The sequence below is a fragment of the Coregonus lavaretus genome (genome assembly GCF_964263955.1).
Source record: "Coregonus lavaretus genome assembly, chromosome: 16".
Classification (NCBI taxonomy): Eukaryota; Metazoa; Chordata; class Actinopteri; order Salmoniformes; family Salmonidae; genus Coregonus; species Coregonus lavaretus.
In genome coordinates, this window is record NC_140003.1 from 27,776,415 (window position 1) to 27,920,593 (window position 144,179).

Sequence of the window (144,179 nt, forward strand, 5' to 3'; positions counted from 1 at the left end):
CTAGACTTTTTCCACATTTTGTTACATTACAGCCTTATTCTAAAATTGATTAAATTCATTTTTTCCCTCAAATCAACACACAATACCCCAATGACAAAGCGAGAACAAGTTTTTAGAAATGTTTGCAAATGTATTAAAATAAATACCTTATTTACATAACTATTCAGACCCTTTGCTATGAGACTCGAAATTGAGCTCAGGTGCATCCTGTTTCCATTTATCATCCTTGAGCTGTATCCACAACTTGATTGGAGTCCACCTGTGGTAATTCCAATTGATTGGACATTATTTGGAAAGGCACACACCTGTTTATATAAGGTTCAACAGTTGACAGTGCATGTCAGAGCAAAAACCAAGCCATAAGGTCGAAGGAATTGTCCGTAGAGCTCCGAGACAGGATTGTGTCGAGGCACAGATCTGGGGAAGGATACCAACACATTTCTGCAGCATTGAAGGTCCCCGACAACACAGCGGCCTACATCATTCTTAAATGGAAGAAGTTTGGAACAACCAAGACTCTTCCTAGAACTGGCCTCCCAGCCAAACTGAGCAACCGGGGGAGAATGGTCTTGGTCAGGGAGGTGACCAAGAACCTGATGGTCATTCTGACAGTGCTCAGTAAAAGGCACATGACAGCCCGCTTGGAGTTTGCCAAAAGGCACCTAAAGGACTCTCAGACCATGAGAAACAAAATTCTCTGGTCTGATGAAACCAAGATGGAACACTTTGGTCTGAATGCCAAGTGTCACGTCTGGAGGAAACCTGGCACCATCCCTACGGTGAAGCATGGTGGTGGCAGCATCATGCTGTGGGGATGTTTTTCAGCGGCAAGGACTGGGAGACTAGTCAGGATCGAGGGAAAGATGAACGGAGCAAAGTACATTGCAGTAGCTTGTTGTCATTGCAGGCAAACTCAACGCTGTACGTTACAGGGAAGACATCCTCCTCCCTCATGTGGTACCCTTCCTGCAGGCTCATCCTGACATGACCCTCCAGCATGACAATGCCACCAGCCATACTGCTCGTTCTGTGCGTGATTTCCTGCAAGACAGGAATGTCAGTGTCCTGCCATGGCCAGCGAAGAGCCCGGATCTCAATCCCATTGAGCACGTCTGGGACCTGTTGGATCGGAGGGTGAGGGCTAGGGCCATTTCCCCCAGAAATGTCTGGGAACTTGCAGGTGCCTTGGTGGAAGAGTGGGGTAACATCTCACAGCAAGAACTGGCAAATCTGGTGCAGTCCATGAGGAGGAGATGCACTTAATGCACTTAATCCAGCTGGCGGCCACACCAGATACTGTTACTTTTGATTTTGACCCCCCTTTGTTCAGAGACACATTATTCAATTTCTGTTGGTCACGTCTGTGGAACTTGTTCAGTTTATGTCTCAGTTCTCGAATCTTGTTATGTTCATACAAATACACTGCTCAAAAAAATAAAGGGAACACTAAAATAACACATCCTAGATCTGAATGAATGAAATAATCTTATTAAATAATTTTTTCTTTACATAGTTGAATGTGCTGACAACAAAATCACACAAAAATTATCAATGGAAATCAAATTTATCAACCCATGGAGGTCTGGATTTGGAGTCACCCTCAAAATTAAAGTGGAAAACCACACTACAGGCTGATCCAACTTTGATGTAATGTCCTTAAAACAAGTCAAAATGAGGCTCAGTAGTGTGTGTGGCCTCCACGTGCCTGTATGACCTCCCTACAACGCCTGGGCATGCTCCTGATGAGGTGGAGGATGGTCTCATGGGGGATCTCCTCCCAGACCTGGACTAAAGCATCTGGAGCGAGACATGATGTCCCAGATGTGCTCAATTGGATTCAGGTCTGGGGAACGGGCGGGCCAGTCCATAGCATCAATCCCTTCCTCTTGCAGGAACTGCTGACACACTACAGCCACATGAGGTCTAGCATTGTCTTTCATTAGGAGGAACCCAGGACCAACCGCACCAGCATATGGTCTCACAAGGGGTCTGAGGATCTCATCTCGGTACCTAATGGCAGTCAGGCTACCTTTGGCGAGCACATGGAGGGCTGTGCGGCCCCCCAAAGAAATGCCATCCCACACCATGACTGACCCACCGCCAAACCAGTCATGCTGGAGGATGTTGCAGGCAGCAGAACGTTCTCCACGGCGTCTCCAGACTCTGTCATGTGCTCAGTGTGAACCTGCTTTCATCTGTGAAGAGCACAGGGCGCCAGTGGCGAATTTGCCAATCCTGGTGTTCTCTGGCAAATGCCAAACGTCCTGCATGGTGTTGGGCTGTAAGCACAACCCCCACCTGTGGACGTCGGGCCCTCATACCACCCTCATGGAGTCTGTTTCTGACCGTTTGAGCAGACACATGCACATTTGTGGCCTGCTGGAGGTCATTTTGCAGGGCTCTGGCAGTGCTCCTCCCGCTCCTCCTTGCACAAAGGCGGAGGTAGCGGTCCTGCTGCTGGGTTGTTGCCCTCCTACGGCCTCCTCCACGTCTCCTGGTAGCGCCTCCATGCTCTGGACACTACGCTGACAGACACAGCAAACCTTCTTGCCACAGCTCGCATTGATGTGCCATCCTGGATGAGCTGCACTACCTGAGCCACTTGTGTGGGTTGTAGACTCCGTCTCATGCTACCACTAGAGTGAAAGCACCGCCAGCATTCAAAAGTGACCAAAACATCAGCCAGGAAGCATAGGAACTGAGAAGTGGTCTGTGGTCACCACCTGCAAAACCAGTCCTTTATTGGGGGTGTCTTGCTAATTGCCTATAATTTCCACCTGTTGTCTATTCCATTTGCACAACAGCATGTGACATTTATTGTCAATCAGTGTTGCTTCCTAAGTGGACAGTTTGATTTCACAGAAGTGTGATTGACTTGGAGTTACATTGTGTTGTTTAAGTGTTCCCTTTATTTTTTTGAGCAGTGCATTTACACGTTAAGTTTGCTGAAAATGAACGCAGTTTCTTTTTTTTGCTGAGTTTACTTTAATTTGATTAGCGCTTGAGCACAACTATCATCCAAGTCACAATGCAAACAGGGGCCCCCCAAAACAATACTGCATTATGATGCAAAACAGATGGCAGCATTCACTGAGCATTCATTGCTTCGCTGATAAACTGATAAGGGAATGTAGTATGAGTAAACTTGTATCATTCAGCCTCCTTTCCTTACCCATAGAACCATATAGATATTACACATTCTCATATTTTACTCTCATTTGAATAAAACACCACAAACATGCAAAGCAACTACTCTGGTTGGCATTTGCTAAATCTGGGTTTCATATTTCACATATTCAGAATTGGTATGTAGTTGAATAATGATACCCCATAAAGTGAAGCACTCAGCTAAGCAACACCTGGTAGGAAAACTCAACCCTTCTGAATGTATTCACAAATACAGGTCTTTGAAGTTATTGTTGTTTAGTCTGATATCCTAACTGGTTTCTTTGGTGGACTGTTTAGTTTGTGGGAACTGTAGAAATGTTATTTTGTGTGGGTCATTGTTACGAACCCCGTGGCTTTAAACATCTAGGGTGGATGGACAAGAGACCCGTAACATAATTCATGTAAATTAGAATCGTGACATGGAACAGTGAGAACAAAAACTACACGACAACCATAAACTACCGTCAAACATAAAATGTTTATTTTTGAACACACGGTAAAGGTTTGGGAAAAAGGGCTGAGCAGGACCCAAGAAATGAAACAATAGTGTAAAAAAAACCTAAACTGATCTTGCCTGCCTCAAGAACCGCTAAGTTACTGCTAATCATACAAAAATACAGTGGGTGGTCCGCTCAGGTCTAACTAGTGTTTTTAGACAGTTTTCTTCCTACGGGTAATGTATGCCCAAGGGCAACTTGCTTAAATTCCCCTTTTCCCAGAAACACACAACAAAGTTACCAAACAGAGTAACCAGCAAATGAGTGAGTACACAAAACACCACCGTATCCATACTCACATACGGAAAATAGTCTCTCACAACAAACACAACTGACTGGCTTTTAAACAATGGGATGTGTGATTGAAAAACCAGAAACAGGTGGTGCAATGCAGAGGAATGTCCACTGATTGGTCCACCTCAGCAATCAGCAGACACCCCAACAACCCCCAATCAGGAACATACAGGACACCTGTGATTAGGGCAGAAGGAGAGGAAAAACACAAAAAGACACAGGATACCTGTATCCGTAACAGTCATTCAAGATGAATGTAATCACTTTTTGACTGCTCCCGTTTTGATTTAAATGAAACCTTCCATACATGTTTGCCTATGGTATAAAGTCGTCAGAAAGTGCTCAAAGTCGCATACCCCACCCTACCATGAGAAATGTCTTCATCACTGATGACCCCCTTTGTCTTACATGAGATGACACCCCTAACAGGGATTTTTCGGCCTGCGTTTCGGCCTGCTGTTGCACTGTGCACGAGCCACATTTGTAACTCCCATTTGTATTGGGTGTCTGGGGGCAATACCAGATCTCACTAGGCCGTCCCCAATATTGTGGTCACGCTTGTAGACTACCAGTGGGGGTTCCTGGAAAATGTGATTTTTTTTTAACCGTCAGCTGAGATGTTCTGTCTGCTGGAACCGAGCAACGGTTGCCTATGTGAAGTGCCAGGAAGAGTGTGTGTGCATGTGCGTGGAACATGTGTCTGTGGTACGTGTGTACGCACATGTGTGCTTCTGAGAGGGAGAGAAAGAGGAAGAATACATGCCTCACTTTCCATTGACATGCATTGGATTCACTTAGATATTAAAATCTACCCTAACCAGAAACCGTAGATAGATGGCAGCATTCGCGCAAAACTGAAAGCGCGAACCACCGCATTTAATCATGGCAAGGTGACTGGGAATATGGCAGAATACAAACAGTGTAGCTACTCTCTCCGCAAGGCAATTAAACTGGCAAAACATCAGTATAGAGACAAAGTGGAGTCGCAATTCAACGGCTCAGACACGAGACGTTTGTGGCAGAGTCTACAGACAATCACGGACTACAAAAGGAAAACCAGCCTCGTCGCCAACACCGACGTCTCGCTTCCAGACAAGCTAAACACTTTCTTCGCCCGCTTTGAGTTTAACAAAGTGCTACCGACGAGGCCCACTACCAAGGACTGTGGCCTCTCCTTCTCCGTGACCGACGTGAGTAAGACATTTAAGCATGTTAACCCCCGCAAGGCTGCCGGCCCAGACGGCATCCCTAGCCGCGTCCTCAGAGCATGCACAGACCAGCTGGCTGGTGTGTTTACGGACATATTCAATCTCTCCCTTTCCCAGTCTGCTGTTCCCACATGCTTCAAGATCGTCACCATTGTTCCTGTACCCAAGAAAGCAAAGGTAACTGAACTAAATGACTATCGCCCCGTAGCACTCACCTCTGTCATCACAAAGTGCTTTGAGAGACTAGTCAAGGATCATATCACCTCTAACTTACCTGCCACCCTAGACCCACTTCAATTTGCTTACCGCCCAATAGATCCACAGACGATGCAATCGCCATCACACTGCACACTGCCCTATCCCATCTGTACAAGAGGAATACCTATGTTTATTTATTTATTTTATTTCACCTTTATTTAACCAGGTAAGCCAGTTGAGAACAAGTTCTCATTTACAATGTAAGAATGCTGTTCTTTGACTATAGCTCAGCATTCAACACCATAGTACCCTCCAAGCTCATCATGAAGCTCGAGGCCCTGGGTCTGAACCCCACCCTGTGCAACTGGGTCCTGGACTTCCTGACGGGCCGCCCCCAGGTGGTGAAGGTAGGAAACAACATCTCCACTTTGCTGATCCTCAAAACTGGGGCCCCACAAGGGTGCGTGCTCAGCCCCCTCCTGTACTCCCTGTTCACCCATGACTGTGTGGCCAAGCACGCCTCCAACTCAATCATCAAGTTTGCAGACAACACAACAGTAGTAATCCAGGCTCTGTCGCAGCCGGCCGTGACCGGGAGACTCATGGGCAGCGCACAATTGGCCCAGCGTCGTCCAGGGTAGGGGAGGGAATGGCCGGCAGGGATGTAGCTCAGTTGATAGAGCATGGCGTTTGCAACGCCAGGGTTGTGGGTTCGATTCCCACGGGGGGCCAGTATAAAAAATGCACTATTCACTAACTGTAAGTCGCTCTGGATAAGAGCGTCTGCTAAATGACTAAAATGTAAATGTAAATGTAGTAGGCTTGATTACCAACAATGACGAGACCGCCTACAGTGAGGAGGTGAGGGCTCTGGGAGTGTGGTGCCAGGAAAATAACCTCTCACTCAACATCAACAAAACAAAGGAGATGATTGTGGACTTCAGGAAACAGCAGAGGGTGCACCCCCCTATCCACATCGACGGGACTGCAGTGGAGAAGGTGGAAAGCTTCAAGTTCCTTGGCGTACACACCACTGACAAACTGAAATGGTCCACCCACGCAGACAGTGTGGTGAAGAAGGCGCAACAGAGCCTCTTGAACCTCAGGAGGCTGAAGAAATTCGGCTTAGCACCTAAAACCCTAAAACCTTTACAGATGCACAATTGAGAGCATCCTGTCGGGCTGCATCACCGCCTGGTACGGCAACTGCACTGCCCGCAACTGCAGGGCTCTCCAGAGGGTGGTGCGATCTGCCGAACGCGTTACCGGGGGCAAACTACCCACCCTCCAAGACACCTACAGCACCCGATGTCACAGGAAGGCCAAAAAGATCATCAAGGACATCAACCACCCGAGCCACTGTCTGTTCACCCCGCTATCATCCAGAAGGCGAGGTCAGTACAGGTGCATCAAAGCTGGGACCGAGAGAATGCTGCCTATAGAACAGCTTCTATCTCAAGGCCATGAGACTATTAAATAGCCTAGCACTAGCACATTAGAGGCTGCTGCTGCCTATTGAAATCACTGGCCACTCAATGGAATACTAGTCACTTTAATAATGTTTACATATCTTGCACTACTCATCTCATATGTATATACTATATTCTATAGTATCTTAGTCCATGCCGCTCTGTCATTGCTTGTTCATATATGTACATATTCTTAAATTCCATTCCTTACTAGATTTGTGTGTATTGGGTATATGTTGTGAAATTGTTAGATATTACTTGTTAGATATTACTGCACTGTCGGAGCTAGAAGCACAAGCATTTCGCTACACCACAATTTGATTTGATTTACTGTATATACTGTGTGTGGGGGGGGGGGGGGGGGGGGGAGTGTGTTGATTTCTTTAGGTAATGTTTTTATATACAGTGCCTTCAGAAAGTATTCATACCCCTTGACTTATTCCACATTGTTGTTACAGCCTGAATTAAAAATTGATTAAATATCCATCTACATTCACACAATACCCCATAATGAAAGTGAAAAAAATGTTGGAGATTTTTTAGAAAATGTATTGAAAAATAAATACAGAAATACCTCATTTACATAAGTATTCGCACCCCTTTGCGATGACACCCTAAATTGAGCTCAGGTGCATCCAATTTCCTTTGATCATCCTTGAGATGTCGCTACAACTTGATTGGACATGATTTATAAATAAACACCTGTCTACACAGAACACAAATATAAATGCAACATGCAAGAATTTCAAAGATTTTACTGAGTTACAGTTCATAAGGAAATCAGTCAATTTAAATAAATTATTTAGGCCCTAATCTATGGATTTCACATGACTGGGAATACAGATATTAATCTGTTGGTCACCGATACCTTATAAAAAGGTAGGGGCGTGGTCAGAAAACCAGTCAGTATCTGGTGTGACCACAATTTGACTCATACAGCGCGACACATCTCCTTCACATAGAGTTGACCAGGCTGTTGATTGTGGCCTGTGGAATGTTGTCCCACTCCTCTTCAACGGCTGTACAAAGTTGCTGGATCTTGGCAGGAACTGGAACACGCTGTTGTACACGTCGATCCAGAGCATCCCAAACATGCTCAATGGGTGACATGTCTGGTGAGTATGCAGGCCATGAAAGAACTGGGACATTTTCAGCTGCCAGGAGTTGTGTACAGATCCTTGCGACATGGGCCGTGCATTATCATGCTGAAACATGAGGTGATGGTGGCGGATGAATGGCATGACAATGGGCTTTTGGATCTTGTCACAGTGTATCTGTGCATTCAAATTGCCATCGATAAAATGCAATTGTGTTCATTGTCCGTTGCTTATGCCTGCCCACACCATAACCATGGGGCACTATGTTCACAATGTTGACATCAGCAAACCACTCGGCCACACGTCGTCTGCCATCGGCCCAGTACACTTGAAACCGGGATTAACCCGTGACGAGCACACTTCTCCAGCGTGCCAGTGGCTATCTAAGGTGAGCATTTGCCCACTGAAGTCTGTTAACTGCATTTGCATTTGCAAACTGCAGTCAGGTCAAGACCCTGGTGAGGACGACGAGCACGCAGAAGAGCTTCCCTGTTTCTGACAGTTTGTGCAGATATTCTTCAGTTGTGCAAATCCACAGTTTCATCAGCTGTCCGGGTGGCTGGTCTCAGACGATCCCGCAGGTGAAGAAGCCGGATGTGGAAGCCCTGGGCTGGCGTGGTTACATGTGGTCTGCGGTTGAGGCCGGTTGGACGTACTGCCAAATTCTCGAAAGCTACGTTGGAGGCGGCTTATGATAGAGAAATTAACAATTTCTCTGGCAACAGCTCTGATGGACATTCCTGCAGTCAGCATGCCAATTGCACTTTACCTCAAAACTTGAGACATCTGTGGCATTTTGTTGTGTGATAAACTGCACATTTTAGATTGGCCTTTTATTGTCCCCAGCACAAGGTGCAGCTGTGTAATGATCATGCCGTTTAATCAGCTTCTTGATATGCCACACCTGTCAGGTGGATGGATTATCTTTGCAAATGAGAAATGCTCACCAAAAGGGATGTAAACAAACTTGGCAACAAAATTCGACAGAAATAAGCTTTTTGTGCCTATGGAAAATGGGACCAACACTTTACATGTTGCGTTTATATTTTTGTTCAGTGTATATAGTATATACACCTGGGTGCCAGGTAGCCTAGCGGTCAAGAGCATTGGGCCAGTAACCGAAAGGTCGCTGGTTCAAATCCCTGAGCCGGCAACGTGGAAAAAATCTGCCGTTCTGCCCTTGAGCAAGGCCTTTAACCCCCAACAACAACTGCTCCCCGGGCGCCGATGACGTCGATTAAGGCAGCCCCCCGCACCTCTCGGATTCAGAGAGTTGGGTTAAAAGCGCAAGACACATTTCGGTTGAATGCATTCAGTTGTGCAACTGACTAGGTATCCCCCTTTCCTTCCCTAAAACAATTTCTAGAGTGTTGAAAGTTTCCAAGAGCACATCATTGGGAAATATGGAACTACCCAGACTCTGCCTAGAACTGGCCGTCTGACCAAACTGAGTAATCGGGCAAGAAGGACCTTGGTCAGGGAGGTGAGATGGGAGAACCTTCCAGAAGGATAAAAGTCTTTACAGCACTTCACCAATCTGTGCTTCATGGGAGAGTAGCCAGACGGAAGCCACTCCTCAGAAAAAGGCACATGACAGCACGCATGGAGTTTGCAAAAAGGCACATGAAAGAGCAGAAGGCAACATTTTGTGGTCTGATGAGAATTTCTTTTCACAATTTGGCCTGAATGCAAAGCACTATGTCTGGAGAAAACCCAGCTCAGCTCATCACCCATCTAACACCATCCCTACCGTGAAGCATGGTGGTGGCAGCATCATGCGATGGGGATGCTTTTCAGCAGCAAGGACTGGGAGACTGGTAAGAATAGAGGGAACAATGAATGGAGTCAAATACAGGCAAATCCTTGATGAGAACCTGCTTCAGAGTGCAAACAACCTTAGACTGGGGCGAATATTTACGTTCCAACAAGACAATGCCCCCAAGCATACAGCCAAAGCAATGCTGGAATGGCTTCAGAACAAGAATGTGAAAGTCCTTGAGTGACCCAGCCAAAGCCCAGACTTATACCCAAGAAGACTCAAAGCTGTAATCGTAGCCAAAAGGTGCTTCTACAAAGGATTGATTCGGGTGTGAATAACATTTCTAAAAACGTGTTTTCACTTACATTATGGGGTATTGTGTGTAGATGGGTGCGTTTTTTTTGGGGATTTAATCCATTTTGATTTCAGGCTGTAACGCAAAATGTGGAATAAGTCAAGGGGTATGAATACTTTCTGAAGCAACTGTATGTCCAGTCAATCTCTATGCCAAAAATTATTAAGAGCTGATCAATTGAACACATATTTACACAACTTGATTCATGCAATGTGTAAAAAACAGTAACCCCATGTGTCCAAAGACTAAATACAGTAAAATATCAGAAACTCACATTGTAGACAAACGCCTTGGTCGATTTAAAAAATGTCTTCAGATTAGTTTTTTGTATTTTCTCAATGGCAGTATTAATCTGACCATTTTTGTACCCCCTCTCCTTAAATTTTCTTTGAATTTCAGAGTCTTTGATGGTTCCAAACTTCTTCCATTTAAGAATTATGGAGGCCACTGTGTTTTTGGGGACCTTCAATACTGCAGACATTTTTTGGTACCCTTCCCAAGATCTGTGCCTCGACACAATCCTGTCTCGGAGCTCTACGGACAATTCCTTCGACCTTATGGCTTGGTTTTTGCTCCGACATGCACTGTCAACTGTGGGACCTTATATAGACAGGTGTCTAATCATGTCCAATCAATTTAATTTACCACAGGTGGACTCTAATCAAGTTGTAGAAACATCAAGGATGATCAATGGAAACAGGACGCACCGGAGCTGAATTTCGAGTCTCATAGCAAAGGGTCTGAATACTTATGTAAATGTGATATTTCAGTTTTTTATTTGCAAAAATGTCTAAAACTTGTTTTATGGGGTATTGTCTGTAGATTGATGAGGAAAATGTTGTACTTTATCCATTTTAGAATAAGGCTGTAAGGTAACAAAATGTGGAAAAGGGAAAGGAGTCTGAATACTTTCCGAATGCACTGTGTACACCGAATGAACAAAACATTAAGAACACCTTCCTAATATTGAGTTGCACACCCTTTTGCCCTCAAAACAGCCTCAATTTATCAGGGCATGGGACTCTACAACAAGGTGTCGAAAGCGTTCCACAGGAATGCTGGCCCATGTTGACTCCAATTCTTCCCACAGTTGTGTCAAGTTGGCTGGATGTCCTTTGGATGGTGGACCATTCTTGATACACACGCTAAACTCAAGTGTGAAAAAACCCAGCAGAGTTTCAGTTCTTGTCACACTCAAACCGGTGCGCCTGGCACCTACTACCATACCCCGTTCAAAGGCACTTACATATTTTGTCTAATGGCACACATTCACTTTCCATGTCTCAAGGCTTAAAAGTCTCCTCCCCTTCATCTACACTGATTGAAGTGCATTTAACAAGTAACATCAATAAGGGATCATAGCTTTCACCTGGATTCACCTGGTCAGTCTATGTCATGGAAAGAGCAGGTGTTCCTAATGTTTTGTGCACTCAGTGTGTAAGTCCACCTCCGTAGCTAGCCTACTGGCATCAGTAATAGTATGTATATTGGGAGGGTGAATCATTTTCTCCCCAAAAGTTTACAGTGTAGATTTGGGAGGCTGGTCCGGCTGGGCCTGATCTTGCATGACTGGGGAATCAATGGGACGTTCATCAGTCTCATGGAATGTAGAATCCTCTTCGCCATATCTTCCCTCCAGAATACTCTGGACCACGTTGATCACCTTCCTATTTAATACTATTTCCATGTGGGGCATAGACCTGAATTCCTTGACATGGACAGGCTGTGCTTGCTTCCCTATCCAGCGTTTACATAGACCCATGCTAAGACTGTCCACTGTATCATCCCCATCAGCATACACATAGTCTATGGGGTCTGCATTTGGGAACTGGTCGTCATAAATATAAGTAACCGGTGTGGGCAGCCCCACACCATAGAAGCAGTATATCTCAACACCAGGAGGGGGCAGACCAGCTGTCAGGTTTCTGGTATCTTCCCACATGAACCAGCCATCCTCAAAGTCAATGTCTTTAAAGAAGCGCTGGTAGTCCTGGCGGGTATAGTTGAATGATGGCGTGGAGATGAAGACGTGGTCTGCAGGCCAGGCCTCTTCAAATGGAAGCATCCAGGGGTTTGTGGTGGTCATCCGCTGCTGCTCCCGGATCTTGATGTTGGACACCAGTGGGATGCCAAGATTTTCACCTGCGGAGACAATTGTTATCATTTCATATCAATTATTTTCTCTTGGCAATCTCCAGCCAATGTGTGACTCGCCAAAGTAATCCAGACAAACCTGACCTACCCCCCTTTCAAGAAAATGAAGATGTGGGCAAGGCGGTCCGGTATGGCGTCCCGGCAAAATAAATAGTGGGGGCACTTTTGGTGTTTTGTGTAACAGATGTCGCTTTCCATTCACCACTGTTTGGAGGCTGGAAATATGTTGCGAGGGGATGAACGTGCACAGATAGCCTAGTAGAGAAGCTCTTAAGTGATTGTTTGACAATCAGATAAAAACATGACTGGTTGTGTTTATGCCACAATAAAAGGTCCAGTAATACATTTTAAAAGCTAAATTACAAATCTTTACAACTAGGCCCACAGAGATCCTATTGAATTAACAGGGATTCCATATGTAATTCTATGATTAGGTGCATATATAGGAGGTCCCGTACTGGGAAATAAATTAATTCTACTTTCACCCGCAAGTCAAATTTTTTTTAGCAATATGAAGTGACTACTGTCAATGTGATCTACTTCAACCCGGTTATCAGGTTCTGTCAAGTATATCATGTTTCTACTATGGGGGAGGTTGTTCAATCTGTCCACCAAATTGTGACATACAGTACCTGATGCTAGCACTCGAAGGGTCTTGACTGCCCCACCCCAGGGTGCTCCAAGTGAAATGAAGCCTTTGATGTATTGGTCTTTCCAAGCCTGGGTCTGCTGATATAAGAAGTAGAGGACATAATTGCTTCCCATGCTGTGTCCCAGGAGGTAAAGTGGTTGTTGATACTGTTCGTACATATCCTCAACCAGCTTCTTCAGTCGTGCAAAGTATTCCTCCTGCTCGTCTAATAAGGTGAGACAAATAGGAACATTCACATTATGTGTAAGCATGTGTGCACAAACAATGAATGAGTTGCACTACAGGAAAGTGATTTTCAGTTGGATGGTGTGTGTGTGTGTCCATGATGTCACTTACTTGGAGCTACTCTGAAGTCATATGGTGCTGCTCGGACAGCCTCATTGCGGACATATCCCATGTTGACCAAATGTGTAACCATATTATTAAAATAACCTGGAAAAGGAAAGATTTCATTCAATGAAATCATAATCAAAAAGAAAACATAAGAAAAAATGGCCTCATTATGGTTGTTCTCACCTGACAGCTTGTTTTTGTCCAAGAACTCAACAGTATATGTCTGTCCAAAACCAGGCACTCTCACAGACACCCCTGCAGAATTGGATGACTTGCGAGTTGTCCTATTGTATACAATTCTGTAGCAGGAAATATGCAGTATGTACAGAATGTTATTGCATAAGGAAATGAACCCAACCACTAAAATGCTGAGCACTCAATATCAAACTTGTGAAAATAGAGTTGTGGTTGTATGCGTCGCTCTTCTATTACAGTGCATTATTTATTGATACAACAATGAACAATTAGCAAATGCTCCCTAAGAGTTACAATGATTGAATTAATCATAAGATCTAAACATAATTATTTTGACATGGATCATATTCATTCTCCCCCTCACCTTATATTATCGATCCAACAGTCAATCCCAATTGGCATGAACATATTCAGGTCAATCCAAAGTGTGAAAAAGTCATCTGTCTTTTTGTAGCACATCCAATGCACACGGCTTGGCTTGTCAATCTTTGCTTCAAGCTGGTTTCCTGCAGTCCCAGGCACTGGTAAAAAAAAGTAGTAAAATGTTAAAATTTAGAAGCCAGGGGCCTCATCTATAAACATAGCGTAAATTTCACACTAAATATCTGCATGCACCATTTCTGAAATGTCTGCGCATGTACAAATATATGAGATTTATAAATCAGACCGGTCATAAAACTGCGTGTGTGAACGAGCATTATAACTCAGTTTGAAAAACGCCCTCCTTTTATGGTGACACAAACCAGGTTTCCATCAAACCTTTCTATGCGAGTAAAGTACAGTGCCTTGCAAAAGTATTCATCCCCCTTAGCATTTTTCCTATTTTGTTGCATTACAACCTGTAATTTAAATGAATTTATATTTGGATTTCATGTAATGGACATACACAAAATAGTCCAAATTGGTGAAGTGAAAAAAATAAAAAAATTCAAAAAATGCTAAAAAATAAATAACAGAAAAGTGGTGCGTTCATACACTACCGTTCAGAAGTTTGGGGTCACTTAGAAATGTCCTTGTTTTCGAAAGAAAAGCAATTTTTTTGTCCATTAAAATAACATCAAATTGATCAGAAATACAATGTAGACATTGTTAATGTTGTAAATGGCTATTGTAGCTGGAAACGGCTGATTTTTTACGGAATATCTACATATGCGTACAGAGACCCATTATCAGCAACCATCAGTCCTGTGTTCCAATGGCACGTTGTGTTTTCTAATCCAAGTTTATCATTTTAAAAGGCTAATTGATTACTAGAAAACCCTTTTGCAATTACGTTAGCACAGCTGAAAACTGTTGCGCTGATTAAAGAAGCAAAGAAAGAGCCATATCTCAGACTGGCCAATAAAAAGAAAATATTAAGATGGGCAGTCTGAGATATGGCTTTTTCTTTGCAGCTCTGCCTAGAAGGTCAGCATCCCGGAGTCGCCTCTTCACTGTTGACGTTGAGACTGGTGTTTTGCGGGTACTATTTAATGAAGCTGCCAGTTGAGGACCTGTGAGGTGCCCGTTTCTCAAACTAGATACTAATGTATTTGTCCTCTTGCTCAGTTGTGCACCGGGGCCTCCCACTTCTCGTTCTATTCTGGTTAGAGCCAGTTTGCGCTGTTCTGTGAAGGGAGTAGTACACAGCGTTGTACGAGATCTTCAGTTTCTTGGCAATTTTTCGCATGGAATAGCCTTCATTTCTCAGAACAAGAATAGACTGACGACTTTCAGAAGAAAGTTATTTGTTTCTGGCCATTTTGAGCCAGTAATCGAACCCACAATTGCTGATGCTCCAGATACTCAACTACTCTCAAGAAGGCCAGTTTTATTGCTTCTTTAAATCAGTACAACAATTTTCAGCTGTGCTAACATAATTGCAAAAGGGTTTTCTAATGATCAATTAGCCTTTTAAAATGATAAACTTGGATTAGCAAACAACGTGCCATTGAAACACAGGACTGATGGTTGCTGATAATGGGCCTCTGTACGCCTATGTAGATATTCCATAAAAATCTGCAGTTTCCAGCTACAATAGCCATTTACAACATTAACAATGTCTACACTATTTCTGATCAATTTGATGTTATTTTAAATGGACGAAAACAAATACATTTCTAAGTGACCCCAAACTTTTGAACGGTAGTGCATGTTTTCACCCCCTTTGCTATGAAACCCCTAAATAAGATCTGGTGCAACCAATTACCTTCAGAAGTCACATAATTAGTTTAAAAGTCCACCTGTGTGCAATCTAAGTGTCACATGATCTCAGTATATACAGTGGGGAAAAAAAGTATTTAGTCAGCCACCAATTGTGCAAGTTCTCCCACTTAAAAAGATGAGAGAGGCCTGTAGTTTTCATCATAGGTACACGTCAACTATGACAGACAAAATGAGAAAAAAAAATCCAGAAAATCACATTGTAGGATTTTTAATGAATTTATTGGCAAATGATGGTGGAAAATAAGTATTTGGTCAATAACAAAAGTTTCTCAATACTTTGTTATATACCCTTTGTTGGCAATGACACAGGTCAAACGTTTTCTGTAAGTCTTCACAAGGTTTTCACACACTGTTGCTTGTATTTTGGCCCATTCCTCCATGCAGATCTCCTCTAGAGCAGTGATGTTTTGGGGCTGTCGCTGGGCAACACAGACTTTCAACTCCCTCCAAAGATTTTCTATGGGGTTGAGATCTGGAGACTGGCTAGGCCACTCCAGGACCTTGAAATGCTTCTTACGAAGCCACTCCTTCGTTGCCCGGGCGGTGTGTTTGGGATCATTGTCATGCTGAAAGACCCAGCCACGTTTCATCTTCAATGCCCTTGCTGATGGAAGGAGGTTTTCACTCAAAATCTCACGATACATGGCCCCATTCATTCTTTCCTTTACACGGATCAGTCGTCCTGGTCCCTTTGCAGAAAAACAGCCCAAAAGCATGATGTTTCCACCCCCATGCTTCACAGTAGGTATGGTGTTCTTTGGATGCAACTCAGCATTCTTTGTCCTCCAAACATGACGAGTTGAGTTTTTACCAAAAAGTTATATTTTGGTTTCATCTGACCATATGACATTCTCCCAATCCTCTTCTGGATCATCCAAATGCACTTCAGATGGGCCTGGACATGTACTGGCTTAAGCAGGGGGACACGTCTCGCACTGCAGGATTTGAGTCCCTGGCGGCGTAGTGTGTTACTGATGGTAGGCTTTGTTACTTTGGTCCCAGCTCTCTGCAGGTCATTCACTAGGTCCCCCCGTGTGGTTCTGGGATTTTTGCTCACCGTTCTTGTGATCATTTTGACCCCACGGGGTGAGATCTTGCGTGGAGCCCCAGATTGCGGGAGATTATCAGTGGTCTTGTATGTCTTCCATTTCCTAATAATTGCTCCCACAGTTGATTTCTTCAAACCAAGCTGCTTACCTATTGCAGATTCAGTCTTCCCAGCCTGGTGCAAGTCTACAATTTTGTTTCTGGTGTCCTTTGACAGCTCTTTGGTCTTGGCCATTGTGGAGTTTGGAGTGTGACTGTTTGAGGTTGTGGACAGGTGTCTTTTATACTGATAACAAGTTCAAACAGGTGCCATTAATACAGGTAACGAGTGGAGGACAGAGGAGCCTCTTAAAGAAGAAGTTACAGGTCTGTGAGAGCCAGAAATCTTGCTTGTTTGTAGGTGACCAAATACTTATTTCCCACCATAATTTGCAAATAAATTCATTAAAAATCCTACAATGGGATTTTCTGGATTTTTTTTTCTCAATTTGTCTGTCATAGTTGACGTGTACCTATGATGAAAATTACAGGCCTCTCTCATCTTTTTAAGTGGGAGAACATGCACAATTGGTGGCTGACTAAATACTTTTTTTCCCCACTGTATACACACACACACACCTGTTCTGAAAGGCCCCAGAGTCTGCAACACCACTAAGCAAGCGGCACCATGAAGACCAAGGAGCTCTCCAAACAGGTCAGGGACAAAGTTGTGGAGAAGTACAGATCAGGGTTGGGTTATAAAAAAATATCAGAAACTTTGAACATCCCACGGAGCACCATTAAATCCATTATTAAAAAATGGAAAGAATATGGCACCACAACAAACCTGCCAAGAGAGGGACGCCCACCAAAACTCACAGACCAGGTAAGGAGGGCATTAATCAGAGAGGCAACAAAGAGACCAAAGAAAACCCTGAAGGAGCTGCAAAGCTCCACAGCGGAGATTGGAGTATCTGTCCATAGGACCACTTTAAGCCGTACACTCCACAGAACTGGGCTTTACGGAAGAGTGGCCAGAAAAAAGCCATTGCTTAAAGAAAATAATAAGCAAACACGTTTGGTGTTCGCCAAAGGCATGTGGAAGACTCCCCAAACATATGGAAGAAGGTACTCTGGTCAGATGAGACTAAAATTTAGCTTTTTGGCCATCAAGGAAAACGCTATGTCTGGCGCAAACCCAACACGTCTCATCACCCCGAGAACACCATCCCCACAGTGAAGCATGGTGGTGGCAGCATCATGCTGTGGGGATTTATTTCTAATCGGCAGGGACTGGGAAACTGGTCAGAATTGAAGGAACGATGGATGGCACTAAATACAGGGAAACTCTTGAGGGAAACCTGTTTCAGTCTTCCAGAGATTTGAGACTGGGACGGAGGTTCACCTTCCAGCAGGACAATGACCCTAAGCATACTGCTAAAGCAACACTCAAGTGGTTTAAGGGGAAACATTTAAATGTATTGGAATGGCCTAGTCAAAGACCTCAATCCAATTGAGAATCTGTGGTATGACTTAAAGAGGGCTGTACACCAGCGGAACCCATCCAACTTGAAGGAGCTGGAGCAGTTTTGCCTTGAAGAATGGGCAATAATCTCAGTGGCTAGATGTGCCAAGCTTATAGAGACATACCCCAAGAGACTTGCAGCTGTAATTGCTGCAAAAGGTGGCTCTACAAAGTATTGACTTTGGGGGGGTGAATAGTAATGCACGCTCAAGTTCTGTTTTGTCGTCTTATATCTTGTTTGTTTCACAAGAAAAAATATTTTGCATCTTCAAAGTGGTAGGTATGTTGTGTAAATCAAAATGATACAAACCCCCAAAAAATCCATTTTAATTCCAGGTTGTAAGGTAACAAAATAGGAAAAATGCCAAGGGGGGGGTGAATATTTTCGCAAGCAACTGTACATGTCGGACAAAAAATGTAATGACGGCCTGATGGAAACAAATTTTTTCGTTTAACTTTCCAAATGTCGATAAAACAAAATACGCTAGACAAGGTGGGATCTTTTTGTGTCGGTAAAATAAATTGTGAGGAAATGTCGGTGGAAACGCTTATGCGCAAATATTGATTTAATAACTATCATATCGAAGTAAACTTGGAGTCGCGCGATGACATGTGTGGTCCTCCCACTACACTCGTCGGGAAAGCATGCAGTTTATTAGGCTACTGATGAAATAAATTGTGATGAACTTCAGGGTGGTGAAAGTGCAAGGTTATGAGCTTGATTATCCTTTACAATTATGTTATTCCGGTGACATGATTATCGACGCTTGACTGCTGTTTGACAAATAAAAATCCATAATAATCTCATCATGTTGACTAGCCTACGCGCACAGCATACAGTGGGGAAAAAAAGTATTTAGTCAGCCACCAATTGTGCAAGTTCTCCCACTTAAAAAGATGAGAGAGGCCTGTAATTTTCATCATAGGTACACGTCAACTATGACAGACAAAATGAGGAAAAAAAATCCAGAAAATCACATTGTAGGATTTTTAATGAATTTATTGGCAAATGATGGTGGAAAATAAGTATTTGGTCAATAACAAAAGTTTCTCAATACTTTGTTATATACCCTTTGTTGGCAATGACACAGGTCAAACGTTTTCTGTAAGTCTTCACAAGGTTTTCACACACTGTTGCTTGTATTTTGGCCCATTCCTCCATGCAGATCTCCTCTAGAGCAGTGATGTTTTGGGGCTGTCGCTGGGCAACACAGACTTTCAACTCCCTCCAAAGATTTTCTATGGGGTTGAGATCTGGAGACTGGCTAGGCCACTCCAGGACCTTGAAATGCTTCTTACGAAGCCACTCCTTCGTTGCCCGGGCGGTGTGTTTGGGATCATTGTCATGCTGAAAGACCCAGCCACGTTTCATCTTCAATGCCCTTGCTGATGGAAGGAGGTTTTCACTCAAAATCTCACGATACATGGCCCCATTCATTCTTTCCTTTACACGGATCAGTCGTCCTGGTCCCTTTGCAGAAAAACAGCCCAAAAGCATGATGTTTCCACCCCCATGCTTCACAGTAGGTATGGTGTTCTTTGGATGCAACTCAGCATTCTTTGTCCTCCAAACATGACGAGTTGAGTTTTTACCAAAAAGTTATATTTTGGTTTCATCTGACCATATGACATTCTCCCAATCCTCTTCTGGATCATCCAAATGCACTTCAGATGGGCCTGGACATGTACTGGCTTAAGCAGGGGGACACGTCTCGCACTGCAGGATTTGAGTCCCTGGCGGCGTAGTGTGTTACTGATGGTAGGCTTTGTTACTTTGGTCCCAGCTCTCTGCAGGTCATTCACTAGGTCCCCCCGTGTGGTTCTGGGATTTTTGCTCACCGTTCTTGTGATCATTTTGACCCCACGGGGTGAGATCTTGCGTGGAGCCCCAGATTGCGGGAGATTATCAGTGGTCTTGTATGTCTTCCATTTCCTAATAATTGCTCCCACAGTTGATTTCTTCAAACCAAGCTGCTTACCTATTGCAGATTCAGTCTTCCCAGCCTGGTGCAAGTCTACAATTTTGTTTCTGGTGTCCTTTGACAGCTCTTTGGTCTTGGCCATTGTGGAGTTTGGAGTGTGACTGTTTGAGGTTGTGGACAGGTGTCTTTTATACTGATAACAAGTTCAAACAGGTGCCATTAATACAGGTAACGAGTGGAGGACAGAGGAGCCTCTTAAAGAAGAAGTTACAGGTCTGTGAGAGCCAGAAATCTTGCTTGTTTGTAGGTGACCAAATACTTATTTCCCACCATAATTTGCAAATAAATTCATTAAAAATCCTACAATGGGATTTTCTGGATTTTTTTTTCTCAATTTGTCTGTCATAGTTGACGTGTACCTATGATGAAAATTACAGGCCTCTCTCATCTTTTTAAGTGGGAGAACATGCACAATTGGTGGCTGACTAAATACTTTTTTTCCCCACTGTATACACACACACACACCTGTTCTGAAAGGCCCCAGAGTCTGCAACACCACTAAGCAAGCGGCACCATGAAGACCAAGGAGCTCTCCAAACAGGTCAGGGACAAAGTTGTGGAGAAGTACAGATCAGGGTTGGGTTATAAAAAAATATCAGAAACTTTGAACATCCCACGGAGCACCATTAAATCCATTATTAAAAAATGGAAAGAATATGGCACCACAACAAACCTGCCAAGAGAGGGACGCCCACCAAAACTCACAGACCAGGTAAGGAGGGCATTAATCAGAGAGGCAACAAAGAGACCAAAGAAAACCCTGAAGGAGCTGCAAAGCTCCACAGCGGAGATTGGAGTATCTGTCCATAGGACCACTTTAAGCCGTACACTCCACAGAACTGGGCTTTACGGAAGAGTGGCCAGAAAAAAGCCATTGCTTAAAGAAAATAATAAGCAAACACGTTTGGTGTTCGCCAAAGGCATGTGGAAGACTCCCCAAACATATGGAAGAAGGTACTCTGGTCAGATGAGACTAAAATTTAGCTTTTTGGCCATCAAGGAAAACGCTATGTCTGGCGCAAACCCAACACGTCTCATCACCCCGAGAACACCATCCCCACAGTGAAGCATGGTGGTGGCAGCATCATGCTGTGGGGATTTATTTCTAATCGGCAGGGACTGGGAAACTGGTCAGAATTGAAGGAACGATGGATGGCACTAAATACAGGGAAACTCTTGAGGGAAACCTGTTTCAGTCTTCCAGAGATTTGAGACTGGGACGGAGGTTCACCTTCCAGCAGGACAATGACCCTAAGCATACTGCTAAAGCAACACTCAAGTGGTTTAAGGGGAAACATTTAAATGTATTGGAATGGCCTAGTCAAAGACCTCAATCCAATTGAGAATCTGTGGTATGACTTAAAGAGGGCTGTACACCAGCGGAACCCATCCAACTTGAAGGAGCTGGAGCAGTTTTGCCTTGAAGAATGGGCAATAATCTCAGTGGCTAGATGTGCCAAGCTTATAGAGACATACCCCAAGAGACTTGCAGCTGTAATTGCTGCAAAAGGTGGCTCTACAAAGTATTGACTTTGGGGGGGTGAATAGTAATGCACGCTCAAGTTCTGTTTTGTCGTCTTATATCTTGTTTGTTTCACAAGAAAAAATATTTTGCATCTTCAAAGTGGTAGGTATGTTGTGTAAATCAAAATGATACAAACCCCCAAAAAATCCATTTTAATTCCAGGTTGTAAGGTAACAAAATAGGAAAAATGCCAAGGGGGGGGTGAATATTTTCGCAAGCAACTGTACATGTCGGACAAAAAATGTAATGACGGCCTGATGGAAACAAATTTTTTCGTTTAACTTTCCAAATGTCGATAAAACAAAATACGCTAGACAAGGTGGGATCTTTTTGTGTCGGTAAAATAAATTGTGAGGAAATGTCGGTGGAAACGCTTATGCGCAAATATTGATTTAATAACTATCATATCGAAGTAAACTTGGAGTCGCGCGATGACATGTGTGGTCCTCCCACTACACTCGTCGGGAAAGCATGCAGTTTATTAGGCTACTGATGAAATAAATTGTGATGAACTTCAGGGTGGTGAAAGTGCAAGGTTATGAGCTTGATTATCCTTTACAATTATGTTATTCCGGTGACATGATTATCGACGCTTGACTGCTGTTTGACAAATAAAAATCCATAATAATCTCATCATGTTGACTAGCCTACGCGCACAGCATACAGTGGGGAAAAAAAGTATTTAGTCAGCCACCAATTGTGCAAGTTCTCCCACTTAAAAAGATGAGAGAGGCCTGTAATTTTCATCATAGGTACACGTCAACTATGACAGACAAAATGAGGAAAAAAAATCCAGAAAATCACATTGTAGGATTTTTAATGAATTTATTTGCAAATTATGGTGGAAAATAAGTATTTGGTCAATAACAAAAGTTTCTCAATACTTTGTTATATACCCTTTGTTGGCAATGACACAGGTCAAATGTTTTCTGTAAGTCTTCACAAGGTTTTCACACACTGTTGCTGGTATTTTGGCCCATTCCTCCATGCAGATCTCCTCTAGAGCAGTGATGTTTTGGGGCTGTCGCTGGGCAACATGGACTTTCAACTCCTCCAAAGATTTTCTATGGGGTTGAGATCTGGAGACTAGCTAGGCCACTCCAGGACCTTGAAATGCTTCTTACGAAGCCACTCCTTCATTGCCCGGGCGGTGTGTTTGGGATCATTGTCATGCTGAAAGACCCAGCCACGTTTTCATCTTCAATGAAACCGGTCGCTCCTACCAAGTGGCGTGGCGAGAAGCTGTCTCCGCACCACGTGCTCTCACCACTGCTGTCCCCCAGGGCTCAGTTCTAGGCCCTCTCCTTTTCTCCCTATACACCAAGTCACTTGGCTCTGTCATATCCTCACATGGCCTCTCCTATCATTGCTACGCTGACGATACACAACTAATCTTCTCCTTTCCCCCTTCTGATAACCAGGTGGCGAATCGCATCTCTGCATGTCTGGCCGACATATCAGTATGGATGACGGATCACCACCTCAAGCTGAACCCTGGCAAGACGGAGCTGCTCTTCCTCCCGGGGAAGGACTGCCCGTTCCATGATCTCGCCATCACGGTTGACAACTCCGTTGTGTCCTCCTCCCAGAGTGCGAAGAGCCTTGGCGTGACCCTGGACAACACCCTGTCGTTCTCCGCTAACATCAAGGCGGTGACCCGATCCTGCAGGTTCATGCTCTACAACATTCGGAGAGTACGACCCTGCCTTACACAGGAAGCGGCACAGGTCCTAATCCAGGCACTTGTCATCTCCCGTCTGGATTACTGCAACTCGCTGTTGGCTGGGCTCCCTGCCTGTGCCATTAAACCCCTACAACTCATCCAGAATGCCGCAGCCCGTCTGGTGTTCAACCTTCCCAAGTTCTCTCACGTCACCCCCCTCCTCCGCACACTCCACTGGCTTCCAGTTGAAGCTCGCATCCGTTACAAGACCATGGTGCTTGCCTATGGAGCAGTGAGGGGAACGGCACCTCCGTACCTTCAGGCTCTGATCAGTCCCTACACCCAAACGAGGGCATTGCGTTCATCCACCTCTGGCCTGCTGGCTCCCCTTCCTCTGCGGAAGCATAGTTCCCGCTCAGCCCAGTCAAAACTGTTCGCTGCTCTGGCACCCCAATGGTGGAACAAGCTCCCTCACGACGCCAGGACAGCGGAGTCACTCACCACCTTCCGGAGACATTTGAAACCCCACCTCTTTAAGGAACACCTGGGATAGGATAAAGTAATCCTTCTACCCCTCCCCCCCCAAAAAAATAAATAAATAAATAAATATATATATATATATATATATATATATATATATATATATATATATATATATATATATATATATATATATATATATATATATATATATATATATATATATATATATATATATATATATATATTGTAAAGTGGTTATCCCACTGGCTATAGGGTGAATGCACCAATTTGTAGTCGCTCTGGATAAGAGCGTCTGCTAAATGACTAAAATGTAAATGTAAATGCAATGCCCTTGCTGATGGAAGGAGGTTTTCACTTAAAATCTCATGATACATGGCCCCATTCATTCTTTCCTTTACACGGATCAGTCGTCCTGGTCCCTTTGCAGAAAAACAGCCCCAAAGCATGATGTTTCCACCCCCATGCTTCACAGTAGGTATGGTGTTTTTTGGATGCAACTCAGCATTCTTTGTCCTCCAAACACAACGAGTTGAGTTTACCAGAAAGTTCCATTTTGGTTTCATCTGACCATATGACATTCTCCCAATCCTCTTCTGGATCATCCAAATGCACTCTAGCAAACTTCAGACGGGCCTGGACATGTACTGGCTCAAGCATGGGGACACGTCTGGCACTGCAGGATTTGAGTCCCTGGCGGCGTAGTGTGTCACTGATGGTAGGCTTTGTTACTTTGGTCCCAGCTCTCTGCAGGTCATTCACTAGGTGTGGTTCTGGGATTTTTGCTCACCGTTCTTGTGATCATTTTGACCCCACGGGGTGAGATCTTGCGTGGAGCCCCAGATCGAGGGAGATTATCAGTGGTCTTGTATGTCTTCCATTTCCTAATAATTGCTCCCACAGTTGATTTCTTCAAACCAAGCTGCTTACCTATTGCAGATTCAGTCTTCCCAGCCTGGTGCAGGTCTACAATTTTGTTTCTGGTGTCCTTTGACAGCTCTTTGGTCTTGGCCATAGTGGAGTTTGGAGTGTGACTGTTTGAGGTTGTGGACAGGTGTCTTTTATACTGATAACAAGTTCAAACAGGTGCCATTAATACAGGTAACGAGTGGAGGACAGAGGAGCCTCTTAAAGAAGAAGTTACAGGTCTGTGAGAGCCAGAAATCTTGCTTGTTTGTAGGTGACCAAATACTAATTTTCCACCATAATTTGCAAATAAATTCATTAAAAATCCTACAATGTGATTTTCTGGATTTTTTTTTCTCAATTTGTCTGTCATAGTTGACGTGTACCTATGATGAAAATGACAGGCCTCTCTCATCTTTTTAAGTGGGAGAACTTGCACAATTGGTGGCTGACTAAATACTTTTTTCCCCCACTGTATGTTGTTGGCTAGAGCACACGTGCCAAAATCACAGTTTTTGTAACAAAACTATCTGTAGAGTGTAAAATCCGATAGAAACACATTTAACTTTAGATTTATCTTGCTTGGTGGGCAAAATTTAAAAACGCCACCTGCTGGAGGGTGATAGATTTTCAGCCGAGTTGGGCCTCTCTCTTCCTCTCTGATGAGACCAACAAATGTCTACAGGTTCTTCTACTTCAGGATTTGATTGGCGGATCGGATCCAACTTTTAGGTGCATACACGGCCACGTCTACAGGTTGCACACATACCATTTGAGACGCAAAAATATGACGCGCTCAAAACAACTTGGAATTCAGAAAAATACCAGGTAAAATCATGACGTCAGTGATCTTCAGGTCAGAAAGTCGGAGCTGTAGAAAGAGGCCAGAGTTCCCGAGTTGGAATTCCGAGTTGGATGACTGGGGTCCCAGTTTTTTTCAAAGCACTGAAGTCGGAAGTTGGATAATTCCGAGTTCCCAGCTGTTTTGAACGCGGCAATACCATCTGAGACTCACGCGCATGCGCTTTGAGGTTCGCAGACCACGCAGAGTCAACGCTCAATCTGCAGCTGGATGCTTCTCAGGAATGCATATGAGTTTGTAGAATAATAGCCAATTTATGCTTAATCTGAAAATATGGTCGGAGGCTTCGAATGGAGGGTGTGACGCAATTGTGGAGCCTCTGGAGGCATGCCAAATCGAGCTCCGTACTGCATCGCCGTGCAACTTTCAAATTTTGTAACAATGCGGAGGGCTCCGCATTGACATGATTGGTTGACGGTAGGTGGGGGCGGTATGTCCTGTATAAACACAAACTCACTTCCTTCACAACTTCTGTCACAATACCTCTGCTCTGCTAACCGCAAGAAGTATGAAAGCCCTAACGTCTGCAGAGGCTGTGTCACAGTACATGCTGTACGGCCACTTTAGAGGGCGGATTGACCATGCATAGCCTTTAAAAGCCAATTTATGCTTGCTACGGAAATGTGGTCGGAGGCATCGTATGGAGGGTGTAACTCAATTGTGCAGCATCCGTAGGCATGCAGAGGTCAAATCAAGCTCCGTACCGCATCGCTTTCAACTCTCAAATGTTGTAACAATGCGGAGGGCTCCGTATAGCTCCGCATTAACATGATTGATTGATGGTAGGTGGTGGTGGGAGGTCCTGTATAAACAAACTCACTTCCTTGACAACTTCCTTCACAACAGCTCTGCGAAGTGCAAAAAGTACAGTACCAGTCAAAAGTTTGGACACACCTACTCATTCCAGGGTTTTTCTTTATTTTTACTATTTTCTACATTGTAGAATAATAGTGACGACATCAAAACTATGAAATAACACATATGGAATCATGTAGTAACCTAAAAAGTGTTAAACAAATCAAAATATATTTTATATTTGAAATTCTTCAAAGTAACCACCCTTTGCCTTGATGACAACTTTGCACACTCTTGGCATTCTCTCAACCAGCTTCATGAGGTAGACACCTGGAATGCATTTTAATTAACAGGTGTTACTTGTTAAAAGTTCATTTGTGGAATTTCTTTCCTTCTTAAATGTGTTTGAGCCAATCAGTTGTGTTGTGACAAGGTAGGGGGGTATACAGAAGATAGCCCTATTTGGTAAAAGACCAAGTCCATATTATGGCAAGAACAGCACAAATAAGCAAAGAAAAACGACACTCCATCATTACTTTAAGACATGAAGGTCAGTCAATACGGAACATTTAAAGAACTTTGAACGTTTCTTCAAGTGCAGTCGCAAAAACCATCAAGCGCTATGATAAAACTGGCTCTCATGAGGACCGCCACAGGAATGGAAGACCCAGAGTTACCTCTGCTGCAGAGGATTAGTTCATTAGAGTTACCAGGCTCAGAAATTGCAGCCCAAATAAATGCTTCACAGAGTTCAAGTAACAGACATCTCAACATCAACTGTTCAGAGGGGACTGCGTGAATCAGGCCTTCATGGTCAAATTTCTGAAAAGAAACCACTACTAAAGGACACCAATAAGAAGAAGAGACTTGCTTGGGCCAAGAAACACGAGCAATGAACATTAGACCGGTGGAAATCTGTCCTTTCGTCTGATGAGTCCAAATTTGTGATTTTTGGTTCTAACCGCCGTGTCTTTGTGAGACGCAGAGTAGGTGAACGGATGATCTCTGCGTGTGTGGTTCCCACCGTGAAACATGGAGGAGGAGGTGTGATGGTGGTTTGCTGGTGACACGGTCTGTGATTTATTTAGAATTCAAGGCACACTTAACCAGTATGGCTACCACAGCATTCTGCAGCGATACGCCATCACATCTGGATTGCACTTAGTGGGACTATCATTTATTTTTCAACAGGACAATGACCTAACACACCTCCAGGCTGTGTAAGGGCTATTTGCCCAAGAAAGAGAGTGATGGAGTGCTGCATCAGATGACCTGGCCTCCACAATCCCCCAACCTCAACCCAACTGAGATGGTTTGGGATGAGTGCTCAGCATATATGGGAACTCCTTCAAGACTGTTGGAAAAGCATTCCAGGTGAAGCTGGTTGAGAGAATGCCAAGAGTGTGCAAAGCTGTCATCAAGGCAAAGGGTGGCTACTTTGAAGAATCTAAAATATTTTGATTTGTTTAGCATTTTTGGGGTTACTACATGATTCAATGTGTTTTATTTCATAGTTTTGATGTCTTCACTATTATTCTACAATGTAGAAAATAGTAAAAATTAAGAAAAACCCTGGAATGAGTAGGTGTGTCCAAACTTTTGACTGGTACTGTATACGTTTGCTCTGACTTCTGCGGAGGCCGCATCGCAGTAAATGCTGTACGGCGACTGCAGACATCGGATTGACCATGCAGCACCTTTCACAAGCTTGATGTAGTCATTGCATGCAAGGAATATGGGACCAAATACACTACATGACCAAAAGTATGTGGACACCTGCTCATCGAACATCTCATTCCAAAATCATGGCCATTAATATGGAGTTGGTCTCTCCTTTGCTGCTATAACAGCCTCCACTCTTCTGGTGGAGGCTGATGTTGGGTGATTAGGCCTGGCTTTGCAGTTGGCGTTCCAATTCATCCCAAAGGTGTTCGATAGGGTTGAGGTCAGGCCTCTGTGCAGGCCAGTGAAGTTCTTCCACACCGATCGACAAACCATTTCTGTACGGACCTCGCCTTGTGCACGGGGGCATTGTCATGCTGAAACAGGAAAGGCCATTCCCAAACTGTTGCCACAAAGTTGGAAGCACAGAATTATCTAGAATGTCATTGTATGCTGTGGCATTAAGATTTCCCTTCACTGGAACTAAGGGGCCTAGCCCGAACCATGAAAAACAGCCCCAGACCATTATTCCTCCTCCACCAAACTTTACAGTTGGCACTATGCAGTCGGGCAGGTAGCGTCCTCCTGGCATCCGCCAAACCCAGATTCGTCCGTCGGACTGCCAGATGGTGAAGTGTGATTAATCACTCCAGAGAACGCGGTTCCACTGCTCCAGAGGTCAATGGCGGAAAGCTTTACACCACTCCAGCCGCCTCTTGGCATTGTGCATGGTGATCTTAGGCTTGTGTGCGGCTGCTCGGCCATGGAAACCCTTTCATGAAGCTCCCGACGAACAGTTCTTGTGCTGACGTTGCTTCCAGAGGCAGTTTGGAACTCGGTAGTGAGTGTTGCAACCGCGGTCCCGTTCTGTGAGCTTGTGAGGCCTACACTTCCCAGCTGAGCCATTGTTGCTCCTAGACGTTTCCACTTCACAATAACAGCACTTACAGTTGACCAGGGCAGCTCTAGCAGGGCAGAAATTTGACAAACGGACTTTTTGGAAAAGTGGCATCCTATGACGGTGCCCTGTTGAAAGTCAGAGCTCTTCAGTAAGGCCATTCTACTGCCAATGTTTGTCTATGGAGATTGCATTGCTGTGTGCTCAATTTTATATACAGTGCTGCTTGAAAGTATGTGAACCCCTTGTGCAATTACAGATTTTTTCAGTTTTAACCATGAAATCTTCATTTAATCAGAACCAGTATTTTTGATCTGACATAACAGGTTTATATTTACCAATACCATATGTTGGTGTAGAGGAAATCATGCGTGTAGTAGAAAAATAAAATTAAAAAGGAATTAGTGCAGGTGCAAAAATAAGTGAACCCCAAGTTGCATTGGTTAATTCAAGTAGGTTAGTAGAATAAGGTGGGTAAATAATTAGCTACCAAATGAACCAATCAAAGGAGAGATCGTTAGGAAAGAGTTTGGGCGGGACTCTGATAAATAGAGATAAGAAACCAGGTCAGTTTGGCGTTACCCATCCAGGTGAATGCACAGCACACCATGCCGAGAGGAAAGGAGATCTCAGAGGACATCAGTACGAGGGTAGTGAGAGCACATCACTCTGGAGAAGGCTATAAAATCATCTCAAAAAGAGTTGAGCTCCATCAGTCCACTGAGGCAAATAATGGACAACTGGAGAGCATTTAACATGACAGGAACTAGGCCTCGAAGTGGACACCCTTCCAAAATATCCCCAAGAACAATAATAAATCAGGTAAAAGCCAACCCAAACATATCTAGAGATTTGCAGACCTCCCTTGCTGCATCTCAGGTAACTGTGCATGCTTCAACAATAAGAAAAACACTGAATTGAAATGCCATTCATGGGAGGGTTGCTAGGAAGAAGCCTTTGCTGTCAAAAAACGTAACTTTGCGAGCGACCACCTGGACAAACCTGAAGGTTTCAGGAAGTCCGTTCTCTGGACCGATGAGTCCAAAATTGACCTTTTTGGTCACAATCAACACCGCTATGTTTGGCGAAAACCCAACACTGCCTACCACCAAAATAACCTTATCCCAACAGTCAAGCATGGTGGTGGGAATGTCAAGATCTGGGGCTGCTTTTCCTCCTCTGGACCTGGAAGACTCCACATCATTAAGGGAACCATGAATTCTGAGGTACACCAGGAGATTATTTAACAGAATGTCAGGCCATCAGTCAAGGAGCTAAAGCTGGGTGAAAATGGGTCTTCCAACAAGACAACGACCCAAAGCATTCAAGCAAATCTACCAAAGAATGGCTCAGGGGAAAGATTTTGTTTTGGCCAAGTCAAAGTCCTGATCTAAATCCAATCGAGATGCTATGGCAGTTAAAATATATCATTTTTGTTTCTGTGTAACGTGTACACTGGGAAGCAAGTACAGGGAGTGAATTTAATAATAAATGAAACAAAACAAGAGTAGTGTACAGCCGTGAAATACAGGAACATAATCAGTAACGCCTCGGGAAAGAACCAAAGGGAGTAATAGATTTAGGGAAGGTAATCAGGGAGGTGATGGAGTCCAGGTGCGCGTAATAGTGAGTGAACTGTGTGGTCCTCTGTAGCTCAGCTGGTAGAGCACGGCGCTTGTAACGCCAAGGTAGTGGGTTCGATCCCCGGGACCACCCATACACAAAAATGTATGCACGCACGACTGTAAGTCGCTTTGGATAAAAGCGTCTGCTAAATGGCATATTATTTATTTATTTATTTAACTGGCGACAACGAGCGCCAGAGAGGAGGAGAGGGAGTAGACGTGACATTCTGTCATTTACTAGGAATGTCTTTATTACGAATTGGGGTTTAGATAAGGATTTTATGTATAATAATGACCAGCCCTGTAGGGTTCACATACTTTCAAGCAGCACTGTATATGTCAGCAACGGGGTGTGGCTGAAATGGCCGGATCCACTAATTTGAAGGCGTGTCTAAATACTTTTGTATATGTAGTGTACTAAACTTGACAACTTTAATAAAACTTTATTGCAATGATTAATCTAGAGGTTCACATACTTTTTCCGACAAATAAATGTAAATTTGGGATCAATTTACTCAAATAAATGAAAAAGAACAATTAGTGTTTAAACCAGGTTCACTTTATCTATTACTAGAACTTATCTGAAGATCTGATCACATTTTTGGTCAAATTTATGCAGAAATACCAAAAATGCTAAAGGTTACAAACTTTCTCTCACCACTGTATATCACTGGCCCAGCCAGGACCATACGATTTAATTAACATTCACACCAACATCTGTTACTGAGTTCAAGGACCTAAAATCGTCATATACCATAGAAAACTGCCTGGAACTTGCTTCTTGTTCCAGGTAGAGAATCGACCTGTCTTGTGAAATACATTTTGGACTTTCAGTATACAACAAACCAAACGGATAGCCAATTACAATAATATAAAACATATTGAATTCCATGAGATATGAGACGTTGTAATAGGACTATCACAGCAAACTAATCAAGAAATAGAAATCTGCTCACCTATAAGAACCGGCGGAGTGCTATTGTTTGGCACTTTGTTTTGAGTTTTGAAATTTGATGGAAAGACATCGAAGAGCCAAAATCCAGCAGATTGCTGTAGCGCAAGCAATACTATAAGGAGCACGGTACAGCAGTGCGGGTATCCCATTCTGTCGAAATCTTGTCCAAATCTTTATCGTGTCAATGCTAACAGAGTTGTCTCTCACTAGGTCCGGGGAACGATAACTGGGCTGTATTCATTCCGCCAAACAGTTGCAACTAAAACGAGGGTTTCTATTGGACAAATTCATTTAGGTCCCGCCCCGTTTGCTTCCGTTTTAAGAAACGTTTTGCAACAGAATCGGCGGAATGAATATACCCCTGGCCTATTATAAACGGGTTGTTTGGTTCCTCGATGCTGATTGGTTGATAGTAAGGAGGTAAATTATTTATTTACCACAATCCCTGTTAACAGTTCCATTTGAATTATCAATGCGCATCCGCTGTCCCACAGCCAATTCAGAAACTTAAATCTCCCCTGGAAAAAAGCATCTAAACAATATTTCCCCATGCTACTTGGCTAGCATTTGGTTTGAACAGTCGGGGTTTGTCTAAACCTTGTCTGCCTCCGACCTGTGTAGTTTTTTTTGCGAACTACACCATGCCATGCATAGAGAATGAATGTGACAGACTGACAGCTTCTGAGCCATGTGAATTCATTTATCAGGATCATTATGATGGATAATTTAAAATAAATGGCAATAGAAAGAAACAAAGGTGAAACAAACGAAAATGCACATAGTTTGCTGTAATTTTAGCTGCTTGATGTGAGTTAACTTTAGTATGCTAGCTAGCAATGTAGAAGGGTCTTAGCTTCTATAGCCACAAAGTCATAAACCCCGCCCATTTTATACAATTTATCTTCTTAAAAATGTATTTTAAACCTAACCTTAACCACACTGCTAACCTTATGCCTAACCCTAAATTAAGACCAAAAAGCTAATTGTGTAGCCAAATCTGACTTTGTGGCTATAGAAGCTAGTGGAAACCATTGAGTAGTAGCTCCTGCATAGCTACAAAGCAACCAGTGTGTACCCGTAATTCAGGGCAGGTGGGGCAGACATATTTTTTAATGTTATTTTTTTTTGCCTGTCTTGCATGTTATTTTGGCATTAATACCTGTCACATATCCGTTTGCAGGTAGGGGTAACGTGACTATGCATAGATAATAAACAGCGAGTAGCAGCAGTGTAAAAACAGGGGGGGGTGTCAATGTAAATAGTCCGGGTGGCCATTTGATTAATTGTTCAGCAGTCATATGGCTTGGGGGTAGAAGCTGTTAAGGAGCCTTTTGGACCTAGACTTGGTGCTCCGGTACCGCTTGCCGTGTGGTTGGTAGCAGAGAGAACAGTCTATGACTTGGGTGACTGGAGTCTTTGACCATTTTTGGGCCTTCCTCTGACACTGCCTAGTATATAGGTCCTGGATGGCAGGACGCTTGGCCCCAGTGATGTACTGGGCCGTACGCACTACCCTCTGTAGTGCCTTACGGTTGGATGCCGAGCAGTTGCCATACCAGACAGTGATGCAACCGGTCAGGATGCTCTCGATGGTGCAGCTGTAGAACTCTTTGAAGATCTGGGGACCCATGCCAAATCTTTTCAGTCTCCTGAGGGGGGAAAGGTGTTGTTGTGCCCTCTTCACGACTGTCTTGGTGTGTTTGGACCATGATAGTTTGTTTGTGATGTGGACACCAAGGAACGTGAAACTCTCGACCTGCTCCACTACAGCCCTGTAGATGTCAATGGGGGCGTGTTCGGCCCTCCTTTTCCTGTAGTCCACGATCAGCTCCTTTGTCTTGCTCACGTTGAGGGAGAGGTTGTTGTCCTGGCACCACACTGCCAGGTCTCTGACCTCCTCCCTATAGGCTGTTTCATCATTGTCGGTGATCAGGCCTACTTGCCATAGATTCACATTAGAAGTGCCCATCCAAGAAGGCTCAAGGTCTTTGGCCACAGATAAAAGGAAGTCAAATCACATTATATCAACCGTAGCTTTGATTGGACTGATCATGTCATCAAAATCTTAGCTAGCAAGCTAGACAAGCAGTCATCATCATGAATCACGTCGACAATTTACTGGCAAAAGCTTTTCAATCCTTGTCATATGAAGAGAAATTATAGATAAAACGGCCGTTGGACATAAATATTACACAACAAGTTGAAAACCGCAAATTCAACAATGAGTGATTTGGAAGGAATCAGTGGTTAACTGCAAGCGTTGCAAAGCAATTACTATTTTGCTTCCCCTGCCTGCTATTCGGTGGAGAGGGTATGTGGTCCAAGTCTGGGTTTAAGGGTCTCTTTTCCAAGCTTAAAAGGATAAACATTCACACGCAACACCATGGGCCAGAAAAGGTTGAATACATTGGCCATCTTGTCAATCCAGCATGACTTCTGCCGCATTAAAAACAACTGGAAACTCGGAACTGGGAAATCTCAGACTTCAGTGAGTTCAAGACAACTGGGAACTCTAGCTCCGACTGGGAAAATACGTTTTGAACGGTCATCCAACTTGGAGTTCCAAGTCAGGAACTCGGGCCTCATGTCTAGAGCTCCGACCTGAAGATCACTGACATGATTCAACGTTGTTGTTTTTTGAGTTTCCTGTTGTCTTGAAAGCACCATAAATCTAGAAAATGCCAGACTTTGATGAAAAAGTTTCTCGACAAAATTTACCCACAAGAAGTACCGCCGCACCACCTTCCTTTTCAAGTGAGCACAGCACAACAGTGAGTCCAAAAATGTATTGTATGCTGCTGCTATGTACAGTTGAAGTCAGAAGTTTACATACACCTTAGCCAAATTCACAATTCCTGACATTTAATCCTAGTAAAAATTCCCTGTTTTAGGTCAGTTCATCTCACCACTTTATTTTAAGAATGTGAAATGTCAGAATAATAGTAGAGAGAATGATTTATTTCAGCTTTTATTTCTTTCATCACATTCCCAGTGGGTCAGAAGTTTACATACACTCAATTAGTATTTGGTAGCATTGCCTTTAAATTGTTTAACTTGGGTCAAATGTTTGGGTAGCCTTCCACAAGCTTCCCACAATAAGTTGGGTGAATTTTGGCCCATTCCTCCTAACAGAGCTTGTGTAACTGAATCAGGTTTGTAGGCCACCTTGCTCGCACACCTTTTTCAGTTCTTCCCACACATTTTCTATAGGATTGAGGTCAGGGCTTTGTGATTGCCACTCCAATACCTTGACTTTGTTGTCCTTAAGCCATTTTGACACAACTTTGGAAGTATGCTTGGGGTCATTGTCCATTTGGAAGACCCATTTGCGACCAAGCTTTAACTTCCTGACTGATGTCTTGAGATGTTGCTTCAATATATCCACATAATTTTCCTTCCTCATGATGTCATCTATTTTGTGACCAGAGGACATTTCTCCAAAAAGTACGATCTTTGTCCCCATGTGCAGTTGCAAACCGTAGTCTGGCTTTTTTATGGCGGTTTTGGAGCAGTGGCTTCTTCCTTGCTGAGCGGCCTTTCAGGTTATGTCGATATAGGACTCATTTTACTGTGGATATAGATACTTTTGTACCTGTTTCCTCCAGCATCTTTACAAGGTCCTTTGCTGTTGTTCTGGGATTGATTTGCACTTTTCGCACCAAAGTACGTTCATCTCTAGGAGACAGAACGCGTCTCCTTCCTGAGCGGTATGATGGCTGCGTGGTCCCATGGTGTTTATACTTGCATACTATTGTTTGTACAGATGAACGTGGTACCTTCAGGCGTTTGGAAATTGCTCCCAAGGATGAACCAGACTTGTGGAGGTCTACAATTTGTTTTCTGAGGTCTTGGCTGATTTATTTAGATTTTCCCATGATGTCAAGCAAAGAGGCACTGAGTTTGAAGGTAGGCCTTGATATACATCCACAGGTACACCTCCAATTGACTCAAATGATGTCAATTAGCCTATCAGAATCTTCTAAAGCCATGACATAATTTTCTGGAATTTTCCAAGCCGCTTAAAGGCCCAGTCAACTTAGTGTATGTAAACTTCTGACCCACTGGAATTGTGATACAGTGAATTATAAGTGAAATAATCTGTCTGTAAACAATTGTTGGAAAAATTACTTGTGTCATGCACAAAGTAGATGTCCTAACCGACTTGCCAAAACTATAGTTTGTTAACAAGACATTTGTGGAGTGGTTGAAAAACGAGTTTTAATGACTCCAACCTAAGTGTATGTAAACTTCCGACTTCAACTGTAATATGGCAGGGAGATATGTACTGTAGCTAAGAAAGTAATACTAAGTGTATGTTGTGTAGTAAGCTGTTAGTAGCCCATGTGCCTCACCCTAATAATTTGGTCCCTTTCCCCCTCATAATTTAGCCTACTGTTCTGACTTGGTGGTGCACATGTAGCCTATAGCCTGTTTTAGAAAAATGTCATCATCAAATATTGTAAGAGCTTTCATTGTCTGCTTATATGCCCCCTTTATTTATCCTACGGTTCTGACTTGGTGTACAGGGAGAGTACTGTAAGAACGGTCCATGTTCTGAATTCTGTCGCTGTACATTTCAAAAGTGCTGAACAAATAGTTATATGGACTACGTCCGCCTTAGCTTGCCCATTAATGTCTTTATCAAAATTGCGGATTGACTCTTATCTGCTTGTCATGCCCTGGCCTTAAGAGGCCTGTTGTCTTTAGTTGGTTTGGTCAGGGCGTGAGAATCTATGCTGGAAATTCTATGTTTGTGATCTAGGTAGTGTATTTCTATGTTGGGCCGGGTGTGATTCCCAATCAGAGACAGCTGTCGCTCGTTGTCTCTGATTGGGGATCATACTTAGGTAGCCTGATTGCCTACCTTAATTGTGGGATCTTGTTCCGGGTTAGGCTTGTATGTGTTTAGCCTGAGGACTTCATGTTACGTTGTTTCTTGTTTTGTTTAATGTTTATTTGATTTAATAAACATGTTCGCATACCACGCTGCACCTTGGTCTGACCCGTCTCTCAACGAACGTGACACTGCTCATCGTTCCCTTATGCCTGCTACAGAAACTACATTTGTTTAATCAAGTCAGCCATATCAGCTATGTTTTTAAAAAAGGCAGTAAATGAGGCTGAATTAACTGTTTCGCTGCCAGACAAGGCTCCGCTGATAGCCAGGTGTAGCGGCGGTAAGGTTTCACTCCATGGTGTTGAAAAGAAATCTCTGCTGTTGGGACAGCTTTATGTAGGCCCTAACCGTTTGTGGGCACCGTTTGTCACCATTATAGTGCAATGAATGTATTGTTTAGTGTTGTGTTGTTCAGTAGCTTTGCTGGCATGCATAAAAAAATTGAAAAAAATATTTACATGCTGAAATCGCCACTGATAGCAACCATTGAAAATAGAAAACTCAAACCTCGGGACACCATTTTGTTTTTGGCCCTAGCACTACAAAGCTGATTCAAATAATAAACTAATCATCAAGCTTTGATAATTTCAATCAGCTGTGTAGTGTTAGGGCAAAAAACTAAACGTGCAACCCTTGGTCCCAAGGACAGATTTTGGAAAACTCTGGGATAGGACCCTTACAAAAAAAGATTGCAGTCAGAGTGCAGTATACTGCAAATACTGCGTCCAAAATAAGCTTTTTTACTGCAATAATTTTGCAGTGTAACTGCAATTAGAGTGCAGTATAACTGCAGTAGTTCTGCAATTACTGCGTCCAAAATACATTTTACATTTACATCATTTAGCAGACGCTCTTATCCAGAGCGACTTACAAATTAGTGAATTCAACTTATGATAGCCAGTGGGACAACCACTTTTTTTTTTTATGGGGGGGTGGGGGAGGGAGGGGTAAAAGGATTACTTTTATACTATTCAAGGTATTCCTTAAAGAGGTAGGGTTTCAGGTGTCTCCGGAAGGTGGTCAGTGACTCCGCTGTCCTGGCGTCGTGGGGGAGCTTGTTCTACCATTGGGGTGCCTGAGCAGCGAATAGCTTTGACTGGGCTGAGCGGGAACTTGCTTCCGTAGAGGTAGGGGGGCTAGCAGGCCATAGGTGGATGAACGTAGTGCCCTCGTTTGGATGTAGGGTCTGATCAGAGCCTGAAGGTAAGGAGGTGCCGTTCCCCTCACAGCTCCGTAGGCAAGCACCATGGTCTTGTAGTAGATGCGAGCCTCAACGGGAAGCCAGTGGAGTGTGCAGAGGAGCGGGGTGACATGAGAGAACTTGGGAAGGTTGAACACCAGACGGGCTGCAGCGTTCTGGATAAGTTGTAGGGGTTTAATGGCACAGGCAGGGAGCCCAGCCAACAGCGAGTTGCAGTAATCCAGAAGGGAGATGACAAGTGCCTGGATTAGGACCTGTGCCGCTTTCTGTGTGAGGTAGGGTTGTACTCTGCGAATGTTGTAGAGCATGAACCTGCAGGATTGGGTCACCGCTTTGATGTTAGCGGAGAATGACAGGGTGTTGTCCAGGGTTATGCCAAGGTTCTTTGCACTCTGGGAGGAGGACACAATGGAGTTGTCAACCATGATGGCTTTTGTATCTCCCGAGTGGCGCAGTTGTCTAAGGCACTGCATCGCAGTGCTAGCTGTGCCACTAGAGATCCTGGTTCGTATCCAGGCTCTGTCGTAGCCGGCCGCGACCGGGAGACCCATGGGGCGGCGCACAATTGGCCAAGCGTCGTCGAGGGAATTGCTGGCAGGGATGTAGCTCAGTTGGTAGAGCATGGCGTTTGCAACGGCAGGGTTGTGGGTTCGATTCCCACGGGGGGGCAGTATGAAAACTAAAAAAAATAATGTATGCACTCACTAACTGTAAGTCGCTCTGGATAAGAGCGTCTGCTAAATGACAAAAAAAAAAAAAAAAAAAATGCCGAGATCATGGAGCGGGCAGCCCTTCCCCGGGAGGAAGAGCAGCTCCGTCTTGCTGAGGTTCAGCTTGAGGTGGTGATCCGACATCCACACTGATATGTCTGCCAGACATGCAGAGATGTGATTCGTCACCTGGTTATCAGAAGGGGGAAAGGAGAAAATTAATTGTATGTCGTCTGCGTAGCAATGATATTAGAGACCATGTGAGGATATGACAGAGCCAAGTGACTTGGTGTATAGAGAGAATAGGAGAGGGCCTAGAACTGAGCCCTGGGGGACACAAGTGGTGAGAGCACGTTGTGCGGAGACAAATTCTCGCCACACCACCTGGTAGGAGTGACCTGTCAGGTAGGATGCAATCCAAGAGTGAGCAGCGCCGGAGATGCCCAACTCGGAGAGGGTGGAGAGGAGGATCAGATGGTTCACAGTATCAAAGGCAGCAGATAGGTCTAGAAGGATAAGAGCAGAGGAGAGAGAGTTAGCTTTAGCAGTGCGGAGAGCCTCCGTGACACAGAGAAGAGCAGTCTCAGTTGAATGACCAGTCTTGAAACCTGACTGGTTTGGATCAAGAAGGTAATTGTGAGAGAGATAGCAGGAGAGTTGGCTAGAGACGGCACGCACAAGAGTTTTGGAGAGAAAAGAGAGTAGGGATACTGGTCTGTAGTTGTTGACATCGATGGGATCGAGTGTAGGTTTTTTGAGGAGGGGTGCAACTCTCGCTCTCTTGAAGACGGAAGGGACATGGCCAGCGGTCAAGGATGAGTTGATGAGCGAGGTGAGGTAAGGGAGAAGGTCTCCGGAAATGGTCTGGAGAAGAGAGGAGGGGATAGGGTCAAGCAGGGCAGGGCAGGTTGTTGGGCGGCCGGCCGTCACAAGTCGCAAGATTTCATCTGGAGAGAGAGGGGAGAAAGAAGTCAAAGCATAGGGTAGGGCAGTGTGAGCAGGACCAGCGGTGTCATTTGACTTAATAAATGAGTTACTGCACTTTTACTGCAGTTTCAAAACTGCAATCTTTTTTTGTTAGGGGATGAACGACCAGCCTGTTTGGCTAGCAACTATAGAACCTCCGTACTAACGACTGGCTTTTGCCCGGACTATATCGTCTGGTGGAAGGATGAAATAAAATGAATTTACTAATTAAAACAATGTTAATGAAAACAATTCATTAATCATTTTTTTAATATGTTGGCAACCATTTTATAAAAGCATATCGTGGATAACACTATTTTTATTGGCCTTTGGCTTTGCCTTGAACAGCCTGTCGGGAGTTATCATACAATCATTCCTGGGTTTTTATTTAACCTTTATTTAACTAGGCAAGCCAGTTAAGAACAAATTCTTATTTACAATGATGGCCTACCCTGGCCAAACCCTCACGACGCTGGGCCAATTGTGCGCCGCCCTATGGGACTCCTGATCAAGGCTGGTTGTGAAACAGCCTGGGATCGAACCCAGGTCTGTAGTGACGTGTCTAGCACTGCGATGCAGTGCCTTAGACTGCTGCGCCACTCAACGAACCCCAAAAGGTTCTCATGCCTTATTGCTTAATTAATGCTGTGTGTGAGAAAAACGTGAGGTCAGTTAGGCTGCGTAAACACAAGCAGCCCAATTCTGATATTTTTTCCACTAATTGGTCTTTTGACCAATCACATCAGATTTCTTCACAACAGCGTTTTTTCAGAGTTGATCTGATTGGTCAAAAGACCAACTAGTGAAACAAATATCAGAATTGGGCTGCCTGTGTAAATGCAGGCTAACTCATCTTTGGACTGCACTTTCAAAGCACTCCTCACAGCAGGGATAAAGGAAATACAACATCAACAAATGTGCATCGTGTCCTGCTATAAGCGCAGCTGTGTGCTTCTACCTTCTAGTAAAAGTAATAAGGGTTACAGTAGTTTAACTGAATTTATATAAACATTTAAACAAACACACCATACACATGATTTTAGGAGACCTTAAACTAGAATTCTTCAGATTTATTAGTGTATTTTTGGCACAATGATTACAACCTTACAACCGCATAAACAGTACAATTTCCTGCCAGAGTGCTCTGATCTCATCCCAAATTCATGATTAACATTACACCCCCTCCCCTAGCCCTTCGAGTGAACAGAGATGCAAGAGGCCAGGGGTTGTGTCCCAAATTGCACACTTTCCTATATAGTGCACTAGTTTTGACCAGGGCCCATAGGGCTCTGGTCAAAAGTAGTGCACTATATAGAGCATAGGGAGTAATTTGGGCCGCATCCCCAGTACATGCACAACACTACCATAAGTAAATTATCACATCCTGTCTTTCCTGTGTGACCTTCCTGTTCCTTTGGCTAGATTTATCAAAACACTGACCCACCCACTCTTCAGAAATGACAAGCCTGCCATTCATCATGGTGGTTACTTAAGGCCAAGTGCCTGAGTATGTTTTGAATGGCAAAGTACAGTAAGGCATTTAAATAGAAGGGTTACATTCTTAATGTTGTACAAAAACATTTGAAAAGTTTGAACACCTTATATATATTTTATTTTATTTTTTATATATTTTTTTAGGGGGTTGATCAGCTTTAATATTGCAGATAGATTGAACACCTTATTTTAGTATACTGGGACAATGCACTGAGAGTAGAAAAGACAGAAAGGTCAATATACCAACCACACTGACCACTCGAGTATAAAATTATAAAAAGCACAAGTGCATGAAAAATAAACGGCAAGCACAATCTTCTTATAGAACTAATCTAATTGCCTCTTGCCAAGCCGCCATTGTAAATAATAATTTGTTGTTAATTGACTTGCATGGTTAAATAATAAAAAATAAAAATAGTTGTAATCTTATGTAAGGTTGCAAAATTCTGGGAACTTTCAATAAATTCCCTGGTTTTCCATGAATCCTGGATTGAGGAATCCGGATTTCCTGCTTATCCCCTCCTGATTCCTGGAATCCTCCAGCCCGGTGTTTGGGAAAACCAGGGAATTTATAACAATTTCCAGGAATTTTGCAAGCCTAATCTTATGACGTGATTTTAAACATTGTGTAAAAGGCAGCATAGGAAAATTGAATTCAGTCCACATTTCTTGGCATCTCTATAAAAAAAATTGTGTAAGTGCTTGGGAAATTACCTTAAATCAATGTTTCAGCGAAAATACATTTGTACGAAAATACATTTGTCAGACAGTCACTGAGAAATAACTGCAATTGCAAGTCGATCAAATCAAGGCTGCTAGCAATCGGACATGATAAAGATATAGAAAAATAATTCACTTATTTATTTATTCTTGAGCATTAATGATCAAAACACCACTCAGTATGTTGCCATAAGGATCATAGGGACTGTGTCCAGGAATGTGTCCCAAAAAGCACCCCATTCCCTATATAGTGCACAGACCCCACAGGGCTCTGGTCAAAAGTAACACACTATTTAGGGAATAGAGTGCCAGTTGGGACGCAGCCCCAGGAGGAGTCCCCTGAAAAAAAGCCTGTTCTGTTTTGCTGTTTGTTTGGAGGGCCTGTTTTGGCCCTGAAGATCACATCTTGTTGAAACACTCCTTTGCGTTGGTCCACAATTGTATTCCCTGAGAGAGAGAGAGAAAGAGTTTCACTTTTGTTTATTATCTATTTCACTTGCTTTGGCAATGTAAACATACGTTTCCCATGCCAATAAAGCCCTTTGAATTGAAATTGAGAGAGAGCGAGAAAGAGCAAAACAGAGGAAGTTGTATTATGTTTTATGCAGCACAGTAACACAGTATTTTATTATATATTTGGTATTGATAAAAGAACACAAAATATAAACATTTCCGAGCAGAATACTCAATACATTTTAAGTATCTGTGGGGACGTGTCACCTTTTTACACCTGCTGATCTGCATGATTGCATAGCTAATCAGGGCCTCCTTCAGGTCCCGGTCCTTCTGGTCTTTAAAGCGTTCAATGTCTACCCAGGCAGTCTTCACAAACTCACTGCGGAGAGAAAGACTTGCTTTATAACCTTCTCAAATCCTTGAAATTAAAAACAGAAATGGTCAGCTGGTCAACCTCCAAAGCAGCTGATTAAAGCAGCAAATAAATTGATTCAATTATAACATGCTGGACAATCAAAGGAGCCATAGAGAGAGGATGAGAGACAGAAAAAAATGATGTTGGTTTCTCACTCGCTCTCTGTGTTCTTCTCTTTGACAGTCTCCTCTCCCTCCTCTATCTGCTGTGCTAACACTTGTAACTTAGCCTCCCTCTGCTCTGCAGTCTCCTGGCCAAACAGCTTACTGGTCATCCCCTTCAGTGAGAAGGTCCGCACAGTCTGAACACAGGAAAGGAAAGATCAACGTTCCATCTGGCCATTCTGGATAAGCTTCACAGCAACTTTTCTTTGACGAAATGTAATTTATTTATGTGCTTGCTATCTATTGCCTCATATTATTTGCTGGGGAGCTTCATATGTCTCTTTAGAAACTGAGGCTATGCCCAAAATGGCACCCTATGCTCCTACAGGCCCTCATTGAAAGTAGTGCACTATATAGGGAATAGGGTGCCATTTGGGAAGCATCCTGGTTCTTCCGAACTGAGATGGCCTCAACCTTGTGTGTGTGATGACTCACCCCTGTGACCAGTTCCTCTTTCTGCTGTTTCTTAGAGGCTAAGTCCTGTGCAGCCATCTCCAGCTCAAACTGTGTCAACTCATGCTTCCTGCATACTGCCCTGCAGAAACAGAGGCCTGATCATCATGGTTGCTACTGGATGTACTGATGCCTAGCTGCTCATCATGGTTGCTAACTGTACATGTATGATCATTCTGCACCATACACACAGGGTCAGAGGGCTGTTCAATAGATTCAATGAGGGGGCTCAGTGAGTTGGAATTCAGTCTGCCATTGGCAAAAGTCAACAGTGGTCCACACAGGTCTTTGGCTAGGTGACGTGAGGATGTGAAGCTACCGCCATAACAAGTACAACCCAGGACACAATGACAAGTGATTTGGCATAATGATCTTTCTGTATCTTTGTTCCCTCCCCATGGGCCTCCCGAGTGGCGCAGTGGTCTAGAGATCCTGGTTCGAATCCAGGCTCTGTCGTAGCCGGCCGCGACCGGGAGACCCATGGGGCGGCGCACAATTGGCCCAGCGTCGTCCAGGGTAGGGGAGGGAATGACCGGCAGGGGATGTAGCTCAGTTGGTAGAGCATGGCGTTTGCAACGCCAGGGTTGTGGGTTCGATAAAGAAATAATGTATGCACTAACTGTAAGTCGCTCTGGATAAGAGCGTCTGCTAAATGACTAAAATGTAAATGTAAATGTTGTTGACATTAGGGTTTATAGAGTGATATGTACTTGGCCTACAGCAGCAGTCCTGGTGTTCAGTATGTGTACTGTAATACTGTACCTTAGTGCCTCAGTATAGAACAGGTACTCCTTAAGCTGATCAGCATAGTGCTCCTCTTCCTCCAGAATATCATCTACAGAAGCAGCATACCTGTAGACAAGAGGGGAGTCCATATGAATACATTTGCTTTCCTCGATCACACCTTTAAGAGGGATGGGGAAACTACATCAGCTCACTAAAGTAAGACTGAAGCACAGAAGCATCATACCTGCAGGCAAGAGATGGGAGTATGAATACATTTAATTTAATCATTTTACATTTACAGTCATTTAGCAGACGCTCTTATCCAGAGCGACTTACAGTTAGTGAATACATTTTTTTTTTTTTTATACTGGCCCCCCGTGGGAATCGAACCCACAACCCTGGCGTTGCAAACGCCATGCTCTATCAACTGAGCTACATCCCTGCCGGCCATTCCCTCCCCATACCCTGGACGACGCTGGGCCAATTGTGCGCCGCCCATGAGTCTCCCGGTCGCGGCCGGCTACGACAGAGCCTGGATTCGAACCAGGATCTCTAGTGGCACAGTTAGCACTGCGATGCAGTGCCTTAGACCACTGCGCCACTCGGGAGATTTAGGTGGCTAGGTGACGTGAGGATGTGAAGCTACCGCCATAACAAGTACAACCCAGGACACAATGACAAGTGATTTGGCATAATGATCTTTCTGTATCTTTGTTCCCTCCCCATGGGCCTCCCGAGTGGCGCAGTGGTTAATCCATCAAACCCTGTACAGATGGACAGGGAACCATGAATACCATGCGGCAAGGACACACCCAAAATACATCCATTCCAGTCAGTAGCTAGGTTTCCATCCAATTGGCGACAGATTTCCATACAAATAGTAAAAACTCAGCATAAAAGAAATATGCACATTTTCCCACCAGAGATGTGTTTCCATCAAATTGACTTGTTGCGGATAAAAGGCTGTGCATGATGACGTAGTACAAATTAAATAACTTTTGCGGTTAAATTCCCACGTACCCAATAGAAAATACAAGTTAAATGGGTTTCCATCGCATTTTCAACTCTACTGATGGTTTTGTCACAACAAATGTTGCGTTATACAGTGCATTCGGAAAGTATTCAGACCTCTTGACATTTTTCACATTTTGTTACGTTACAGCCTTATTCTAAAATTGATTAAATTGTTTTTTTCCCCCTCATCAATCTACACACAATACCCCATAATGACAAAGCAAAAACAGGTTTATAGGTTTATAGCAAAAAAAAGCAAAAACAGGTTTATAGAAACCCTTTACTCAGTACTTTGTTGAAGCACCTTTGGCAGCGATTATAGCCTCGAGTCTTCTTGGGTATGACGCTACAAGCTTGGAACACCTGTATTTGGGGAGTTTCTCCCATTCTTCTCTGCAGATCCTCTCAAGCTCTGTCAGGTTGATGGGGACCATTGCTGCACAGCTAGTTTCAGGTCTCTCCAGAGATGTTCGATCGGGTTCAAGTCCGGGCTCTGGCTGGGCCACTCAAGGACATTCAGAGACTTGTCCCGAAGCCACTCCTGCGTTGTCTTGTCTGTGTGCTTAGGTTCGTTGTCCTGTTGGAAGGTGAACCTTTGCCCCAGTCTTAAGTCCTGAGCGCTCTGGAGCAGGTTTTCATCAAGGATCTCTCTGTACTTTGCTCCCTTCATCTTTGCCTCGATCCTGACTAGTCTCCCAGTCCCTGCCGCTGAAAAACATCCCCACAGCATGATGCTGCCACCACCATGCTTCACCGTAGGGATGGTGCCAGGTTTCCTCCAGACGTGACAGTCAGGCCAAAGAGTTCAATCTTGGTTTCATCAGACCAGAGAATCTTGTTTCTCATGGTCTGAGAGTCTTTAGGTGCCTTTTTGCAAACTCCAAGCGGGCTGTCATGTGCCTTTTACTGAGGAGTGGCTTCCGTCTGGCCACTCTACCATAAAGGCCTGATTGGTGGAGTGCTGCAGTGATGGTTGTCCTTCTGGAAGGTTCTCCCATCTCCACAGAGGAACTCTAGAACTCTGTCAGAGTGACCATCGGGTTCTAGGTCACCTCCCTGACCAAGGCCATTTTCCCCCAATTGCTCAGTTTGGCCGGGCTGCCAGCTCTAGGAAGAGTCTTGGTGGTTCCAAACTTCTTCCATTTAAGAATGAGGGAGACAACTGTGTTCTTGGGGACCTTAAATGCTGCAGACATTTTTTGGTACCCTTCCCCAGATCTGTGCCTCGACACAATCCTGTCTCGGAGCTCTATGGATAATTCCTTCGACCTCATGGCTTGGTTTTTGCTCTGACATGCACTGTCAACTGTGGGACCTTATATAGACAGGTGTGTGCCTTTCCAAATCATGTCCAATCAATTGAATTTACCACAGGTGGACTCCAATCAAGTTGTAGAAACATCTCAAGCATGATCAATGGAAACAGGATGCACCTGAGCTCAATTTTGAGTTTCATAGCAAAGGGTTTGAATACTTATTTAAAAAAATTATTTCCGTTTTTATATTTTTTATAAATTAGCAAAAACCTGTTTTCACTTTGTCATTATGGGGTATTGTGTGTAGATTGCTGAGGAATTTATTTTATTTTATCTATTTTAGAATAAGGCTGTAAAGTAACAAAATGTGGAAAAGGTCAAGGGGTCTGAATACTTTCCGAAGGCCCTGTATACCAAATATGCCCACTCTGGTCTTGGCACGTGCACTCTAGCCAACAGCTCTTAGATACAGTGCGAGTAGGCTACCTACATGATGAGATTATTATGGATCATTTTTGTTTGTAAAACGGCAGCTAAGCATCGGTCATCATGTCACCAGAATAAGACCCTCGATATTTATTGGAAAGGAGCATCAAGCTCATCACCGTGCACTTTCACCACTCTGTGAAGTTCATCATAACTTATTTAAATCTGTAGCCTAATAAACTGCATGCTTTTCCAATTCATAGTGGAAGGACAACAACATATCATCGCGTGACTCCTAGTTTACTTCGATATGATGGTTTTTATATCAATATTTGCGCATAAAGGGATTTCCACCGCCATTTCTCGCATGATGAATTTTACAGACAAAGAGATCTCACTTGGCTAGCGTATTTTGTTTTGTCGATATTTGGAAAGTTTACTGACAAATGTGCCTTTTTCATCTGGCCTGTCGTGACATTTTTTATCCAACATGTATTTTACTGGCATAAAAAGGTTGGATGGAAACCTGGTTACTGACTTAAAGTTTGACTATAAGCTTATCTTTATTAAGAACCTTTCCTTACATCTGTCAAGTGATAGGGAAAACAACTACATCAGCTTACAGAAATGAGATTGAACCACAGTATCATCATACCTGCAGCTAGGGCTGGGCAATATGGCCAAAATATAATATCACAATATTTTATTTAAAGTTCAAGTTCTAAATATGCTTTATTTTACTTTATTTTTTACATTTAAGTCATTTAGCAGACGCTCTTATCCAGAGCAACTTACAAATTGGTGCATTCAACTTATGATAGCCAGTGGGACAACCACTTTTTTTTTTTATGGGGGGGTGGGGGAGGGAGGGGTAGAAGGATTACTTTTATACTATTCCAGGTATTCCTTAAAGAGGTAGGGTTTCAGGTGTCTCCGGAAGGTGGTCAGTGACTCCGCTGTCCTGGCGTCGTGGGGGAGCTTGTTCTACCATTGGGGTGCCAGAGCAGCGAATAGCTTTGACTGGGCTGAGCGGGAACTTGGTTCCGTAGAGGTAGGGGGGCTAGCAGGCCATAGGTGGATGAACGTAGTGCCCTCGTTTGGATGTAGGGTCTGATCAGAGCCTGAAGGTAAGGAGGTGCCGTTCCCCTCACAGCTCCGTAGGCAAGCACCATGGTCTTGTAGTAGATGCGAGCCTCAACGGGAAGCCAGTGGAGTGTGCAGAGGAGCGGGGTGACATGAGAGAACTTGGGAAGGTTGAACACCAGACGGGCTGCAGCGTTCTGGATAAGTTGTAGGGGTTTAATGGCACAGGCAGGGAGCTCAGCCAACAGCGAGTTGCAGTAATCCAGACGGGAGATGACAAGTGCCTGGATTAGGACCTGTGCCGCTTTCTGTGTGAGGTAGGGTTGTACTCTGCGAATGTTGTAGAGCATGAACCTGCAGGATTGGGTCACCGCTTTGATGTTAGCGGAGAATGACAGGGTGTTGTCCAGGGTTATACCAAGGTTCTTTGCACTCTGGCAGGAGGACACAATGGAGTTGTCAACCATGATGGCTTTTGTATCTCCCGAGTGGCGCAGTTGTCTAAGGCACTGCATCGCAGTGCTAGCTGTGCCACTAGAGAGCCAGTGGGACAACCACATCTTGATCACAGTAAGTACACTTCTTCAAACAAGCAGCTGTGAGCAAAGTCAGTGCAATCAGGGACAACTACATCTTGATCACAATAAGTACATTTCTTTAAACAAGTCAGTGCTAGCAGGTGAAATAAGTCAGGTGTTAGTTTAGACAAAAGAAAGTGGTAGTAAAGGGGGGGGGTAGAAGGATTACTATTATACTATTCCAGGTATTCCTTAAAGAGGTAGGGTTCCAAGTGTCTCCGGAAGGTGGTCAGTGACTCCGCTGTCCTGGCGTCGTGGGGGAGCTTGTTCCACCATTGGGGTGCCAGAGCAGCGAATGGGCTTTCTCCATTCTGATTGTTTTACACCGTTCAATACAACTTCAAACAAAAATAGTTTCCAGCATTTTCATCAATTTCCTGCACTTTTGTTTTCATTTCCACACTGTGCCATGCAGGGCTGCATGAAATGGGCAAAAAATCTACGCCTAGCTACTAGGTTAACTGTTGGAATCATGGAAATAGAATGATTATTGAATAGAATGATTAAATATAGTGGGCAGGGCCTTGAATACATTGTTGTTTGACATGACAACGAACGAATAAGCCAGGGAGGAATTATTGACAGGGGAACCAAGGTGTTGGTCAGTGTTTTCAGATGACCCTAATTAGATGTTTTCCTACCTCATGTAGCTAGCTAACATATTCATGCTTTGCCTCTAGATGGGTTAACTAACCGTCACGAAAACGATGGGCATGATTCAATGAGGCAGAAGTCTGTGTGTTTGTTGTGATTCTGGATGGACAGATAGCTAGCAACAATGATAAGAAGCTGCCATGTGGGAAATCTTAGGTGGCTCGTTTCAGCTAGTTTTATCTTGTCATTGATACCATGTCTTGTTGAGGTGTTTTGACTGTCATGTCTATGCTAATATGGCTAAAATTCACTAGCTAGCTAACAACCAACAACTGTAACGATGTATTTCAGAGACATGTATTTTCATTGTGCAAATGTATTTATGTTTTCAATAAATATTGGAGACTAAATATAGTTTACATGTTGTCAACAATCTAAGCCAACCCCGATTATTTTTCCCCTTGCTAAACAACCAACCTGTCTATTCCTCTCTGATTTAGAAGATACTGTTGCACAAACAACATGCTTATCTAGGCCTACACCAGCACTGGTACCAGACTGTATTAGATAGCTATGTTTGCTCTGACTCTTAGTACATTTAGCAAGCTAGCTAGCCAGATTGCCAGAAGATACCGACCCTACCATTACGCTTGTTTCCACTGAGCTGTACTGGGGTCGGAATGAAATCATGGTTACATTAAGACACCATGGAACCGGCGCGAGATATGAGCCGGAAAACGTACCTCAATGCAGGGATGGGATATGCCATTACTCCAAATTTTACCTTTAACCATACAAGAAGATTAAAATACTGCTTGTTTTCCCAGAAAACTGCCCTTTTTCTGGGAAAACAAGAACAAAACGGAGTTGTGTATCACATTTAACAAACCAAACATTGAAATATCATTACAGAAGGTAAAATTAAAACCCAAACCGGTCCGTGCATCAATACCGGTGTATATAGTAAATTATAAACTGGGTGGTTAAAACCCTGAATGCTGATTGGCTGACAGACGTGGTATATCAGACCGTATACCACGGGTATGACACAAAAATAATTGTTACTGCTCTAATTACATTGGTAACCAGTTTATAATTGCAATAAGGCACCTCAAGGGTTTGTGGTATATGGCCAATATATCACGGCTAAGGGCTGTATCCAGGCACTCCGCGTTGCGTCATGCGTAAGAACAGCCCTTAGCCGTGGTATATTGGCCATATACCACACCCCCTCGTGCCTTATTGCTTAAATACGGTATACCGCCCAGCCCTACCTGCAGAAAAGAGGAAGAGGAGTCTACAAGAATACATCTGCTATATTCCATTACACCCTCTCAGAAGTGAGACTCAAATATCAGTGTTATAGCTCTGACAGACACCTGACAATGGGTGAGACTAGCTGAGAAATATGATCCGTCTTCACTATGACCATTACCAGGGGATTAAAAGGTTGTCTGCGTCCCAAGTGGCACCCTATTCCTTATAAAGTGCACTACCTTTGACCATCAAAAGTAGTGCACTAAATAGGGAATAGGGTGCCATTTGGGAATCAATCCGTTGACAGAAATGCTGCCTTTCCTTGGTACGCCTCAGCTGTCCCAGCTCTGTGACCCCTGACCTCTAGAGTTGAGCCTTGCAATCTGGAAACCATCAGTGACAGAGTAGGGGCTAATCATGTTACCACACCAAGGTGTGTGTGTGTGTGTGTGTGTGTGTGCCAGTTGCTACACCAAGGACAGGGCCAAGACCACTTGTGATACTCAAAGAGAACTATACACAGCACCCAAGTTGAAATTAAAACCCATAACCTTCACAACACGAGTCTCCCCATTCCCCCATGGTCGACTACCTGCTACACCAGACCGTGTGCTTGAAACCTGAACTGCTTTCAAATCAAACACGGCAAATGTGTTGTATAGCTTAACTAGGGGAAACAATGTAATATGTAGACCATTGCTGGGGGGAAGGGGGGGGGTTGTGCAACACATCGCTATATCAGCTCCTTCAATGAGCTTGTATGAGGTCTCAGAGGATAACGAGAGAGACTGGCTGCGTCTGAAATGGCGCCCTATTCACTATTTAGTGAACTACCTTTGACCAGGGCCCATACAGAGTAGGGTGCCATTTCAGATGCATCCGCTGACAGGGAAAGAAACTGATGTCCAGGGGATAGGAGGAGGAAAAGACTTGCAATACAATCCTGTTGTAATCCAATAAAGTTGTTATGGATTTATATGGGAGATTATTGTGTGGTTACATCTATGTGTGTCATTAAAAAACAAACACTTACGCATCCATGTGATGGCCAGCACTTTGTAGTCCATCTCCCATCTCTTTCTCTATGGCACTCCACTCACTGTCCAACAAGCACAGAGCAGATATTTCACATAAAACAAATATGTATTTGACACTAATTAAGTCATTACATAGTTCATTGTGCAGCAGCAATACACATCACCCTTTCTTCCAAACACAGCACTTCTCTTACCTGAAGATTCGTCCATAGTTTCCATGCACTTTGTACACCCCATACAGTCGATCTGCTACCCTCTGAGTGGAGAAAGATTTTGCATAGTTTCTTTGATACCACTGCTTCTATTTTTATGTTCTATTTTGTGTGAATTTCTGTATTGTGTAGGGAATAAGGCGGCATTTTGGGATGCACAGCCTAAGTTGTATGTTACAGCTGTCAGTGTGCTAGTGTAGTCAGTCTAGTCTAGTAAATGTGAATATGCTGAGTGTGGCCAGCCTGTGTGTTATAACCAGCTGTATGTCTAGTCCTAGTCTAGTCATTAAGTTGTGTGTGTGTTACAGCAGCAGCAAATCCACTTTTATCAGACAGAGCAGCTGTATGTTTTATCCTTCTAATGTATGTCAACTTCCAGGCCAGCTCAGGTGTATGTCTAGTCTGTAGCTCAGTTGGTAGAGCATGGAGCTTGCAACGCCAGGGTTGTGGGTTCGTTTTCCACGGGGGGCCAGTATGAAAATGTATGCACTCACTAACTGTAAGTCGCTCTGGATAAGAGCGTCTGCTAAATGACTAAAATGTAAAATGTATGTTACAGCTGACAGTATGGGAGTATAGTTAACAAACCTGGGTTCAAATACTATTCGCTTGATTTCGCTTGCCTGGCTCAGTGGAACAATATAATAGTTTAAAAAATGGCAGGCTAGACCAAACACTCAAAGTATTTGAAAGATTTCAAATAGTATTTGAACCCAGGTCTGGTAGCCAGTCTAGTCAGTAAGATGTGTGAATATGCCGACAGCTCCCTGTACTCACTGCCCGTACTCTCAGCAGCTGGGAGACTACAGTCTGTAGCTCGTCGCTGTAATGTTTCAGCTCTGTAAACCGTCTGCAGAAGCCAGGGCCAGAGAAGAGCAAGAATTCACCCAATCACTACTTAAATCAACACTTTCTTTCCAGCAAGACAGATAAACAAGACAAGAGTCAATGTTCGAACTTACATTGACCTGATCCAACTCTACTTCCCACACAGTCCCAGAACCAAGTATGGAAGTACATCAAATACAGGGCAATGGGATGAATAGTAGAGACAGACTCATTAAATGAAGTTACAACACATGAAGATGGAAGTGTATGGTTGGCTTCACACAAAAGAAAACAGTGACAAGAAAACAATGCCTGCATCCCAAATGGCACCATATTCCCTATAAAGTGTACTACTTTTGACCAGAGTTCAGTGAACTATATACAGTAGGGTTAGGGTGCAATTTGGGACGGATCATTTCTATGGCCTACTTGTCTGGATTCTTCACCCTGAATGCTGCATTCATAGCTTTCAACCTGGAATCAGCCTGTAAAAAAACAGACCGATAAATTACATAAACACTTTTTTCCCCCACACTTTTGTTAAATCAGAGATTGTTATTGAGGACCTGCATCATTTTAGACAACACTTTACCTTTGAGACCTAAAACATATCAGAATAAGTATTAAAATTAAGAGTTGTTTAAAATAAATCCTAAGTCCTAAATATACACATGCACTTTATGCATTTGTTTACACGGATTACAAACTTTACAAACATATACTTTATTGCACCACTGTGATGGAGTACCTTTGCTTGAAATCCTGTCTCGTACACCATTTCCTTCCATCCTTTTTCCTGTGGGACAGAGAGAGGATGCCGTGTGACTTTGACAAAGACCATCAGAGATAGGAGAGCCTGATGAATGGGGGCACTGGGGGTACACTGTCACACTATCAACTCAAAGGTCAAAGGTGATCCTTTCAACTACAGCAACACTCACACAATTCTTGTCAGTAAAGAGTTGAGCTTTAGGCCTACTTCATAAGACATTATTTCCACAACAATTCTCAGAGCTACAAAGAAACTGAGTAAGGAAATGGTCCTCGTCTGTGATCTCTCTTTTCTGTCAAGGGTATATCCTGTCAAAACCTATGAAAAGCACATCTGACTAGCTACTGGTACTGTTTTAGTCTTGAGAGGGAAGAATGTGGGTTTTGCTAACGATTGGGGATCACTTGAGCTTGATCCCAGATCTGTTTGTGCCGTCTTGCCTACTCCTATGGTTCTTGTCACACATATGGGAGTTAGCAAGACAGCACAAACAGATTGGAATCACGCTCGATTCACCCCGTTATGGTGTATAGTAGCTTGGCTACAAAGAGGCTAACTAACCTCAGTGAGGAAGATGTAGAAGATCTTGTCGTTGCAAAGAACTGGGTGGGAGGCTACTCGGAGCAGGAAGTTCTCCAGTCCGACCCTCCTTCTCTCCACAAAGTCTGGGTCCATGTTGTCCGCTGACAGCTTGTGCCACACAATCTCTGCCTGAGAGAAACAGACAAAGAATTACTATTATGTTGATAAGGAGACGGAACACCATTATGTTAGCTTCAGGAATGTCTTTACTAAGTTAAAACTGGATGCTGTACAGAGCATTATGGGTACTGTAGTAAGTACATCATGCTACAAATATCACTTCCTAAACTATACTGCACTAATTTCATCCAAGGCATCCTCCTTGTTCTCACGTACCCTCTTCTCAGGTAATGGGGCAACAACAACAAAGGGATAGGTGACCAACAGGTAGTTTCTAAGAAGCTCAAACTCGCTGTATCTCCTCCATAAGGAGTCTGGGGCTGGGGTTATACCTTCTGTCACAGCATCAACCGGCCTGTCAGAAGAGAGGAAAAGACTAAAATCATACAACTGCACTTAAATAAGAGTTCCAAGTAAATATCTGATACATGTCTCAATAAGACATCTTTCAAAGGGACAAAGTACAGAATTATCCAACATTCTATGAACTCCAATGCTAAAACTTATATATAAAGCAAGAGGAGAGAGACTACTGACAGAGAGAAAGACAGAGAAAGATAGCGACTTTATAAATATGATGTGGATCCAGCAGCAAAGACTCAAGGGAGGAAATGAGAGCCCATAATGGTCTGTCTCCACTAATAATCCACACTGGGACCACAAAGCAGAGAGAGGAGGAGAGGACAGGAAGAAAGAAAGAGAGAGGAACAGAGAAGCAGGAAGAGGAAGGAGAGAAGGCAAAGGAGAGGAGGTATCCATCAGTGGCTGGGGGGCATTCTCCAGTCTAACTGCACTGAGGGCCTGGTTACACCACACTCCCCTCTCAATGGCTCACTGGTAAACAAAGGCCCAGTGTGTGTGCGCGCGCGTGCATGTGTGTGCATGAGGAATACCATGCACTGCTCCAAGCAGAATAAAAACATATGGTTCCTTTTAAAGACTTGACCAACAAAAAAATACTACTCTCTGTGGCCGGACATGAAACCAGTTAATAGTATAGCTAGCTAAAAGTAAGTAAGAGAGCTGGTGTGATGTGCAGTTTGTGAATAAACAAAACCTTTAGAACGCATCTTCACAATGAAGTGAGTGTACCCAAGTCACTTCTCTAAAACAGTCAGATGTTAGAATCATCATTGTTAGAGTCAGACCACCTGTAATGACTGAACGTGTGCAAGGAGGTGGAGGTGTGATTGTGGAAGAAGCTGTTCATGGTGGTGTCACAAAATGGTTGCGCTGGAAGATGTAGGCTATAACAATAGTTTGAGATCATTCACACAGATGATTCAGAGCTGATGAGACATAAATATTTACCGTGTCTCAATTAGGTAAACAGTGTATATCTCCAGCATGTTGACTGTATTCTTCCCAGTCCTTTTCTCTGCCTCTCCAACGCTGATCTCCATCTTTCTTAGAAGACTCGTCCCTTTTTCAATCTCAACCATCTAGAAGAGGATATTGCACAAGTCATAACATGGTAACAACAACAATGCAGTATAATTTGATGTTGTATACATGCAATAAGGGGCATCAATATTGGTAGCTAAAGCTGGTCCTAGATTAAAACAAGTACTGTAACGTTAGCAAAGTCCCTTAACTTTGTAGCAGAACAAAGTTGTGTGCTAGCAAGCTAGCTCCTGGTAAAATGATCAAGTCAACCATGTTAATGAGAACAATCTAGCTAACTTTACTCTGCGTCGACTTTACAATGATTTAACTTTTAGCTGTATTTTCCTGCACAGCCTGCTAGCTGCTACTGACTCAGTGACAGTGGGGCTCTCTCGCAAAGCTCCGTGGATTGATAAAGCCTACAGTAGCTAGAAAACCCAACTCATTCAACAGGCTCAGTACGTAGTTTTGCTAATCGCCAAATCCAAATGCCTCAGTTTTTGACAATAAGAATAGGTTTGAAGCTATACCGTGTTTTTAATGTTGTTCTCTAGTTCTGCGGAGGTGAGGTCGGTGTTCCCGATCACCGCTATTTCCTCGGGTCCCGAGACTGCCATCATCTCTTCCTGAGTTTTGCCTTGTTAGCAATGCAGCAGAAAGGCAGAAACTCGCATGCGCACTTTAACCCTTTTCTTTTCCCAACCTCTAATCACCTGAGTGTCATGAGAAAGATCAGCTGCTGTCTGCCCTGCCCTGTGTCCATAGTCAAATATACCGTTAGATAAAATCGTTAGGTAAGGATAGGTAGGTGTTACCAAAATAACAATATGTTGCATTATAACGCACAGTGAAAGTGTAAATTAGGCTGTTATTGCTAGCTCAAAGTGAATAGAATAAAATAACTTTTTCCTGGAATAAATGTCGGTTGTGGCATTCGATAAGACAATAAATACACAATAAACTACACACAGCACAAATCACATTTGGCAGATATAAATAGGCCTACTAGGTTATAGCCTACAATTGGAGACAATTAGACCCTCCATTTTCAAGAATGCTTAGGCCTATTCTGAGCTATAATTAGTATTATTATTATTAGTGTTATTAGTATTATTTAATATAATCTACTATGATCCTACTACACATCTCATGTCACCCTGTCACCCCACATTCTACGGGGTTTAGGATCCGATTAATGAAGTCCAGTTCCTGGGCGGGTCCCTTAACACAGCTGGATGAAAAACATCTGGATCCGCCTACACGGAACTCCAGCCAAAAGCCCCGAGCCCAACCAGTTGTTTCACTGAATACGACTTCAATAAGCTAAATGAACGTCTATCTTACTACTCACGTTCCCAAATACATTGACAGATACAGCGCGACCACGACGTTTTAATCAGGTTTACATTTGTATGTTAATATTATGGGGTGCTGGAGATTCTCGGCAGTGAATATTGTTCTTCTGTCTTTCTGTAAGTATTTTTTTATTCGCTTACTCACTCCGTATTCACTTTTAAGTGTTCAGTGTCCATTGTTTCTTCAATCTGGTGAAGTTGTGAAGGGGGAGGGGGATCAAATGTTTATTCAAGGGAGGTTCTGGTCGTGTAAAACAGACGCTCAAAACTTCTATTTATGAAATGCGACTTTTAGTTTTCTTGTCCATTCTTCAGTGGAAAAGTGACTTCGGTGTAATTTTCTCAATATCATATATGTGACGGAATAGCCTAATTAAAAAATAAATAAGTCAATAACTGTCATTTCTTTCTTTCTTTCTTTCTTTCTTTCTTTCTTTCTTTCTTTCTTTCTTTCTTTCTTTCTTTCTTTCTTTCTTTCTTTCTTTCTTTCTTTCTTTCTTTCTTTCTTTCTTTCTGTTGATTTGTTTTAATCAAAAAAATGTATTCACTGTAGCTAGGCTATATGTGATTTATTAAACCAGTAGTTTTACCTCATGTAACATACGTGCTCGACCTAGGTACTGTCCAACTAAATGATGTCGTGACAGTCACCTAAACTCAATCAATAGTAGGAAGAGACCTAAGAACATCTGAAGGCACATAATAAAATTGAAATGACTGAATGATCCAAGTCATCAAATCTGGTGAACAATATATTTCTGACACTTGACAGTTCTTTAGCTATTCCTGTTATTTATTATCAGCAGATTTTGAATGTTTAGAATATAATTTTACTTGAAAGCACATATTGTTTACTCTCATGTTCAGTGTTGCCACTATTAAGAGAATCTGAAGTAAACTAAATTAACTCTAACATTTGTCTCACACAATTTCCCACAACCATTTCTGAAATTATTTTATTATGAAGTCAATAAGCTACAACAACAACTCACAAGCATTAGGGTTATTTTATTTCATTACATAAAAACATATGAAACATTTTGCTCAAACCCGGCTTGATCATTACATCAATGTGTGTAACTTTGAATCAAAATAAAAAAAACGAGTTAATTAGAACCAGAGTGTCAGTAATGATGAAAAGATGCAATAGAACTTTGATGCAATGTGACCACATACATTTTTTTTACTGCTGCCATCTGTAATGGAAATTTCCAAACAGGAAATCGATTCTAAGGCTCAATTATCCATGCTGCATGCAAACAGGGGCACTTCTCCTCAGGGAATACAAGATTGAAGCATAGATTGAGGAGGAGTTCGGAGCTCATGTAGGCACTGTATATCGAGAAGTAGGGAAACTTCTCACTTCGCCCATTTTCAGTGTGTCCTCTAGAGGACTTAAAAAGTTGCACATTTACTACTTACAAGTTATTTTGACGAAGCAAAGTGACACAATACATAGATAAAATGTAGGTTGAGGAGGAGCACAGAGGTCATGTAAGTACTATAGAGGTAATGGTGAACTTCTCACATGTTATGAAGAAAATTAATCCCGGGCTATAGCACCAACTAAAAACTAATTGACATTCACGCTACAGAACTTAGTAAGAGTTGAACAAGTCTTCTTTTGAATTGTGTATGTATTTAACTTCTCACATGTGTGCGCTCTTGGGGACATAACAAGTTGCATACTTACTACTTGCTGGTGATATTCAGTGATATTGAGGGAGCGAAGTAACACAGAGCACAATGAGTGCTGTGGCATGATGAGCTTTGTGTTGTGTTCTCTAGCCTGACCTTCCATCATCCCACATCAGCCCACAATGACAAGATTGTGATGACCTAAGCAGGCGAAAATAAGATGCAGAAATCCCCTTCATTCTCCACCCCCCTCCTCCTTCTCTCTGTGCCCAGCTTGTGATGGCCACTGGGGACACACACTGACCCCTGTGTGTTCTTTTAGCCTCTGTCTGCATACCAAATGTCACCCTATTCCCAACATAGTGCACTACTTTTGACCAGAGCCCTATGCCAAATGTAGTGCACACTGCACTATATAGGGAATAAGGTGCCATTTGGGACAAAACTTTTCTGTACTTTATTGAAAAGGCTCCCAAGATCGCTAGGCCTGGTTGGCAAGGGTTGCACAGCTCTCATTGAGGAGAAAAGAACGATTCAACAGATTCAAAACAGATACAGTGGCTTTTCATTGCTGGGTATGAGATAATAATCCTTTTAAAAATGACAACAGTGAATACTATGACCTCCGGCTCGGGTCAACCCTCTTCTTGGTTTAGCTTCTTATTCTCATCCTTTGGCTCCAAAAGGGTTCTTCAGCTGTCCCCATAGGATAACCCTTTTTGGTTCCAGGTAGAACTATTTTTAGTTCCAGGCAGAACCCTTTTGGGTTCCATGTAGAACCCTCTGTAGAAAGCACTCTACATGGAACACAAAAGCATTCTACCTGGAATGAAAAGGGTTCAACTTGGAATCAAAAAGGGTTCTTCAAATGGTCCTCTTATGGAGACAGCCGAAGAATCCTTTTAAGTTCTAGATAGCACCTTTTTTTCTAAGAGTGCACAATAAGATGGCAACAATAAGATGCTTCACTTGGACTTGTAGGTCAGAGAAATGTATGTAATGCAATTTTCATATCTCTATCTCATGTATTTTTATTTTGATGCTATGAATATTGACTAACTGATTGTGTTGTGCTTATTAAGGTCCAGTTTTAAGACTGGACTAAATCACATCATTCGATTGTTAGAACTACAGTACCTGACTGCGTAAACTTTATTTATTGTTTGAGACTAGGTGGGGTCCCTCAAAGGGACATACGTTCAGTATGCCTGGGTAATTTAATTGTGTTCTTGTCTATTGTATCAGGAAATACTTTCCTTTTGAGTCCTGTGGAGAGGGATTTCAGCATGCTGCATCAATAATAGGGAGATTGGTTGGTGTAGAATGGGCCAACTAGTGGCCTGGTTTGGTTACTACGCTTGGTGGGGGTCAGCTGAGATTCTGTCACTTATAAAACTATAAGGCTGACTGCTTTGAAGCAAGCTTTTTCGCTTGGTCAGGTGAACTTTGCACAAACATGGACTATAGGACGACATCAATATGTTTTCTTCTGGCCAAGGGGACAAAATAAATGAGAGTGCAGATGGGAATAATATTTTATTTGGGAGTTTTGTTTTTCTTATTTACCCATAACAGGCAAACTGTTGTATGTTTTGGTGTTGTCTGATCTTCTACAAGCGAGATCAAGACACTATTCGGAAAAGATTTGACCCTATATAGGTTACATTTTTACAGAACTGATAAGTTACAGTATGTATTTGATCTTTTTAGAACCATCAAACGTTCAGCTCTCCCGCTGTGTCTGTGTTTACTCATAGAAATAGAATCACAGATCCACCCATTACAGACCGATTGACTTGCATTTGGATGCCAATTCTAGTCATTCTATTTCTATGGGTAAACTGATAGGGAACCAGGGAGAGTTAGTTGAGACCTGAGGCTGAAACTGAAAAGCAAATAAATGCAGCCAACATCCCCGGGCCTCCCGGCTGTAAGCACACAGCAGAGCAGTTGGATTTCCCATAAGACACACACAAAAAAGACACAAAGGGGCTGAGCTTCAAACTTGGCTCAGGCCGAAACTTCTGGCTTCAATTTATTTCTGGAGCAGTCACTGCTGATTTTAATTAGTTGAAAGTTTACGTTGAAAGTTTTTGCTTAGCCAGCCTTTTAGTTTTTCTTTTTCTTTTTTCTTCCCCCTTTCTCCTTTGTCTTTTTTCTTTTTGTGTGTGTGTGTGTGTGTGTATATATATTTTGTTGGTTGGCATTGGCCAACATCTGGAAGCCTTTGTGAAATATGTGTACAGCCTCTTTTAATGTTTGCATAGTTTTGTTAGATCACCATCCCTCTGGGAGTGAAAAAATCCCTCATCATCTGGCTTTAATCAGCCATTAATATTGTTGTGATGTGGCAACACAGCACAGGGAGGGGACGGCAGATACAAGATGCGTGGGAAGGAACGCTCACAATACTTTCTAAAGCCTGAGACCAGCCACCCGGACAGCTGATGAAACTGTGGGTTTGCACAACCTAATAATTTCTGCACAAACTGTCAGAAACCGTCTCGGAGAAGCTCATCTGCATGCTCGTCGTCCTTACCAGGATCTTGACCTGAGTGCAGTTCGGCGTCGTAACCAACTTCGATGGCCACTGGGATGCTGGAGAAGTGTGCTCTTCACAGATGAATCCCGGTTTGAACTGTACCGGGCAGATGGCAGACAGCGTGTATGGCGTCATGTGGGCGAGTGGTTTGCTGGTGGGGTTATGGTATGGGCAGGAATAAGCTACGGAAAATGAACACAGTTGCATTTTATCGATGGCAATTTGAATGCACAGAGATACCGTGATGAGATCCTGAGGCCCATTGTCATGCCATTCATCCGCTGCCATCACCTCATGTTTCAGCATAATAATACACGGTCCCATATTGCAAGGATCTGTACACAATTCCTGGAAGCTGAACACTTCCCAGTTCTTCTATGGCCTGCATACTCAGACACGTCAACCATTGAGCAAGTTTGGGATGCTCTGGATCGATGTGTACGACTGCGTGTTCCAGTTCCCGCCAATATCCAGCAACTTCGCACATCCATCGAAGAGGAGTGGGACAACATTCCACAGGCCACAATCAACAGCCTGATCAACTCTATGCAAAGGAGATGTGTCGTGCTGCATGAGGTAAATGGTGGTCACACCAGATACTGACTGGTTTTCTGATCCACGTCCCTACCTTTTTTTTAAACGTATCTGTGACCAACAGATGCATATCTGTATTCCCAGTCATGTGAAATCCATAGATAAGGACCTAATTTATTTATTTAAATTGACTGATTTCCTTATATGAACTGTAACTCAGTAAAATCTTTGAAATTGTTGCATGTTGCATTTCATATTTTTGTTCAGTGTAGTAACCAGTAGCTACTGAAGCTTCAGCTTCCAGCTGTTCTTGGTAGGCCTGCTACTGGTGGGGATTGAACAATGCATTGCATGTGGTTTGGAAGCTGCCTCAAAGTACATATGAGGCACCGAATAAAACAACCCCCATGTCTGCAGACCTTCACACTTAATGGATATCCTATCCCAGTCCTTGGCTGCAAGCATTTGGGATGCACACCTCCCCTTCACTAGATGAACCAGAGCGGAGTCTGCAACCTATCTAATGTAGCTTGTCACAATAAAGAGGGTGTGCTCTAAACAAAATCACATTTGGCAGATTGGTGTCCTAAGAGCCATATACAGTACACATGTAAAGTATAGGCCAAGGGCTCGATTCAATCCGTAATGCTGAAGATCTACAGTTGAAGTCGGAAGTTTACATACACTTACTGTAGGTTGGAGTCATTAAAACTTGTTTTTCAATCACTCCATACATTTCTTGTTAACAAACTATAGTTTTGGCAAGTCGGTTAGGACATCTACTTTGTGCCTGACACAAGTAATTTTTCCAACAATTGTTTACAGACAGATTATTTCACTTATCATTTACTGTATCACAATTCCAGTGAGTCAGAAGTTTACATACACTAAGTTCACTGTGCCTTTAAACAGCTTGGAAAATTCCAGAAAATGATGTCATGGCTTTAGAAGCTTCTGATAGGCAAATTGACATAATTTGAGTCAATTGGAGGTGTACCTGTGGATGTATTTCAAGGCCTACCTTCACACTCAGTGCCTCTTTGCTTGACGTCATGGGAAAATCAAAAGAAATCAGCCAAGACCTCAGAAATAAAATTGTAGACCTCCACATGTCTGGTTCATCCTTGGGGCAATTTCCAAACGCCTGACGGTACCACGTTCATCTGTACAAACAATAGCATGCAAGTATAAACACCATGGGACCACGCAGCCGTCATACAGCTCAGGAAGGAGACGCGTTCTGTCTCCTAGAGATGAATGTACTTTGGTGCAAAACGTGCAGATCAATCCCAGAACAACAGCAAAGGACCTTGTGAAGATGCTGTAGGAAACAGGTACAAAAGTATCTATATCCACAGTAAAACGAGTCCTATATTGACATAACCTGAAAGCCCGCTCAGCAAGGAAGAAGCCACTGCTCCAAAACCGCCATAAAAAAGCCAGACTACGGTTTGCAACTGCACATGGGGACAAAGATTGTAATTTTTTGAGAAATGTCCTCTGGTCTGATTAAACAAAAATATAACTGTTTGGCCATAATGACCATCGTTGTGTTTGGAGGAAAAAGGGGGATGATTGCAATCCGAAGAACACCATCCCAACCGGGAAGCACGGGGGTGGCAGCATCATGCTGTGGGGGTGCTTTGCTGCAGGAGGGACTGGTGCACTTCACAAAATAGATGGCATCATGAGGAAGGAAAATTATGTGGATATATTGAAGCAACATCTCAAGACATCAGTCAGGAAGTTAAAGCTTGGTCGCAAATGGGTCTTCCAAATGGACAATGACCCCAAGCATACTTACAAAGTTGTGGAAAAATGGCTTATGGACAACAAAGTCAAGGTATTGGATTGGCCATCACAAAGCCCTGACCTCAATCCTATAGAAAATGTGTGGACAGAACTGAAAAAGTGTGTGCGAGCAAGGAGGCCTACAAACCTGATTCAGTTACACCAGCTCTGTCAGGAGGAATGGACCAAAATTCACCCAATTTATTGTGGGAAGCTTGTTGAAGGCTACCCAAAACATTTGACCCAGGTGAAACAATTTAAAGGCAATGCTACCAAATACTAATTGAGTGTATGTAAACTTCTGACCCACTGGGAATGTGATGAAATAAATAAAAGCTGAAATAAATAATTCTCTCTACTATTATTCTGACATTTCACATTCTTAAAATAAAGTGGTGATCCTAACTGACCTAAGACAGGGAATTTTACTATGATTAAATGTCAGGAGTTGTGAAAAACTGAGTTTAAATGCATTTGGCTAAGGTGTATGTAAACTTCCGACTTCAACTGTATGCTCCAGCACAAAATATATTTAAAGGCAATGTTCCTGTGTAAACGCTGCATTATGTCGGCTCAATCAGAAATTACCTTTACATTTCAATAGCGCTAAAATGCTAAACTTCGGCGACACGCATTGAATCGAGCCCCTAGTCTATGGTTCTGTTTTGTGCCAGTAATTTTATTCAAATCCAGAAGTGATTTGTTCTGATTAGTGTGTGTGTATTCCACAGGTCTTCCCATCCTCTCCTTCACACACATCAGTACCAACCTGTGTAAGTGGTGTGACTACTCCAGCCCTATCTGTGAGGACAGTGTGTGTTACACCAACTGTTCCCTCTCCTCCTTCTGTACTCTGACTGAAGAGATCTGCATTGCAATATGGTAAGTGTGAAGGTTTTCATCAAAGGACTATCACCCAAGTTCAAGTTTATTTGCCATATACAATATAATAAATGAGTCTTTCGCACCAGAGCTCTTGCTCTCACATTAAAAACAGCAAAAACATTCAAATATACATACAGTGGGGGAAATAAATATTTAGTCAGCCATCAATTGTGCATGTTCTCCCACTTAAAAAGATGAGAGAGGCCTGTAATTTCATCATAGGTACACGTCAACTATGACAGACAAATTGAGAATTTTTTTTCCAGAAAATCACATTGTAGGATTTTTAATGAATTTATTTGCAAATTATGGTGGAAAATAAGTATTTGGTCACCTACAAACAAGCAAGATTTCTGGCTCTCACAGACCTGTAACTTCTTCTTTAAGAGGCTCCTCTGTCCTCCACTCGTTACCTGTATTAATGGCACCTGTTTGAACTTGTTATCAGTATAAATGACACCTGTCCACAACCTCAAACAGTCACACTCCAAACTCCACTATGGCCAAGACCAAAGAGCTGTCAAAGGACACCAGAAACAAAATTGTAGACCTGCACCAGGCTGGGAAGACTGAATCTGCAATAGGTAAGCAGCTTGGTTTGAAGAAATCAACTGTGGGAGCAATTATTAGGAAATGGAAGACATACAAGACCACTGATAATCTCCCTCGATCTGGGGCTCCACGCAAGATCTCACCCCGTGGGGTCAAAATGATCACAAGAACGGTGAGCAAAAATCCCAGAACCACACGGGGGGGACCTAGTGAATGACCTGCAGAGAGCTGGGACCAAAGTAACAAAGCCTACCATCAGTAACACACTACGCCGCCAGGGACTCAAATCCTGCAGTGCCAGACGTGTCCCCCTGCTTAAGCCAGTACATGTCCAGGCCCGTCTGAAGTTTGCTAGAGTGCATTTGGATGATCCAGAAGAGGATTGGGAGAATGTCATATGGTCAGATGAAACCAAAATAGAACTTTTTGGTAAAAACTCAACTCGTCGTGTTTGGAGGACAAAGAATGCTGAGTTGCATCCAAAGAACACCATACCTACTGTGAAGCATGGGGGTGGAAACATCATGCTTTGGGGCTGTTTTTCTGCAAAGGGACCAGGACGACTGATCCGTGTAAAGGAAAGAATGAATGGGGCCATGTATCATGAGATTTTGAGTGAAAACCTCCTTCCATCAGCAAGGGCATTGAAGATGAAACGTGGCTGGGTCTTTCAGCATGACAATGATCCCAAACACACCGCCCGGGCAACGAAGGAAGCATTTCAAGGTCCTGGAGTGGCCTAGCCAGTCTCCAGATCTCAACCCCATAGAAAATCTTTGGAGGGAGTTGAAAGTCCGTGTTGCCCAGCGACAGCCCCAAAACATCACTGCTCTAGAGGAGATCTGCATGGAGGAATGGGCCAAAATACCAGCAACAGTGTGTGAAAACCTTGTGAAGACTTACAGAAAACGTTTGACCTGTGTCATTGCCAACAAAGGGTATATAACAAAGTATTGAGAAACTTTTGTTATTGACCAAATACTTATTTTCCACCATAATTTGCAAATAAATTCATTAAAAATCCTACAATGTGATTTTTATGGATTTTTTTTTCTCATTTTGTCTGTCATAGTTGACGTGTACCTATGATGAAAATTACAGGCCTCTCTCATCTTTTTAAGTGGGAGAACTTGCACAATTGGTGGCTGACTAAATACTTTTTTTCTACTAATGTTGATCTGGTTTAGCTGATAGCTTCCCATTCTATCAAATATATTTTGACAAGATATATTTCCCAATATACTTGCTCACTGGACTGTTATGCTCCTCTACTACAATAATTATCCTCATCATGACAATAATTCTTGAACTCTCAGTAAACAGGATATATAGTTGATCCAAATGTTTGTATGTGTATCCCAGACAAAACAAATGTTGCTCCTAAATATTAATTGAGTTTCTTTAATGAACAATACTGCTAAGAAATGATGATGAGTGGCAAGTGTGGTGAGTGGGGTATTTGCTATGTTTGCGATGAGGAGGACAAAGTTCATTGTGGCTTTGTTTGAATGTTGCTCACCGTCTGGTATGCTGGGCCCTAGTGGTCAAACCTCTACAGCAGGGAGGGCCCCCTATTCAAGTTTTACTTAGGGCCCCAAAAAGGCTAGGTCCGGATCTGACTGCATGTGTGGGTATGGATGTCGGAATGTAGACCCGCGAGCCACTGTGGCCCATCAAGATGAGTTCCGATTTTTTGTGGCCCCCACTCCCATCAAAGTTGCCCATCCTTGCTCTACAGTAATAAAGAGAGGGTCTTAGATCCCAAAGTAGTGCACTTTATAAGGAATAGTGTGCCATTTGGTACACATTCTTGATCTTAGTTTCTCCCCTCGTAGCCCAGAGTGGTTGTTTCTAGGAAGTATCTACTGACCTCTGAATGACAGAGGGTTTGTCACAAATGGCACCCTATTCCCTATATAGTGCCCTACTTTTGACCAGAGCACTATGAGCATGTCATTTGGGACCCCTCCAAATTGAAAAAGACTGGTGTTATTGAGACTGGTGTTGTTGTTGGCAGGATACAAAGGCAGATTGGATTGACCATTTGTAAAATAAAAACTTCCAATCCACTCTAGCAAATACATACAGTGGGGAGAACAAGTATTTGATACACTGCCGATTTTGCAGGTTTTCCTACTTACAAAGCATGTAGAGGTCTGTAATATTTATCATAGGTACACTTCAACTGTGAGAGACGGAATCTAAAACAAAAATCCAGAAAATCACATTGTATGATTTTTAAGTAATTAATTTGCATTTTATTGCATGACATAAGTATTTGATCACCTACCAACCAGTAAGAATTCCGGCTCTCACAGACCTGTTAGTTTTTCTTTAAGAAGCCCTCCTGTTCTCCACTCATTACCTGTATTAACTGCACCTGTTTGAACTCGTTACCTGTATAAAAGACACCTGTCTACACACTCAATCAAACAGACTCCAACCTCTCCACAATGGCTAAGACCAGAGAGCTGTGTAAGGACATCAGGGATACAATTGTAGACCTGCACAAGGCTGGGATGGGCTACAGGACAATAGGCAAGCAGCTTGGTGAGAAGGCAACAACTGTTGGCGCAATTATTAGAAAATAGAAGAAGTTCAAGATGATGGTCAATCACCCTTGGTCTGGGGCTCCATGCAAGATCTCACCTTGTGGGGCATCAATGATCATGAGGAAGGTGAAGGATCAGCCCAGAACTACACGGCAGGACCTGGTCAATGACCTGAAGAGAGCTGGGACCACAGTCTCAAAGAAAACCATTAGTAACACACTACGCCGTCATGGATTAAAATCCTGCAGCGCACGCAAGGTCCCCCTGCTCAAGCCAGCGCATGTCCAGGCCCATCTGAAGTTTGCCAATGACCATCTGGATGATCCAGAGGAGGAATGGAAGAAGGTCATGTGGTCTGATGAGACAAAAATATAGCTTTTTGGTCTAAACTCCACTCGCCGTGTTTGGAGGAAGAAGAAGGATGAGTACAACCCCAAGAACACCATCCCAACCGTGAAGCATGGAGGTGGAAACATCATTCTTTGGGGATGCTTTTCTGCAAAGGGGACAGGACGACTGCACCGTATTGAGGGGAGGATGGATGGGGCCATGTATCGCGAGATCTTGGCCAACAACCTCCTTCCCTCAGTAAGAGCATTGAAGATGGGTCGTGGCTGGGTCTTCCAGCATGACAACGACCTGAAACACACAGCCAGGGCAACTAAGGAGTGGCTCCGTAAGAAGCATCTCAAGGTCCTGGAGTGGCCTAGCCAGTCTCCAGACCTGAACCCAATAGAAAATCTTTGGAGGGAGTTGATAGTCCGTATTGCCCAGCGACAGCCCCGAAACCTGAAGGATCTGGAGAAGGTCTGTATGGAGGAGTGGGCCAAAATCCCTGCTGCAGTGTGTGCAAACCTGGTCAAGACCTACAGGAAACGTATGATCTCTGTAATTGCAAACAAAGGTTTCTGTACCAAATATTAAGTTCTGCTTTTCTGATGTATCAAATACTTATGTCATGCAATAAAATGCAAATTAATTACTTAAAAATCATACAATGTGATTTTCTGGATATTTGTTTTAGATTCCGTCTCTCACAGTTGAAGTGTACCTATGATAAAAATTACAGATCTCTACATGCTTTGTAAGTAGGAAAACCTGCAAAATCGGCAGTGTATCAAATACTTGTTCTCCCCACTGTACATAACCAATCCAAACAAAACCACAAAAGTAAAAAGTCAACTATAGGCTTTCCCAGAGACATTTTCCTATTGGAAAATGTCTAATTAAGTTCAGTTTACTAGTTTGATAAGTCACTTTATGATTGATCTGTGGAAATGTAAGTAATTAACTTTGTGTGTGTGCGTGCATGTGAGTGTATGAGTGCGTGTACAGCTTTAACGTCTGTTAGTGTCTGCATCTGTGTCCCAGGCGGAAGGACAATGAGAGTATGAGTGTGAAGACGTTATGCCACCAGCCCCAGCAGCCCCTGGAGAACATCATGTTGTCAAACTACTCCTCCAACGAGTGTGTGATGGCTCCTCAGCCCTCTGAGGATGGGGTCCTGTTCGTTTGTGGCTGCCTGGGAGAACACGAGTGCAACGATAAGCTTATATTCGACAAGGGCTCCAATGGTAACAGCACTTGTTTTACTCTAGAACCAGGCACAGTGTACAGTACATGGTGCAACCAGAACATTTTAATTTGAAAGGGATTAATTTACAATTGTCTATTAATAAAAAATGCAACGTGAGGAAAAAATAGACATTTATAATGTAAATACAAAATGTAGTAGTAATGTATACTAACCTATGATCCGATTCCATGTTGTCTTCACTGTGTTTTTAACTGTGTCCTCAGGTTTTTCCAAGCTCAAGAGTAAAGATGTGATCCCAGTGGTGGTGATCAGCCTGGTCCCTCCCTTTTTAGTGGCTATCATCGCTACCATGGCTTTCTACCTGTACCGTACCAGACAGCCCGGCAAGCAGCCCAAAGACTGGGCTCCCAAACGCACACACTACCAGGTAGGTGGATATACCAGGTATGGGAAAATATAGGCGGAGTCCCAAATGGCACCCTATTCCTTACAACATAGTGCACTAATTTTGACCGGAACCCATAGGTCCCTGGTCAAAAGTAGTGCACTATATAGGGAATAGGGTGCCATTTGGGACACTGCCATAACCGACTGGAAGCTACAGTACATTACTGTTTGTGAAAAGGTGTAAAGTAATCCCTTATGGGATGGGTAGCTAAAGGCCACTTGATACGTAACTAAAAATATACTGAATTAATTCACCAGGCCTTGGACATCCCAGAGGGACTAAGTGGGGAGGCCATCACCGGCGGTGAGGACTGCCATTACAAGCTGTCAGCCATCAATAGCGACGCTACATCTGACATGTCTCCCGTCCGGGCCCATAACTTCAACCCGAACACAGAGCAGCTACCCATCCAGCTAGAAGCCTTGGTGGGGAAGGGGAGGTTTGCTGAGGTGTGGCGGGCCAGGCTTCACCACCAGGCAGCTGGTTCTCAGTATGAGACGGTGGCAGTGAAGGTGACGTGTCCCCCCCCCCATTTTTTCCTGTAGTGTTTTGTGTCATTTTCATGTGATATAACATTTGGAATAAATGTTTATTTGATTTAAAGATCTTCCCGTCTGTGGAGTATGTGTCCTGGAGCAACGAGAGGGCCATCTTCTCTGACGCCAACCTGGAGCATGACAACGTGGTTCAATTCCTTACAGCAGAGGAGCGAGGGCCCTCCGGCTCCCCTCAGAGGCAGTACTGGCTGGTCATGGCCTACCACGGCCTGGGAAACCTACAGGTTAGTTTGATTTTGCTTTGTTTTGTTTATTGCTAGGTTGATTAAGTGTATATTGTTGTGTAACTCAGTTGGTAGAGCATGGCGTTTGCAACACCAAGGTTGTGGGTTCGATTCCCACGGGGGGCCAGTATGAAAATGTATGCACTCACTAACTGTAAGTCGCTCTGGAAAAGAGCGTCTGCTAAATGACTCAAATGTAAAATGTTATATGGTGCAGTAGAAGACTAGAAAAGATAACTAGTACATTTTATTGTATATACAATTTCATAAAAATGTTGTCAAATAATCCTGTGCGGGATGGGTCACTAAATGTGTCATTCATGAATTCATTAATTAATTCATTAGGACTTCCTGGCGGGCCATGTGTTGAGCTGGGCTGAGCTGTGTGCTATGGCTGGGTCGGTGGCTCGAGGATTGGCCCACCTCCACAGTGACACCACCCCCTGTGGGATCCCCAAGGTGCCGGTGGCCCACCGTGATCTGAAGAGCAGCAACATCGTGGTGAAGAGCCGTAGAGAGTGTGCCCTCTGTGACTTTGGTCTGGCTCTGAGGCTGGACCTCTCCCTCACCGTGGATGACTTTGCCAACAGTGGCCAGGTAAGGTGGAACAGGTGAAATGCCCAGGGAACCTGTATCAGTGTTCCACTCTAGCTACAGCAACTAAGCAGTAGGCCTACGCATGCTGCCTTCTGACATAACTACAAGTATCTGAGAGAATTCTTATGGAAAATAACAACATATTAAATTGTAGAGTCCTGGTTGAATGCCCCCTTGTATAAAAATTATGCTATATGAATGAAATGGTATTATAAAGCCGTGCTAAAACCAGAATGAATCAGCAGGCCCCTCATGTATTGTTTATTTGTTTAAGCTACTGTCACTGTCCTTGTTGTCCAGGTGGGTACAGCTCGCTACATGGCCCCTGAGGTGTTGGAGTCCAGAGTGAATCTGGAGGATCTGGAGGCCTTTAAACAGATGGATGTCTACTCCATGGCCCTGGTCCTCTGGGAAATGGTGTCCCGCTGCGAAGTCATAGGAGGTACAATAAGCTATTATTTTATGGGCCGATTCAGGTGTAAATGTTCGTAATTCAGACTTTGATGAAAGTAGCATAGTCTATAAATGTAGAATAGATGATAAATAACAAAGGATTTACAGTGTGTTTCCTGTATTTTCATAGAGGTTAAGAGTTATGAGCTGCCGTTTGGCTCTAAGGTGTGTGACCAGCCGTGTGTGGACAGCATGAGGGACCTGGTCCTGAGGGACAGAGGCAGACCTGAGATACCCACCAGCTGGAAAACACATCAGGTAAACTGTGTGTTTGCGGGCATGCGCACGTGAGAGCGTGGTGAGGGAACTGGGTAGTCAGCACTTCTTGACAATGCAGCTTTTAAAGGCAATGTTACCGTGTTCGCTGAGATCACATTCAAGGTAAACCCTGCAGATGTCGGCTCAATTGGAAATTACGTTTAAATGTGAAGCGTGCTACAGCACGGTTTCAGATTGAATCCCAGCTTGAATGATAACATATGATAACAGTTAACAATCACATCAATCATAAATAAAAGCTCTGGTTGTGAACAGGTTTGGGGTCAATTCTATACCTTCTCCGCTATGCAATCCGGTTTCCGAGCTGGTCATGGGTGCACTTCAGCCACGCTCAAGGTCCTAAACGATATTATAACCGCGATCGATAATAGACAGTACTGTGCAGCCGTTTTCATTGACCTGGCCAAGGCTTTCGACTCTGTCAACCACCGCATTCTTATTGGCAGACTAAATAGCCTTGGTTTCTCAAATGACTGCCTCGCCTGGTTCACCAACTACTTCTCAGATAGAGTTCAATGTGTCAAATCGGAGGGCCTGTTGTCTGGACCTATGGCAGTCTCTATGGGGGTGCCACAGGGTTCAATTCTTGGGCCGACTCTTTTCTCTGTGTATATCAATGACGTCGCTCTTGCTGCTGGTGACTCTCAGATCCACCTCTACGCAGACGACACCATTTTGTATACATCTGGCCCTTCATTGGACACTGTGTTAACAAACCTCCAAACGAGCTTCAATGCCATTCAACACTCCTTCAGTAGCCTCCAACTGCTCTTAAACACTAGTAAAACTAAATGCATGCTCTTCAACCGAACGCTGCTTGCACCCGCCCACCCGACTAGAATCACTACTCTCGACGGGTCTGACCTAGAGTATGTGGACAACTACAAATATCTAGGTGTCTGGTTAGACTGTAAACTCTCCTTCCAGACTCACATTAAGAATCTCCAATCCAAAGTTAAATCTAGAATCGGTTTCCTATTTCGCAACAAAGCCTCCTTCACTCATGCTGCCAAACATGCCCTCGTAAAACTGACTATCCTACCGATCCTTGACTTCGGCGATGTCATTTACAAAATAGCCTCCAACACTCTACTCAGCAAATTGGATGTAGTCTATCACAGTGCCATCCGTTTTGTCTCCAAAGCCCCATATAATACCCACCACTGTGACCTGTACGCTCTTGTTGGCTGGTCCTCACTACATATTCGTCGCCAAACCCACTGGCTCCAGGCCATCTATAAATCACTGCTAGGCAAATCCCCGCCTTATCTTAGCTCATTGGTCACCATAGCAACACCCACCCGTAGTCTGCGCTCCAGCAGGTATATCTCACTGGTCATCCCCAAAACCAACACCTCCTTTGGCCGCAATTCCTTCCAGTTCTCTGCTGCCAATGACTGGAACAAATTGCAAAAATCTCTGAAGCTGGAGACACTTATCTCCCTCACTAACTTTAAGCATCAGTTGTCAGAGCACCTTACTGATCACTGCACCTGTACACAGCCCATCTGAAATTAGCCCGCCCAACTACCTCATCCCTATATTGTTATTTATTTTGCTCATTTGTACCCCAGTATCTCTATTTGCACATCATCTCTTGCACATCTATCATTCCAGTGTTAATACTAATTGTAATTATTTTGCACTATAGCCTATTTATTGCCTTACCTCCATAACTTGCTACATTTGCACACACTGTATATATATGTATTTCTGTTGTATTTTTGACTTTGTTCTGTTTTACCCCATATGTAACTCTGTGTTGTTGTTTTTATCGCACTGCTTTGCTTTATCTTGGCCAGGTCGCAGTTGTAAATGAGAACTTGTTCTCAACTGGTTTACCTGGTTAAATAAAGGTGAAATAAAAAAAATATAAAATATTCCAATTCAGCCAATACAGGAAGTAAACCGATAGAAGTAAATATACATTTTCCGTTTACTTCCTGTATTAACTAAATAGAAATGGAAATGAACCCAACCCTGGTTGTCAATAATCAAACCTTCCTGGTCTTGCTCTTCTCTACTGCAGGGGATGAATCTGCTATGTGCCACCATCACTGAGTGTTGGGACCATGACCCAGAGGCCAGGCTCACAGCCCACTGTGTGTTGGAACGCTTTGGAAGTCTAGAAGAGGAGATGGAGCAGGGGGGGTTAGACGCTGTCAACAACAGCCAGGAGTGTCCTCCCTTTGACACCTCCCCTGACTCCACCGGCTGTGATGTGGACACTCTGGCCCCTGAAACAGACACAGAGAGGACCCTCATCCCTGGGAAGATAGGTGAGATATTATAAGGAGGACTTAAACTCGATCACCAAAAAGAGACACATTTTTGTATGATAGATTGAAGGCACTCTACCCTACGAACAAAGAGGAAAAGAGACACATTTTTGTATGATAGATTGTATCATTTGAAGGAGCTGGTCTCCGGATTGATTTTTAATATAGCCTTTATGAAGTGTCTTATGAATGCACTTATGAACTTTTGCCACTGAAGAGATATTATTTCTGCCCCTTGGAAAGTTGTGTGTACAGGATTCAGGGAACAGCGCTAACCAGCAGACCACAAATCATTATCCCAACGTCACTATCACACTGTAACATGTCAATTTTACCAATAACTCAAAAAGCAGATTAGTTTCAAAATCTTAAGTACATACATCCTGTAGTGAATGATGACATGGATTCGTCCTAAATGCAGGTTGAAGTTTATTTTCATGAGTCTTGTCCTTGAGGCAGAACGGAGCTATTTCCTTTTAGATAGGCCAGCTGCAAAGAAAAAAATTGGCTATTATTGAAAAAATTCATGAAAAGAAAAATTTGCTTTTTGGCCTTAATTTAAGGTTAGGGTTAGGCATTAGGGTTAGCAGTGTGGTTAGGTTTAAAATCAGATTTTATGACTTTGTGACTGTGTCAGCTAGTAACCACTCTGCAGAGCTGCCTCCAGAACAAGATTCATGACAGAAAAACACTAATTTGCATTCAAAATGGCACCCTATTCCCTACAGAGTGCACTGCTTTTGACCAGATTCCCATGGCTCTGCATTATACAGGGAATAGGGTGCCATTTGGGACATACAAATGTTTATTATTCGCTACAGTATAGATAGCACTAAGTTTTGACAACCTTCATTGGTGTACCAGCTATTTAAATTGGTCCTTGCTCCTATTGGAGATAATTTACTTTACTTTCCAAGAATGATTACTTATGATTAATTATCATTTATTCTTTCAAATGAGCTTTCCATTGCCTTCTCACAGTATGTAGCCTCAAACAGTGGTGTGGTTCTAATCTCCCCTGGTTGTGTCCTAAATGGCATCCTATTTCCTACATACTGTAGTGCACTACTTTTAACCAGCTAGCACAGAGCTGAGAGGTTTGCATTTTTCTAAGGGTTTCATTCTGATTAACCACAAGCTGCTCTGACTGCAAATTGTGAATGTTTTGTTATATAGGCTAGAGACCACAACACACAAGCTAGCAGGGAGAAATGCCATTTTTAAGATAAACGAGAACCAAGGAGCTTTTAATGATAATTTGAACTGGTAGCTGTACACAAGTACTTTCTAAGGATACTTTTAGATCCGTTTATAGCTATTGCAAACAACTGCATTGATTGTCAAGACTTGTTTTTCCCACCATGTGAAGTACTTGCTGCCTTCATCTGTTTACTAAGACACATCGTTTATTTGTTTAATTAATTAAAATCTGATCTGGTCTGAGCATTATTAAGAGGAGGGCATGATCTGTCTTTATATACAGTACCAGTCAAAAGTTTGGACACACCTACTCATTCCAGGGTTTTTCTTTATTTGTAATATTTTCTACATTGTAGAATAATAGCGAAGACATCAAAACTATGAAATAACACATATGGAATCATGTAGTAACCAAAAAAGTGTTAAACAAATCAAAATATATTTGAGATTTTTCCAATGTAGCCACCCTTTGCCTTGATGACAGCGTTGCACACTCTTGGCATTCTCTCAACCAGCTTCACCTGGAATGCTTTTCCAACAGTCTTGAAGGAGTTCCCACATATGCTGAGCACTTGTTGGCTGCTTTTCCTTCACTCTCATCCCAAACCATCTCAATTGGGTTGAGATCGGTTGATTGTGGAGGCCAGGTCATCTGATGCAGCACTCCATCACTCTCCTTCTTGGTCAAATAGCCCTTACACAGCCTGGAGGTGTGTTGGGTCATTGTCCTGTTGAAAAACAAATGATAGTCCCACTAAGCGCAAACCAGATGGGATCCGAATCACTGCAGAATGCTGTAGTAGCCATGCTGGTTAAGTGTGCCTTGAATTCAAAATAAATCACAGACAGTGTCACCAGCAAAGCACCCCCACACCATAACACCTCCTCCTCCATGCCTCACGGTGGGAACCACACATGCGGAGATCATCTGTTCACCTACTCTGTGTCTCACAAAGTCACAGGGTTGGAACCAAAAATCTCAAATTTGGACTCATCAGACCAAAGGACAGATTTCCACCGGTCTAATGTCCATTGCTCGTGTTTCTTGGCCCAAGCAATTCTCTTCTTCTTATTGGTGTCCTTTAGTAGTGGTTTCTTTGCAGCAATTCGACCATGAAGGCCTGATTATAGCGCTTGATGGTTTTTGCGACTGCACTTGAAGAAACTTTCAAAGTTCTTGAAATGTTCTGGATTGACTGACTTTCATGTCTTAAAGTAATGATGGACTGTCGTTTCTCTTTGCTTATCTTGCCATGATATGGACATGGTCTTTTACCAAATAGGGCTATCTTCTGTATACCACCCCTACCTTGTCACAACACAACTGATTGGCTCAAATGCATTAAGAAGGTAAGAAATTCCACAAATGAACTTTTAACAATGTAAATGTAACAAGGCACACCTGTTAATTGAAATGCATTCCAGGTGACTACCTCATGAAGCTGGTTGAGAGAATGCCAAGAGTGTGCAAAGCTGTCATCAAGGCAAAGTGTGGCTACTTTGAAGAATCTCAAATATAAAATATATTTTGATTTGTTTAAAAAAAAATTGGTTACTACATGATTCCATATGTGTTATTTCATAGTTTTGATGTCTTCACTATTATTCTACAATGTAGAAAATAGTAAAAATAAAGAAAAACCCTGGAATGAGAAGGTGTGTCCAAACTTTTGACTGGTACTGTACATCAGAGAACTCACAGTAAGAGCGACTGCTCTCCCAGACAGCCTGGTATGAGACTCAGATCTACACCAATTCAATCATTCACTGACTCTCTTGCTTCAAAGGTAATGTTAAAATCTTTCATCACACTAACCATGCGGACTCAATTAATTAACAGGAGTTGGTGTAGATTTGATTAAGCCATTACGAAGATCAATTGATTTTTCTCTGAGAACCAATAAATGTCTGGGAAAGAAGCTCTGTCTAATTGTGAGAGGCATGACACTGACATCCTCTTTGAATCATGAGCTGGGTCATGTTCAATTGGCACAAATGGAAGGAAACAGAGTGAAATGTGAAAGTACTCTCTTAGCCTTTCTTATTGGACAAGTCTATTTTTTTTATTTCCGTTGCCACGGTGTGCCCTAATGAACACAACCCAGGTTCACCCTCTTCCCTTGAGAATGGTCAAGTTTGGGGATGCACAGAGTAAGACCAAAGCCTTACTATATGGAGAAATGTCTAAGTATGATATTAATGAACTATGCAGAAGACTAAAGAATGATGTTATTGGACTTCTGATGAACAACCACAGATAAAAACAAAATTGTGAACTGGTTCCACAACATGTTACCTATTTTTCTTATAAAATAGTTTATGTATCTGGTCTCTTTTATTTTCTTCCTATTTGTGAGGGGGGAAAAAACACACCACAAAACTGTCATAAAAACACACATGAAAAAGAACAACATCAAACATTCCACTGTCAAGCAGCTTTATTGGTTTGTTGTTCCGGAACCCTTATTTTAAAAGGTTGACATACACGTGTCACAGTATTTCAGTAAGGAGCGCAGATTTAGGCCAGGATTCAATCTGATTGCGCTTCGTCAGTATGTGCCATTTAAAGGTAATTTCCGATTGAGCCAACATATGCAGCATTTACTGTGAATGCGGTCTCCGCAAAGGCGTGAACATTGTCGACAAAGTGTGATCGGATTGAATCCCGGCCCCATAGAGCAGCAATATTACACAGTATCGTGTATCAAGAACTAATAATGACATGAACAGATGTACTGAAAGAAAATACATTCAAGTTCGTCATCATTTATTCTGATTGTTTTAATAGTTTTGTTGATTCAAGTGAAAAAACAGCCCTTTTAATGAGAAATAAGAAACTACACCTAAAACTACAAGTAAAATACACAGTGTACAAACACATGCTCTTTCCATGACAGACTAACCAGGTGAAAGCTGTGATCCCTTAATGATGTCACCTGTTAAATCCACTTCAAAATCGGTGTAGATGAAGGGGAGGAGACAGGTTAAAGAAGGATTTTTAAGCCTCGAGACAATTGAGACATGGATTGTGTGTGTGTTCCATTCAGAGGGTGAATGGGCAAGACAAAATATTTAAGTGCCTTTGAACGGGGTATGGTAGTATGTGCCAGGCGCACCGGTTTGAGTGTCAAGAACTGCAACACTGCTGGGTTTTTCACACCCAACAGTTTCCCATGTGTATCAAGAATGGTCCACCACCCAAAGGAAATTCCAGCCAACTTGACACAACTGTGGGAAGCATTGGAGTCAACATGGGCCAGCATCCCAGTCGAACACTTTAGACACCTTGTAGTCCATTCGACGAATTGAGGCTGTTGAGGGCAAAAAGGGGTGCAACTCAATATCAGGAAGGTGTTCCTAATGTGTTGTACACTCAGTGTATATTTGATGAGTTAACTTAACAGGATTTTTTTAAAGCCATTTTTAATTTATGTACAATAGAAAACCCTAGATTTCTGCATAGAAATAGCTTTGGTCTCTGTACATTAAGCAAAGTTTTCAGGTATATGCATGTTCTTCATTTTTGTACTGTTTCAAACAAACGTCATATGTTTCTTCATGTTGAGAAAAATAACATGGAAATGTCCTTATATTCTTTTCATATTCACTCACAATGACCATCAGAAGATTGCCACCAGTAAGCTGTAAGAAAAAGAAATCCTACTGTACAACACGTATTGCCTGCTTCCTTGATACTGTAAAACACACTATTTTTTAAATCAACACATTTTCCACACACACACACACTACACAATGGACTCTCGTACAACAAAGAATTATCACAAATAAAAGCACTGCCATCCTTCACTTGTAGCCCTGGAATATAACTAAAAAACAAACAAGACATTCTAATGCAGACAATTGCACAGGTACAAATGACAAAAGGTGAATAGTCTAACTTGTCTTTTCCATAAAAAATATTTAACTATCCCATTAGGCAGCATTCTGGTACAGTAATTTCAATTAACAGATAGACCAACAATCACACTCTCAGCCATTTTGTGGTCTCAATTCACCTCATCACATTACAGTTTTGTTCCTTCTCATGATGAAATATAAATGTTCCCATAATTGATGTAGACCCTGTTGGCAACCATACAGAAAACAAAACCTCTACAAGCAGCTGCAAAATGACCCACAATACAAATCCAACTGGATCCATAATGAAACTTAAAAACAACAAGTTTCCAAAGATCTAGGCCTATTATATAGGAAAATAATTAATATATTTTAAACCAGTGTGCAAAAAAGTGAAAACTAAAAAGTAATCAGTAGCTGCTCATTTGTTTATCACAGTTATTGAAATCACATTTTCATATCTTCAGAAACAGAAGTAGCATAAAAACCATAACACTATTACTCACCTAACAATAACAAGTTACTACATAGGACCATAAACAATATAAAATGGCATGTCAGTGGCACTTCTTTAACTGTAGTGCAATAAGGGATTTACATACTACTGTGTACACCGTACTGAGTACTGTTCGACGCGTTTGATTTTAGGCCATGTTAAACTACACTTCAGATAGACATGGCATTATTAGTCTTTAGTGTCCTGCCATCTTGTAATCGGTTGTGATTGTTTTGTTAATGCCATTTGCAATGCATGTTAAAATCCAACCTCAGGCACATAACATAAACCAAAAATGTAAGGTTGCCAAATTGTTTCATACCAAGTGTATGCTCAAATGAATTACTCAATATTCAGTGGAGTGCTTAGAGAAGAGGGACAATTTAAATGTTGCTAATTGTGCCATATTTATAAAAGCCATACCCTACACCGTACAATATTCAAGTTAAATAGCAAAATTAACTGATGTTACTTCACTAATCAAGATCAGTTGTATTGTCCAGTGCATTTAAAAAATAGCCAGAGGAACATTAAAATATGGTAAAAGCACACCATGTCAACTGAAATTAGACAAAACAAAATAACAAGTCACTCAAGTAAAATATGTCCACACTACATTACAGTGGAATCCTAGAGGCATATAACCATCATATAGTACTTGATGCTTTTTATCCCTTTAACTTTAAATTGAATATACAGCGGTAAGTCCTACTGTATAACTGTGTGTAAGTACTATATAATTGCATTACTAAATCTATTCCATTATAGGTACTATGGAATAATGCCCTGACCAACTTTGAAGCTAAAAGAGTATCTGAAACTGGGAAGTGCCTATTCACTTCAGCAGGTGTACATTATGGCTGTTCACAATTCATCTTCCCACATAAACAGACACACAATACGTACAGTAAGTATCAAGGTGAATTCCACATCATCTCTGGCTCGTTATAGGGGATTTAAAGGCATCAAACATAAACAATTATAATTATTAATATATAAAGTCTTGTTCCCTCCCTCACCAGTAAAATGTTATTTTTTAAATAATATATTAGTCCATTAATTATGAAAATCATAAAAAAACGTTTTAACTACAATCTACATCAAGCATCATCACTACTATCCTGCCTGTTACTTTACTGCACTGTGAAATAGTCTTGGTGCCATTTTCATTTCAGCTACACCTTTATCTTCACACATGCATCTACAAAATCATCAAAAGCATCTAATATTCCACCAAAATTGATATTTTAAGGGCCTAACTAAGACAAATCAAACTTTTAGAGCACCTTCCCAGTTTGCCAGATATAGAACTTTCACCAGGAAACAACTACACGCTAACAACAATCTGCTGTCAAAAATGGTAATACTGCATTGTTACATTGAGTGGCGTTGAATCATCTGAGAACTTGTTATAAAAATGCTAACTGAAAATGTAGATGTTTCATATGAGGTCTAAGAATGTTACAAACCTTGCATGACATTCCTGAGGGGAATATAGTATGTTTTGGTGTTAGAATAGGGGGTCATTCATAAAGTAGCACCGGCACCTCACCGTGATCATCTATCTACCCTTGGGGTATGGCTTCTTCTGATTTTGCTTACAGCTTGCTGGCACCTCGTTCGTTAGTTTGACAAAAAGAGAAGTACAATCAATGGCTTATTTTTCCCCTTTTCTGAAAGTATCTAGCAATTTCATGAACATTCACAATGGGCCACGGTCTTTCTTGTCTGTTCCAAAACTGTAACATTAAAACAAGTTCTATGTTGTAGAAATGTTTCTAAACTGGACAGATAAGGTATTGTGGTTCAAATCGTTCTTTCAGGCATTTACATTTACAATACATATTTAAAATACATATTTTGCACTGCATTTTGTTTTACGAAACATTTGTTCAAAAGTATCACAAATTTCCCTGACTTCGATGGGGTTAATGTGATTGATTCCTAAACAACTTTCCTGACTTTTCCTTCATGATTTTCCAAGGATCAAATCCTTTCCAACTGGACTGTGGAACCCTGGAATGGGATGCCTGAGGTTGTGGGATGGCCAAGTATGGTCGACTACAAAACGGGCTGCCAGATTGCATCCCAGATGGCACCCTATTCCCTATATAGAGCACTACTTTTGGCCAGGGCCTATGGCCATAGGCCCATCTAAAGTAGTGCACTATTTAAGGAATAGGGTTCCATTTGGGCCGCAGCCCCAGAGAGAGAACCTTACAGTTAGTTAGTCAGCCAGCCAGCCAGCCAGCCAGCCAGTCAACCAGTCAACCAGTCTGCCAGTCAACCAGCTAGTCAGTCAGTTCCACACACACAGGATAAATTCAGCTAGCAGAGGGATGAAGTTGAACAGTTGAAGCCACAGAGGTACCACTAAGCTGGAGGAACTGGAGCAAGGGTCTGGAAGAGAGGCAAAACACTTCCTTAGTACCAAGAGGTCTATATAATGTATCTAGTTATATAATGTGAGTGTGCGCCTATGTGTGTGCATGTATGTGGAAAGGCCATGGTAGGAAAGACAGGCAGGGGAACTCACCAATAGGAACTCTACTGGTGGTATTGAGGGGGGGGGGCTGTTGTGGTAGAGGGCAGGCGCTACAGAAGTCTGAGCAGGCAGGACAGACGAGAACCCCATTGTAGACCCAGTCATTAATACGCACGCTGACGCTCAGCAGCTGACCCGTACGCACACACTGGTATGCAGTGTCCTGCACCCACACTGTCAGACCCTGAGTAGAGCAAGACATCTGGAAACAACCACAATATAACATTTAAGTATTTTGTTTTTTTGAATGGGTCACTTCAAAATGTAAATATCTGCCTGTCACACATCTATAATAGGGTTACCTTAACCCACAACACAAAAATTATGTTGAACTGAATTTGTGATTCTGTAAGATCATACAGTGAGGAAAAAAAGTATTTGATCCCCTGCTGATTTTGTACGTTTGCCCACTGACAAAGAAATGATCAGTCTATAATTTTAATGGTAGGTTTATTTGAACAGTGAGAGACAGAATAACAACAAAGAAATCCAGAAAAACGCATGTCAAAAATTTTATAAATTGATTTGCATTTTAATGAGGGAAATAAGTTTTGACCCCTCTGCAAAACATGACTTAGTACTTGGTGGCAAAACCCTTGTTGGCAATCACAGAGGTCAGACGTATCTTGTAGTTGGCCACCAGGTTTGCACACATCTCAGGAGGGCTTTTGTCCCACTCCTCTATGCAGATCTTCTCCAAGTCATTAAGGTTTCGAGGCTGACGTTTGGCAACTCAAACCTTCAGCTCCCTCCACAGATTTTCTATGGGATTAAGGTCTGGAGACTGGCTAGGCCACTCCAGGACCTTAATGTGCTTCTTCTTGAGCCACTCCTTTGTTGCCTTGGCCGTGTGTTTTGGGTCATTGTCATGCTGGAATACCCATCCACGACCCATTTTCAATGCCTTGGCTGAGGGAAGGAGGTTCTCACCCAAGATTTGACGGTACATGGCCCCGTCCATGGTCCCTTTGATGCAGTGAAGTTGTCCTGTCCCCTTAGCAGAAAAACACCCCCAAAGCATAATGTTTCCACCTCCATGTTTGACGGTGGGGATGGTGTTCTTGGGGTCATAGGCAGCATTCCTCCTCCTCCAAACACGGCGAGTTGAGTTGATGCCAAAGAGCTCAATTTCTGTCTCATCTGACCACAACACTTTCACCCAGTTCTCCTCTGAATCATTCAGATGTTCATTGGCAAACTTCAGACGGGCATGTATATGTGCTTTCTTGAGCAGGGGGACCTTGCCGGCGCTGCAGGATTTCAGTCCTTCACGGCGTAGTGTGTTACCAATTGTTTTCTTGGTGACTATGGTCCCAGCTGCCTTGAGATCATTAACAAGATCCTCCCGTGTAGATCTGGGCTGATTCCTCACCGTTCTCATGATCATTGCAACTCCACGAGGTGAGATCCTGCATGGAGCCCCAGGCCGAGGGAGATTGACAGTTCTTTTGTGTTTCTTCCATTTGCGAATAATCGCACCAACTGTTGTCACCTTCTCACCAAGCTGCTTGGCGATGGTCTTGTAGCCCATTCCAGCCTTGTGTAGGTCTACAATCTTGTCCCTGACATCCTTGGAGAGCTCTTTGGTCTTGGCCATGGTGGAGAGTTTGGAATCTGATTGATTGATTGATTGCTTCTGTGGACAGGTGTCTTTTATACAGGTAACAAGCTGAGATTAGGAGCACTCCCTTTAAGAGTGTGCTCCTAATCTCAGCTCGTTACCTCTATAAAAAGACACCTGGGAGCTAGAAATCTTTCTGATTGAGAGGGGATCAAATACTTATTTCCCTCATTAAAATGTAAATCAATTTATAACATTTTTGACATGTGTTTTTCTGGATTTTTACGTTGTTATTCTGTCTCTCACTGTTCAAATAAACCTACCATTAAAATTATAGACTGATCATTTCTTTGTCAGTGGGCAAACGTACAAAATCAGCAGGGGATCAAATAATTTTTTCCCTCACTGTACATCAAGGTTTTTTTGAAGAAAAAGGTAATGACATGAACAATCACTAATTATAATTCTTCCACCATATCAGTCATATAGTAAATGCACCAACCTGACACATTTTGAGAATTTAGCCTGATGAACTGAAGGCTAATAAACTGAATTTCTTTGGCACTGCAACAGTATTACTAATTGTTTAATAATGTTTACTCGAATACCGCCAGAGTTGCACTTCCATTCTTACTGAGATAAGTGGATACAGTGGGGAAAAAAAGTATTTAGTCAGCCACCAATTGTGCAAGTTCTCCCACTTTAAAAGATGAGAGAGGCCTGTAATTTTCATCATAGGTACACGTCAACTATGACAGACTAAATGAGAAAAAAAATCCAGAAAATCACATTGTAGGATTTTTAATGAATTTATTTGGTGGAAAATAAGTATGGTGGAAAATAAGTATTTGGTCAATAACAAAAGTTTCTCAATACTTTGTTATATACCCTTTGTTGGCAATGACACAGGTCAAACGTTTTCTGTAAGTCTTCACAAGGTTTTCACACACTGTTGCTGGTATTTTGGCCCATTCCTCCATGCAGATCTCCTCTAGAGCAGTGATGTTTTGGGGCTGTCGCTGGGCAACTCGGACTTTCAACTCCCTCCAAAGATTTTCTATGGGGTTGAGATCTGGAGACTGGCTAGGCCACTCCAGGACCTTGAAATGCTTCTTTCGAAGCCACTCCTTCGTTGCCCGGGCGGTGTGTTTGGGATCATTGTCATGCTGAAAGACCCAGCCACGTTTCATCTTCAATGCCCTTGCTGATGGAAGGAGGTTTTCACTCAAAATCTCACGATACATGGCCCCATTCATTCTTTCCTTTACACGGATCAGTCGTCCTGGTCCCTTTGCAGAAAAACAGCCCCAAAGCATGATGTTTCCACCCCCATGCTTCACAGTAGGTATGGTGTTCTTTGGATGCAACTCAGCATTCTTTGTCCTCCAAACACGACGAGTTGAGTTTTTACCAAAAAGTTCTATTTTGGTTTCATCTGACCATATGACATTCTCCCAATCCTCTTCTGGATCATCCAAATGCACTCTAGCAAACTTCAGACGGGCCTGGACATGTACTGGCTTAAGCAGGGGGACACGTCCGGCACTGCTCCCTTTAAGAGTGTGCTCCTAATCTCAGCTCGTTACCTGTATAAAAGACACCTGGGAGCCAGAAATCTTTCTGATTGAGAGGGGGTCAAATACTTATTTCCCTTATTAAAATGCAAATCAATTTATAACATTTTTGACATGTGTTTTTCTGGATTTTTTTTGTGTTATTCTGTCTCTCACTGTTCAAATAAACCTACCATTAAAATTATAGACTGATCATTTCTTTGTCAGTGGGCAAACATACAAAATCAGCAGGGGATCAAATACTTTTTTCCCTCACTGTATGATATTAGCATGAGACTTAAAGGTGGTAAACGTTATTATGAAGACTTGCATGAAGTGACAAAACATAGATTACAGAGCTATCTAAAGATTGTTACTTATTCTGCATTACCTTATAGCAGCCACTTCCCCAGTCAGGGTAGGTCATGCGCCTGGTACACTGCTCCATGATGAAGGCAGTCTTCTGGTACAAACACACTGAGTCTGGACCATACTGCTCAGCTCCGTAGTTCCTCCACGAATCTGGAAACAGTGTGTCAGGTAGCCTACTAGTAAGTAGGGTTGCAAAATTCTGGAACTTTCTTGAAACAAAATTCTCCAACTGGGATTTCTGGGAAACCTGGGAATGTTTCCGGAATTTTGCAAACCTTCAAGTGTCAACAGCCTCAGTGTATATGAACCAAGGCCCAGTGGTCTGAGGCACCAAAAGGCAACAACAACGCAAGAAAGGAAGGGATATTACCGGGCTGGTTCTCCTGGACCCTGCAGTAGGAGTTGCGTTGGTACTCTCCACTCAGGTGCCAGCTGAACTCCTGGCTGAAGGGACAGTAGTCAGCGATCTCCACAGCTCCACCGTAGGAGGCCAGATCCATCACAGAGACTTCAGGGATATGGTCAAAGTACTGTCAGAGAGGAAGTGGAAAAGATGTACTGTATGTGGTGTACTTTACACTATGCTGGACACAATTGGTCAACAACATCTTACATTTCAAATTTGTTTTTGTTGCCTTTATTGTCTAACAGGTACAAACTTTGCTTGGGTGCAAGTGCTTGTAGTAGTAAATCCTTGTCATAGACTTGTAATATTTTTGTTTGTCTTCTAATCCTCTGTGATGGTCCAATAGGTTTCTGACACAGACGCTTGCTCGCGTCATGTTGTTATCACTGGGTGTATTGTCATAGCCTTGATTTCTAGGCTTTGTGACTATGAAGGATGGCATTTTACCTGGTAGTCCAGGAGCAGATCCTGAGGGTACTTCTGCAGGTTGCAGACGGCCACAGCCAGCTGGTCCTGCCTGCAGGTGAGCTGGAGGGGTGTGGCCCGCACTGTGTCACAGTAAGGGGTCACCACTTTACGACTGAAAAACAATAACTCAGAGGGTTGGGTCAGGTTGAGCCGCAGTTTCTCATTTAAAATGTTTTTATTGTTGTTTTATTGTTGTTACAGTGAATTTCTAATAGAGTTTCAAATGGCTTGATGTTTGTGTTCACAGAAATGTTGACATATGGGTTGTTCCATTTGATTTCAGTCACTTTTTGACCGCATGCCTTTTGATTGGAACAAAACTTTCCATACATATTTGCCCATGGTAGAAGTGGTCAGAAAGGGACTTCAGGGGAGCTGAATGCAAAAACATTTAGGAGACAGATGTGTTCAAAGTTGATCCATTTTGCATTCCCCACCCTACCATGAGACATCTTTATCACTGGAAAAGATAAACGGTTGAGTTTGATATAATTTAAAAGCTTATAAAAACAGGGTTGTCAAACTATTTTATATTTCTTGATTTAAAAAAATTACAAATGTAATATTTTTACCTTTAACATCAATTATCAAAAAATGCGTAAACTACATTGTAGCTTAGATGCTATTTTAAATAATCTGAGGTGTTTGTGTTGTGCCCGACATCGGTTGAGACACAGAATTCTCTCGAATACAGGGTGGGTGTCATTTCAATCATAGAAACAGAAGTCATTGAATAGACATATCCCTTCAGACCACTGCAATTTAGCTGGTACATCATTGACATTTTAATTGAATTGAAATTTTAACTTCCAATTACTACCACAAAGATGCCCACCGGTCCACCCAACATTGATAGCAGTTTATTAGATACCCCACCCAGTTCACGAAAATGGATCGCTCAGCCGTGGCTTGCTATATAAAGCAGGCAGACAGGCATCGAGGCATTCAGTTACTGTTCGATTGAACGTTAGAATGGGCCAAACGAGTGACCTAAGCGACTTTGAGCATGGTATGTACGTCGGTGCTATTTGGCAGAATCCAATATCTAAGAAACGGCCGCCCTCCTGGACTTTTCAAGCACGACGGTGTCTAGCGTTTACCGAGAATGGTGAGACAAACAAAAAAGCATCCAGTCAGCGGCAGTGCTGTGGCCAAAAACAGCTCGTTGATGAGAGAGGTCGAAGGAGAATGGCAAGAATAATGCAAGGTAACAGGCGGGCCACAAACAAATAATGGCGCAGTACAACAGTGGTGTGAAGAACGGCATCTCTCGTTGATCCTTGTCACGAATGGGCTATTGCAGCAGACGATCACGCCGGGTTATCAGCTAAAAATAAGAAAAAGCGTCTCCAGTGGGCACGCGATCACCAACACTGGACAATTGAGGAGTGGAAAAACATCACCCAGTTCCTGTTGCGTCATGCTGATGGCAAAGTCAGGATTTGGCGTAAACAGCATGAGTCCATGGCCCCATCCTACCTGATGTCAACGGGACAGGCTGGTGGCGGTGGTGTACTGTTGTGGGGAATGTTTTCCTAGTACACGTTAGGTCCTTTGATACCAATTGAGCAACGATTGAATGCCACAGCGTATCTGAACATTGTTGCTGACCAAACCCAATAGCGCATCTTTGGGATGAGATGGAATGGGTCGTTCTCAGCATGAATGTACCGCCGTCCAATCTGCAACAACTGCGTGATGCCATCGTGTCAGCATGGACCAACATCCCTGTGGAATGTTTCCGACACCTTGTAGAATCCAATCCCCCCTTGGCCTCCCAGAGTGGCGCAGCGGTCTAAGGCACTGCATCGCAGTGCTTGAGGCGTCACTAGAGACCCGGGTTCGATCCCAGGCTATGTCACAACCGGCCGTCCCATAGGGCGGCGCACAATTGGCCCAGCGTTGTCCGGGTTAGGGGAGGGTTTGGCCAGGGCGGGGCTTTACTTGGCTTATCGCACTCTAGCGACTCCTTGTGGCGGGCTGGGCGCCTGCAGGCTGATTTCGGTCGTCAGTTGAACAGTGTTTCCTCCGACACATTGGTGCGGCTGGCTTCCGGGTTAAGCGGGCGGGTGTTAAGGAGCGCGGTTTGGCAGGTCATGTTTCGGAGGACGCATGACTCGACCTTCGCCTCTCCCGAGCCCGTTGGGGAGTTGCAGCGATGAGGCAAGATCGTAATTGGATATGACGAAAAAATAAATAAAAATAAATATATAATCCAATACCCAAAGAATTCACGCTGTGCCGTACTAGATTGGCGTACCTAAAACTGGCAGGTGAGTGTATATTTATATGATTTCAATAGGTTTCCTATGGAAGATTGACAGTATAATTTAAAACAACTGATATTTCCATTCGAGTCAACATTCTCTGATGTGTGGGCCCCCAACCATCTTTGTGTTACCATTTGAAAGTTTTCCCATTTTAGTACATTTATCAGCCAAAACATGACACCCACCCTGTATTCAAAAGCATACTGTGTCTCAACCGATGGCAGGCACAACACAAACACCTCAGATTATGTAAAATAGGGTCTAAGCTACAACATATGCAAAAATATAAAACATCTGAGTTCATGCCTTTTTAGATAATTGACGTTAAAAAGGTAAAACAAATTAGCAAATAGATTCACAACCCTGTTTATAAGCTTTTAAATTATATCAATATCAACCGTTTATCTTTTCTAGTGATGAAGAAATTGAAGTCTGGTGGTATGGTGGGGTATGCAAAATGGGTAAACTTTGAGCACCTCCATCTCCTAAATGTTTTGGCATTCAGGTCCAAAAAGTTATTTTCTGACCACTTCTACCATGGGCAAATATGTATAGAAAGTTTCGTTCATATCAATTGGGTGCGGTCAAAAAGTGATTGAAATCAAATGGAACGCCCCATATGAGACACGGTGTGTCGGCTAGTAATACTTTAAATTCGTTTAGGGGCATGCCATATGCCTAGACGTTTAGATGTTTCAGTCAGTTGTGTATAGTAAAAAACCTAAACTCTGATTAGATACCCCCTTACCTCTGACGTTGCCTTTCAATCCAGAACTTACAGCTCTTCATCACAAAGTCACAGCCCAGGCCCTTGCCCCAGTCCAGCCTCTCTGCCATGCTGTAGTTGGCTCTGTACCAACTAGAGAAGACATAGATGATGGGAAACATTGTACATCAAGTCAGGTAAACTCTTGAACTTCAATACAAAGCTTATGTCAAAGTCAAGTACCTTCAATCACACCAATGGACACCCATTCCCAAGAAAAAAAGAGCCTTCAAGTTGTTTGATAGTCAAAGCGCTTTAAATGACATAAAAGGTCAAAGTCATTATTTTCTTGTATTCCATATAACGGTCAGAAAACCCTACCCTGTGTCTTCCATGATGGCCAAGGTGAGCCTAGAAAACACTCTGTTCTGGGTGTGAGATCCAGTCATTGCTTCGTTCTGTTATCAATACAAACAGGAGAATCATCTTATTATCATAGATAGATTAATAATGAACCTATATGAGCGTATACACTGAGTGTACAAAACATTAGGAATACCTTCATAATATTGAGTTGCACCCCCCTTTGCCCTCAGAACAGCCTCAATTCATCGGGGCATGGACTCTACAAGGTGTCAAGCATTCCACAGGGATGCTGGCCCATGTTGACTCTAATGCTTCCCACAGTTGTGCCAAGTTGGCTGGATGTCCTTTGGTGGTGGACCATTCTTGATACACACTGTTAAGCGTGAAAAACCTAGCATAGTTGCAGTTCTTGACACACTCAAACCGGTGCGCCTGGCACCTACTACCATACCCCGTTCAAAGGTAATTAAATAATTTTGTCTTGCTCATTCACCCTCTGAATGGAACACACACACAATCCATGTCTCAATTGTCTCAGGGCTTTAAAATCCTTCCTTAAACTGTCTCCTCCCCTTCATCTACACTGATTGAAGTGGATTTAACAGGTGACATCAATAAGGGATCATAGCATTCACTGTGATTCACCTGGTCAGTCTATGTCTTGGAAAAGGCAGGTGTTCCTAATGCTTTGTACACTCAGTGTATGTGCTGATGAGTAATGAACTATTGCTAAAAAATAAATGCAGAATTCACAATAGCTATACAGACTATGAAACTGAGTGAAAGGGTATTACATTTACATTTCAGTCATTTAGCAGACGCTCTTATCCAGAGAGACTTACAGTAGTGAGTGCATACATTTTAATACTTTTTTCCATACAGGTCCCACGTGGGAATTGAACCCACAACCCTGGCGCTGCAAGCGCCATGCTCTACCAACTGAGCTACAGGGATATGGTGTGGTTAGGTCTATATCAGTTCTAGTAGGCTAAGTAAAGCTATAACACAAATGTAGGCTACACATACTGTAATGAAAGGAATCATTTCACATAACAGTAAAAACTAAGCACAGTACAATGCAAACTGCAGCCCTTCTGTTACCTCTAGTAGCCTCTTCTCCCAGTGGTTCAGCTCAGTACCCATCCCTCCCTGGTTCTCCAGCTCCATACCCTCCAGGATGGGACAGCCAAAGTGTCTCCTCGCCTCTTCCTGCAAACACATGCAGGGGTACAGGACGCAAACATGAACCACATTACAGGACAGGGCAGGACAACGCAGGGCAGTGCAGTACAACATAACACAATAGCATAACGCCGCACAGAACAGCACAGCAGAGAATGGCACAGCACAACACAGCATAGCCTCTACAAAGGGACATATCTACCAATGACGAATGCATTGAAATACATGATTAAATAGGGAGGAGCTTAAAAGCAGGATTTTTACCACAACACGTGGTGTCACTAGAAGATGCACTTCATGTCGGACCATCATGCCACCACGGATGTCCCATAATCGAGTCACTTTACGTATCACTGCATCACTCCACTGATACAGGCCTAAACTATAATAGAAAGCAAAAGTTCTCAAACATCAACTGAAATATGATTTTAGAAACATACAATGCACAACAGAAAAAGTATTATATTATCGTCTTGGCCTAGTGCTTATTACAAAAGGCGCCATTATAAAATACACAGCCTGACAGTGGAGGATAATGATCAAGTATACATACACTACCGTTCAAAAGTTTGGGGTCACTTAGACATTTATTTGTTTTCCATGAAAACATACATTAAATGAGTTTGAATAGGAAATATAGCAAAATGCATAGGAAATGTAGTCATTGACAAGGTTAGAAATTATTTTTTATAGAAATAATAATTGTGTCCTTCAAACTTTGCTTTCGTCAAAGAATCCTCTATTTGCAGCAATTACAGCCTTACAGACCTTTGGCATTCTAGTTGTCAATTTGTTGAGGTAATCTGAAGAGATTTCACCCCATGCTTCCTGAAGCACCTCCCACAAGTTGGATTGGCTTGATGGGCACTTCTTACGTACCATACGGTCAAGCTGCTCCCACAACAGCTCAATAGGGTTGAGATCCGGTGACTGTGCTGGCCACTCCATTATAGACAGAATACCAGTTGACTGCTTCTTCCCTAAATAATTATTGCATAGTTTGGAGCTGTGCTTTGGGTCATTGTCCTGTTGTAGGAGGAAATTGGCTCCAATCAAGCGCCGTCCACAGGGTATGGCATGGCGTTGCAAAATGGAGTGATAGCCTTCCTTCTTCAAGATCCCTTTTACCCTGTACAAATCTCCCACTTTACCACCACCAAAGCACCCCCCAGACCATCGCATTGCCTCCACCATGCTTGACAGATGGCATCAAGCCCTCCTCCAGTATCTTTTCATTTGGTCTGCGTCTCACAAATGTTCTTCTTTGTGATCCGAACGCCTCAAACTTCGACTCGTCTGTCCATAACACTTTTTCCCCCAATCTTCCTCTGTCCAGTGTCTGTGTTCTTTTGCCCATCTTAATCTTTTATTTTTATTGGCCAGTCTGAGATATGGCTTTTTCTTTGCAACTCTGCCCAGAAGGTCAGCATCCCGGAGTCGCCTCTTCACTGTTGATGTTGAGACTGGTGTTTTGCGGGTACTATTTAATGAAGCTGCAAGTTGAGGACCTGTGAGGCGCCTGTTTCTCAAACTAGACACTAATGTATTTGTCCTCTTGCTAGGTTTTTCTATTCTAGTTAGAGCCCGTTTGCGCTGTTCTTTGAAGGGAGTAGTGCACAGCGTTGTATGAGATCTTCAGTTTCTTGGCAATTTCTCGCATGGAATAGCCTTCATTTCTCAGAACAAGAATAGACTGATGAGTTTCTGAAGAAAGTTATTTGTTTCTGGCCATTTTGATCCAGATACTCAACTAGTCTCAAGAAGGCCAGTTTTATTGCTTCTTTAATCAGCACAACAGTTTTCAGCTGCGCTAACATAATTGCAAAAGGGTTTTCTAATGATCAATGAGCATTTTAAAATGATAAACTTGGATTAGCAAACACAACGAGCCATTGGAACACAGGACTGATGGTTGCGGATAATGGGCCTCTGTACGCCTATGTAGATATTTCATTTTATTTTTTTTATCAGCTGTTTCCAGCTACAATAGCCATTTACAACATTAACAATGTCTACACTGTATTTCTGATCAATTTGATGTTATTTTAATGGACAAAAAAATTGCTTTTCTTTGGAAAACAAGGACATTTCTAAGTGACCCCAAACTTTTGAATGGTAGTGTACCTCTCGTTGAATGCTGGTAGTCCACTTGCAAACCGAGGTGTCAATGGCTTGCCATCATCATCGTGATAAAATGCAAACAGCCCTGCTGAAAAACCCTGTTGGACACACGTTAAACAAAATAATAAAATCACATTACTCAATCAATAATGAAATCTGTGTTGGACATGTTTAATTCATTATGGCATTTATTTAGGTCATTCATGACTAGCTTCACCCCAATAGGAATAGAAAGTAGATTGTTTCCAATGCACTCACCAGGGCATGTATGATTTCGTGTTTGACGGTTGAAAGCATGCCCTCAAACTCCTGAGGTTGGGTGGATATCATATTGGGGCACAGATTGGCATATCCAGCAATGGGTCTGATAAGGTAAAGAAAGTGAAACTGACATTATTTTTATATCATTGGGTTAAAAGACCTATTCACGGGCCAGGGTCTACCATGTCACCTACCAGACCCAATCACGTGCTACGGTAATCTGGAATAGCCTAAAATGCCATCATAAGCCTCTAAAATATATTCAAAGGGTTAACCAGGTATGTTTAAAGAATGTACAGAGTTGGAGGCTTACCTGTCCAGCTCAGACTCCAGTTGACAGTATGCAGCATAGGCCACAATATTCTCCTGTCCACAGCGTTCTGTAGTCACCCCGCTGACGTAGAGGACAACATCAGCCCCCTCCACCCCCTTCCCGTCCGGAGGCCCTGCTGAGCCACATGACCTCCCTGTCTCGCTGCACACCTTGCATTGCTGGAAATCACATACACATAATTGCATTTTTATTTTATTTATTTAACCTTTATTTAAACAGGAAAGTCACATTGAGACCCATGTCACTTTTACAGGTGAGTCCTGAATCTACAAGTGAGCCCTGAAATACTGTACCTTGCATTTCTGGAAATTCCACAATGGACATAATACAGTAATATCATCAAACTACAGTACTCAAGACCACCATCAGCCAACCTTTCTATAGGCCTACCAGTTTAGCTTTTTTTTCTGGTAATATATATATAAGTATTTTTCCAGTTTTATTGCTAGGACTAAATGGAATGAGCAGGGAGAGACAGAGGAAGATAGTGTGAAGACCGGTGTGGCTGGAATTCAAATCCCACGCAGACAGTTGGATCATATGCGTGTCGAGGACAGTTTCAGTTCATTCCATTTAATCTTGGTTAGTCTCATTGAGATAATCTCTTTTGGTCTTTTGGTCCTCTTTTGGTCCTCTGTAGCTCAGCTGGTAGAGCACGGCGCTTGTAACGCCAAGGTAGTGGGTTCGATCCCCGGGACCACCCATACGTAAAAATGTATGCACGCATGACTGTAAGTCGCTTTGGATAAAAGCGTCTGCTAAATGGCATATTATTATTATATTATTACAAGAGAGACCTGTTGAAGATAGCAGCAGTAGGCAATGGTAGCAAGCCAGGTGAGTAGATAACATATAGAGGAAACAGAGTTGAGCATGTAAACATGGAGGTTAACTATTAATGTATTCAGGCCAAGTCAAATAATACTGTATTTAAAGTGATTAAATAGATGTCTAAAAGAACAATAACATCACTGGTTAAAAAGGCGAAGCTTAAAAAGGTGAGTAACAAGCAATAGAGGTAGTTTAGAAGACAAAAGCTCCTGGACTGTGGTTTAAATCAACACCTCCCTTAAACAACCCTTGAACCGGAAGGGCTAATCTTGTTTGAGGCTGTCAGGTCAGTGAGGCCACCCTCAGTTCTGCACACAACCTCACAGTGGGACAATAGGCACTCCAACCTAAGCCCTATCATAATCCACATTTCACTGAACTGGCATAGGCTGCATTAGCTAATCCCATAAATCCAGAATGGTCCACAGGTGCCTGGTGGTACATTGTTCCTATGGGTGGTGGATAGTAGTGGGCAATGTATGAGGACAAAAGACATGAGGAACAGTGGAAGGACTGGCACCTATAATGACGATGTACGTGCCATTTTTCATCAATAACAAATCATCACCAGAAATCACATGGTAATAAGAGCGACCAATAACAGTGACCAACACTGACTAAGTAGGTTAGTTGAGACTAGGTATTACTAATAACTAGTCTATCAACCAACCTACTTCGTCACTACACCTCATGTTCCAATTTCAGTGGCGTAGACTGACCTGCAGATGATCCTCAGGAACAATGACGGGTCCACACTTAGTGATGTCTGCACATGCTCCCTGGCAGTAGCGGTGAGGGTCATCTTTCTTCCTCAGATACTGATTGGTCACACATTGTCTGAACAGAACGTTATAATGCAAGAGAAAGATGCATGAACTGAACCTCTGACTGATCGATCCTTGTATTAATGACATAGCTTAGCTTAGTGTGCTCTTTTGATATTCAATATATGAGAAGCATGCAATGTTTAAGGCCTATTGAATAATATAGATTATCTCGAAACATTTTTAAATGCTACACTCACTACCCCAACTGAATTTTTAATTACAAAAATGAAACTATTGTATTGTCTTCTTGAAATGATAACATGTTATTGGACTGTGTTGGAGGGTGTTCATGTTAATGGACTGTGTTGGAGGGTGATCATGTTATTGGACAGTGTTGGAGGGTGATGGGAGGTGAGAACTTTACCTGCTGAGTAATACAGGTCCTGCTTGCCGGCGAACCTGAAATGCCTTCTGTAGATAAGCAATTGCTTGTGGAAAAAGTTTATCCTGTAGAAAACGAAAAGGCAGTGTTTATTAAACCAGCAGCCAGCTAAAAAGGATACACAACATAATATTAGCCTGCAGCAACAAAACTTCACAACGGTAACATTATCATGTGATAATGACAATAGACATATTGTCCTGTATGTCAATGGCAAATATCTCTGACCTCATTCACACAAACATACCTTCACAAGTCTTCTTTTGTCTGAAGTTAACCTTTGGAAGAAGACAACGTGTATTTGCAATAACCAGCTTCCAGTAAAGCCTGGCACACACTTATATTACAAACTCTGACTATTCTATAGTAGGAGACAAAATTAACTTACTTATCCACACTTGAATCATAAATTATCTTTATCTTCAATTGTTGATCAGAACTTCTTTTGGTTAATCTTTCAGACTTCAGGTATACTTTATGGACAACCTACAAGAATAAATATTGTTGAAAGCAAAGTAGCGGTAGTACTGTATTATCATGTAGAAACAATTTGAAGTGTGTTACGATTAGCATGATTTTGATACAGCGCTCTTCGTGTAAATAATAAATGTAATTGCATGCTTTCAATTAAATGTTGAATAACAAAATTAAAAAGTAAACCTTTGTGTAATGTAACATTTTCAACAGGGCCCAGACCCCAAAATACCCATCCCCCCTACTCTGTACTTTCTAACAGTCGACCTGAAACGCCCCTATTGATATGGCTAGAGCGCCCCACGCAAAGTACATCGGCTATGCACCGCTCCTTACGAGAAAATAACTGGTAAGCAAGCGATAAACGACACTCACCTCCGACGGAGATGGGACTTGATGTTTACACGTATGACAATGCACAAACAGAAATAGAAGGGAGAAGGTGCAGATACGGCTCAATGACCCAAGCTTCCAAAAGCGTCTCAGCTCTGTCGCCATCTTATGTCCAGCGAAGCTGACAGTAGTGATTGAACTCCTGTTTCATTCATCGCTAACTACATAATCACAGCGCACAGAGAGAACTATGCCCCTCCACCACTATGTTATTGATAGTATATATCTTATCAGTCCGGCGAAACCAATGCAATTTACCCGTGTGTTGCTAGCTTTAGCCTTTAGTTTAGCTGGTAGTGCTTAGCCTTACATCATCACTTCCGGGTCGTCAGATTTCCCTGAAAAAAGCTTCACAACAAAAGTCTTCCATCTTAACAATACAGGGGGAACTGCATGCTAAAGGGGAGTTCGAAATTTACTGGGGGGCTGGACAAAAAATAAATCAATGCACCCACCTTCCCAATGTTACAAATATTTTTACATGACCCCCTTGTACTGTAAAAAAATAAAATAGCACACTAATGTTTACGACCACAAATAACAATAAATGTAGGGACCCTGTAGTTATAAACATGGATATTGACTGCCACTTCATCAAGTTTTTATGGCTCAGTTGATGCCACGCAGGGCTACTGGCCAAAAGGTTGAGGGTTCACCAATCACCACAGAGTCGGACTCACTCACTCTTCCTGCATGTCTCATTAGGCCTACACTACGATCAGAGCCGGCTGCAGACAATGATCAGCTAGGGGAAATCAGATTTTCTACATTTTGATGCCATATTTATAATTATATAAAATATATTCAAAATAAAAATTTCACCAACAGGTTTTTGTGCCAATGCAACACACAACCAATAAACAAAGCATACCGACTTCGGCGCTTCCATATCATGGGTTTGCGTTTTCAACACCACAATAAATAGACTATGTCAATCTTGACAAACAGAAAATTCATCCCTCCCTACCCAGTATCGAAGGCTTGGCTTGACAATCTCCGAATGTCATTAAACCTTTTGATGTTTTGTATCAGATGTCTCTTTCCATTCATGAAATGGCCGCTGCACAGTTTGGATTGATATATTTTATTTGTCAGTAAAAAACAACAACATATATATATATACAGTACCAGTCAAAAGTTTGGACACACCTAATCATTCAAGGGTTTTTCTTTATTTTTACAATTTTCTACATTTTCAACAGTCTTGAAGGAGTTCCCACAAATGCTGAGCACTTGTTGCCTGCTTTTCCTTCACTCTGCGGTCCAACTCATCCCAAACCATCTCAATTGGGTTGAGGTCGGGTAATTGTGGAGGCCAGGTCATCTGATGCAGCACTCCATCACTCTCCTTCTTGGTCAAATAGCCCTTACACAGCCTGGAGGTGTGTTTTGGGTCATTGTCCTGTTAAAAAACAAATGATAGTCCCACTAAGCGCGAACCAGATGGGATGGTGTATCGCTGCAGAATGCTGTGGTAGTCATGCTGGTTACAGTGGGGGAAAAAAGTATTTAGTCAGCCACCAACTGTGCAAGTTCTCCCACTTAAAAAGATGAGAGAGGCCTGTAATTTTCATCATAGGTACACGTCAACTATGACAGACAAATTGAGAAAAAAAATCCAGAAAATCACATTGTAGGATTTTTAATGAATTTATTTGCAAATTATGGTGGAAAATAAGTATTTGGTCACCTACAAACAAGCAAGATTTCTGGCTCTCACAGACCTGTAACTTCTTCTTTAAGATGCTCCTCTGTCCTCCACTCGTTACCTGTATTAATGGCACCTGTTTGAACTTGTTATCAGTATAAAAGACACCTGTCCACAACCTCAAACAGTCACACTCCAAACTCCACTATGGCCAAGACCAAAGAGCTGTCAAAGGACACCAGAAACAAAATTGTAGACCTGCACCAGGCTGGGAAGACTGAATCTGCAATAGGTAAGCAGCTTGGTTTGAAGAAATCAACTGTGGGAGCAATTATTAGGAAATGGAAGACATACAAGACCACTGATAATCTCCCTCAATCTGGGGCTCCACGCAAAATCTCACCCCGTGGGGTCAAAATGATCACAAGAACGGTGAGCAAAAATCCCAGAACCACACGGGGGGACCTAGTGAATGACCTGCAGAGAGCTGGGACCAAGGTAACAAAGCCTACCATCAGTAACACACTACACCGCCAGGGACTCAAATCCTGCAGTGCGGACGTGTCCCCCTGCTTAAGCCAGTACATGTCCAGGCCTGTCTGAAGTTTGCTAGAGTGCATTTGGATGATCCAGAAGAGGATTGGGAGAATGTCATATGGTCAGATGAAACCAAAATATAACTTTTTGGTAAAAACTCAAGTCGTCGTGTTTGGAGGACAAAGAATGCTGAGTTGCATCCAAAGAACACCATACCTACTGTGAAGCATGGGGGTGGAAACATCATGCTTTGGGGCTGTTTTTCTGCAAAGGGACCAGGACAACTGATCCGTGTAAAGGAAAGAATGAATGGGGCCATGTATCGTGAGATTTTGAGTGAAAACCTTCCATCAGCAAGGGCATTGAAGATGAAACGTGGCTGGGTCTTTCAGCATGACAATGATCCCAAACACACCGCCCGGGCAACGAAGGAAGCATTTCAAGGTCCTGGAGTGGCCTAGCCAGTCTCCAGATCTCAACCCCATAGAAAATCTTTGGAGGGAGTTGAAAGTCCCAAAACATCACTGCTCTAGAGGAGATCTGCATGGAGGAATGGGCCAAAATACCAGCAACAGTGTGTGAAAACCTTGTGAAGACTTACAGAAAACATTTGACCTGTGTCATTGCCAGCAAAGGGTATATAACAAAGTATTGAGAAACTTTTGTTATTGACCAAATACTTATTTTCCACCATAATTTTCCACCATACTTATTTTCCACCAAATAAATTCATAAAAAATCCTACAATGTGATTTTCTGGATATTTTTTCTCATTTTGTCTGTCATAGTTGACGTGTACCTATGATGAAAATTACAGGCCTCTCTCATCTTTTAAAGTGGGAGAACTTGCACAATTGGTGGCTGACTAAATACTTTTTTTCCCCACTGTATCCACTTATCTCAGTAAGAATGGAAGTGCAACTCTGGCGGTAGTCGAGTAAACATTATTAAACAATTAGTAATACTGTTGCAGTGCCAAAGAAATGCAGTTTATTAGCCTTCAGTTCATCAGGCTAAATTCTCAAAATGTGTCAGGTTGGTGCATTTACTATATGACTGATATGGTGGAAGAATTATAATTAGTGATTGTTCATGTCATTACCTTTTTCTTCAAAAAAAACTTGATATGTACAGTGAGGGAAAAAAAGTATTTGATCCCCTGCTGATTTTGTACGTTTGCCCACTGACAAAGAAATGATCAGTCTATAATTTTAATGGTAGGTTTATTTGAACAGTGAGAGACAGAATAACAACATAAAAATCCAGAAAAACACATGTCAAAAATGTTATAAATTGATTTGCATTTTAATGAGGGAAATAAGTATTTGATCCCCTCTCAATCAGAAAGATTTCTAGCTCCCAGGTGTCTTTTATAGAGGTAACGAGCTGAGATTAGGAGCACACTCTTAAAGGGAGTGCTCCCAATCTCAGCTTGTTACCTGTATAAAAGACACCTGTCCACAGAAGCAATCAATCAATCAGATTCTAAAGACCAAAGAGCTCTCCAAGGATGTCAGGGACAAGATTGTAGACCTACACAAGGCTGGAATGGGCTACAAGACCATCGCCAAGCAGCTTGGTGAGAAGGTGACAACAGTTGGTGCGATTATTCGCAAATGGAAGAAACACAAAATAACTGTCAATCTCCCTTGGCCTGGGGCTCCATGCAAGATCTCACCTCGTGGAGTTGCAATGATCATGAGAACGGTGAGGAATCAGCCCAGAACTACACGGGAGGATCTTGTCAATGATCTCAAGGCAGCTGGGACCATAGTCACCAAGAAAACAATTGGTAACACACTACGCCGTGAAGGACTGAAATCCTGCAGCGCCCGCAAGGTCCCCCTGCTCAAGAAAGCACATATACATGCCCGTCTGAAGTTTGCCAATGAACATCTCAATGATTCAGAGGAGAACTGGGTGAAAGTGTTGTGGTCAGATGAGACCAAAATGGAGCTCTTTGGCATCAACTCAACTCGCCGTGTTTGGAGGAGGAGGAATGCTGCCTATCCCATAGAAAATCTGTGGAGGGACCTGAAGGTTTGAGTTGCCAAACGTCAGCCTCGAAACCTTAATGACTTGGAGAATATCTGCAAAGAGGAGTGGGACAAAATCCCTCCTGAGATGTGTGCAAACCTGGTGGCCAACTACAAGAAATCTCTGACCTCTGTGATTGCCAACAAGGGTTTTTCCACCAAGTACTAAGTCATGTTTTGCAGAGGGGTCAAATACTTATTTCCCTCATTAAAATGCTAATCAATTTATAACATTTTTGACATGCGTTTTTCTGGATTTTGTTGTTGTTATTCTGTCTCTCACTGTTCAAATAAACCTACCATTAAAATTATAGACTGATCATTTCTTCGTCAGTGGCCAAACTTACAAAATCAGCAGGGGATCAAATACTTTTTTCCCTCACTGTACATCTGTTATATGCTATTCCTGCATCTGCATCATCCGCACCTGCAATCTGCAGTTGCTGCTACATCAATTTCTTGACTGTTAAATTAATGATATATAGCCATTGATTCTTGAAGAATATAACTTATTGTCTTGTGAGCTTCGTTCAGCTTCGTCGTACCCCATCAGAACCCAAAATATAAGCTTGTTTTACTCCAATGTTTGTAAACAATGTCAAATGTTAAAACTATAATTTTGATGATCTCATGGATGGTCATTCCTTGCATCCATAGTGCTTGTGTCATGACTTCCGCCGAGGCTGCCTCCCCTCCTTGTTCGGGCAGGCTTCAGCGTTCGTCATCACCGGCTTACTAGCCACTGCCGCTACATATCTCATCATTCCATTTGTCTTGTCTTGTCAATTACACACACCTGGTTCTTATCCCCTCATTAGTCAGTGTATAAGTGTTCCCTCTGCCCCCTTGTCCTTGTGGGTGATTGTTTATTTGTGAGAGTAGTGTAGCTCGGTGGAGCTACTCGTACCTTGTATTGCCGGGGTAGATTTTTCCCCTGTGCCTGTATTATTGTTGGAGCTACCCGTACCTTGTATTGCCAGGGTAGATGGTTTCCCCTGTGCCTGTTTTCTGTTGTCGCTATCCAGCGCAGTTGTGTACGACAGAATAAAATCTGTATTCGGTGATTACCCTCCTGCGCCTGACTCCTTCTATCACACTCATCACAGAATCACCCACCCGCTATGGAGTCAGCGGGAGAGGAGCGCATGCCTGGAGTCGTGGCACAGGTCCAGGAGCATTCCACAATGCTGGCCAGCGTGGGGGAAGCGATGGATCGGGTTCTTCAGGTCATCCAACGCCTGGAGAGGAGAGGACCCGATCTGTCGAGACCAGCTGGCCAACCGGATCCAGCCACCTACACCCCAGCACCCGGAGGGATCCAGATATCCCGACCACGGGCGTTCGACGGGACGGCGGCGCTCTGCCAAGGATTCCTCCTCCAACTGGAGCTCTACTTCTCCAGCATCAGGCCGGCCCCATCGAGGTCCGTCCTCGTTTCCTGCATCTCGGCGAAAGCCCTGGAGTGGGCCAACTCTGTTTGGAACGAAGGAGGAGCCGCGTTGGAGAACTACGGGGAGTTCGCTCGCCTCTTTCGGGCTGTCTTTGATCACCTGCCCGAAGGTCGAGAGGCGGACGAGTGGCTGGTCCACCTGAGGCAGGGGACGAGGACCACGCAGGACTTCGCGTTGGAGCTTCGGACTCTTGCAGCGGGGTCCGGGTGGAACGAGCAGGCCCTGATCGACCATTTCCGGTGCCATCTGCAGCTGGGAACTTTATGGACAGGGCATTCTCACGCCGTCAAGGCATTTCATTGGTTCCCCCATCCATTCCACTCCCCATCAGAGCACTTGATAGTTGACCATTAGGGTCCGGGTTTGTTAAGGAAGTTACTGTACCAGTCACAATGATCACCCAGGAGACTCATTGTGAGCAGGTAACTTTTTCGATTATTGAGTCTCCTGCTTTCCCTGTGGTATTAGGTATCCCTTGGCTAGCACTCCACAACCCCACCTTCTCATGGCCGCAGAGGGTTCTCACGGGGTGGTCGCGAGACTGTCAGGGTAGGTGTCTAGGTGTTTCAGTTGGTGCAACCCCGGTGGAAAGTCCAGACGGTACCTCTACCGTGCACATTCCCACGGATACCTCGATTTGGCGCACACGTTTACTAAGACGCAGGCGACAAAATTACCACCTCATCGGGCGGGGGATTGCGCGATAAACCTTCGGGTAGACGCTGTACCTCCCACGAGTCATGTGTACCCCCTGTCGCAGGCTGAAATGGAGGCTATGGAAACATACGTCACTGAGTCCCTGGGCCAGGGGTATATACGTCCCTCCACTTCACCCGCCTCCTCGAGTTTCTTCTTTGTGAAGAAGAAAGACGGCGGTCTGCGCCTGTGCATTGATTATCGATCACTGAACAAGGAGACGATAAGATTTAGTTATCCTCTCCCCCTCATTCCTTCAGTGATTGAGTCAATGCATGGGGCGCGCTTCTTCACCAAATTAGATCTCAGGAGTGCATACAACCTGGTGCGTGTTCGGGAGGGGGGATGAGTGGAAGAGAGCATTCAGCACAACCACGGGGCATTATGACTACCTGGTGATGCCCTACGGTTTGATGAATGCTCCATCCGTCTTCCAGTCCTTTGTGAACAAGGTGTTTCGGGACATGCTTGGTCGCGGAGTAGTGGTCTACATCAATGACATCCTGGTGTATTCCGCCATGCGCGCCGAGCATGTGTCCCTGGTTCGCAAAGTACTGGCCTGACTGTTGGAAAATGACCTTTATGCCAAGGCAGAGAAGTGTATGTTTTTCCAGCAGTCCGTCTTCTTCCTCGGATACCGCATTACCACCTCAGGTGTGGAAATGGAGGGAGATCGCATTTCAGCCATGCGTAATTGGCGGACTCCAACCACGGTTAAGGAGGTGCAGCGCTTCCTTGGCTTTGCCAACTACTATCGGAGGTTTATCCGGGGCTTTGGCAAGGTCGCAGCTCCCATTACATCCCTGTTGAAGGGTGGGCCGTCCCGGCTCCGCTGGTCTGCTGACGCTGACCTTCAGGAAACGGGGTCTGTTCACCTCAGTCCCGGTACTGGCCCACCCCAATCCATCACTACCGTTCGTAGTGGAGGTGGATGCGTCCGAGGTAGGGATAGGCTCTGTCCTATATCAACGCTCGGGCACGCCACCCAAGCTCCGCCCCTGTGCATTCTTCTCTAAGAAGCTCAGCCCGGCAGAGCAGATCTACAAAGTTGGTGATCGGGAACTGTTGGCTGTTGTCCGAGGTTTGACCGTGAGGAGGCATTGGCTCGAAGGGGTGAAACACCCTTTCCTCGTCTGGACGGACCACCGTAACCTGGAGTACATCCGGGCAGCGAGGAGGCTGAATCCTCGTCAGGCCAGGTGGGCCCTATTCTTCACTCGGTTTGATTTTACACTGTCATACATTTGTCATACATTTTACACTGTCATACATTTCGGGTACGAAGAACGTGAAGGCAGACGCACTGTCCCGGCTGTATGACACAGAGGAGAGGCCCAGAGACAACACCCCCATACTCCCGGCCTCCTGCATTGTGGCGCCGGTAGTATGGCCGATGGACGCGGATATAGAGCAGGCATTACGCACAGATCCATCTCCACCTCAGTGTCCAGCTGGGCTGTGGTACGTGCCTGCTCTTATCCATGATCGTCTGATCTACTGGGCACACACATCACCCTCCTCTGGTCACCCAGGTATCGGTCGTACAGTGCGCTGCCTGACCAGAAAGTACTGGTGGCCTATCTTGGCTAAGGACGTGAGGGTGTACGTCTCCTCCTGCTCGGTGAGCGCCCAGAGTAAGGCACCTAGGCACCTCCCAGCAGGTAAGTTACAACCTTTACCATTTCCACAACAACCATGGTCTCACCTAAGTGTTGATTTCTTGACTGATCTTCCCCTCTCCCAAGGTAACACCACCATCCTGGTCGTTGTAGACCGCTTTTCCAAGTCCTGCCGCCTCCTTCCTCTGCCCGGTCTCCCCACGGCCCTGCAAACTGCGGAGGCCCTGTTTACTCACGTCTTCCGGCACTACGGGGTACCAGAGGATATAGTGTCCGACCGAGGTCCCCAGTTCACGTCCAAGGTCTGGTAGGCGTTCATGGAACGTCTTGGTGATGTGTGGTGCAGTGCACCTAATTCAAAGTGCACAGGCCTAAGGCTTGGTGGGGAAGCAGAGTAGCCAAGTTCAAGTTCTTCCTCAAGTTGAAGTCTCCTCAGTTATCTTCATTGTCAGATATTCATTAATTGGCAGGAGAAGCTCCTCGCCTGAGAGATCACCAAGAGACCTTCTTCTGATTCTTTGATATGCTTCTATTTCAGGAGAAGGCGTGTGTTGCCTTGAAGGTCTGACAGTCTCCAAATCATCCTGTGAAACTTGTGGAAGACGCCACTTTGGCTTGTAAGATTCCTTGATTCTTGGTAGAGGGACTTCGTAGAACTGATCCCACCTGGAGAGACGGATGCGTTTCAGTCTCTTCTGTGAAATCTTGTCCATTGGTTCAGGGAACTCATATTGATTGCGGAGTTTCTTGTACCATTTCATGTCGGAGCAAGGTTTATAGTGTTTGATTCGGAGCAAGGTTTATAGTGTTTGATTTCCATGTCTTCCAAAAGAGCAGTTGGTCCACGTTCACGAGGTTGGCAGTCTCTTCTCCTCTGCTCTCTTTGCCCTTTCTTCTGCCCGTTTCCTATCTTCAGCTTCAGTCTTGTCCTTCTGGGTTGCCTCTACTGGTTTGCACAACAATGCAGTTTTTCTCAAAGCGTGTTGTGCCACAGCAGGAAGTGGCATGACATCAGATAATCTGACCTTCTTCTCAATTTGTTATTTCTCTGCTTGTTTCTTTTTGTCTCTGTCACTCTCGTAAACCTTCTTCACATGGGTGACACGGTCCACCTTGAGAATGGCTTGACAACTGGCAGATCCAGCTGAATTGGTTGCAATAACTCTGTAACAGCCAGAATCGTCAGGTAGAGTATCTTTCACATGCAGGGCAAAGTAATCCAGACCCTCATGGAACACTTCAATTTGTGGACCAAATGCCAATGGCATGCCATCCTTCTCCCACTTCAGAGTTGGGAGTCCTGACACTGATTTCAAAGCGTGCATTCTGGCCTTCCCTACACTCCACGTTTGGAGCTGGGCGAGGTGTCACAGCCAGTTTTGCCTTACAGCTGTCATCACCAAATCTGTTACGGGCCACAACAGAGTACTCCGCATCCTCATCAGCATCAACACAGTGAATTACCAATTGAAAAGACCCTTGTCAGTTGTGAAAGTGTACTTTTTCTCATCGTCACCAGGGACCATCTTTTGGCCAGATTTGTACCATGTAACACGTGGCTCAAGGTGCACGGTGATAGTCACACCGAAGCGAACATCTTCTCCGATGTAAGCTGCATGGTTGAACAGGGGCAGGGTGAACTCTGGTGGTTTCTGGAGCAGTCTTACTGTGTCTACTCTACGTTTCATCTTCTTCACCACACAAGCTGTGAAGTGCTAGCGGTATGATCTGACTTCGTTCACAAAGAGCTCTCCGTAGGCACTGTCCTCACCGTACTCATTGACGATCTTGCATCTATAGGTGCCGTCATCTACTTTGGTGACGTCATTGATACAAATGACAGCCAGACCATCCTCATAGTCAATTTCATACTTGTCACATGCCTCTAGTTGACGCACACCGCACTACCATGTTACCTCTGTGGTACTGTCGTAGTTCTCAATGTTGCAAACTAATTTGACATCTGCTCCCACATCCACCACTGTATGAAGGATTTGACCACCGACTGGACCATGTTCAAATGGTGCAATCTTTACTTTGGCAACTGTGACAACTCTCTAGGCTCTGATTGCATCGCCGCTAGTGACTCTTGCTCCTGCGACGACAGTGGCCCATTCTTTCTTTGCCATGGCCTGGTAGTATCTCGTGTGCCTTGTGGTCGTTATTGCTGTGGCGCAAAGTTATTCTGCTGGCATCTTCAGCCAAGGACGTTCTGAAGCCTGGGCAGCAGTCATCCGGTGCTTGCACTCCTTGGTGAGAAGGCAGTTGATAAAGTCTAATGCTTCAACAGTAGGCACCTTGAAGGTTTCGTCGTCGTAACTGTACTCAGCATTTGAGATGTTGTCAATCATCTGCTGATGAGTCTCGGCGGTAAATGGATTGAGTCCACTGAGAAGGACATAGACTAGAACACCAACTGGCCACATGTCAGTAACACTGCTGACCATGTCATTCTGGTGAATCTCAGGAGCACTACTCAGCTGTAGTGTACTGAACCTTGTCTGCTAAATGACTAAAATGTAATGTAATGTTGATCTGGTCCCCAGGAGTCAGGTGTCTTGCCTGTCCTAGCTCAATGATCTTGACTTTACTGCCCTTTCTTATGGTGTACACAATGTTCTCAGGTCTGATGTCAACGTGACCAAAACTCTTGTTGTGTAAGAACTCAAGAGCTTCACATACTTGTCTGATGTAGTTGGTGATTTCACACTCATTCAGCTCAGTCGGCTGTGCCGAGGCATTCAAAGATGTCTTGACCTGAGACAAAGTCATAGATCATGACTAATTCCTCAGTGCTGTCGAAGGACTCATGAAGACACAAGAAGTTGTTGGGTCTGGCCAGTTTCAGTGTTGCAATTTCTTTCTTGATGAATGCTTGATCTGCACCCCTCACCTTGTCGAAAATGTATGTCCTCTCAGAGCTGGTCTCAACACAACGGTGAATGATACCAAACTGGCCACGTCCCTGCTCCTCAGCAATCATGTACTTGGTATGCACATTCTTGGCACTTGAATGGGGAGCCTTTTGCTTGGGAACATCTCTGTCACAAACCTCGCTGTCATAGCCAAGGACTCTTGATTTGTCCTCTTTTGTTGTAACGGGACCGCTTGGTTCACATGGTTGACTTTGACCCAATTTGTTCTCGGCTATGACTCAGAACTGGTAGCTGGTTCCTCCGAACTTGTTGATGACAGTGTAGCGAGTATCACGAGCCTGTGCAACACGTTCCCATCGGTCAGCTGTTGTGGGACACTTCTCCATAACGTAGCTGGTTACTCTGCTTCCACCATCATTAGCAGGTACTTGACAACTCAGAGTGACTGAGTCTCTTGAAAAATCACTTGTTTGGTACCACGTGGTGGGTCGGGCACGTCTGCAACATCCAGTTCAACTGTCTGTTGGTCAATGCCAAATCTGTTCTTGGCACAAACGATGTAGAAACCAGCATCCTTCCTATCAACTCCATTGGGGAACACGAGCGATGTGAATGACCTTGTGACGATGACTTGGTAGTATCCGTTGTTATCGATGAGGTCTTGTCCCTTCTGCCAGATGATGACAGGATTGGGTTTGCCACTGAATTAAATCTTGATATTCAAAATCTCTCCCCGGAGGGCAGGGATTGCCTCTTTGTCCTTCAGATTCTTGGGCAGGTTAAGATTTCACATCATAAGTAACAAACAAATAAGTATTATAAATGTACTGATATTGTTATTTATATGTGGAACAAATACATGGAATTGTATTCATGTTAATGTACAACTGTACATGTACTGTATACTATGTAAGTATTATTGCATACACATTAGTGAGCTTACCTTCAACATCCAGTGTCACGATTCTCTAAAGCGGAACCCAGAAGCAGACCAGGACAAGGTGAGTTGAATGAAGGTGAGTATTTATTTAAAGACTTAAATGTGGAAGCAAGAGAATCCAGGTGACAGAGCTGGCAGTGGAGGTGAGCTGGTGGGAGTGAATGGGCAGATCCAATGATGTTTCTGAAGCCACAGACGACCAGGCAGAGGTGGAGTGAATATTCCGGGAGAGTAACTGTAGACAGAGGAAACAAAGGTGAGTTCACAGCAAGCAAAAAGTAACAGAACAGCAAAACTAACTTTTAGTAATCTGAGGCTGATACGCAGGCACAACATACTGTTCATGGCTAACGATCCGGCAGGGAATGGATGGCAGGTCAGAGCTTATGAAGTGGAGAGGTGATGATCAGAACCAGGTGTGCAGATAGCTGATGAGATGCAGGTGCGGGTAATGGAGAGATCTCCCGCCTTGCCTCGTCGCCCGGCAACCAGACAGGGTGCGTTCAGGAAACTCAGGAAAAAAAAGACTCCAGGACAGAAAACAGGCAACTCAGGCAGAAACCGACTCAGGAAGCGGGATTCATGACACAGAGAGACAGTGGTGCAGATGGATCCTCCCTGGTTGGTTGCTCTGATCTGGTAGACAATAGAGTCTTCCTCATCAGCAGCAGAGATAACCAGTTGGTGATAGTCTCCCTTGAACTCTTGAATCTTCAATCTTTGGAACGACTGCTTCAGATTCCACACTCCATTCACTCACTCCTCCAAGGTTTTCACAGTTCACGCGGAAGATGTATTCGCATCCCTCTGTGAGGCGTTTGACAGAGAAGACTGTGGATTTGATTTCATCAGTAGTGACCAGTGTCCATTCGCTCTTCTTCTCAAGGCAGTAGCTCTTGATCTTGGAGCCACCATCAGTGAGAGGAGGCTTCCAGGACACGACACAGGAAACGTTGGTCACACCAGAGACCACTGGCAGCAGTTGTGGTGAAGGTTTATCTGTAAATATAACATAATAACGTTAGTAAGGATCCAAAACTATGTTCATCTCATGTTTGTACAAATACATGATCTTGTACTGTAACTATATTGTGAGACTCAACTTACCCATTGAACTCTTGATAAGAATGGGAGTGGGGATCTCCAGTGGCTCACTGTTGCCATAACGATCTTGAGCATACACACGGAAGAAGTACCCAGCATTTACAACAGTTTGTGCCTGTGATGGATGAGGACACGAGTGTCCAGTCATCGCCCTCCTTGTCTTCACGCTTCTCCACAATGTAGTTTGTGATCATTGATCCACCATCACCTTTTGGTGGTTTCCAGCTAATAATCACAGAGTTCTTTAAAAGGGCATCAAGTACAATGGGACATTTCAGGCATTGCAGGTTTATCTGAAAACAAGAAGTAAATTATTCACAATTAGTTTGTAGTCACATTGTAAAACACATTGTAGATCATAAACAATTTGTAGATTTTTGCTAATTCAATGTAAAAGTACCTTGGATTTCAACATGGATGATTGCGTTAGCTCTGCCAAAGTGATTGTGCAGTCTGACTCTGTATTTTCCTCCATGTACCCTGCGTTGCACATTCTTGATCACCAGGTGAGTGTAATGCTCTGTGTTTTCAATGCTGATATTCTCAGAAGCCACCACAGTTGTAGCTCCATAAAGCCAGATTATTTTAGGCTCAGGGCGTCCGACGTAGGCAACATGCAGACGCAGAGTGGTGCCGCTTTCGGCATAGTAGGTATTCTTCAACGGGAAGTCAGGTTTGAACTGGGGAGCAGCTTCCAAAACCAGAACGCCACTGGTCTCTGTTTCACCTGCATCGTTGATAGCCTTGCATGTGTATTCTCCTTCATCCTCTTGCTGGTCTGTCATAATGGTCAGTGAATGGTTACGGCCATCAGAGCTCATCTCATATTTACGATACTCGATCTCCTTGCCAGATTTATACCATTTGATATCGGAAAGAGGTCTACCAATAATCTGGCATTTCATAATTCCTGGTTGGTATTATTTAGTGGTAACTTCATCCATTTCTTTCTTCAGGCTTGGTTGAGTTCCAGCTGTTAATATAATATAATATAATATATAATATAATATAATAATAATATAATAATATAATATGCCATTTAGCAGACGCTTTTATCCAAAGCGACTTACAGTCGTGCGTGCATACATTTTTGTGTATGGGTGGTCCCGGGGATCGAACCCACTACCTTGGCGTTACAAGCGCCGTGCTCTACCAGCTGAGCTACAGAGGACCACTGTTGGAAAAATAATTGTATCACCTTACTTTCTCAAGGTATTATAAACAAGTAATAAATAAAGGTGAAATAATTAATTGCTTCAGTCACTTACCGCCCAGTTTGGTTTTGATGCATGTGGCTGTTCTGCGTGGTCTGCTGATTCCGGTCTCATTCTCAGCCATCACTCTGAACTCATACTCAGCGGCCTCTGCCAGACCAGTAATGGTGAACTGTTTCTCCTTGGTGCACATCTTTGTTGCATTTCTTCCAGGTAGCCTCTGCAGACTTCCTGCATTCAATCCAGTAACCAAGGACCTTCTTTCCACCATCACATTCTGGCGCCGCCCACTTAATGGCGACAGCATCCTTTGTGACAGTTACTGTGTCAATATCGCCTGGTTGGCTTGGTTTGTCTGGAAGAATAGAGCAGGGCAAATGTAAAAACGTAGCAGTTCAATGTATATCTAAGTCATCAATCATGACATGGTTAGCTAAGTCATCAATCATGACATGACATCTGACATGGTTATCTGTTTCTAACTCACCAAATGGATCTTTGCATGTGCCTGGTTCGGATACAGGTCCTTGTTCGCTGTCTCCAATATCATTTTGAGCAATAACACAGAACTGGTACTCGGCGTCAGCCGAGTCTAGGGACGGTAAACTGGGTTGAAACTACCTTCTTCTCATGACGGATCCATGTCTCAGAGGTCACTTCTTTGTACTAAAATATCCAGTAATTGCAGAGCCACCGTCATCCTTAGGTCTCGACCAAAACAGAGAGGCCGAGCTCTTAGTGACATCCATAACCTCTGGTGCGATGCTTGATGTCTCTGGGGGACCGGTTTTAATCAGAGAAAACGTTAGAATGGGCAGAACAAGTGTCCTAAGTGACTTTGAGCGTGGTATGATCGTCGATGCCAGGCACGCCGGATCCAGTATCTCAGAAACGTCCGACCTCCTGGGCTTTTCACGCACAACAGTGTCTAGGGTTTTCCTAGAATGGTGCGACAAACAAAAAACATCCAGTCAGCGGCAGTCCTGTGGGCGAAAACAGCTCGTTGATGCGAGAGGTCGAAGGAGAATGGCAAGAATTGTGCAAGCTAACAGGCGGGCCACAAACAGACAAATAACGGTGCAGTACAACAGTGATGTGCAGAACGGCATTTCGGAACGAACAACTCGTCAATCCTTGTCACGGATGGGCTATTGCTGCAGCCGACCACACCGGGTTCCACTCCTATCAGCTAAAAAAACAAGAAGCGGCTCCAGTGGGCATGCTATCACCAACACTGGACATTGCCTGGTCCAACGAATTCCAGTTCCTGTTGCGTCATGCTAATGGTAGTAAGGGTTTGGCGTAAGTAGCATGAGTCCATGGACCCAGCCTGCCTGGTGTCAACGGTACAGGCTGGTGGCGGTGGTGTACTGTCATACAATCTGCAGCAACTGTGTGATGCCATTGCGTCAGCATGGACCAACATCCCCGTGGAACGTTTCCGACTCGTAGAATCCATGCCCCGAAGAATTCAGGCTGTTCTGGAGGCAAAGGGGGGTCCGACACAGTGTACCTAATAAACTGTCCAGTGAGTGTATATGTTTGCATACTCATGTAATAAGGGATCAATAAAGTAATACTTACAGAAAGGAGTCTTTGGGACAAGGGGTTACGTTAACTTCAGAGATCTGCTGATACCGAATGTGTTTTCAGCTGTCACCTTGAAGTGATACTCTTGTCCCTCCTTCAGTCCCTTCACAACCAGACATGTGTCCACCACCCTGGTGTCTACAGTGTACCAGGCTGTCTTGGGAACCTGCTGTCTCTCAACAATGTATCCAAGGATTTCAGAGCCACCGTCATCTGAATTAGCCTTCCAGGTCAATTTAACAGATTGTGCCTGGACGTCTTTGAATCCAAGTGGTCCCTCTGGAGCAGTTGAACGGCTGATAACCTTAACCTTGATGTGAACGGTCTTCTTGCCACACTTGTTCTCAAGCAGCAGGTCATAAGTGCCAGAGTCGGTTCTTTCTGCGCCCTTGATCACCAGCTCAGTGCAATCGTCATTGGAAGCGAGCATTGCTTTCTCAGGCATGTCAGCAACTTCCTTTGTCCACTTGCATGTAGTGACTGGTTTACCCTTGATGGGTACGGAGAGTTTGACGACACTATCTGACGACAAAAACGTCCTTGTACTTTGCTTCCAGTTCATGATCAGGTTTTTCTGAAATTCAGAATGGTGAATAAAGCCATCACACGGATCTTGAACTCCTCTCCTTTGGGCATTTTGGTGAGTGTGTATTCACAGATCAGAGAAGGTGTTGTGTTACATTTGATCCAGGCGACTGAGCCTGACTTCTGCATCTCAATCAGATAACCTGAGACCTTAGAGCCATCTTCCTCATCAGGAGGACTCCAGGCCAGAGACACTGATGATTTTGTGGTGTCTGTGACTCTTGGGTTCTGGGGTGAGCCAGGTGGATCTGTGAGGGTGAAGCAATACATTAATATAATTGTCTCTAAATACACTGTAAACCCGAATGTTCAAAATAATTAATTGTAATAAACTAAACTTAAAATGTTCTTCAAAGTTGTACTTACTTAAAAATGTTGAGTGCCAGTAGCAATTTTCTTCTTTTTGAGTTTATTGAGCTTGTAATTTTTGAATAATATGAACATTTTTCATTTTTATGTAACTGCTACTTAAAATTATTTTTTTTTAAACTTAAAACTATATGGATTAAACATTAATTTATGTATTATTTTGAAAGAACAAATAAATCAAATCAAGAACGAATTGAGAATAAATCAATTGCATCAGATAGATTTGTATATATAAAATATCACACACACACACACACACACGTGTATATACGTTTATAAAGAATTAATTGTTAATAGTTTGCTTGTTACAAGGTTGGCTAGTTAATAAATTACATATATGCGCTCACATATTTTATTTTGTAGTATTTGCGTGCACTTCCTCTTCAGGCAGCAGACCGGAGCCGAGGAGAAGAGCGGGAGACCGTCGAAATTTTGCAGACTAACACAGATCTATCTACCTTGTGAATCACAATGTTTATTTTCTCTGTTGTGATTATGACTCCTGGTATGTAGAGCATCTTCGATCCTATGAGCTGTCAGCCATACAGGGAAGCCTGTCTATCCACCTGCAATCTGACTTCAATGATACAATCCCATTCTCTTCATACAAGATTCATGGCTTACTGCTGTTGACTCCCAAGAGGTTCATACAAGTGAGACAAAATTAAGACCACTCTATGGTAAGTAATTCTTCATAAAATCATTAATTGTTCATTTATTGGAAAATGTGCTCAGTATAATCAATCATTATATAAATCAACATTAGGGCTGACCCAAAAAAATCAAAGCTTCGAAGCTTCGTTCGTTGCCATGGTAATCGGTCATGAAGTCTGTGATCGATTTTTTCATTTTTTTTCGTTTTTGACACCGGTTCTCATCGGCAATTGTTACATTGAAATGAGTAGGCTACTTGGCATCCTGGAAACATGCCTGATAAGTTTTGGAGACATGCAGTGTTTGTTTTGCCATACATTCATTATGTCTGCCAGGGCCTCCCCCCCCCCGCCTACCGGTGAAATGGACCTCTGGCCTGCTCTTCATATGCAGTCTGAGGTAAAATCATCATCAATTTAATAAATAAATTCATTTTGTAGGTTCTTTTTTCTGTTTTTATCTTTGCTACTGTATGTCACATTGTGTGTAATGTTGCCTAATTTCATTCATCATAAAATAAATAATTGCTGTTACTGTCCTTTCCTCAATGGAGGTATATGCAGAGTTCCAACGGATAACTAACCAGAACCTACCTAACACTTTCTATGCCGAGCTTGATCGCCACACTCCTCGTTTGATGGCCTTATTTAGACAGAAAGCTTCCAAAACTGGAAAGACTGCAGATGCTTTGGCAAACATTTTCAAAGTCCATGATACACAGGTGATTATACATTTCACAGGTAGAGTCTTAGTGTAATGTTGGGAGTTTAATGCTTCAAATAAGCTTTTGAATTCCAAAATTGCACCAGTCAGCAGGTTATTAGTGGATTTATGTGCAGATATTGGTAATTAATTAATTAATAATTAGTTGGGACTGTTTGTCATTGGGTTTGATTAGTAAACTTGTCACAACACTATTTTAATCTTCTTAGGAATTACATGATGTCCACACAAGGTGTACCACTGTTCTCCATGTCCTTCCTGTTTTTCTACTAAAGGAAGTCTCTGGATTTTGTGTGGTAAGTCCCAGTAAAGAGATATCAGGCCTATTGTACTGTAAATTAACAAATTCATTCCTTCATTTCATTTCCAACACACTAGAATTTCTGTATATGTACCAGTCTTTCAACTACAAACCTCTGGCAAGATGTTTATAAGTGTGAAGTGTCATTTTGAGCCCATTACGGCATCAAAAAATCAACTGCAAAGAAAATCAAGTAGCCGTCATTAGCCTCACAGTGGAACACATAAACATAATCTCACTTTCTCAGCAACGAGAGCACAACGCAGCAGAATGAACAGGAGTCTTTCAGACTTGTGTATTTATTGTTATTTATATGACCTCCAACTAGGGGTGGAACGGTACACAGAAGTCACGGTTCGGTTCATACCTCGGTTCAGACACACGTCCTAGAGGGTGATGTGGTTGTCAATCTCCCCAGGCTTGCTGATGCCTTCCTGGTAATGTTCGGCCTGATTTATGCACTACATCTCAGCTATCCCAAGGGACTGACAAACACTTTTGAGTTCACACAGAAAATCTTACTTGGTCTTGATGACTCTAAACTGTCACCCAAGCTGCAGACTCTTAAAAATGAGCTGTTGTTGTATGTGTAACTGAAGATCCAAAAAGGAGTGGTGGATTCTGATGGCTCACTCTGTTAGAGCATAGTCCACAATGAGAATATGTCATGTCAGGTCCATGTTGAATACTGTTCAACTGATACTGTTCAACTGATGTTAAAGTTGCTGCTATACTCAACTGGTTTTCAGCCAAATGGCACAAAGTACACACTGTCTTTGTACTTGTTAATGTACATTTTATTGTTGTTAAACAGAAATGCAGGTTTGAATTAAGTGTTTATATATGGAGGATATTTTTATTCATAATTCAAATTGAAAGTCCAAAGAGAAAACGAAGCGAGATCAAATTAAAAATATTATTATTTTACTACACTACTAGGAAAAATCATGCCATAATTAAATTAAATAAGTCAAATTTAAAATGCAAAGCTTCAACTGTCAGCTGGAAGTCGTTTCAGACCCTCCCACCAGCCGTTGGGCCACGCCTCCTCATTTAAATTGACACCTGTCACTTCTAAATGAAAAGCTTAATGTTAAATCAAAATGTAAAAGGTGAATCTTAAAATGTCAATGTCAAATGTAAAACGTAAAATTCAAAAGATAAAATGTCCAATTGAAAATTATAAAGGGGAAAGGCTAAAATAAAAAATTATATTTGAGATTTTAATTGAAGTATTTCCATTTAAGCTTTTACATCATACATTTAATTATGGCATGATTTTTCCTAGTAGCGTAGTAAAATAATACTATTAATTTGATCTTGCTTCGTTTTCTCTTTGGACTTTCAATTTGAATTATGAATAAATATATCCTCCATATTTATACACTATGGCATTTTGTTTTTAAAAGGTGTACTATATAGTTTTGGGAAGTACATTTTTATCAGAAAGGAAAGCTCTTCATTGATACATTTTCATAAATAAATAAACTGTCCTCAAAGTTTCAGGCTACTTTAGTAGCCACCTTTCTAGTTGGAAACAGTGTTATAGGGACTTTATTTTCTTCTGAGGATGGGATGTTTATTCAGTTATGGAAATGGAACAAATAATTTTTATTGTCTTATTAATATTGTTAATTTTGCTTTTCGAGTTTGAAATAATTTTCTAAAACTATACAGTGCACCCTGACGTTGCTAGATTTGAACCAGATAGCCAAAGGAAGGCTACACACTGCCTTTGTACATGTTAATGTACCATTTTGAAATTTTAGCAGTTTTAGTTGTGAAGAATTTACAAGCAATTTGTTTATACATTGCTGCACTGCAAGATTACAACCAGATGGCCAAAAGTGTGCCTTTGTAATTGTTTATTTAATTCTCTTTTTAATTCTTAATTATTTTTATTACTATTATTGTTATATTACTATTATTATTAAATAGATTGTTTCATTTTGTGCTAAAAGGCACAGGTGTGGGCAAATAATCTTTCTAAACTCAAATTTTTGGTCACCACCCAAGACTTGCTGATGCTCCCCTGGTAATGTTGTATTAACAGTTTATAAGCTATTTGTGACATAATGATATTTTCTTAATGTAATTTTAGCTTTTCTGAGTTTGAATATTTTCTACTATTACATAGTTCATCTTAAAGTATAAACAAAATGCCCAGAAGTAGACTTGTTAATTGTTATTTATGTATTTATTTTTTTCATATATTTTTTTGCTAAAAGACTGGGCAAGAAATGTTTATACTAAACATCTGAATAGAAAACATATTTACTTTTAATTTGATGTTTTTTTGTTTTACTTTTAAGTCAAGAGTACTTATTATTTTTAAGGCAATCAGTTGCCACAAATATTTTAAGTTTGGTGGTAAATTATTTTGAGTTGTAACAAGTCTATGTTTTTGAGTTATGGGTAATCAGAAGATTGATTGAAAAAGCTAATAAATGTTAAGTTAATGAAACTTAAATATCCTGAGTTTTCATGCTTGAAATGATTAAGTTCTCTTGAGTTATTGCAATGAGAAAGATGAATAAATATTCTTAGTAGCATAAACTGAAAATGTTTGAGTTGGCTTAATCAGTAAATGTAATTTAATTATAATTTAAAATTACATTTAACATGAACTCCAAATATATAAGCGATGATATACTCAAATGTTTGAGTTTATGAACTCAAAAAAATTGTGGCAACTGATTGCCTCACTTTTTTAAAGTTCTGCTTACTTATTCGGGTTTACAGTGTATTTAAAGGCCCAGTGCAGTCAAAAACATGATTTTTCTGTGTTTATATATTTCCACACTGGAATAATACTGTGAAATTGTAACCTATATGTACAGATATACCTCAATTACCTAGCACCCCTGCACATCGACTCGGTACTGGTACCGAGTGTATATAGCCAAGTTATCGTTACTCATTGTGTATTTATTCCTCATATTATTATTTTAATATTTTTCTATTATTTCTCTTTGCATTGTTGGGAATGGCCCATAAGTAAGCATTTCACTGTTAGTCTACACCTGTTGTTTGCGAAACATGTGACAAATACAATTTCATTTGACTTAAACAATTATGATAATGCCCCTTTAGTGTAAGAGCTGTTTGAAAAGACTGCTTGAAATTTCAGCCTGTTTTGGTGGGATGGAGTTTTCGCCTGCATGTACTGTATGTATGACATCATTTTACCTTTTTCCCCGTTGTAAACAAGCTAGCTCGCTAACATCATGTAGAATGTGTGTCTTGCTAATCACACCCTGAAACTGTTATTTTCAGTTCTTGTGAAAGCAAAGTGTATTCTGTAGAATTCTCACAAACGCTCCAGGAAACCGAACCAGAGTCATATGTGAAAATGCCCTAATAGAATATAACTTTATTATCCATTCGAGGATGGCAAAGATTTTTCTACCATCCTTGGATGGGCAATAACATCCTAATTTATTCTATTCCATTCCATTCTATTCTTATTATCATCAGTACTCACAGAGAGGATCAATAGCCTTGATAGGCGTCTTAGTCATGATGTAGGCACTTCTGCCAAACTGGTTCTCAGCAGCAACACGGAACAGATACTGGATGCCTTCCATAAGATGCAGAGCCATCAGGCTAGGCTTCTTGTTTGATGCAGCGACTGGCACCCATTTCTCAGCCTACATCTTTCTTCTCCACAATGAGAGATGACAGCCTCTCCATTGTCCTCAGGAAACTTCCAGGTCAGGTAGGCTGACTCACTGGTGATCTCAGAGATATTAAGGTCCCGAGGAGGTCCGGGTTTATCTAGATAAACACACAAATATTGATAAATTATTCAACACAACATGTTACTTATTTACTTATTTAAATCAATTATAAGTCCCCACAAGCAAGCCTAAAATCAACATCATACAGTACATTGAATGTTGTGTTGAATATGCATAATGAGAGCAACTTTTTGTTGGGATTTTTCTCAAATAAACAAACTTCTTATTAATTGTTCTCAGTTAAATATAACATACCTAAGATGAGCACTGCGCATGTAGCAGATTTCTTTCCAGCTGCATTTTCAATAGTGAGTGTGTAGTTGCCGCTGTCGGGGCTGACACAGTTGAGCATAACAAGTTTGCTGCCAGCGGCAGTGGCTGCAATGGTACAACGATCTGCGGGAACCTCTTCTCCATTCTTCTGCCATACCACAGTGGGAGGTGGCATGCCTTTTATCACTGAACTGAGAGTGATATTAGTTCCTACCATCACAAGATGGTCACGGGACATATTGGCATCAAGAAACTCTGTTTCTTCTCTATAGGGATAAAACAAAATATATTATTGTACGAGTTGTACATAAAAGTATTGATTATCATTTCCATGTTGATAAAAAGTTAATAGATTTTTTTTTAATGAACTACTTACCCAGTCTGTCATGTACTTTCACTGTTTGCTTACAAGGGGCAGGCTCAGAGGGTCCAGCAGCATTCACAGTGAAGACCTTGATGTTGTACTCTGCTCCATCTTCCAGGCCCTTTAGAACATAGTTGCATTCTGGACACTCTTCAGGAGTCTCATTGCCCTTTGACCATTCTAATGCACCAGCCTTCTTGTACTCAACAAGGTAACCAAAGATTTTCCCTTTGCCATCATGGCGAGGTAGCTGCCATTTCAGGCTTACGGTATCCTTGGTCTTGTCAATTGCCTCTGGCAGTACAGGGGGACTGGGAGGAACTATGCAGAGAGAAAACGCATCAGTAACCAATCCTTACTTCATATAAATAATTTACAATATACAAAATAGTTTATCAGGCTTTTGAAAATAGGTAATAGACAATTGGATCTTTGGCAAGAATTGAGTTTGACGGGGGACTGGGGTCACCAGTGCCGATTTTATTCTCTGCCATAACCCGGAATTGATATTGACAGCCTTCAATAAGGCAGAGAACCCTGAACTGAGTAGCTGGTTAGAGGGGTTCTCTGGTGGCACGAGACCATCTCTTTGCAGCTGGCTCCTTCTTCTCCAAGATGTAGTTAGTGATGGGCTTGCCGCCATCACAAGGTCCGCTCCAAAGCACAAGGCAGTTGTCGGTGTACACCTCCCTCACGTTGGGCATCTCTGGTGCCTCAGGCACTCCTGTAAAACATAGGATAACAAGTCACATTAGCAACAGCACTACCTGGAGATCTGGCAGGTAAGTATCATTCTCAATGTTTGATGATGTGCCCAATTGACAAATAAACGATTTTCTCAAACATATGTTAAGTTAAATGGTCAGTGTCGGAGGCCTTCGCAGAGGTTTATCCCACGAAGGATCACTGTCATCACCTTCAAACCAAGCATTTGTACTATTTTCAGTTGCACTTAAACAGATCAACTAAATGTATTTGCTCTCTCTCTGTCTCTTTTTTATTTCACCTTTATTTAACCAGGTAAGCCAGTTGAGAACAGGTTCTCATTTACAACTGCGACCTGGCCAAGATAAAGCAAAGTAGTGCAATAAAAACAACACAGAGTTACATATGGGGTAAAAAACATAAAGTCAAAAATACAACAGAAAATATATATACAGTGTGTGCAAATGTAGCAAGTTATGGAGGTAAGGCAATAAATAGGCTATAGTGCAGAATAATTACAATAGTATTAACACTGGAATGCTAGATGTGCAAGAGATTATGTGCAAATAGAGATACCGGGGTGCAAAAGAGCAAAATAAATAACAATATGGGGATGAGGTAGTTGGGTGGGCTAATTTCAGATGGGCTGTGTACAGGTGCAGTGATCGGTAAGGTGCTCTGACAACTGATGCTTAAAGTTATTGAGGGAGATAAGAGTCTCCAGCTTCAGAGATTTTTGCAATTCGTTCCAGTCATTGGCAGCAGAGAACTGGAAGGAATGGCGGCCAAAGGAGGTGTTGGCTTTGGGAATGACCAGTGAGATATACCTGCTGGAGCGCAGACTACGGGTGGGTGCTGCTATGGTGACCAATGAGCTAAGATAAGGCGGGGATTTGCCTAGCAGTGATTTATAGATGGCCTGGAGCCAGTGGGTTTGACGACGAACATGTAGTGAGGACCAGCCAACAAGAGCGTACAGGTCACAGTGGTGGGTAGTGTATGGGGCTTTGGAGACAAAACGGATGGCACTGTGATAGACTACATCCAATTTGCTGAGTAGAGTGTTGGAGGCTATTTTGTAAATGACATCGCCGAAGTCAAGGATCGGTAGGATAGTCAGTTTTACGAGGGCATGTTTGGCAGCATGAGTGAAGGAGGCTTTGTTGCGAAATAGGAAGCCGATTCTAGATTTAACTTTGGATTGGAGATTCTTTATGTGAGTCTGGAAGTTGAGTTTACAGTCTAACCAGACACCTAGGTATTTGTAGTTGTCCACATACTCTAGGTCAGACCCGTCGAGAGTGGTGATTCTAGTCGGGTGGGCGGGTGCCAGCAGCGTTCGATTGAAAAGCATGCATTTAGTTTTACTAGTGTTTAAGAGCAGTTGGAGGCTACTGAAGGATTGTTGTATGGCATTGAAGCTCGTTTGGAGGTTTGTTAACACAGTGTCCAATGAAGGGCCAGATGTATACAAAATGGTGTCGTCTGCGTAGAGGTGGATCTGAGAGTCACCAGCAGCAAGAGCGACATCATTGATATACACGGAGAAAAGTGTCGGCCCAAGAATTGAACCCTGTGGCACCCCCATAGAGACTGCCATAAGTCCAGACAACAGGCCCTCCGATTTGACACACTGAACTCTATCTGAGAAGTAGTTGGTGAACCAGGCGAGGCAGTCATTTGAGAAACCAAGGCTATTTAGTCTGCCAATAAGAATGCGGTGGTTGACAGAGTCGAAAGCCTTGGCCAGGTCGATGAAGACGGCTGCACAGTACTGTCTATTATCAATCGCGGTTATAATATCGTTTAGGACCTTGAGCGTGGCTGAAGTGCACCCGTGACCAGCTCGGAAACCGGATTGCATAGCGGAGAAGGTACGGTGGTATTCGAAATGGTCGGTGATCTGTTTGTTAACTTGGCTTTCAAATACTTTCGAAAGGCAGGGCAGGATGGATATAGGTCTGTAGCAGTTTGGATCTAGAGTGTCACCCCCTTTGAAGAGGGGGATGACCGCGGCAGCTTTCCAATCTCTGGGGATCTCAGACGTTATGAAAGAGAGGTTGAACAGACTAGTAATAGGGGTTGCGACAATTTCGGCGGCTAGTTTTAGAAAGAAAGGGTCCAGATTGTCTAGCCCAGCTGATTTGTAGGGGTCCAGATTTTGCAGCGCTTTCAAAACATCAGCTGTCTGAATTTGTGTGAAGGAGAAGCGGGGGGGGGCATGGGCAAGTTGCAGCAGAGGGTGCAGAGTTGGTGGCCGGGTTAGTGGTAGCCAGATGGAAAGCATGGCCAGCTGTAGCAAAATGCTTGTTGAAATTCTCGATTATTGTAGATTTATCGGTGGTGATAGTGTTTCCTAGCCTCAGTGCAGTGGGCAGCTGGGAGGAAGTGCTCTTATTCTCCATGGACTTTACAGTGTCCCAAAACCTTTTGGAGTTAGTGCTACAGGATGCAAATTTCTGTTTGAAAAAGTTAGCCTTTGCTTTCCTGACTGCTTGTGTATATTGGTTCCTAACTTCCCTGAAAAGTTGCATATCGCGGGGGCTATTTGATGCTAATGCTGTACGCCACAGGATGTTTTTGTGCTGGTCAAGGGCAGTCAAGTCTGAGGAGAACCAGGGGCTATATCTGTTCTTAGTTCTGTATTTTTTGAATGGGGCATGTTTATTTAAGATTGAGAGGAAATTACTTTTAAGGAACAACCAGGCATCCTCTACTGACGGAATGAGATCTATATCCATCCAGGATACCTGGGCCAGGTCAATTAGGAAGGCCTGCTCGCTAAAGTGTTTTAGGGAGCGTTTGACAGTGATGAGGGGTGGTCGTTTGACCGCGGACCCGTTACGGACGCAGGCAATAAGGCAGTGATCGCTGAGATCCTGGTTGAAGACAGCTGAGGTGTATTTAGAGGGTATGTTAGTCAGGATGATATCTATGAGGGTACCCATGTTTACGGATTTAGGGTTGTACCTGGTAGGTTCGTTGATAATTTGCGTGAGGTTGAGGGCATCTAGCTTGGATTGTAGGATGGCTGGGGTATTAAGCATATCCCAATTTAGGTCACCAAGCAGTACAAACTCTGAGGATAAATGGGGGGCAATCAATTCACATATGGTGTCCAGGGCACAGCTGGGGGCTGAGGGGGGTCTGTAGCAAGCGGCAACAGTGAGAGACTTATTTCTGGAAAGGTGGATTTTTAGAAGTAGAAGCTCAAACTGTTTGGGCACAGACCTGGATAGTATGATAGAGCTCTGCAGGCTATCTCTACAGTAGATTGCAACTCCACCCCCTTTGGCAGTTCTATCTAGACGGAAAATGTTATAGTTGGGGATGGAAATTTCAGAATTTTTGGTGGCCTTCCTGAGCCAGGATTCAGACACTGCTAGAACATCAGGGTTGGCAGAGTGTGCTAACGCAGTGAATAACTCAAACTTAGGAAGTAGACTTCTGATATTTATGTGCAAGAAACCAAGACTTTTGCGATTACAGAAGTCATCAAATGATAGCGCCTGGGGAGTAGGAGTGATACTGAGGGCTGCAGGGCCTGGGTTAGCCTCTACATCACCAGAGGAACAGAGGAGGACTAGAATAAGGATACGACTAAAGGCTTTAAGAACTGGTCTTCTAGTGCGTTGGGTACATAGAATAAAGGGGGCAGATTTCCGGGTGTTATAGAAAAGATTCAGGGCATTATGTACAGACAAGGATATGGAAGGATATGAGTAAAGTGGAGGTAAACCTAAGCGTTGGGTAACAATGAAAGAGATAGCATCGCTGGAGGCATCAATTGAGTCGGTCTCCGCGTGTATAGGGGGAGGGGCAAAGGAGCTATCTAAGGCAGGTTTAGCTAGGCTGGAGGGTCTACAGTGATATAGTACAATTAGAAATAACCGAAACAACAATAAACTAACCATGTTTGGGCTGAGGCTAAACATAAACAGGATGTAGTACCGTAAAAAGGAACAGTCCAGCAGACATCAGCTGTATAGCTGAGTTATCATAAGGTCTGGTGGTAAAGGACTAGTGAGTAAGAGGCCACGGCTAGCGTGTGCTAGCGGGCTGGGGCTAGCAGATGGATGGAATCTTCGTGGTTAACGTCGTAACCACATCAGACGATTTCGTCGGCAGACCAGTCGTGTAGGATCGGCGGGGCTCCGTGTCAACACTAGGTGGTCCCGTCCGGTTGACAGAGAGGTAGATAGCCGGGAGATGGGCCTAGCTCAGGATGATTAGCCAGACCACAGCGTCCGTTTTGTTGTAGCTAGCTGGTAGCGATGAATCCGGAGTTAAAGGTCCAGTGATTCCGGCGGAAAAACTGATACATACAGTGGGGAGAACAAGTATTTGATACACTGCCGATTTTGCAGGTTTTCCTACTTACAAAGCATGTAGAGGTCTGTAATTTTTATCATAGGTACACTTCAACTGTGAGAGACGGAATCTAAAACAAAAATCCAGAAAATCACATTGTATGATTTTTAAGTAATTCATTTGCATTTTATTGCATGACATAAGTATTTGATCACCAACCAGTAAGAATTCCAGCTCTCACAGACCTGTTAGTTTTTCTTTAAAAAGCCCTCCTGTTCTCCACTCATTTGTAACACACTACGCCGTCATGGATTAAAATCCTGCAGCGCACGCAAGGTCCCCCTGCTCAAGCCAGCGCATGTCCAGGCCCGTCTGAAGTTTGCCAATGACCATCTGGATGATCCAGAGGAATGGGAGAAGGTCATGTGGTCTGATGAGACAAAAATAGAGCTTTTTGGTCTAAACTCCACTCGCCGTGTTTGGAGGAAGAAGAGTACAACCCCAAGAACACCATCCCAACCGTGAATCATGGAGGTGAAAACATCATTCTTTGGGGATGCTTTTCTGCAAAGGGGACAGGACAACTGCACCGTATTGAGGGGAGGATGGATGGGACCATGTATCGCGAGATCTTGGCCAACAACCTCCTTCCCTCAGTAAGATCATTGAAGATGGGTCGTGGCTGGGTCTTCCAGCATGACAACGACCCGAAACACACAGCCAAGGCAACTAAGGAGTGGCTCCGTAAGAAGCATCTCAAGGTCCTGGAGTGGCCTAGCCAGTCTCCAGACCTGAACCAAATAGAAAATCTTTGGAGGGAGCTGAAAGTCTGTATTGCCCAGCGACAGCCCCGAAACCTGAAGGATCTGGAGAAGGTCTGTATGGAGGAGTGGGCCAAAATCCCTGCTGCAGTGTGTGCAAACCTGGTCAAGACCTACAGGAAACGTATGATCTCTGTAATTGCAAACAAAGGTTTCTGTACCAAATATTAAGTTCTGCTTTTCTGATGTATCAAATACTTATGTCATGCAATAAAATGCAAATGAATTACTTAAAAATCATACAATGTGATTTTCTGGATTTTTGTTTTAGATTCCGTCTCTCACAGTTGAAGTGTACCTATGATAAAAATTACAGACCTCTACATGCTTTGTAAGTAGGAAAACCTGCAAAATCGGCAGTGTATCAAATACTTGTTCTCCCCACTGTAGTTCCACCCACAACTTACTTATTTTCACCAGGTCATGCTTTTTAGCTATGGCTAAATCATTGAAACCAAGGCCAAACTCTTAACCAATACTCTTCCTCTTTAGGATGGTCAATTTAAAAGGACCCTTCCATTTGCTTTCGAATGGCACTGGAGGCGGAGAGATGGCCATAAGTGCTCACTCCACAGTAGACTTCTGAGGGTATTTGATGACTTTGGTAAGTAATAAAGCATTTGTTAGTAATATCTTACAGTAAACAAAAACCTTTCAACTTGATCTCTACATAACCTGTTTTTCAAAATGTTGTTATTACATGACAAGTTCAAGGCAATTTTGTTTGAGTATATGTTACAGGTCCCAGTTTTGGGACTGGTGCAGCAGATAATAGTTCCTGTAACACAGGATAAATGATGAAACAGGAGAACGTGGCTTCTCTTTCAAAGGTTCTCTCAATTATTTTATTCAACATTCAAGGGCAAATCATCTTTTCATTGTATTTCAAATTTTTTGTGTATTTTTTTTCATTTAAAGTGTATTTAATAATCGGTCTCATAAATCCCTGATTTTTCCATAAACATATCAAAAATACATAAATGTACACATACAAAATATTACATTCCAATCCAATTCACATTCTAAAATTCTTTACATGTATACCCAACACATTTACTCTTAACTTTAATAAACAGGTTATAATTATGCCCACTATAGCCTCATAGGAGACTCTAAAACATGAAAGCCTTTAAAGACTGCTATAACTCATTAGAAGTTATTTTATACCCATGCTCAAAATACATTCACCCAGTGTAAGAAGGGCTAATAGAAAGACAAGACTATTGCAAATGACATTAATGCTAATTATTGGAAAATGACTGAACAAGCTAGCATAGCGCTAACCGAAGCCAGCAACCCAACTGACCGGACCTAGCAAACAGCTAACTGGAGCTAGCTCGCGGCTTTTCTAACATTTACAGTACAACAATTACAAAGTTCTTAAACATCACAGTTACAACATCAAATTCTCTAAACCCTTAGGATATTGTCAGGAGTGTCTTTTTCAACAACTAAAAAATGTTCAGGAGTTAACAAATTGGGGTTTTCTAGATCAAAGGAATACACGCCATCATTTCATTTTACACTCGACATGCGTTTTCTGACTAGTACGAAGTTATACAATTACTACGTTGTTCAAAACCATTACATTCACTTCAACAGGCAAGTTACAAAACTATAATATGTTATTCATTGTATTTTTGTACTTTACTGACCTGTAACACAGGATAAATGATGAAACAGGAGAACGTGCCTTCTCTTTCTACGGTTCTCTCAATTATGAGAACACACAGGTGCGGTGCAAGGATCGCATATTGTCCCAGTGCAAAGCGAACACGTCTCACTGCCCCCTACTGGCCAACAGAAGTATAAGTACATCGCAATGGCGAAACCTTGGAGGACTGATATTTCAGTAAAAGCAGTCTTCCCCAATACAAATAAACAATACATAAACACAAATGTGTCCATACATTTTGTGTACGTCACATATACAAAACATTAAGAAAACCTGCCTTTTCCATGACATAGTGACCATGTGAATCAATGTGAAATCTATGATCCCTTATTGATAAATCCAGTTCAATCAGTGTAAATGAAGGGGAGGAGACAGGTTAAAGGATTGTTAAACCTTGAGACCTGTCCAGGGGGTATCCTTGTGTATCAAGTTGCCTCACGCTACTGAAACATTAGATATGGGCTGTTATGGCTGGGACAAGGCTAATTATAATGCACTCAGAGGTAACGTTATTTCTCATACATTTTTCGCCAAACCTAAACTTCTTAAGCTTGTTGATTATGTTTACTATGTGAAATGCAAAGTTTTCTACGTTGTTGACCCCGAATGATGGTGAAAGTGAATTCCCGACTGCGGATTGTGCCGGTACGCATCACAGATATGTCAAAGAAAACTATTGATATTTGCATTGGAAATGTGTAGCTTTTGCTCCATTGTGTTAACAGGTTATTTGTGTCTTTTTAATTGAACTTTTTATTACTAACTATTTTTCTTCTTTCAGGCCGAGTGCATGATGTGCGAGTAGAGCTCTGCCAGTGTGAGCCGTAAGCAGTGTCATTGGTCAGGTACATGCTCTGGCCTTGCACACCCTGCCAGCCTCAGACTGCAGTGGTCTGCTCACTACCAGCCTGCAGTTTGAGAGTGGTGTTTCACTGAGGGCCATATGCCTGTCATTCAATTCTCATAGGACAGTAAGTAATCACTTTTATATTCTGATTCTATAATGTGTCTTCTTTGTCTGAAAAAGTTCATAACCAAATTCCTGTTTTGATAAACAGATCTGTCATAGAAACCACATGCTACTTGTATGTGAAGATGCATTTGCTGTATGTGTTGATGGCCTACTGGAATGCAGTAATGAATCAGAGTGACTTTAAGTGACTCTGTTTCAGGGAAGAGGCTTGTATACTGCCCTGGCAAATGAGGCCTATGTGGAGTTCCGAACTTGATATGTTGCGCCATCTGGCCCCAGAAACTGCCGATGGAACCCAGGGCCCGTTCTGTCCCAAGGTTTGTTGTATTTGGCCTATTACATTTTTAATCACCACCAAAAAACACATCAAAGCATAAGATATAAATTGTGATGTGTCCCCATGATCTGTTACAAAGCAGCAGCTACTCTTCCTGGGGTCCAAAAACTATTAAGTTGTATCCAAATATATTTGACATCTCTTTACAGGACAATGGAACAGTGGTGGTAGCAGCTCATGGGCTTTTTGGTTTGCCAAGGAAAAAGTTGCCTGGATCAAGTTATGAGCCACCAAAACAAGAGGAAAAGTACTTTGCAAACCAAGCTGATCTGGATCGATTTGTTTGTAAGCCCATACCACCAACAGGGGTAAAGTGATAACATTATGCCTGAATGTAATATGCCCTGCATTTTAAGGATAACTTCCATTGTTATATTGTGCACAACTAGAAGGGAAATCTAAAATTATTTAAACTCATGATATCAAACCTTGTCACTAATTAATATTTAAATGATGCAGTTGTCCCTCCACTTCATCTGTTTGACTCATTGGTCTTAAGGTTGGAGACTGTATGTTGGTATTGTGTATGTTGAATGCAATATTATTGGTTGTCTCATGCAACATCCATTTAGGCACTGAACTTGGCACAACTGTGTGTGATCTGCTTCAGGCAACAGCTCAGTATGTTATACATGGACTGTAGTTGAAAAAAATGTGTTGGGTTGCCAGGGATTTTTCCAGCGGGCAACGCCATCAGGTCCAAACCCAAAACAATGAAATTGGAAGAGACAGGCGTGTTGGGGGTTTCCTGCAAGCATGAGCACCCGCTTCACTTCCTGAACATGAAAAGGGTGAAAGCTGGGATGTAGTAATAATTCGTATTTTTTTCAGTGTTAGATTAATTTAGTATGCAAATAATGATGTGTCTTCTCTGTAGTTTGTCAAATGCAGTGTACCTGCTGAGAGATGAAGAGGATGAGAGGCAAGAACATCAATCTCATCTTCATGGAGGACATTGCGTGAAGATTTGCAACCACATGTGCAAGTAATTAACCTTTTTTATTCAAGATCTCATTTACTTTAACATTTGAATAGCAGTTTTCACCCAAAATATTTTTTTACATGAACATTTTGTCCATAGCTTTTTAGAGAAACTTTCCTGAATTGAAGTATGGGACCAAATTCGTTGTGCCAGATTTTTTATGGACATGACTTGCCATGTCAGGTACTTGAACATGATCATTGATATTGTCAGTAGGTATTTATTCATATTTGATAAGGCTTAAACAAATAGCCCTTTTACCATGGTATGATGTGTTGAATTTCATCTAGAAATATGAAATCAAGATATGTTGAAGGTGCTGGACTGGCAGATCGGGAGCAGATGGAGAGGCTGTGGTCATATCTGAGGCACTTTGGGAAGGTCACCAAAGAGAGATGATGCTGTCCCATCGTATTGACCTCCTGACTGATGCCTTTCTCCACCATGGGAAAAAGATGTGCCAGAGGCAACCTTTGTACACTTGGAATCGTTATTCATTTACTTGATGCTGGTTGACTCTAGTGATGTTAAACTATTTTTATTAAGTGGTGGGAAAAGTACCTGTCACGAGATGGATTGGTAAATAAGTGGGTGGCGGGCTGGTGTTGTCAGACGCACCTGCAGTGAGTTAGCTAATCAGACAGGTAGCTGGGGATTGGCAGTAATTTCCATTAAAAGCCCCCTGTGTTTTGTGGTGTTCGGGGCTACCAATCCGGAAGCCTGGGAAGGATCCAACGAAGCCAACAAGCTATCGGCCAATAGCTTTAACATCACATGTATGTAAGATTATGGAACGTATGATTATGGAGAGGCTAACTTACTTCATGGAGAACAGAGGGCTTGTAACGTCACATCCGAGTGGGTTCAGGAAGGGTAGGGGAACTATGGATCCAGTGCTCTGCTTAGAAGCAGAGGTCAGGAAGGCTCAGGTGAACAAGGAGACTGTTGTAGCTGTCTTTTTTTATGTGGAGAAGGTGTATGATATGATGTGGAAGGAGGGGTTGTTAATCAAGCTTGATATTATGGGGGTAGGAGGAAGAATGTACAGCTGGATAAAGGATTTCTTGTTTGGAAGGTCTATCCAGGTGAGGGTGGGGAAGTCTTTATCAGGCAGCTACTTGGTGGATAATCGTACACCGCAGGGGAGCGTGATTAGTCCTCTGTTGTTCTCAATCATGATCAATGATGTTTACGCTCAGGTACAGCCGGATATAGGGAGGTCGTTATTTCCAGATGATGGGGCCCTATGGAAGAGGGGAAGAAATGTGCCATACATAGTCAGGAAGGTGCAGGAAGCAATTGATGAGGTAGAGCGGTGGGCATTAATGTGGGGATTCAGGTTTTCTGTAGAGAACTCAAACAGTGTTCTTTACCAGGAGGAAGGTGGGAGATGAGGTATGCTTGAGGTTATATGGGAGAAGCTTGGAGAGGGTGGGGGCCTTCAGGTTCCTTGGGGTATACTTTGATACTAGACTGACCTGGGCAAAACACATTGAGAGAGTGGTGGGAAAGTGTAAGAAGGTGCTAAATGTGATGCGCTGTCTGACGGGGAAGGAGTGGGGGGCTGGGCGTTCCTCATTGAAGACCATGTATGTTGCATTGATCTGATCTGTAATAGACTATGGAAGTATAGCATATGGTTCGGCAGCCCGGACCTCACTGGAAAGGCTAGATGTCATACAGGGGCAAGGACTCAGAATATGTAGTGGGGTGTTTCGGACGTCCCCAGTGGCAGCATTACAGGGGGAGATGGGGGATATGCCGTTGCAGATTAGGAGACAGCAGCTGGCAATGAATTATTGGGTCAACCTACAAGGACATGGGGTGTCTCATCCTGCAAAAGGGATTTTACAGGCATGCTGGGAACATGAGCGAATACAGAACACAAGCTTTGGGTGGGTGGGTAATACCCAGGCGAAGGAGATGGGACTGTATGGAAGGGAGTTTAGTCCAACGGTAGTTATTCTTGTAAATCCACCATGGCTACTCCCGCCTCCAGTAGTTGATCTATAAGTGTTGGAGAGACTACAGAAAGATAGGGAGGGTGTTGATCCAGCTGATTTCTTTAAGAGACGTCTGGAAACTGTGTATCAGGATTTTGTGGCCATTTACACAGATGGTTCAAAAGATCCAAGGACAGGACGTACTGGGTCAGCATTTGTAGTGTAGGAATGTGGGGTGGAAGTCAGGAAACGTATTACAGATCATCTGGCTGTATAAACGGCGGAGCTGATGGCCATACTGTTGGCCTTGCAGTGGGTGGAGGAAGTTAAGCCAGACAGAGTAGTTATTTGCTCTGATTCATGTGCAGTGTTAATGAGTCTCCAGTCCTTTAGCTCACGTAGCAGACAAGACCTGCTTTATGAGGTGCTACAAACCCATGGCAGGATTAAACAGATGGGTATTCAGATAAGATTTACTTGTGTTCCAGCCCATATGGGGGTGGAGGGGAACGAGGCGGTAGATGAACACGCTAAACAAGCACTTAGTAGTGGGGATGTTGATGTTGAAGTGTCAATGAGCACGGCAGAGGCAAAAAGACTGATATATACAGTGATGGTGCAGAGATGGCAGGAGCAGTGGAATATAAATAATAAGGGAAGGCATTTATTTCTAGGGGCCCCTGTAGCTCAGTTGGTAGAGCATGGCGCTTGCAACGCCAGGGCTGTGGGTTTGTTTCCCACGGGGGGCCAATATGAAAATGTATGCACTCACTAACTGTAAGTCGCTCTAGATAAGAGCGTCTGCTAAATGACTAAAATGTAAAAATGTCAAGTACAGAGGAAAGTCGGGGAGGGGAGGACGGCAGGAAGGGACAGAAGAGAGGAGGCTATATTTACAAGATTAAGGGTGGGACACAACCAGTTGAATAAGACATTAAACGTGATAGGAAAGTGTGATTATTGTCAGGAAATAGAGACTGTGGAGCATGTATTGCTACAGTGTGGGCAATATCAGAAGGAAAGAGAGAGGATGAGATTTAGTATGAGGGAGAAGGGGATACAGGAAATTAATTTAAAGAGTATATTGAGTAGAACGTCATTAGATATAGTCTCAAATATTTTGTTATCTTTTTTAAGAGAAACGGGGTTGGCAGGTAGGATTTAGTTTATCCCTGTCTCTGGCCCACACTCCAATACGGTAGGTGGCGGTAATGCACCATAACGTTGGATGCCAACCGCCGATAAACCCCACTGAAGAAGAAGAAGAAGGTGGTGTTCGGGGCTGGGAGTTAAGTGTATAATGTTTCTCCGTGGGGATCGGGCCCCAATTTGCAAGTGGACATGGCTTGTCTGTTTGCTGTGACCGTACTGGACTAGTGTCTGTGGGACAAGAAGTCTTACTGGCGAATTTGAGTGAGGAAGTGGGCGGCTGCGCTGACGACGAACTGGGGCTGTGGCGCTGAGTGTTGATCCGAAAGCAGAGGACGGAGAGGCATTGGTACAATGCACATCTAGGAGCTTTAGCTCCGCCAAATAAGGGACATGATTCTTTCTCTTACACTGCTTTCTCTCTCTGGACCGTTTTGACACGCCACTGAAAGTCACTATCAGCAGGTTTCCCTACCGTCTGTCTTCCTCTCGTTTAGCAACGGAGGCGGGGCCATCGGTGATGTCGCGGAGCAGCGTCTCAGACCCGGCGCGTTCCAGGACAGGGAGCTGTGTGGATCTGGATATCGCCATACAGACGCTTATTTTATGGTTCTCTTCGGGCCCTAGAAATTGAGAACCTATTCCCACCCTTTCTATATGTTGTCTGTCTTTCCCCCTTCCTACTAGAGTCCATTAGATGGGTTAGCAGAGTAGAACAGGGCCAAGGGTGGGTCCCATTGTGTGCAGCACCAGAGCAAGATTGTAGTGCCTTTCACCATATTGTTGCAGTGCCATATCAGAATCATGCAGTGTCACTGATATTTGTGAGGATAACCTACCTGAGAGGAGGCTATTGTCGACCCAGTCCGGGAAATCGTGCTGTGGGGAACGGGGTCCGATCCCTGTCAACCCATGAATTTAAAATCAAAACGTACCTTGGGCATACTTACCTGTCCTGGTCTTCTGTGTTGGTTGTGTGCTGGAGAACATTCAATCCTGTTGGTGGAGTAAAAAGGGGTTCCCACTAAACTGTGACATACACATTTTGCCGTACTTGGCTTATATGGCTTATATGGTGTCGAGTAAAGCTTAAACCATGTATTTAGATTGTAGTTAGGTATTGTAGGTAGTTATCGTAGGTTATTGTAGTTATCGTAGGTTATTGTAGGTAAGTATTGTATTCGGCTGAGCCCGGTGAAGCACGAGGCTAGCTAACCCACTACCTGGACTAGCTAGCTGGTAGCTACTGGTAACTATTAGTAACTGGGGAAAGTTGTTTCACGCTTGAGAGTACCTGTAATTATGCCAGCTAGCTGCCTACCATTCAGCTGTTTTTCTAACCTCATTGTCTGAAGCGTTGGCGTTAGGTAGTTAGTAGCTACTGTACTCGAAATGTAGCTAGCTTGTTGCTACCTGGATAGCTAACTAAACAATAGCTGGAACGACCTAGCGAACAGACGCGAACTGGCTGAGTCGATTCAGTGGCTAGCTTTGCACTTGGCTGGCTAACAGTAGCTGCTAGGGGTAAGTTATGACCTATATTTGTGTTTTGTTTTTACATACTGGTAACCAGAGTCGTTCAAGGGAATTCGGGACATGGGTGACCAGTTAACGTTAGCTTGGCTCTCTCTGTGTGTTCGTGCCGTGTGAGGAGGGTTTTTTTTCGTTGGCAGAGAGCAATGGCTAGCTAGTATGCAAACTATTCTAGCTAACTAACTGGCTGAATAAGTTGACGACGGACTCGCTCAAGCTGTCGGGACTAACCCAGAACTTTACACAACGTTAGACACGGACACAAATTATCTGCTTGGCGTGTTGACACACTGGTGGTTTGTTGTGGCCGAGTATTGGTGCTAAACCATGTTGTTGGAGGCTGGCATGCTAACTGGCTGTGGCGTCATAGGATTCGGTGCCCTGGACGGTTTTCACGGAAGAATACTGTACCAAGTTAGCTAGCTGAATAAACTAAGTTAGTCTATTCCTAGAAAACATTGAACCGCTGTAGTTTACAACAATTATAGTTTCTGAGGTGGAAGTTGGGAGAGTTATATTTGGGTGTTTCAGTGAAACGTAAGTGAGGGAGGCCCCGCTCTCTCACTTTCCCAGATGTTTAGTTCATTTCATTCCGATCTCCTTTGCATTATTGTAGCCATTTTCTGTAGCCTGTCAACTATGTGTCTGTCTATCCCTGTTCACTCCTCTCCGCACAGGCTATACAAACGCCTCACACCGCGTGGCTGCTGCCTCTCTAACCTGGTGGTCCCTGCACGCACGACCCACGTGGAGTTCCAGGTCTCCGGCAGCCTCTGGAACTGCCGTTCTGCGGCCAACAAGGCAGAGTTCATCTCAGCCTATGCTACCCTCCAGTCCCTCGACTTCTTGGCGCTGACGGAAACATGGATTACCACAGAAAACACTGCTACTCCTACTGCTCTCTCCTCGTCTGACCATGTGTTCTCACATACCCCGAGAGCATCTGGTCAGCGGGGTGGTGGCACAGGAATCCTCATCTCTCCCAAGTGGACATTCTCTCTTTCTCCCCTGACCCATCTCCTCATTTGAATTCCATGCTGTCACAGTCACTAGCCCATTCAAGCTTAACATCCTTATAATTTATCGCCCTCCAGGTTCCCTTGGAGAGTACATCAATGAGCTTGACGCCTTGATAAGTTCCTTTCCTGAGGATGGCTCACCCCTCACAGTTCTGGGTGACTTTAACCTCCCTACGTCTACCTTTGACTCATTTCTCTCTGCCTCCTTCTTTCCACTCCTCTCCTCTTTTGACCTCACCCTCTCACCACCCCCCCCTACTCACAAGGCAGGCAATACGCTTGACCTCATCTTTACTAGATGCTGTTCTTCTACTAATCTCACTGCAACTCCCCTCCAAGTCTCCGACCACTACTTTGTATCCTTTTCTCTCTCGCTCTCCTCCAACACTACTCACTCTGCCCCTACTCAGATGGTAATGCACTGTCGCAACCTTCGCTCTCTCTCTCCCGCTACTCTCTCCTCTTCCATCCTATCATCTCTTCCCTCTGCTCAATCCTTCTCCCTCCAATCTCCTGATTCTGCCTCCTCAACCCTCCTCTCCTCCCTTTCTGCATCCTTTGACTCTCTATGTCCCCTATCCTCCCCGCCGGCTCGGTCCTCCCTTCCTGCTCCGTGGCTTGACGACTCATTGCGAGCTCACAGAACAGGGCTCACAGAACAGGAAATGGAGGAAAACTAGACTCCCTGCGGACCTGGCATCTTTTCTCTCCCTCCTCTCTAGGAAGGTTGACGACATCCGATCCTCGTTTGTTAAGTCAAATGACACCGCTGGTCCTGCTCACACTGCCCTACCCTATGCTTTGACTTCTTTCTCCCCTCTCTCTCCAGATGAAATCTTGCGACTTGTGATGGCCGGCCGCCCAACAACCTGCCCGCTTGACCCTATCCCCTCCTCTCTTCTCCAGACCATTTCCGGAGACTTTCTCCCTTACCTCACCTCGCTCATCAACTCATCCTTGACCGCTGGCTATGTCCCTTCCGTCTTCAAGAGAGCGAGAGTTGCACCCCTTCTCAAAAAACCTACACTCGATCCCTCCGATGTGAACAACTACAGACCAGTATCCCTTCTTTATTTTCTCTCCAAAACTCTTGAGCGTGCCGTCTTTAGCCAACTCTCTTGCAATCTCTCTCAGAATGACCTTCTTGATCAAAACCAGTCAGGTTTCAAGACTGATCATTCAACTGAGACTGCTCTTCTCTGTTTCACAGAGGCTCTCCGCACTGCTAAAGCTAACTCTCTCTCCTCTGCTCTCGTCCTTCTAGACCTATCTGTTGCCTTTGATACTGTGAACCATCAGATCCTCCTCTCCACCCTCTCCAAGTTGGGCATCTCCGGCGCGGCTCACTCTTGGATTGCGCCCTACCTGACAGGTCGCTCCTACCAGGTGGCATGGCGAGAATCTGTCTCCGCACCACGTGCTCTCACCACTGGTGTCCCCCAGGGCTCAGTTCTAGGCCCTCTCCTATTCTCGCTATACACCAAGTCACTTGGCTCTGTCATATCCTCACATGGCCTCTCCTATCATTGCTACGCAGACGACACACAATTAATCTTCTCCTTTCCCCCTTCTGATAACCAGGTGGTGAATCGCATCTCTGCATGTCTGGCAGACATATCAGTGTGGATGACGGATCACCACCTCAAGCTGAACCTCAGCAAGATGGAGCTGCTCTTCCTCCCGGGGAAGGACTGCCCGTTCCATGATCTCGCCATCACGGTTGACAACTCCGTTGTGTCCTCCTCCCAGAGTGCAAAGAGCCTTGGCGTGACCCTGGACAACACCCCGTCGTTCTCCACTAACATCAAGGCGGTGACCCGATCCTATAGGTTCATGCTCTACAACATTCGCAGAGTACAACCCTGCCTTACACAGGAAGCGGCACAGGTCCTAATCCAGGCACTTGTCATCTCCCGTCTGGATTACTGCAACTCGCGGTTGGCTGGGCTCCCTGCCTGTGCCATTAAACCCCTACAACTTATCCAGAACGCCACAGCCCGTCTGGTGTTCAACCTTCCCAAGTTCTCTCACGTCACCCCGCTCCTCCGCACACTCCACTGGCTTCCAGTTGAAGCTCGCATCTGCTACAAGACCATGGTGCTTGCCTATGGAGCTGTGAGGGGAACGGCACCTCCGTACCTTCAGGCTCTGATCAGTCCCTACACCCAAACGAGGACATTGCGTTCATCCACCTCTGGCCTGCTGGCCCCCCTACCTCTGCGGAAGCACAGTTCCCTCTCAGCCCAGTCAAAACTGTTCGCTGCTCTGGCACCCCAATGGTGGAACAAGCTCCCTCACGACGTCAGGACAGTGGAGTCACTTACCACCTTCCGGAGACAGTTGAAACCCCACCTCTTTAAGGAATACCTGGGATAGGATAAAGTAATCCTTCTACCCCCCCTTACCCTTTTTTCACCTTTATTTAACCAGGTAAGCCAGTTGAGATTCTCATTTACAACTGCGACCTGGCCAAGATAAAGCAAAGCAGTGCGATAAAAACAACAACAACACAGAATTACACATGGGATAAAACAAAACATACAGTCAATAACACAATATAAAATCTATATACAGTGTGTGCAAATGTAGTAAACTATGGAGGTAAGGCAATAAATAGGCCATAGTGCAAAATAATTACAATTTAGTATTAACACTGGAGTGGTAGATGTGCAGAAGATGATGTGCAAATAGAGATACTGGGGTGCAAATGAGCAAAATAAATAACAATATAGGGATGAGGTAGTTGGGTGGGCTAATTACAGATGGGCTGTGTACAGGTGCAGTGATCGGTAAGCTGCTCTGACAAAGATGCTTAAAGTTAGTGAGGGAGATAAGAGTCTCCAGCTTCAGAGATTTTTGCAGTTCGTTCCAGTCATTAGCAGCAGAGAACTGGAAGGAATGGCGGCCAAAGGAGGTGTTGGCTTTGGGGATGAGCAGTGAGATATACCTGCTGGAGTGCATACTACGGGTCGGTGTTGCTATGGTGACCAATGAGCTAAGATAAGGTGGGGATTTGCTTAGCAGTGATTTATAGATGACCTGGAGCCAGTGGGTTTGTCGACGAATATGTAGTGAGGGCCAGCCAACAAGAGCGTACAGGTCACAATGGTGGGTAGTATATGGGGCTTTGATGACAAAACGGATGGCACTGTGATAGACTACATCCAATTTGCTGAGTAGAGTGTTGGAGGCTATTTTGTAAATGACATTGCCAAAGTCAAGGATCGGTAGGATAGTCAGTTTTACGAGGGCATGTTTGGCAGCATGAGTGAAGGAGGCTTTGTTGCGAAATAGGAAGCCGATTCTAGATCTAACTTTTGATTGGAGATGCTATAGCTGTCATATGAAGGTACATTTAAAAATACAACAAATTGCATTCCCATATGGGTCCTTCTTGAATTGCGATGGCATTTGCGTCCCTTGCCTTTGCAACCATGAACCACACTTTGAAATTACAAATGGTTACACATCCATGTCTTTGTTTTATATCGAACTGTTAATCAATAAAACATGAGTCCTTTATACTACAAAACTTTATGCATTGTATTTAAAGTACTTAAGGTAAGCATATTGCCTTGTCCCATAGTTATGGGAGGGGTCTATATTAAATCAATTATTGGCAATTATTGTCATAAATCTGAGGATTCCATTGATAATTTCATCTAAATCCAAAGTGTCACTTGGTGTTACTCAATTTAAATGAAGGGAAATAACATAGTGAGCAAAATTATTAATCTTATCACTTTATACAATTATTTTAAAGTGTGAATGATGTTCAATTTGAGCATCTGTGGACGCCATTTAAGAAAATCCTCAACCTAAAATGTCTTATTGGTGTTACCATTATTGGTGTTACTACTCCTACTGGTGGCACAATGTTGTCACAATGGTACAAATGCTTCAGTCATTACGCTGCCATATTATTTGATTTAGAATGTGAAGATAAACAGTACCAGTCAAAAGTTTGGACACCTACTCATTCAAGGCTTTTTCAATTAACAGGTGTGCCTTAAGTTAATTTGTGGAATTTCTTTCCTTAATGCGTTTGAGCCAATCAGTTGTGTTGTGACAGGGTAGAGGGGGTATACAGAAGATGGCCCTATTTGGTAAAAGACCAAGTCCATATTATGGCAAGAACCGCTCAATCAAGCAAAAATAAACTACATTCCATCATTATTTAGGACATGAAGGTCAGTCAATACGGAAGTGCAGTCGCAAAAACCATCAAGCGCTATGATGAAACTGGTTCTCATGAGGACCACCACAGGAATGGAAGACCCAGATTTACCTCTGCTGCAGAGGTTAAGTTCATTAGAGTTACCAGCCTCAGAAATTGCAGCCCAAATAAATGCTTCACAGAGTTCAAGTAACAAACACATCTCAACATCAACTTTTCAGAGGAGACTGTGAATCAGGCCTTCATGGTCGAATTGCTGCAAAGAAACCATTACTAAAGGACACGAACAAGAAGAAGAGACCTGCTTGGGCCAAGAAACACGAGCAATGGACATTAGACTGGTGGAAATTTGTCCAAATTGGAGATTTTTGGTTCCCAACCGCGGTGTGGGTGAACGGATGATCTCAGCATGTGTATTTCCCACCGTAATGCATGGAGGAGGAGGTGTTATGGTTTGGGGGTGCTTCGCAGGTGACACTATCTATGATTGATTTAGAATTCAAGGCACACTTAACCAGCATGGCTACCACAGCATTCTGCTGCGATATGCCATCCCATCTGGTTTGCGCTTAGTGGGACTATCATTTGTTTTTCAACAGGATCATGACCCAACACACCTCCAGGCTGTGTAAGGGCTATTTTACCAAGAAGGAGAGTGATGGAGTGTTGCATCAGATGACCTGGTCTCCACAATCCCCCGACCTCAACCCAATTGAGATGGTTTGGGATCAGTCGGACCGCAGAGTATAGGAAAAGCAGCCAACAAGTGCTCAGAATATGTGGGAAGTCCTCAAGACTGTTGGAAAAGCATTCCAGGTGAAGCTGGTTGAGAGAATGCCAAGAGAGTGCAAAGCTGTCATCAAGGCAAATGGTGGCTACTTTGAAGAATCTCAAATATAAAATATATTTTGATTTGTTTAACACTTTTTTGGTTACTACAGACGTGGACAAAAGTTTTGAGAATGACACAAGTATTGGTCTTCACAAAGTTAGTATAATTATAAGCATTCCATAAGTGTCAAAGGCTTTTATTGACAATTACATTAAGTTTATGCAAAGAGTCAATATTTGCAGTGTTGAACCTTCTTTTTCAAGACCTCTGCAATCCGTCCTGGAATGCTGTCAATTAACTTCTGGGCCACATCCTGACTGATGGCAGCCCATTCTTGCATAATCAATGCTTGGAGTTTGTCAGAATTTGTGGGTTTTTGTTTGTCCACCTGCCTCTTGAGGATCGACCACAAGTTCTCAATGGGATTAAGGTCTGGGGAGTTTCCTGGCCATGGACCCAAAATTTCTATGTTTTGTTACCCGAGCCACTTAGTTATAACTTTTGCCTTATGGCAAGGTGCTCCATCATGCTGGAAAAGGCATTGGTCGTCACCAAACTGTTCTTGGATGGTTGGGAGAAGTTGCTCTCGGAGGATGTGTTAGTACCATTCTTTATTCATGGCTGTGTTCTTAGGCAAAATTGTGAGTGATCCCACTCCCTTGGCTGAGAAGTAACCCCACACATGAATGGTCTCAGGATGCTTTACTGTTGGCATGACACAGGACTGATGGTAGCGCTCACCTTGTCTTCTCCGGACAAGGTGTTTTCCGGATGCCCCAAACAATCGGAAAGGGGATTCATCAGAGAAAATGACTTTACCCCAGTCCTCAGCAGTCCAATCCTTGTACCTTTTGCAGAATATCAGTCTGTCCCTAATGTTTTTCCTGGAGAGAAGTGGCTTCTTTGCTGCCTTTCTTGACACCAGGCCATCCTCCAAACGTCTTCGCCTCACTGTGCGTGCAGAGGCACTCACACCTGCCTGCTGCCATTCCTGAGCAAGCTCTGCACTGGTGGTGCCTCGATCCCGCAGCTAAATCATCTTTAGTAGATGGTCCTGGCGCTTGCTGGACTTTCTTGGGCGCCCTGACGCCTTCTTCACAACAATTGAACCTCTCTCCTTGAAGTTCTTGATGATCCGATAAATGGTTGATTTAGGTGCAATCTTACTAGCAGCAATATCCTTGACTGTTAAGCCCTTTTTGTGCAAAGCAATGATGACGGCACGTGTTTCCTTGCAGGTAACCATGGTTAACAGAGGAAGAACAATGATTTCAAGCACCACCCTCTTTTAAAGCTTCCAGTCTGTTATTCTAACTCAATCAGCATGACAGAGTGATCTCCAGCCTTGTCCTCATCAACACTCTCACCTGTGTTAACGAGAGAATCACTGACATGATGGCAGCTGGTCCTTTTGTGGCGGGGCTGAAATGCTATGGCCAAGACCAAAGAGTTGTCAAAGGACACCAGAAACAAAATTGTAGACCTGCACCAGGCTAGGAAGACTGAATCTGCAATAGGTAAGCAGCTTGGTTTGAAGAAATCAACTGTGGGAGCAATTATTAGGAAATGGAAGACATACAAGACCACTGATAATCTCCCTCGATCTGGGGCTCCACGCAAGATCTCACCCTGTGGGGTCAAAATGATAACAAAATCCCAGAACCACACGGGGGGACCTAGTGAATGACCTGCAGAGAGCTGGGACCAAAGTAACAAAGCCTACCATCAGTAACACACTACGCCGCCAGGGACTCAAATCCTGCAGTGCAAGACGTGTCCCCCTGCTTAAGCCAGTACATGTCCAGGCCCATCTGAAGTTTCCTAGAGTGCATTTGGATGATCCAGAAGAGGATTGGGAGAATGTCATATGGTCAGATGAAACCAAAATATAACTTTTTTGTAAAAACTCAACTCGTCGTGTTTGGAGGACAAAGAATGCTGAGTTGCATCCAAAGAACACCATACCTACTGTGAAACATGGGGGTGGAAACATCATGCTTTGGGGCTGTTTTTCTGCAAAGGGACCAGGACGACTGATCCGTGTAAAGGAAAGAATGAATGGGGCCATGTATCGTGAGATTTTGAGTGAAAACCTCCTTCTATCAGCAAGGGCATTGAAGATGAAACGTGGCTGGGTCTTTCAGCATGACAATGATCCCAAACACACCACCCGGGAAACGAAGGAGTGGCTTCGTAAGAAGCATTTCAAGGTCCTGGAGTGGCCTAGCCAGTCTCCAGCTCTCAACCCCATAGAAAATCTTTGGAGGGAGTTGAAAGTCCGTGTTGCCCAGCGACAGCCCCAACACATCACTGCTCTAGAGGAGATCTGCATGGAGGAATGGGCCAAAATACCAGCAACAGTGTGTGAAAACCTTGTGAAGACTTACAGAAAATGTTTGACCTGTGTCATTGCCAACAAAGGGTATATAACAAAGTATTGAGAAACTTTTGTTATTGACCAAATACTTATTTTCCACCATAATTTGCAAATAAATTCATTAAAAATCCTACAATGTGATTTTCTGGATTTTTTTTCTAATTTTGTCTGTCATAGTTGACGTGTACCTATGATGAAAATTACAGGCCTCTCTCATCTTTTTAAGTGGGAGAACTTGCACAATTGGTGGCTGACTAAATACTTTTTTCCCCCACTGTATATACCTGTGTATATACAGAATTAAATAAGTTGTTTTTTTCAAAAATGCCATGCCCAAATGCCACCGGAATTCAATAACGACCCATATGGATTATGAAGAAATAGGCCTATATGTTTGTAAACAAAGAAAACGCTTCCTGATTCAGTCCATTTGTATTGAAAGGCCCCCAGTCCCCAAGCCAACAGGTTGAGGTTTGAGGAACCAGGACCTGTTTGTCCTATTTGTAGAAAGCAAGAATGAGTTTTCATGTCCTCTGCCTCACTCAGCCCCAGCCACTGATACATTGAAGAGGGTTATGTTGGTCGACGAACCTGTCCTACTGGCCAGGGTTTTGCAATGGTTTGGGCCAGGGTTTTGCAATGGTTTGAAGTCGCAAGGTGGCTGGCTCACATATCAGCCCGGGACAGCTGTAGATTCCTAAATCCAAGTTAGGGAGAGCTGTAAACTCACATGTTATTGTGAAAGGTCAGGTTACAGTTACAGGGATGTTTCTTAGTAGAAAGAATCCACTGGACCGGAGAGTAGCCTATCAATGGAAGCAAACACAGAAAGGGGAAATAACCGACAGAAAATGAAGGTGTGGATGGTTTCAGGTTTATGCTTCTTGTACCTCACTGCCAAGACATCTCATTCTGCTTATGGTGTAAAAATGCAAAGCTGGTGCTGAAGCCAGAAAGGTCCCTGACCTGACAGGCCGGCTACTCTCTCAAATGAAGGAGAGGTAACTGTAGAGGCAAATAAACAACTCACCATGAAATAAGAGAAAACACATATTCTTCATGCATTAAATGTTTTCTGAGACCTTTTTTGACGTTATGCTATAGTTGCAACAACCACATAGGCCCTTCATTCCTGACATTGGATTTCCCTACTATGTTGATGAATAAAATGTGTACAATAATATATGTATATAACAATTTTAACAATATATTTTAAAAATATAACATATATCAAACAAAATTAAGAACAATAACAATTGCAAATTATGTATAACAAATCAAGATGTCATTGAGTGAAATAGGCTATCTACTGTTTGTGCCAAATATGTTTGAACATGTTTTAATAGTCCAGTATTTCTCTTTGTGACAGACAGTCACTTTTTACTTGTCCAGACACCTATCCACAAGGGCTGTGTTTCATCCCTTTACATACTGTATGACAGAGCAACATACTGTCACTGTTGGGACCACAGGTTAAGACTCTTTCATTCACATCTAAAATAAAGCACGAGTGCCATCTCCTGGAGAAACATGGCCATCCCACTGGGCGCAAACTGGTTACTCAAGGTTGTTTCCACGTAAAAAAAACAAGAAAAAAACAAGAAGTACGTTATGACTGAATCAAAGTGGAAAACTGATTCGATTTGCAAAAAGTCATAAACATAAAGGAATTAAACCAACGTTTAACCTAAATCCAATGACATTGTATTTTTTGTTGTTGATTTATCTTTGAATTCACGTTAGTAGACAACGCAATCAAATGTAAATCAAAACCAGACCTTAAACTGAGGTCTGTGCCCAGTAGTAAGCTTGTCCAGGAGATGGACACCGCATCCATGTTGTTTTAGCTCTATAGGCGATTTTGATTGTAGATCAACAGATGAATAAAAACGAGCATAAAGTCACATTTTATGTCAGGGGTTTTATACATAATATGTCCCCATATTTTAGGTAAACATATGGCAACAAATATACAGTGGGGAAAAAAAGTATTTAGTCAGCCACCAATTGTGCAAGTTCTCCCACTTAAAAAGATGAGAGAGGCCTGTAATTTTCATCATAGGTACACGTCAACTATGACAGACAAAATGAGAAGAAAAAAAATCCAGAAAATCACATTGTAGGATTTTTTATGAATTTATTTGCAAATTATGGTGGAAAATAAGTATTTGGTCAATAACAAAAGTTTCTCAATACTTTGTTATATACCCTTTGTTGGCAATGACACAGGTCAAACGTTTTCTGTAAGTCTTCACAAGGTTTTCACACACTGTTGCTGGTATTTTGGCCCATTCCTACATGCAGATCTCCTCTAGAACAGTGATGTTTTGGGGCTGTCGCTGAGCAACACAGACTTTCAACTCCCTCCAAAGATTTTCTATGGGGTTGAGATCTGGAGACTGGCTAGGCCACTCCAGGACCTTGAAATGCTTCTTACGAAGCCACTCCTTCGTTGCCCGGGCGGTGTGTTTGGGATCATTGTCATGCTGAAAGACCCAGCCACGTTTCATCTTCAATGCCCTTGCTGATGGAAGGAGGTTTTCACTCAAAATCTCACGATACATGGCCCCATTCATTCTTTCCTTTACACGGATCAGTCGTCCTGGTCCCTTTGCAGAAAAACTGCCCCAAAACATAATGTTTCCACCCCCATGCTTCACAGTAGGTATGGTGATCTTTGGATGCAACTCAGCATTCTTTGTCCTCCAAACACGACGAGTTGAGTTTTTACCAAAAAGTTATATTTTGGTTTCATCTGACCATATGACATTCTCCCAATCCTCTTCTGGTTCATCCAAATGCACTCTAGCAAACTTCAGACGGGCCTGGACATGTACTGGCTTAAGCAAGGGGACACGTCTGGCACTGCAGGATTTAAGTCCCTGGCGGCGTAGTGTGTTACTGATGGTAGGCTTTGTTACTTTGGTCCCAGCTCTCTAC

The 144,179-nt window shown here is 43.1% G+C and overlaps 4 protein-coding genes and 1 pseudogene across 5 annotated transcripts; 1 reads left to right on the forward strand and 4 right to left on the reverse strand.

The window, feature by feature from the left end:
- Positions 1-10,798: 10,798 nt before the first annotated feature.
- LOC311144006 (phosphatidylcholine-sterol acyltransferase-like) lies at positions 10,799-31,734 on the reverse strand. Its single transcript, XM_084179919.1, has 6 exons — positions 31,511-31,734; positions 13,744-13,900; positions 13,368-13,483; positions 13,188-13,283; positions 12,832-13,056; positions 10,799-12,187 (listed from the first exon to the last, which is right to left on the reverse strand). The coding sequence occupies exons 1-6, from the start codon at positions 31,656-31,658 to the stop codon at positions 11,565-11,567; spliced, it is 1,365 nt and encodes a 454-aa protein (XP_084036045.1). The 5' UTR covers positions 31,659-31,734; the 3' UTR covers positions 10,799-11,564.
- An 8,620-nt stretch (positions 31,735-40,354) lies between these two features.
- Positions 40,355-55,510, reverse strand: snx4 (sorting nexin 4). Its single transcript, XM_084179920.1, has 14 exons — positions 55,387-55,510; positions 54,782-54,912; positions 53,687-53,825; positions 53,330-53,479; positions 52,745-52,792; positions 52,426-52,481; positions 51,946-52,018; positions 51,151-51,212; positions 50,953-51,018; positions 43,748-43,837; positions 42,968-43,067; positions 42,524-42,669; positions 42,218-42,332; positions 40,355-41,944 (listed from the first exon to the last, which is right to left on the reverse strand). The coding sequence occupies exons 1-14, from the start codon at positions 55,474-55,476 to the stop codon at positions 41,897-41,899; spliced, it is 1,314 nt and encodes a 437-aa protein (XP_084036046.1). The 5' UTR covers positions 55,477-55,510; the 3' UTR covers positions 40,355-41,896.
- Positions 55,511-56,158: 648 nt separating this feature from the next.
- On the forward strand, positions 56,159-73,782 carry tgfbr2l (transforming growth factor beta receptor-like). Its single transcript, XM_084179917.1, has 10 exons — positions 56,159-56,328; positions 63,448-63,598; positions 68,077-68,279; positions 68,506-68,669; positions 68,948-69,202; positions 69,295-69,471; positions 69,817-70,068; positions 70,369-70,510; positions 70,652-70,779; positions 72,830-73,782. The coding sequence occupies exons 1-10, from the start codon at positions 56,280-56,282 to the stop codon at positions 73,091-73,093; spliced, it is 1,785 nt and encodes a 594-aa protein (XP_084036043.1). The 5' UTR covers positions 56,159-56,279; the 3' UTR covers positions 73,094-73,782.
- Positions 73,783-78,550: 4,768 nt separating this feature from the next.
- On the reverse strand, positions 78,551-96,015 carry LOC311144003 (leishmanolysin-like peptidase). Its single transcript, XM_084179916.1, has 17 exons — positions 95,668-96,015; positions 95,207-95,304; positions 95,066-95,096; positions 94,801-94,883; positions 94,329-94,446; positions 92,758-92,936; positions 92,442-92,547; positions 92,187-92,281; positions 90,327-90,444; positions 89,982-90,089; positions 88,896-88,972; positions 88,557-88,667; positions 85,518-85,650; positions 85,035-85,194; positions 84,684-84,814; positions 81,170-81,380; positions 78,551-81,033 (listed from the first exon to the last, which is right to left on the reverse strand). Exons 1-17 carry the CDS (start codon positions 95,788-95,790, stop codon positions 80,933-80,935), a joined length of 1,983 nt encoding a protein of 660 aa, XP_084036042.1. The 5' UTR covers positions 95,791-96,015; the 3' UTR covers positions 78,551-80,932.
- Positions 96,016-105,387: 9,372 nt separating this feature from the next.
- LOC311143775 (titin-like) lies at positions 105,388-111,841 on the reverse strand (annotated as a pseudogene). Its single transcript has 8 exons — positions 111,445-111,841; positions 110,294-110,581; positions 109,861-110,161; positions 108,993-109,565; positions 108,596-108,885; positions 108,249-108,487; positions 107,026-107,218; positions 105,388-105,557 (listed from the first exon to the last, which is right to left on the reverse strand). The product of its transcript is annotated as a titin-like (transcript).
- Positions 111,842-144,179: the final 32,338 nt, after the last annotated feature.

Excerpts from the sequence above, each read along its gene's own strand:
- LOC311144006 (XM_084179919.1), bottom strand. The coding sequence starts at position 31,658 with ATGGGATACCCGCACTGCTGTACCGTGCTCCTTATAGTATTGCTTGCG. Across the intron at positions 13,484-13,743 it reads TGTTGGATCGATAATATAAG|AATTGTATACAATAGGACAA; the intron begins GTGAGGGGGAGA and ends TTCCTGCTACAG. Across the intron at positions 13,284-13,367 it reads GGACAAAAACAAGCTGTCAG|GTTATTTTAATAATATGGTT; the intron begins GTGAGAACAACC and ends TTCCTTTTCCAG.
- snx4 (XM_084179920.1), bottom strand. The coding sequence starts at position 55,476 with ATGATGGCAGTCTCGGGACCCGAGGAAATAGCGGTGATCGGGAACACC. Across the intron at positions 52,793-53,329 it reads TCTACATCTTCCTCACTGAG|GAAAAAGGATGGAAGGAAAT; the intron begins GTTAGTTAGCCT and ends TCTGTCCCACAG. Across the intron at positions 51,213-51,945 it reads AGCTGCTGAGAGTACGGGCA|AGGGTAGCAGATCGACTGTA; the intron begins GTGAGTACAGGG and ends TTCTCCACTCAG.
- tgfbr2l (XM_084179917.1), top strand. The coding sequence starts at position 56,280 with ATGGGGTGCTGGAGATTCTCGGCAGTGAATATTGTTCTTCTGTCTTTC. Across the intron at positions 56,329-63,447 it reads TATTGTTCTTCTGTCTTTCT|GTCTTCCCATCCTCTCCTTC; the intron begins GTAAGTATTTTT and ends TGTATTCCACAG. Across the intron at positions 70,511-70,651 it reads CCGCTGCGAAGTCATAGGAG|AGGTTAAGAGTTATGAGCTG; the intron begins GTACAATAAGCT and ends GTATTTTCATAG.
- LOC311144003 (XM_084179916.1), bottom strand. The coding sequence starts at position 95,790 with ATGGCGACAGAGCTGAGACGCTTTTGGAAGCTTGGGTCATTGAGCCGT. Across the intron at positions 88,973-89,981 it reads GGGAGAAGAGGCTACTAGAG|AACGAAGCAATGACTGGATC; the intron begins GTAACAGAAGGG and ends TATTGATAACAG. Across the intron at positions 85,195-85,517 it reads ATCTGCTCCTGGACTACCAG|TACTTTGACCATATCCCTGA; the intron begins GTAAAATGCCAT and ends CCTCTCTGACAG.